Source organism: Pelmatolapia mariae, linkage group LG6 (assembly GCF_036321145.2).
Source record: "Pelmatolapia mariae isolate MD_Pm_ZW linkage group LG6, Pm_UMD_F_2, whole genome shotgun sequence".
Lineage (NCBI taxonomy): Eukaryota > Metazoa > Chordata > Actinopteri > Cichliformes > Cichlidae > Pelmatolapia > Pelmatolapia mariae.
This window is the reverse complement of record NC_086232.1, coordinates 807277-951455: the sequence shown is the minus strand read 5'-3', so window position 1 is coordinate 951455 and position 144179 is coordinate 807277. Positions and strand designations below refer to the sequence as shown.

At 43.6% G+C, this 144179-nt stretch overlaps 6 protein-coding genes and 1 pseudogene across 8 annotated transcripts; 3 read left to right on the top strand and 4 right to left on the bottom strand.

Annotated features, from left to right (window-relative positions):
- Window positions 1-10145: 10145 nt before the first annotated feature.
- Window positions 10146-13485, top strand: tomm20b (translocase of outer mitochondrial membrane 20b). The gene is made up of 5 exons (XM_063475609.1): window positions 10146-10391; window positions 12125-12171; window positions 12386-12467; window positions 12576-12718; window positions 12893-13485. The coding sequence occupies exons 1-5, from the start codon at window positions 10268-10270 to the stop codon at window positions 12935-12937; spliced, it is 441 nt and encodes a 146-aa protein (XP_063331679.1). The 5' UTR covers window positions 10146-10267; the 3' UTR covers window positions 12938-13485.
- A 477-nt stretch (window positions 13486-13962) lies between these two features.
- On the bottom strand, window positions 13963-20064 carry rbm34 (RNA binding motif protein 34). The gene is made up of 11 exons (XM_063475608.1): window positions 19824-20064; window positions 19243-19396; window positions 18801-18934; window positions 18491-18704; window positions 16367-16426; window positions 16241-16284; window positions 16031-16114; window positions 15876-15939; window positions 15753-15795; window positions 15541-15659; window positions 13963-14540 (listed from the first exon to the last, which is right to left on the bottom strand). The coding sequence occupies exons 1-11, from the start codon at window positions 19844-19846 to the stop codon at window positions 14199-14201; spliced, it is 1281 nt and encodes a 426-aa protein (XP_063331678.1). The 5' UTR covers window positions 19847-20064; the 3' UTR covers window positions 13963-14198.
- A 116-nt stretch (window positions 20065-20180) lies between these two features.
- On the top strand, window positions 20181-26576 carry tbce (tubulin folding cofactor E). Of its 2 annotated transcripts, none has more exons than XM_063475606.1 (17): window positions 20181-20253; window positions 20442-20555; window positions 21475-21559; window positions 21660-21824; window positions 22377-22462; window positions 22601-22700; window positions 22775-22877; window positions 23253-23329; window positions 23441-23533; window positions 24182-24246; window positions 24358-24422; window positions 24983-25135; window positions 25318-25456; window positions 25553-25621; window positions 25715-25774; window positions 25873-25964; window positions 26112-26576. In XM_063475606.1, the coding sequence occupies exons 2-17, from the start codon at window positions 20447-20449 to the stop codon at window positions 26205-26207; spliced, it is 1557 nt and encodes a 518-aa protein (XP_063331676.1). In that variant the 5' UTR covers window positions 20181-20253; window positions 20442-20446; the 3' UTR covers window positions 26208-26576. The 2 variants fall into 2 exon arrangements, with proteins under 2 accessions (XP_063331676.1, XP_063331677.1); XM_063475607.1 differs by having other exon boundaries at window positions 20192-20253; window positions 20384-20555.
- A 24501-nt stretch (window positions 26577-51077) lies between these two features.
- On the bottom strand, window positions 51078-52878 carry LOC134629670 (general transcription factor II-I repeat domain-containing protein 2-like; annotated as a pseudogene).
- Window positions 52879-58174: 5296 nt separating this feature from the next.
- LOC134628833 (nidogen-1-like) lies at window positions 58175-96732 on the bottom strand. The gene is made up of 20 exons (XM_063475605.1): window positions 96384-96732; window positions 85560-85862; window positions 84790-85013; window positions 82002-82567; window positions 81770-81910; window positions 81240-81491; window positions 80451-80651; window positions 80011-80250; window positions 77676-77813; window positions 77324-77452; window positions 76010-76153; window positions 71679-71810; window positions 68661-68894; window positions 63404-63576; window positions 62705-62831; window positions 62005-62176; window positions 61442-61599; window positions 61227-61350; window positions 60284-60396; window positions 58175-59166 (listed from the first exon to the last, which is right to left on the bottom strand). The coding sequence occupies exons 1-20, from the start codon at window positions 96597-96599 to the stop codon at window positions 59051-59053; spliced, it is 3903 nt and encodes a 1300-aa protein (XP_063331675.1). The 5' UTR covers window positions 96600-96732; the 3' UTR covers window positions 58175-59050.
- Window positions 96733-103672: 6940 nt separating this feature from the next.
- On the top strand, window positions 103673-110269 carry gpr137bb (G protein-coupled receptor 137Bb). Its single transcript, XM_063475603.1, has 7 exons — window positions 103673-104327; window positions 107009-107058; window positions 107165-107387; window positions 107491-107640; window positions 107994-108122; window positions 108246-108367; window positions 109135-110269. Exons 1-7 carry the CDS (start codon window positions 103929-103931, stop codon window positions 109247-109249), a joined length of 1188 nt encoding a protein of 395 aa, XP_063331673.1. The 5' UTR covers window positions 103673-103928; the 3' UTR covers window positions 109250-110269.
- Window positions 110270-110435: 166 nt separating this feature from the next.
- ero1b (endoplasmic reticulum oxidoreductase 1 beta) lies at window positions 110436-134840 on the bottom strand. 2 transcript variants are annotated; one of them, XM_063475611.2, is made up of 16 exons: window positions 133582-133673; window positions 130083-130202; window positions 126670-126753; window positions 126432-126473; window positions 123487-123569; window positions 122044-122117; window positions 121675-121795; window positions 121555-121601; window positions 120718-120729; window positions 120604-120630; window positions 119751-119843; window positions 119151-119397; window positions 118210-118279; window positions 116983-117069; window positions 116061-116194; window positions 110436-115952 (listed from the first exon to the last, which is right to left on the bottom strand). In XM_063475611.2, exons 1-16 carry the CDS (start codon window positions 133633-133635, stop codon window positions 115892-115894), a joined length of 1356 nt encoding a protein of 451 aa, XP_063331681.1. In that variant the 5' UTR covers window positions 133636-133673; the 3' UTR covers window positions 110436-115891. The 2 variants fall into 2 exon arrangements, with proteins under 2 accessions (XP_063331681.1, XP_063331680.1); XM_063475610.2 differs by lacking the exon at window positions 133582-133673 and adding an exon at window positions 134403-134840 and having other exon boundaries at window positions 110437-115952.
- Window positions 134841-144179: the final 9339 nt, after the last annotated feature.

Sequence of the window (144179 nt, the reverse complement as noted above, 5' to 3'; positions counted from 1 at the left end):
TAATGCAATGCATTGTGTTGATCATCATGTAGATGCACAGTAATTGTGATCCTGGGAACTTTTCACTGTTTAAGTTAGTTGATAATAGATTTGGAACCATCCACACTGAAAGTGATTCATAACATGCATATGGTCATCAGCTGTGCAAGCAACTGTGAACATTTGTAGAACGATCTAGTCCTTTGTAAGCAAAAGAGTGATTTATTATGCTTATACTTGTGCCCACATTGTGCAAATGTTACCATCTTGAGTGGTCTTGATCAATTCTGGCAGTCATATCACAGCTGGAAGAAGATGCAGAGCTTTCACTGCTGGTTTTTTCCTCTGAAACATGATCTACACAGCTGACTGCAGGGCCAAAAACATCTCAGTCCTGATCCAACAGAACGGTGTTGTTTTTTCTTATAATATAGAAGAGGAAGTCAGGGTTAGGCACTAACTAGAAATGAAAGCAAACGAGAACATGGGAACCAAGGAGACCAAGTTTTTCTGAAATGTAAATCTGAAAGTGTTACAAAAAGCTAACGGCAAAAACTAAAATGGTGAAGGATAAAGTCAGGATGAAGGTTTGTTAGAGCAAACACTGACTCGAGAAAGAAACTTCTACTTTTCTTAATGCAGTTTGAAAATAGGACCCAAAAGCAGAACACACAAGTCCAAAAACTGAAGCGATGGAAAATTATTAGTGAAACTAAAAGAAGTTAAAGCTCCAAATAAAACAGAAATCCAGTGAATAATGACCAACGAAATATTTCTCCCACTGCAGCAACAGATGAACAGAATCAACGTTTTGGGATAGTTCTGTGGAAGTTTTGGGAGACTGGGTTGTTCTGGCCACAGGAGGTTCACGGATCCATGATGCAGAAGAAATCTTTAAAACCTAAAGAAAAACAATATAAGTGAACTATATACACGTCTGTTACTTACACACAGTGGATATAGTTTACTTATATTGTTTTTCTTCTTTGTACATTGTTTTCTTTACTTTTGCACCTTTGTGGTCTTGCTGTACAATGACAGTAAAAGTTCTAAGTTCATTCTGAGGCAAGCCTCTGCTGTCCCAGTAATCAATATTACAAACCTTTTATGATATATGTGTGTGTGTGTGTGTGTGTGTGTGTGTGTGTGTGTGTGTGTGTGTGTGTGTGTGTGTGTGTGTGTGTGTGTGTGTGCTCTCAACTCTGCTTCCTCCAATAATTAATGCTGTCGGCTGCTCATGTTATCACAGTACACTTGCAGGTTTGAACTAGTCTTCAAAGGTCAGGTCAGCTGTGTGGGAGAGCAGAGCCTGTTTTATCCCAGAGGACTGTGGGTAAGGATTAACCCGTTGATGTGAATATTTTTACAAAGTTGGAGCTACAAGGTCAAAGGTCAATCTGGAGAGTAGTTTTATCCTGGTGTACAAAAGCCAGCTTCAGCCTCCGTTCTCAGGAGGATATCGTTCACACGTGCACACAAATTTAGTTTTGTAATGACAGCTCTTAAGCAATTAGGACACACTTACTTCCTGTGTCAGCTTTTAATTCTCTTAATACAACAGAAAACAACTGCCCCTCTTTCAACATTGTTGATGACAAAACTTACAGATTTCTAGCAATTTATTACACAATTCGAAATTCTCTGCACAAAACAACAGAGAAGGAAAATTTAAAACATGTAGCAATTAAACCAAAGGTACACAGACTTACAGTCCACCTGGTGCTGCAGACACTCGTAGACAGCAAAGTTATCCTTCAGGTACAGTTCAGGTTCACAGTGAAACACAGTGAAACAGTGACCAAAGATCATTGCATTGACTGATTTCTTTGCTAATTTTGCTCTTTACTGATGTCTTTGGCACTACTGGTACCATGAGATGGTATAAATTGTCCATTCAAGTTGTACAGGTCCTCCAGCTCCACCAGAATGGCACATCCATAGGTGTCATTGCAAAAAGGTTTGCTGCGTCTCCAAGCACAATTCCATTGGTGTAGCAGAGATACGAGGATGCTGGCTGCTACACAAGGAAAGGGAGCCAGAGTTCCAGAAGTGCATCGACCTAGCTGTAGGACTAGTATCTGCTTCTTTCGCTCGCTGGGCCCACGTCCTCATTTTAGGTTTGGCAGCGTTTTTAGTAGACAAAGGTGAATGGTTTAACCATGAACTGAGCTTCGATTTGGGGGAGGCCTCGGAGGAGACTGGCAGCGGCTCCCGGGCCCAGCAGATCCCCATGTACTAATGAGAAGTGAAGAAGGGGAGGGACGGTGGGCACGAGAACGAACAGCTTGTAGAGCTGGGGGGGGGGGTCATTGATAAGATAAGACCTGGAGGGGGCGTGTTTGGAGGCGTGGTCCCACTCCTGAAATTCAGATAATTTATCTCCAATTCTGCAAAGAAACAATATTACCTGCAACGAGCCATTCGTGTGTGTTTGTTTTACCAAATGTCAACAAGGTACCAACAGTTTCTTTGTTTGCTGGTATTTTTCTTGAAGAGGAATCAACTGAATATGAAAAACAATTAATAATCAGTGATTACTGGATGCCAGCTAAAGTAGCAAAGTAATGGCGATTTGCAGAGTGTTTATCAAACAGAGGTGATCCAGTAATGCTGCACTAATGAATTAGACTAACTATTCACTTTAGCTAAAGTTATTAAGTTAGCTAAAGAGTTGGGATGCTGTGTAAGACATGAAAAAAGATCAATTACAAAGGTTTGGACACAGTTTTGCATGTTTCCTACTGTAGGGGTCTCTGCAAGCATACAGGGCTCTGACAGGGTACAAGATGACAACTTTGGATTTCTACTAGAAACAGTCGATCATATTTGTTTGTCAAAGCTGAATTCAGGGCAAACTACGCTAAATTAGCGTTTTTAGCTAACAGCTACAATAAGCATAAAAGTTACCGTACGGCTATCATTTGTTAACATGACGCTTGTTCTTATACATGTAATACATTTATTACCAACCTGAGAGTTTATCCGCTGGTCATTCGACATGACGAATGACTTCTGAAGTCTTAATTCAGCTCAAGACGCTGTAGATTCCCGTCAGTAACACTTTCGGTCCGCTAGTAAAACGTAGTTCTATTAATCTGCGCTCGATTACTCTTGAACCGGAACCGGATGTAAGTCCCAAAAAAACTGAATTTTGGAACTGAAATTGAATGGTGAGAGTGAAACTGAAATTATTCGAGAGCTAAACTTTTAAAGGATAAAATGCAGTTTCAAAGCAAATGAATTCATTTTCAATATATAAAATTCAATTTCAATTTAGTGATGATCATTTTCAAACCAATAAATTGAATTTCAAATTAGGCTAATTCATATTCAGTTTTTAAAAGCATTTATTCAAGTTACAATTCAGATTCAATCCGAGCAATTCAAATTCGAATTTAACTTATTCAAATTCAGTTTCTGATGGCACAGATTTCTGCCCATATCCGTTCCTTTTAATTCCCTGCCGCGACTTTTCACCTGTTCCTTTTGTTTGAAGTGGCCGAATTTGGCCACAATAGGACGTGGTCTCCCGGCCGCTGCCCGCATGGGGCCGATGCGATGCACTCTATCAAAGGCGATGTTCTTTACGGTGTCCTCCGGCAGCTTCAGGTGGGTTTTGATGAAGCTTTTCACCGCAGTCTCCGCGTCTTCTCCTGCAGCTTCTGGAATACCAGAAAATACAAGATTATCTCGCATGCCACGAGCTTGTAGATCAATGACTGTCTCTTTTATTTTTTTATTTTCTCTATTTAGCTGGGTAACATTGTCTGTGAGACATTTCACCGACTCCCTTAGCGTGGCATTTTCAGCAGCGAGCGTTTCCACCTGCTGCTGGCTGAACTCCAGGGATTCTCGCAAGGATTTAAATTCCCGGTGTAGAATCTCCACCAAGGACAGTCTTGCATCGAAACTGGACAATCGTTTGTCGATTGACTCAAGGATGTCTGCAATATCTTTGCCGGCTGGCAATGTTGTGGCGGGGGAGTCTGCCGGGCGACATGTTTTCGATGACGGCATCTCAGTTTTGGCCTACCCGATCCGTACCGCGCATGTGCAGATGTATTCATCTTCTTCTGTTTCGTTTAATGGCAGTTTACTCCCCAGTGTACGAGGATACTGCCACCTGCTGACCGAGTGAATGAGCCCTATTGTAAAATGAACTAGCGTCATTACAAATGCGCATTAAATTTGATTTATTGATAGTCGAGTGTGTTTATGCTTGTCTGTGTGGAGAGGATTGTTGGAATAGTGATGATGATGTCCGCTATCACTGTCAATTGTCAGTAAACACTTAATCTGGCTGATGAATCCTCATGTGACACATTACTAAGTCAGTATTATTAAGTCTGTAATTCGGCGCCATTCATCTTATTTTACGGCACTGTTGTTCAATCGGGGGACGCTCTCTGTTGAGGAGAAAAGCAGGAATTTGTTTGTATACGGATTATCCATTGTTTAAATGTCCCGGGCAGTTGAAAAGGAGGCAGAGCTGTTGAGAAATGCTATGAGCTAACTGGGCGCTAACTTTTTTTTTCTTTTTTTTTCATTCAAACCTTTATTTAAACATCAGTACAATACAAAATAGAATTAAACAGTACCATATTAATGGTGTTGTACTTACAAAAAAATTGCATACCATAGACAAACAAATAAAAGAACAATATTCAGAACCTACGATATAAATATGCTAGGGGGAAAGTAACTGATCAAGCCACAGAAGTGATTGAAAGATCTTGATTTTTTCACAAACACCAATAGTTTTTATAGCTTTTGGGTTAGTGGAGTTCTTAATTGAATTAAGATACTGTACAAGTTCAGAGGAGAATACATAAAAAGAGGGATGTCTTCCTAAACATTTGGACTTGTGAATATGAAATTTAGCCATTAAAATTAACAAGTTAATCATATATCTGTTATCAAAGTTGAATTCTTTGGTTTTTGTGTAGACCAAATAAAACATATTTCCAAAACAGTACAAATCCTTTAAATACATTTTCTGAGATAAAAACACATAAACTCTGCCAAAAATCTTGCACAAGGTTACAAAACCAAAACAGATGTATAGTAGATTCCTTGGAAGTTTTACAAAAGCTACAGCTTGTATCAATGTCTAAATTGAATTTGCTTTGAAGATAATCTTTAGAAGGATAAATTCTGTGTATTAATAACTGGGCGCTAACTGTGTCACTCAAATACATTAACTGTCGCAATGTTGGCAAAGAGACGAAGTGACGTAAGATTTGCGCATGCGTGGTACCGATCGGGTTTCCGGTGCGGATTGGGTAGTGACAGGACCCATCCTTAAAATTTGGGGAAAAGTAGGACGCATTTGTCGCCACATTTTGAGTACTCTTTGAATTCGGACAGCCTTCGTCGCGTCGCTGTGACGTCACTGCATCCAAATATGACATTTTAACCCTCCTTCCCCTGAATTCGGACACAGCAAGTGTCTTCTCTGCCATCATCATCCCTCTGACCAATCACATTAGCCGGTTTGTTGTGTGGGGATCTTTATGCTTCCCATGGTGTAAAGGGGTCTCTTCAGGTTTATTCTGTATATCTCACACTGAAATGATCATTGTCCCTGTTACACAGAAGGCTAGGGGGACTTTTAATGAGATGAAACATGTAGTACTGGGAACTCACAGGAGTCACATGCATTGTGCATTTATTTACAGTGAATTTTTAACAGCAGTAGTGACTCTTTCTCTCTCTTAGTAGTGCACTCCATCTAATGCTCTGATTACCACTGGGGCCACTTCTCCTTTGACCAGCTGATTATCCCAGCAGGGTACCTGATCATGGGCGTAGGTGTTATAGCCCTGATCTTGTTCTTCCCAGAGAGAGAGAGAGAGAGAGAGAGATAATACTGTGACCATAACTGTCTACAGTTACATCTCAAAAGTCCAAAGTGAGAACACTGTTAAGCCATCCAGTTCACATCTCTCCAAAGTGGCCTATGCTTGTTTTTTAGGATTATACAGCTTTTGTCCTCTTTGGCTGGCCAGGTTCAGTGAAGACTGCACACAGAGAGCTGCCATCTGTGAAGGAGGTGATGATGCCAAAGCAAACACACTTCACTTCCACAACAGAGTGAAAGACACATACACAATGTAGTCAACAACCTTTATATGGGCTGACAATTGTAACAGATTCAGAATCACAATCTAAATTACACATTCAGTTACATTCACCGACTGTGGTTTATAAAGAAAGGTTACCAATTTAGAAAACATAAAAAACAGCTCATTTGAAAGCCAGGAACTAATTAGTGCCAACTTGTTCCAAGAATGGAAAGGTTCAGGATCAGGTGATCTGATATCAATGTTCAGGTGCTTCTTAGAAAAACAACAGCACCGTCATTTAGGATTAAAATAATTAAATGGAACACATTAGACTTCAAGTCTACTGTTTTATTCTGGGACTTCATAGTAGCTTTTTAGTTGAGCCTGTGGCTGAAACATGCACTTTCTTCTGTTCATCAGGTCAGTCAGATGGGTTAGGAAGGACACAACACTCACTGCTTGTTAGCCTAGCTCAGTCTCTTGCTAGTGTGGAGGTTTCAAAAGCAAAATATAAACCCACTAAGTATTACAAACCACAGTTATTTAGCTGTCCTTGTAGAAAAGGAGGATGAACAGCATGAACGTCCACAGCAACAAAGCTTACAGCAGGGCGTCGCTGGTACACAGGGCATTTAAGCTTCCCATCACCTGCCACATATAAACCTGTTATATATGTGCCTGATAAATGGTGCACACGTGGGAAATATCGACTGACATGGAAAACATCCACTGTCACAAAAGACCAACAGTAATGAAGGTAGCAACATGTCACTGTATGACTGTATGGTACACTACACTGTTAGTGGTATGCTACCTTAGACGCCTATAATACCACTCAAGGCTGTATTGCCGAGCGCTGTCACAGGTCGATGATAAGAAAATCAGAGACATCCTGAAAGTAGGAAAAAGGCCTCAGAAACTATTCAGAGCCACGTGAAGCCTGAAGGTCTGGATAACTTTCACACCTGAATATCTAAAAATGGATTAGAAACACTGTAACGTTACAGATTCATAATATGTCCTCCCTAAAGAAAAGAACATGAGGCAAGCCTAAGGTTACTAGTAGAAACTACTAACTACTAGTAACTAGTTTCATCTGTAAGAGTCCTTCGAGAGGAGTAACATCTAAGCTAAACACCAGCTCAAACACAGCTGCTTCATCTGTTCACGCTGACTGTATGAACAGTTTTCCTGGCTTGTTCCTGGATGACTTCCCATGATGTCACGGGATAGTTAAGATCAGACTATCCAGGCTGCTGCATACACATACCTACTCATTCATGTTGTTAACTGCCTCTTTAATATCATTTTTACACATGTGGAGCAAGTGTGTGTGTGTGTGTGTGTGTGTGTGTGTGTGTGTGTGTGTGTGTGTGTGTGTGTGTGTGTGTGTGTGTGTGTGTGTGTCTTGTGGTTGCTGAGATGGAACAACAGCTACCCCTGGTGGCCAGAAGGAACAACTATGGCTGCCTGCTGTATGCATAACACCAAGATCATTTTATCATTTAGTTAAACAAATGTGTTCATATTATATTATTTTATACTTTCAGCAAACAAAGGGGAGTATGTTTTTAGAAACATTCCTTTACCATAACAAAAAACAAAAACAAACAAACAATGAAATTACTTCAATACTTTGATGCCTATTTTTACATTTAACTAGTCAATCTCTACGCTAACCCAACGGACTCTGTTTTATCATTTAGCTAAAAGTATGAAGAGATTTACTTAAAGTTGTCTGATATTATCTACATCAGATGATGAAGGCAACAAAATGACACTGTTTAGAACAGGAGTGGGCAACTCCAGGCCTCGAGGGCCGGTGTCCTGCAAATTTTAGATATCACCCTTGGTCAACACACCTGAATCACATGATTAGATCGTTACCAAGTCTCTGGAGTTCAGGACACCGGCCCTCGAGGCCTGGAGTTGCCCACCCCTGGTTTAGAAGAATCAAAGACTGATGGTCACACCAGTGTTATGTAACTTGGTTCCCTAAAAATGGGAAATCTTTTCCTACATTTCCTTACGTGATATTTTGTTTGCTGTAATTAGGTTGGTGTGTTTCAGTACCAGCTTTTGTTAGCTTTTTGTCACGGTTTTGTACTGAAAAATACCAAAATACAAGAAACTGAAAATACTGGGTCAAAATGAGCCAGAACTGTGACACTTTTATAATGAGTGCTGTAAAATTTTAGCTTCATGTAGTAAATCATTAAACATTATTTTGTTTTACAAAAAAAATGTGTGTTTTTTGCGGGGTGAGAGGTCCATTAACCCACTTTCAAACCATTTTTTCGCACATTGAAATCTGAGACAACATGAATGAATTTGAACATGAATTTCTCTAAAACAATTAAAGTTAAAAGCCTGAAATCTTCACTGGACCTTACTGTGAAAACGAATCGGCACCTGTAATATGGGACAGACACATCAAATAATGTTTGAGTATTGGCTAGTTAAAATATTACAAAAGAAAGTCCAGCTTTTCTACTTTCAGTTCAATTCAGTTTCAAGACACTTCAACACATCAACTTCAAGAATGAACAGTTCCACCTTTTGACAGGAGCCTCTATGACAGGGGTGGGCAACTCCAGGCCTCGAGGGCCGGTGTCCTGCAGGTTTTAGATGTGCCCTTCAGCCAACACAGCTGATTCGAATGGCTAATTTACCTCCTCAACATTTCCTGAACTCCAGAGACTTGGTAGCGAACTAATCATGTGATTCAGGTGTGTTGACCAAGGGTGATATCTAAAACTTGCAGGAAACCAGCCCTCGAGATGCACACCCCTGCTCTATGATAATCAGTGTTTAACGTTTGCCTAAATGGTGTCTATAAACAGTTTATCCCAAGTGGTCTTATCTTTCAGAAATTTGAGATGGCACTGAGTAATCAGCTTTTACCCAAAAGTCGCATGGAAGCTTTCCAAAGCTCACAGCATGAACTATCTCAGCTAATGCAGCTACACACTGAACTCTACTTGATTGCTCCAACTAAAAAGCTGACAACTCTCTTTGCCCACCCCTGGTCTAGAAGAATCAATCTCAGTCCACGAGGGCCGGTGTCCCTGCAGGTTTTAGATGTGTCTTCTTCTTCTTCTTCTTCTTCTTCTTTCTTACATTTGTATTGGCGGTTGGCAAACAACTGAAAGGTGCATTACCGCCACCAACTGGTATGGAGTATGGTCTTAGATGTGTCCTCGAACCAACACAGCTGATTTAAATGGCTAAATTAGCTCCTCAACATGTCCTGAAGTTCTCCAGAGGCCTGGTAACGAACTAATCATGTGATTCAGGTGTGCTGACCCAGGGTGAGATCTAAAACCTGCAGGGACACCGGCCCTCGTGGACTGAGATTGCCCACCCCTGTTCTAGACAGTGAGACCAAGTTTTGAAGGAGAACTGAAAAACACACAAAAAGAAAGAAAAGAACATAAGTTTTATTGTATTTGCTCTTTTAATCATTGGAAGCCAGAATCCTAAACAAACCAGTTTGTTTGCAAACATAAACTCATCATTTCGCTTTCTGTTTATTTCTGGCTCTAAAAAGAAATGAAAAACAAAACAAAACACGGCAACAGTCGAAAGCCAGTGCATGGTGCCCTCTTATATTCAGTATATGGTTGCCTATATGTTCATATGTAAGGTGCTGCCTGACTGGACAATCAATTAGGTAAGAGAAGTGTTATTGGTTAGAAGGAAGACAAAATATCATGTTAAGCCAATCAGAGGCAGAGTAGGGCGGGACCCAGACCTCATCTGCGGTTTATCGGCCCTGCCTGTACAGGTGTGTGTGCAGGTTTTAGAAATGAGAAGCTCTTCAACATAAAACCAGATGATAACGGAGGTGTATCGTATTTACAAAGAAACTAACACAAAATATAATGTAGCTGAAACTGCAGTTATATTTTCAAATTCGCGGTTTTATCATGTGTACCTGATAATCTGTGTAAACCACACATATTTGGAACATATTTTTATTTTCACTTAACTACAACCAGCCGCCTTTTGATCATTTACAGGCAAACTGCCCGATAAAATGGCTCGTTTTTCTCATTTTCAGTCAGGCGTTTTCAGGCGGTTACTAGCTGTCAAAGGTGGGGTCCTTACGGTCCTTCCTTCCTTGAGCCGCTCCATCAGCCGCCTGACAGAAAACGACAACCGGAGGTAAAAAATCCAGATTAGCCCGAAATCCTCCAAAAACCGAGCGGGTCTTTCGAGTTATGATGGGCGGAAGGACGAGTGCCATAGCGGCGGGTGTGTGCGGGGCTCTGTTTGTCGGTTACTGTATTTATTTCGACAGGAAACGACGGAATGACCCCAACTTCAAGAACAGGCTACGAGAACGTGAGTGTTGACCTCCTCGCTGCTCTTTTTCTCACCTTCACCGGGTTCGCTGGTTCGGACACCGGGCGGTTTCGTTCGGTTCGGCCGGTCCAGTTAGCTTGTCCAGAGGCTGTGGAGGGGCGCTACAATCAATTCAGTAAATTAAACAAATCATAGCTGGGACTTCATTCATGTTCTCACATCGTTAAGTTAATGGGTTTGTAGCTGACAAGCCACGATGTGACAGTAATCACATTCTTTGCACCCTCACTGGATCCTGAGCTCTTCCATCCTCTAAAAGGATCTGTAGAAATAACTGGTGACATGATTTGTAAAGGGGAGCATACGATTAATGGCTGTGCTTCAAAACAAACCATTATTTTGGTGTTACCTAACCCTACTTCGGGGTACAAAATGAAAGGCTTTTATATGGCTGTACACACATAAATATACTGAATATACCAGTGCCAGTCTAAAGTGTGCTACTTCAAACTTGAGCTGCTGGGCAGCTTATGGAGGCTGGATTCAGAGAACCTCTGACACAGTTGTCTCCAAGGCCACATAACCAGGTAGTATTTGTATACTTCCAGGTGCTCATCCAGATTTGTCCTGCCAGCAAAACTCCAAACACTGTGAGAGAAAGGCTTTACTATCCTGTGGTGTGACCTGCAGCACACACTCATTCACAAAGCTATTTCCACTTCAAGTAATTACACAACAACATATTTAGCATGATGTCTTGTTAGCTGGGCTTCCAGCCTGCTGGAGATTATCGTGTTATTCAAGGAAGATTGGGCCCTGTTCCAGTTTGTTAATCCAAACATGAGGAAACTCCAGGTTTTCACGTACATGGTAACAGACTCTAAATGAAACCACAGCTCTGAGTTTCTCTCCGATGACTCTGCTGCTCCTGGACCAGCTGACTGACACTGATGCGTTTGCTCGTTCAGTTTCTTACAAACAACGATCCAGCTTTTATGTTTGCCATTTTGTGTTCTCACACGAGCGCTTTTGTAATCCTTCAGTCGTCAATTTACAATAAGTAAGAAGAGAGACGGCAGTTACACCAGATTGGTAACATGCGCAGAAAAAGATCTGTATTGTGTATTTGTAGCTTTGTAACTCTGACTCTATCGACAGTAATGCTGTCTGACTTGTGTGAGCATCATATTCTGTCTATGGTAACGACACAGTGGACCAAGCTGATTAAAATAACTCTGTCCTGCGTGATTTTTGAGATAAATATGAGCCACACTGACACACATTCATATTCCTCAGTCCTCTGGGTTATAATCAAGGCTTTACTCTTTATTTACCCGTTGCCGTGGTGCACTCAGGTGTTCTGGGGGACACTAAGTTTGAAATTGGAGTTTGTTAAATTTGCTTCAGGGAATACGGCAGAAGCAGCAAACTGTGTATAAACACATTCCAGTTTTTGTATTCCAGGCAGTTTGTACTTGTTACCAGTCACCTGATGGGAAACATGGTCAGCTGAACGTTACCAACAAGGTGACAAATAATCACTGGCATACAAAAATCAGGCCTAAATTTCCAGTAAATAGTTGACTTGAGGGAGCAGAAGCTAAACTTGGAGCTAGTTTAGCTTTTAAGCCAATTTCTGTGTCCGTCTTATACTCATAACTTTATAAGTGAGTGTAGCAGCTACTATCTAAGGCTACTTTCTTGTTAAAACCAAGATAAACATGTTTTGAGGGCTGGAACAACGTGAGCAGTTTGTCCTGTTCTTGTCACAGGGAGAAGAAAGCAGAAGGTTGCCAAAGAGAGGGCAGGCCTGGCAAAGGTGAGCAGTTTCTACACGCCTGCACCCCACGACTTTACATTTGCACACACGTGCATGGAGCTGTACATGTTTCTGTATTAAAGCTGACACCCACCACATTAAAGGACAACTTCAAACCAGAGAACTGATACTGACTCTGCTGTACAACTGCAAGCTACTTCACACAAATGTGACAGAAATCAGCTGTGACTGCTTACTGTTGACTGTCGTGCAGCTTCCAGATCTGAAGGATGCTGAAGCCGTGCAGAAGTTCTTCCTGGAGGAAATCCAGTTGGGAGAGGAGCTGCTGGCTCAGGGTAATTTACTCTTTATTGAAACTCGTACCACTGAACTGTTCAAACGGTTTACTGCAGTACAGCCAGTGGTGACCTTGCTGCGGTGCTAAAATGGCTCTTTGACTACAGGAGACTACGAGAAAGGTGTGGATCACCTGACCAACGCCATCGCTGTGTGTGGTCAGCCTCAGCAGCTACTACAGGTGCTGCAGCAGACTCTGCCTCCACCCGTCTTCCAGATGCTGCTCACCAAGCTGCCCAGTATCAGCCAGGTTTGTGAATTGCTCTAGGATCAGTTATTATGACAGCACGCGGGACATGGAGTCAAGCACCGTTTGGGTTTTTTTCCATTTTAACTCACGAGTCTTTGAATCATTTCTAAAGTGTTCATCAGTCGTGCACACGTCAAACCATAAAGCCGAGGACTTTTGTTTCCTGTCTTGCAGCGTATCGTGAGCGCACAGAGTCTGAGTGAGGATGATATAGAATGAGAGAGCCCAGAAGAAGCCACCCCTGCTCCCCGTTTGTTCATCACGACCTGCCCACACCTCGGCCTCCTGTCACTTTGACCCCATCCAGCCTCCCTAAAGGGGTTCAGTTTCTCTTCCTTTGTCCATTAAAAGGTTTTCTTTTTGAACTTGTATTACCCGTTTTGGGGTATTAGGATATCTTAATCACGAGGCCACAAAAAATGTAGAGAAATGCAATCAGGCCTGTCCCCGCTCCTACATCCTCATGTATGTAATAACCAACTGGGCTTGATTCAAAGATGAATCAGCTCCTTCCTCCAAGGTGGTGCAACACACATCTGACAGGATTATGTACAAGGTTTACGCTGCCTGATGTGGTTGTACCTGCCGTCTCCATGACAACGTCAGTAGTATAAACCGGAATGTGCTCGGATGAGTATTTATTGTTTTTGTTACGTCTCGTCTGTCTTTCCATTCTAGACTTGGAAACGCTTTTTAGAGTGACGATATGTTTTGTTCTGTTTGAAGAGGACGGCCCTCTTTAGCAAGAATAAAAAATCTGAACAAACCACAGCTGTGTTGAGTGTTTAGTCCTGGTCACCCTGGCACAGCGCCTCACAACTGCAACAGTTTGATGTCTTTATTAAACCGAGCAGCTGAACCTCTGTGCCAAAGCACCCTGAGCCCTGGAGGTGTGGGCTCTGCCTGTGCAGCTACTCTGGGAAATGTTCTAATGGTCCTCATCTACAGGCTGGTGGATGTACAGGGAGGAGAGCTGGAGGCTGCTATGAACTGTGACACGAGAGAAAGATGCTGCACAGCAACCAACACACTGGTGGTGAGAAATGTTTCTGCTTTCTTTTGGAGAGAGGACACCACCGGTCTCTGTGACAGAGGTCAAAGGTCACGACAGCATCTAAACACTGACTCCATCTGCCTTCAAATGTTATTAGTGTGGATCATTTGCTTTCAATAATAACCAGATTTAGAGATTTGCTGGTGATTTGCAAGGAAGAAAGAAAACAGTGACAAATTCTGACACAGAATAAAAGAAATGACGTATTTTAACCAAATAAGTGAAACAGTAACAGATCAAGTCCAACGCAGCCCTGTGGGAAGGACCTGTGACTTGATGCTGAGAGGAAGTTCTCTTGGACACGATGTGACTGAATACACGTTTAGCTGCCTGGATGTCAGCTGTGTTAGAGTCGGGCTCTGAACCTGCTGCTCTTCCAAACGACTCTGTGATCACAGCGATCACGTGCTTTTCTGTCCTCACAGTTTAAATATGAACAGACTTTTCTGGCTTCACTCTCTTTTTCTTCAGTGCTTTCTTTTTAGTCTTTTTGTCTGGATCTGCCATCTCTCCTTTGAACGAAGCGGAGCTTCTGCTCAGCTTATGCTGGTTTCCTATCACCTTCCTTGGGGACTTGAAAGCTCCTCGACCAGCTGCCCTCTCCCGTCCAGAACCTGTCTTCAGAGTCTTGCCGGTCTTCCTTGTTGTTGCTTTGCCGTCACTGTTACTCTTCTGCTTCTCCTTCTTCAGTGACCTCTTCACCCGGATGGCTCTGCCCTCCAGCTTTGAGCCGTCCAGTTTCAACGCCAGCTGCACAGAATCGGTACTCTGCACAAGGAAAACAAAATGAAATGTAGAAACACATGGCCTAGTTTGACCGAAGCACCAATACTGACGCTTAAAAACTGTAGAAAGGAAAAACCACTGGCTGATGTCACATTGGCTACGTCCATCAATGACACACAGTCTATTGTTGATTCTAATTCTGTGCTTTTAGACTTTAAAAAAGTTCCCAAAGTATGAGTACACAGTGTAGGTGATACGCCACCATCTGTCATATACACCGTTCAGGAGCATAAATCAAAGAGCGCCAAATTATTACATTTAATTTAATATTTCCTGACTGCTGGTGTGGAAGTGTATGGCAGCTGCTAATAAGCTCATTCAGTGACACCCCCCAAACTAAAGACAACATAAAGCACCAATTAGTAGATCAATGTAAGAGAAACCCCAACAATGTGACAGTGGGAAGGAAAAACTCCCTTTTAACAGGAAGACAGTTCCTGCACATCCAGGCTCAGGGAGGGCCGGCCATCTGTCATGACTGTGTGGGGGTGGGGGGGTTCATAGCCAAAGCTGTACTGTTTAAACATGGACTGACTTTTGTCACCAGCCATCAGAGGACAACCCTGCAGAGTGATGCGTATTCAGAAATCCCAAGCCTCGCCACAGTCGCCCGAGCAAACAGAGAAGCAGCTCTGCTACGGAGTTAGGGCGACCGTGGTTCAGGGGGTCGAGAAGCTTATCTTGTAACCGGAAGGTTGCCGGTTCGATCTCCAGCTCTTGGTCGTTGTGTCCTTGGGCAAGAAACTTCACCTACCGCCTACTGGTGAGGGGCCGATGGCGCGATATGGCAGCCTCGCTTCTGTCAGTCTGCCCCAGGGCAGCTGTGGCAGACTGTAGCTTGCCTCCACCAGTGTGTGAATGTGAGAGTGAATGAATAGTGGAATTGTAAAGTGCTTTGAGGGTCTTGAAAAGCGCTATATAAATGCAATCCATTACTATTATTTGTTACTCCAGAGCCACGATCATCTCCGAGCTCTTGTACCTCAAACAGGACGTAACCAAATCCTTTCCCCAAGCCGGAGTTCTTGTCTCGCACCAGTCGCACCGCCTCCACTGTCCCGCACTCTTCGAAATGCCTTCGAAAAGTCAGCTCGTTGATGTCTGCAGACACAGCAGGTTGGCTTCAGCTTAAAACTACTCACTCATGGACAACTACACCTTTACCATTGTCTGGAACTCTACAGAGGAACTCACCAAATGAGAGATTCCCCACGAAAACAGAACGCTTGTGGTCGTGCTGAAAGAGAACAACAGGATTTCAGTTTAAATTTCAGGAGACAGATACAGCAGAGCATTCTGGGACGTCTGCTGACTCACAGATGAGCTGTCGGTCACTCTGTCCACTCGGATATGAAAGTCTTTCTCTATCTCCATGCCATTCCTGTGAGGGCAGACAGATTGAAAGACAGCTCTATCAGCACGTGTATGTTTGGGTCTTACAGCATTAGCAGGTTTCAGGAGGAGCGTCTGACCTCTCCAAAGCTTTGCTGACACCATCTTCATCTTTAAACACTACATAGGCATTGATGCTCTGCTTCTTTGGGTGAACTTTGCGCCTGCGAAGTGAAAAGAAGCTCTTTGGTACAAATGGAACGGAGTCAACTGAAACCATACTATTAGTTTGTTGGTGGGAACCTAGTGAAAGCTTAGGATTAAGAAATAAACAACTTTTAGAAGCTCACTTGATAGCAGCTACTTTACGAGACACGGAGGAGTCCTCTCTGACCTGTTGGAATGAAACACAATGTTACTGAAGACGAGAAGTTGCAGCAACCTGGCGACTCTCTTTTTTTCGGAGGTGTTTTTACCACAGAGCGAAAGCGAATAGATTCGATGGATCCTTTATCCCTGAAGAGGCTCCGCAGGGTCTGAGAAGGAACAGAAAAAGGTTGCCAGTCTTTGAACTTCCACATTATATTGTTGCATAAATACTACAATTATTGCACAACAAGCAATTTGCACGTCTCCTGGAAGATCTTGGAAAGAGCCACAGCACAGTTGTGTTTTCACGCTGTCACATAAACACCTGTTAGAAGCTAAAACGTCCAACAAGCGTTTCCAGAAGATGCAGATCAGACCGGCCGACCCAGCTTAGCCAGTTTCTCCTTGTTATCGTCCCACAGCTTCATCCACAAGGCTCAGTCTGAGGTCAGACCGTTGACGTAGAGGCTCAATACTGAGTGTGTACAACGTCTCAGTGCATCTAAAGTGCTAAAGTGCCATCTGACTCATGACTAGTGCTGGGCGATATGACGATATATATCGTGTGGACGATAGAAAAGTGTCTATCGTGCCATTTGTCTTCTATCGTTTATATCGTACTAACCCAAATTTTATAAATTATTACATAAAATATATAATTAACCCTTTACAACCGGTCGGAGCAGGCACACTCCGTTTTACCTAACTATTTTTAAATCCCTGTAGAACTGGAACCACATAAGGTAGTGCAATAATTTTTTTTTTTGCATGTGAAACCGGAGGAGTTGTACTTACATCTAATGCCATTAGCTTGTCCTAGGTCACGGTTTCCTTCCACATATAACTTTGCAAAAATTGCATAAGAAGCACTTGCAGCAACAAAAACATAATATTCCAGAAACACGCTTTGCCGACGTTCATAAGACTTCCTACGTTGGCATATACGTCAGCGCGAACTATCGCATGTCCGCCATTACCTGCCCGAAACCGGAAGTGACGTCATTTTCGCGAAAGGGCCTTATAAGCCTATGTTGGTGTTTTTAAAAGACATGTTTGACTTTATGCTTTTCTGTATCGTTTCTGGGATGCTTAGAACTCAAATTACACTGTTGGAAATAGTTTATTTTGATGCATTATAATATTTATTTTCATTTTTCCTGTAGTATATAAAAATTAGTGTATCTCAAAAATAAAACTATGAAGACACTCAAAATAAATTTCTCGTGGTTGGAAACTTTTGTATTTACAGTTTTGAGGGATACACCTCTTAAATTTTTTTTAACTAGAAATATATGTAAAAAACAAAACAAAAACAATTTTCAATTTTTTTGTAGTTTATTGCACTACAAGTTTTTGCAATTTATGTAGTTACTATGGACTTAATGCATACATATTATTAAAATTTGGGCTATAACGGTTGTATTGATACATGGAAACTTGAAATACTCCCACAAGTGGCACTACAGCATGTAAAAACATAAAGATAAGCTCTGGCGGACTTGGTTCTATGGTAGGTCTTAAAGGGTTAAATAGCCTGTGGCAAATATATTAGTGTTGTCTTCTCACTATACATGCTCTTAACTTTATGCAAGAAAAAATAAAGTATAAAAAAAAAGATAAAGAAAAAGAAACTCCGTCTCGTGGTTTGCGAGCTGGTGCTGCTGTACATGCACCCGGATTTGCGACATACTTTACGGTAACTCAAAACAAAGACTGCACCCTCGGCACTCGCTGTTTACAGACTGCGTACTTTCTAGATGACCACAGGTCAGGTCGTATATCGTGATATATATCGTTATCGTGATATAAAATAATTCATATCGTGATAAATATTTTTTTCATATCGCCCAGCTTTACTTATGACCATATTTGCTCCTGTTACTGCGCCTACGTGACTGAACGAGGGTCATTTAAAACAAACACGGCTGTGTCTCGTCTTCTCCATTCTCCACATAAGGAGAAACAGCGAGGCGGCTTACAGAGGAAGGAGTGACGCCTGGCTGCTGAAGCTAACAAGCAGGAGAACTGACGCTAAAGAGAAACTGAAGCTAAAGCGTCTGAGGAGGCAGAAACTCTAGTACTGTATTAGTCTGCACCTCAGCACTAAACTACACTGCATGTTGCATCCATTTAGTTTATGAATGCAGACTGCTACCCACACTCGGTAGTGTCAGATACAGTCAGACGGTCACTATGGATACAGATGGATAAAACGAAGAAACTAAATAAACCTTCTTGGTGCAGCTGATGGGAAGGTTGCCGACAAACACCGTCCTTTTCTTTTTCAAGGTCTCCTGCGCCTTGCTGGCCTTCAGCCTCTGTCTCTTCATCACCCAGTACTCTGTGTCGTTCTCTCTGCCCGACTCGGAAGTTTGTCTCTTCCTCTTCCTGTTGGGTTTTTCTGGCCCGTCCTCATCCTCGTCTGCCTTTTGTAAACCACTCTCTCTGAAACCAGCAAATTCAAATGAGCACTTCAAACAAATGGGTTTGAGAAGAGACTTGAATCAAGAAAAAACTGGGGAAAAAGAAATTAACACTCACCTTTTTTCCAGCTCCTGATTGGCTGCTGATTTCTCCTTAGCTGGCTGCTGCTTCTTCTTCTCCTGGCGTGGCTGACCTTTGACCTGTGGGCTTTTCTGCTTCTGCTCTTTGGTTTCTGTGCTTTTTTGAACCGGCTGCCATCATAACACAAAACAACCACAAGAAACTTCAGTCATTTCCTCCCTCTTAAATAATCCACTAGCAAGTAGAGGCGCTCACTAAAAGTTGGAAAATAAAACGTACAAATTCTAATAAAGAAAAACACTTCATCAAGCTCAGCGAAGGTTAATGCACCTCAGCATGCCTTAAAGACACCTTACAATAAATAAGTCATGACACACAATAGAAGAAGACAGATTTTCTTGTTTTTTACAGATTTAGTTTCGACTGGTGGTCGAGTCCTGACACGCAGTCACAGACAGGCTGCTTGTGCTGCGCTCACCAGAGGCGCAGGCTTGAACAGCAGCGCTGCGGATGCTGCTGCTGTGCTGAATAAAGCCGACAGGGATCCAGAGGCCGCAGAGTTCTTCTGGAATAAGCTTCCTGACACCTGACCCACTGTGTAGTCAGCTGACTGTTGTCCTGGCGACACCTCTCTGCAGAGGACAGAAACACTGAAGTTAACAGGCGATAATACTTTTTTGTGCCATATTCAGTTGAGCACTGGCACAGCTGTGTGCTCGTTCACATCTGTACACAAAGAAGCAGAGAGACGCTCCTACACTGCCCTTTGTAAGTGTTGGATTCGGAGAAATCCAAAGGATCCAGGACACAGAAGTCCATCGCCGAACTTCTGGAGTGGGTCTGGGTTCCTGCTCAGTTGGAGCTCATGGCTCCTCCAGCAGACAAACAACCGAGTGAAAAACCTGAATCCCTGCGGGGATCTCACTGCTGATGCTGGCTTTGTTTCTTTGGGAGCACCGGTCCCCCCAGACCGAAGGCTCAAGTCTGAGTTCTTAACGTTATCTCACTAATCGCCGTGATATTTTCACTCGTGTTATTAAAATGTGTGTGTAAACAAACCTGTTGTGGGCTTTCTTCTTCATGGCTTCCGCTCTTGTTTTTTATCTGGAATAAATGTCTGCTGAATGTCCTAAACTCCAGTAAATGTTACAACACATCCACACGTTTTCTTTCCGAGTGGACCGCTGTCCTACTTCGAAATATTCCCATAGGAACACGGCAAAGCCCCACAAAGGTTCCTATGCATTTTCCTAGCTTTAGGCTGATTTGGTACCGTATAACTAAACTGGGGTGATTTATAGGAAAGGACCAGACACACGTAAAGTGTCAGTGAGTATATTTCCTTCGTGGTATAACTTCTTTTTAGAAAAAGGTTTGTGGGAAAACGGTACGACGTTGAAATAGGTCCCATCCGGTGACGCAGCTGGAGGATGTTTTGGTGGGAGCAGGCTGAGTGACTGTTCCACAGCAAACGCGACATTTATCAAAGGTGTGTATGATTTTACATTAAGTTTGCATTTTTCAAACATTACACGTTTCTCATTTTTCAGAAAGACACAATAAGCTATCCAGTGACATACCGGAAATGTGCAGTATTTACTTATTACACTTAAATGTAGCGTAAGCTGCTTCCTGTTGGAGAAGAACTGCAGAGTGGCTCTAGTTTTTTCCTCGTAGCTTCCATGGGAGTAGACGAGGCGGAGGTGCCGGTGGATGCGGTGGGTAAGCGGGTGTCCTGCGGCGGGGAGCGGGCCACAGTGCGCTACTTTGGACCTGTACCCCCCACAGCAGGTAGGACCCGGGTTGTACCTCTTACCCTCATCACGCATGGATGAACATCATAAACCGCGAACACACAGAGACAGTCAGTATGACAGAAGGACTTTGATCATGAAATGTTTACTATGAGCATCATACTGACTGCAGGCCTACTTGTTGTTCCTAGAGTATTTAAAAGTAGAATGGGAGGCAGAGCCTTCAGTTTTCAGGCCCCTCTTCTGTGGAACCAGCTTCCAGTTTGGATTCAGGAGACAGACACTATCTCTACTTTTAAGATTCAAACTTTCCTTTTTGCTAAAGCATATAGTTAGGGCTGGACCAGGTGACCCTGAATCCTCCCTTAGTTATGCTGCTGTAGGCTGCTGGGGGATTCCCATGATGCACTGGGTGTTTGTTTGTTTTTTGCTGACCTCATTTCTCTTCCCCTTTGTTATCAGGTCACTCCTCCAGTTAATCATTAGTAATTATTACACGATTATATTACTGTAGGTCTGTCTCCAATAGTGTTTTCTTCACCACCACCAGTTGCAGCAGATTACAGCCTGGTTCTGTCGGAGGTTTCTTCCTGTTAAAAGGGAGTTTTCCTTCCAACTGTCGCCAAGTGCTTGCTCATAGGGGTCATCAGGGCCCAGCTGCCTCACATTTGTCATTTAACATATGGATCAAACTTACATTTTGATTAAGAGTAAATATGGTTGACTGTTAGCAACAGCGTACCCAGACAAAGCCTGTGTCATTTCAAACCCAACAGACTGGACGCTGAGAGAGAGGAAGGCCGGGAGGGGGCGGGGCTTTTTCCTGTCCCCCTCTCTCGATACAATGTCCAGTCCGAGTACACGGATGAAATCACACCGATGAAGCAGATTTAACCACATGCTTGCATCACTGCATTGCCATTAGTATAGCTGTGTGTTTGTTTTGTGGTTTTTAGGTCTGTGGCTGGGTGTGGAGTGGGACAACCCCGACAGAGGCAAACATGACGGCAGCCACGAGGGAGTGCAGTATTTCACGTGCAGGTAAAGTGCTCAAGCGTGCTTTGCCTGCACGCGTCCTGTGAGATAATTATTTTATAAAGTCTTCTGTGAAAATGTCCTGATACGTTCCCTTTGTTCTCAGACACCCCACAGGAGGCTCCTTCGTCCGTCCGGCAAAGGTGAGCTTTGGAGTGGGCTATCTGACCGCTGTGCGACAGGCGTACAAGATCGACTCAGAGGAGGTGCTGAGTGAGGAGATCTCCATCTCCAGGAAGAAGCTCAAGTGGGGGAACATCAAGGAGCGTGGGTACGATGCTGTGTGGTCAGGAGAAGAGCGTCACACAGCTGTGTTTGTTTTCATTTATACTTTGCATGGCTGCTATTAGAGCGTAATATCATAAGGATGTTATCAGCTTCAGTTCTGTCGCCTGGTAGTTGTTGGTAGCATCCAGCTGCAGTAATGCATGTGTTATGATGATCAGCTGAGCTGCAGAGTCAGTGCTGATGAAGAGAGGAGGAAGATGAAAGTCACCTGAGACACAGCACACATGTCTAAGGTTTTATATAGTCAGACATCATAAAATCATCAGGTCTCATAACTAAGTAAACACAGCCTGAAATGAACAACAGCACCGAGTCATTACTGCCGTCTTTCTTTTTTAGTCCAGCCCTCTGGGGTTAGTTTGGTCCGTGTCTCAGGATATGTTTCGTGACACATCATCAGGTTCAGTCTTTGAGCTGTTCCCACAGTTACATGTGTGTGTCCACTCAGAAACAGAGTCACAGCCTTTGTGTTCACACAGTTTTCACTCCTGTTATAAACCTGCACACTTTGTATTGTGTGTCTGTGTGTGTGCAGTTTTGAGAGCCTTCCCTCAGTGCTGCTGAGCCGCTCTGACGTGAGCGGGTCTGGTGCCGATGGGGAAATCAGGACCACAACTCCCAGTATCCTTCTACACACGGTGCTGGATGCTTTACTGGCACTCAGGACGTGTGAGCTTCACAAAGCGTTCCCATTTCTCAGAGTCTGTCAGGTTGTGATTGCGAGCAGTGTGGATGTGACACCTTAACCACGCTGATCAGATGTGGAGTGGCTGGACCTGAGTGGGACTCTGTTGTCGTGCTGGGAGGATGTGGCCACCATCAGCCAGCAGCTGGACAGACTGGAAGGACTGCAGCTCAGGTGTGGGTGTGTGGGACGCGTTGTTTGGCCTCACTTTCCTTCCACTCAACATTGTATCGTGTTTCTGTCTTCAGTTACAACAGACTTCGTTTGCCCCCTGACCCCTCGGCTCTACGCCACGCTTTCTCAGCCCTCAAAGTCCTCGTGCTCAACGGCTGCCAGCTCACCTGGCCACAGGTACGCAGCACTATGGCACTTATATTTACTTTTGTGTTTCAGCTCCGGGGTAACATTCACATCAAACAGTAGACTAACTTAAAGTTTAAAGTAAAGAGAATTTAAAGCGTTCCCTCTTTTTCTGTTTCTCTAACACTCACATTGCTGCGTTCAGTCATTTTCTTTCTGTTATGTTTCTTTTCCTCTTACCGCTGAACCTGCTTCTGGCTCAAGTCTCTTCCTCTTCAAAGGGAGTTCTTCCTCCCCGCTGAGGCCAGATTCTCTTAAGTAGTGGATCGTCCGTTCTCATCATGGACAGTGTTGGGTCTTGAGATGATGAACTGCTTCTGTCTAAATGAAATCTCTTTTCCGCCTCTGATCATGCTTTCCTCTCAGATTCTGGAATGTGCTCCCATGTGGCCACAGCTGGAGGACCTGTGTGTGGAAGAAAACAGCATTACAGAGCTGCAGAGGTAACACTTTATCATCATCATCATCATCTTCTGTGTGCCCTGCTTTGCCTTTAGATGTGTGTGTTTTCACTCAAAGCCGCCTGAAACCAGCTGTGCTGTGTCTGTTTAAAGGCCTGAGGGACTGCTGCAGTCGCTGAAGAGTCTGAGTTTGTCCAGTAATCCTTTGGTGCAGGACAGCGTGCTCAGTTTATCTGCTCTGCCCAGGTACAGTACAAAGTGTCAGCCACGCGTCGATGTAATGTGCTGCACGTGTTTGTGTCCAGTGTGAGTTCATCCATGCAGAAACGTTTGCAGCTTCACTGTCAGTGAACCTGATGCTGAGCAGCATGTGTGCGTTTCTCTGACTGCTTTGGTTTCAAACTGCATGCATGAACACACGCAGTGAGGACTGCTCCGTCCTGCAGCAGCACGAGTGGGAAACATGCCATTTATTTTATGTAACATTTAAATATCAGAGAAAATGTTTCCGGTTCTATCACTGAGTCGGGTCATGTCTGTACATGTGTGCTGCGCTCAGGTGTGAACCCTGTCTGGCTGCTCTGTTTCTAGACTGCCATCCTCAGCCCTTTTATTGAACTGCAGTCCTCTGTATATTTAGCTAGCTAGCTCTAGCTCGTGTTAGAGCAGCATCTTGTCAAAATATATGGAAACAACTGTGTTGCTAAGCAACCCAGTGGATTTTACGCCGCCCCCTGCAGCTCTAGGTGGAAGTGGTGATCCCACACACCTCAAAAACCAGTACTTGATCTGATTTTAGAAGGGATTTTTACGGTGTTTGCACCATAGTCACAGTTTTCTATTTGTTGTTTAATAAAAGCAGCTGGAGTGAGTCTGGTGTGTTTCTCGTGGCAGGCTGGAGCAGCTGAATTTATCCAAGACCGGACTGTCTGTCATTCGGTTTGAAGATGCTGCCCCCGGTAACGACACCGTTTCCAGCCTAACAGCATCTGTTGTCCTTTTGTGTTTGGATGTGTAGAACAGCTTTCTGTGCGACTGCACACGTGTCAGTGACAGTCTCTGCTCTGCAGGGTCTCACACAGCCATGTATGCAGCGCTGAAGACTCTCAGCCTGGACCACAACAACATCACTGAGGTCAGTGTGTTCCTGCACCAACACACGGCTACGGATGGTTAACCAGAACGAACTGTGACCGACGTTCCACTGGAACAGAAACATCTGAAACATTATTCTGTGGTTACAAAACTAACAAACATCAAACATGCCAGAAATAACTTTAGCTTCAGTTCAGTGAAATGTGTTGCCATAGAAACGGTCAACAGCTGCGACTGTGTCTGTTTGTGTTGTTGTAACTGTTACAGTCGTACAAATACCAGGTTTGTTACACCGGTGTAAGTGTACTTCTGTAGACTAGAGTGAAGCCAGTCTGGGAACTGTGTGTCTAACACTGCAGTGCTGTGGGTGAAGGCTGCACCGTGACACACAGCAGCAGCTCGTCTGTTACAGGACTTCAGTGAGACTGTGTGTTTTATACAATCACACTGTTACATCCAGTGTGGGTGCTGAGGCTGTCTCCACGTTACGCGGGCTCGGTCGTGTCATTTTTGTTCTTCTGTTCAGCTTCATGATTGGACGTTTTTTTAAAATAAACTCTACGCCAGTTTAAAGGAAGTGTTTCTCTCTTTCTCACTTAGTGGATTGTGGTGAACGAGCTGGCCAAACTTCCCAGTTTGGTCCGGCTTTCTTGCCGTGGCAACAAGCTGGTGAGCGGGGATGGAAACCCGAAAACAGCCAATCAGATGCTGATCGCCAAACTGGGACAGCTGGTTGTGCTGAACGGCTGTGAGGTGAGCTCAATGTTTGTGAGGACTCTGCCGGTGCTTTGGAGACGTGCGGACGCTGTGTCCTGACACGTCTTCAGATCGCTGTGTGACCGTTCAGAGCGGCCGCAGAGCCCCGCCTCTTGTGTATGAGTCATGGGCAGCATGTCGGTGCTGTCCTGTGCTCAAGCTGCTGGGCTTTCCTTCAGATTTACGCTGACGACAGGAGGGGAGCGGAGCTCGACTACATCAAGATGTTTGGAGAGGAGTGGCTAAAGGCGGGTGGGCGGAGTCAGCCCAGCCCTCAGTTTGTCTATGAGCACCCTCGTTATCAGGCCCTTATCAGCAGTAAGTCACGCTGTGGGGTCAGATGACCTGAGACAGCTTCAGCTTTATTATTACTGACATGGTCTCAGTCACTAACTCCATGTTCCTGTTCTTCAGAGTATGGTGCTCCGGAGGAAGGTGAGCTGAAGAAGCCGGAGCCGTTTGCCCTGAAAAATCAGCTGTTAAGTAAGTCCCGCCCCTTTCTGCTGTCTGAGTGGCTCCACGAATGAACGTGAATCAAACATAATACAGACAGTTTCATTGTCCTTCCTTCATCAGAGATTACCTTTGTGTTTCCGGACGATGCTAACCGGAAACCACTGGAGAAGAAACTTCCAGGTACGAGCTCAAAGCCTCGACTCTCATTAGATTATCAGCGCTCTTATCTGTCTGTGGAGCTCTGCACATAAACAGTGTCATGTGTTTCTGTACTGTAGCCTCCATGGTTGTGCAGAAGGTGAAGGGCCTGCTGTACAGGCTGCTCAAGGTCCCTGCAGCAGATCTGAGGCTCACCTACACCAGCCCCAAGGTAGCACACTCAGTAAAGGCAGGAGCCCCTGTGGCCTTCATAGAGAGCAGCACACACGTTCACTGGTTTTCTTGTTGATGTGTTTGTGCCTCCATGTTCAGTCTGAACATGCCACTGTGGGACAGTAAAATGTTCTTGTTGTTATAGATGGTGGGGACAGAGTTCGAGATCGACAGTGACCTGAAAACACTGCAGTTTTACTCCATAGAGGATGGAGACCAGGTGCTGGTGCGCTGGTCCTGACCCAGTCCAGGTCTTGAAGACCCACAGGAGGAACAGAGGAGAGACTTGTTGAAACGAGATGGAGACTCACATGAGCTGCTTCTGTGCACAGCTGCACTCCACTGGATTTGTTGATGCCTCATTTCAAACATGGCAGACACATTTTATTTTTGTTGTGGTTCCTCTGACGCTGCATCGTCCTCAGAGGAGGTTAGCATTACAGGCAGAGATGCAGACTGAACCATGAAATGTTAGTGTGTGTGGTCTGTAAATGGAAACAGCAAAGTTAATACATTCCTACAGCGATGCTTAAAAATCAGAGGACAAACACTGAGTGAAGTGTTTCAGTCAGGCTCAGTGTCAGCTGTTAATAAACCACCATGATCCAGATCTTTATTAGTGTGAATGCTGATTAAACATTAACAGTACTGAGACTCTGTTTTTATTCTGCTCTCTCTCAGCACCGTTCATCCTCCTCTTTGGGACATGTTTAGAGTTTATTTATTTATACTGCACATTTAATTACAACAGGAACGTTGACCAAAGTGCTGCACAAGAATACAAAATACCAAGTTCAATAACTTATAATATTGATAACAAACATCAAATATGAATTAACAAATAACTCTCATGCAGTATTAAAAGCCAGTAAATACAAATGTGTTTTAAGATAAGATTTAAAAAGATTGACAGTAGGAGCCTGTCTGATGTGTAGGGGCAAATTATTCCACAGCTTAGGCGCTACGACTGCAAATGCTCGATCGCCTCTATGAACCAGCCTCGAGCTTGGTACGACTAAAAGCAAAAGATCACTTGATCTAAGAGATCTAAAGGAGGTCAGACAAATACCCGGGAGCCTGTCCATTCAGGGCTTTGTAAGTCAACAATAACATTTTAAAGTTAACTCTGAAGTGGACAGGGAGCCAATGAAGAGAGGCGAGCACCGGGGAAATGTGTTCACACCTTTTAGTACGTGTCAGAAGACGAGCTGCAGCATTCTGGACCAACTACAGTCTTGCCAGGCAGGTCTGGCTAACTCCAGCATATAAGGAGTTACAATAGTCCAGCTGGGATGTAATAAAAGCATCAATCGCCCGTTCAAAGTTTTTAAAAGATAAAATGATCTCACCTTAGATAAAAGCCTCAGTTTGAAGAAAGACCGCTGTACGACTGAGCTAATCTGTTTTTCAAAGGTGAACTTGCTGTCAAATATAGCCCGCAAATTTTTGGCATGCGATTTGATAAAAGGCTAAAGGTTAAAATTAGAGGTGCTGGGATTGCCACGTGGTCCAAAAATTATCACTTCGGTTTTGTTCTCATTGAAGTTAAGGAAGTTAGAGGCCATCCAGGATTTAACTTCACCGAGACGCTGAAGAAAGTGTTCTAGTGAGGCAGGACTGTTTCCCTTCAGTTGAAGATAGATCTGAGTATCATCGGCATATGAATGAAAACAAATGTTGTATTTTCTAAAAATTAGACCTAGAGACATGTGTGCTTGTGTTTTTGGCATTTCTAACTTAGAGGTTTTTTAAATATTCTACTTTATTCAGCATAAATGTATAATGTATCTAAATGGGGAGACTCTTCACTTCTACTGGTTCCACATACATTCACCTACAGACAACACTCAGCCTTTAAAACCCTGAATCGGGGTGGATTCGTCTTCAGCAGACGGGTGGGTGCAGCTGGAGTCAGCTGATGACTTTTAGATTCATCTTCTCTGATTGGATGATCAGAGCTGACACCATGTACCTGTCTGTAGTGGATCCGCCCACATGTCATCAAAGCTCATTTAATGTCTGTGTGGTTATCTGCACACTAACCCACAGTCTGAAAAGATTAAAAACTATTTTACTGTTCGTATGATGCCAGTTCTGCCCTTTCTCTGTGTCTCACACACAGAGACATATTCAGCTACTTTCCACCTGTGAACTTCAGCATTCAACAGTCCTGCACACATTCACTGTGTTTCAGTTCATACCAAAGGTTTGGTTGTTGACATGTTAACAGAATAAGTTCAGATTCTCTTAAAAATAATAACACTAATATGTTAATGACTTTTTGAGAACCCCAGCACAGACACATCTGAGGGATAAATATTCTTTAATCATAGATGAATTCAAGCAGAAATATCGATGAAAGCAGCCTATCCCAGCTGTCTCAGTGTGAGAGGAGGCTACAGCCTGGACAGGTCCCAGTCTGTCACAGGGCTGACACACAGACAACCATCCACACCCACAGCTGTGGGCAGTTAGCTAACCCCACTAACCAACCCAAGTCCCTTTTCCCATTTAAAGACACTGATGATAAAAGATTAGATCGCTGATGTGCACAGAATTTGTATCTTAGGATGAAACAATAAATAAACTGTACTTCACACTTGCATTAGTATGAGCAACCATTAATGAATGAAACTCTAAAGTTATGCAGACATTTTTGATCTAAACAGTGATTTTTCTTCATGCATTCATTTATGATAATAGTGTTTTATGTTCAGTCAGTAGACCTCTGTTCCTAAATGGACCTGTGAGGATTTGGCAAACATAAACTTCCTCTTAATTATACACAGATCAGCAGGATGCTCAGTCAGGATGCTCCTTTTATTAATATTCTTAACTCAAAAACACTGTTGGGAACTTTTTTAAATTCACTGAATTCTGTTTGCGTATGTTCTCCTTCACGACTGTTAAACTTAGAAAAACCACATAACTGACATTATTCCTCTCCTTGTGGACAGATGTAACATGGTGGACTAATATACTGACTCATCCCCATGTTTGCTGTGGACTGGTTTGTTTGTGTGTCACAGTTGCTGGTTTGGATTAACTGAAGGCAGATGTGTTTGATTGCACTGATGTGCGCCTCTGCTTACAGCCCACACGGCAAACACTGCTGTGCAGGTGTGTCATATGGTCACATCCTTTAAATGTGTTTATGATGGACAGTTTGCTGTGTTAATACATAATTATACAGCTACAGTTGTATAATTAGCCTTTATCAAAAATTGAAAGAACAATTATATGTCAAGGCTGGCTGTGTGCCTTTCAAAGTGACACTAAATAACAGAACTCAGGCACATCAGGGAATAATCCAAAAGGCGGTTTTATTAAACAAAAGCAACATACAAAATCTCCCTAACCCATACTACATAACCTAAAAAGAAACATAGTGGAAACAAAGGGACACTTAGAAGCACAAGAAAACAATATTATACTGAAAGGGCAAGAGACACAGCCCAAACATAATCAACAAGTAAAACTCCAAAAGAACAAGTCATCCCACATAGCAGACGAGTCTGGACCGGATCTGGTGTCAAGCTGGCACTGCTGGCTGACTTCTGGCGTGGTAAGTGGTATGTCATCCAGATATGGGCCAGGCCTGGCATAGATGGCACTGTTTATGTGATGGCATGCCATATCTGTCCCGATTGTGGTTTGGTTTGTGGCCCAGGCTCATAGAAAACAGGTCTGGCCCGGATCCAGCATCAAGCTGGCACTTCTGACTGACTGGTGTCATGGCAGGGTGTATGTCAACCAGATGTGGGCCAGGTCTGGCAATGATGGCAATATTTATGTTCCTATTTTCCTATTTTAGTTAGAAGATCCAAATGCCATGTTGCAATACTGTACTGCTATGGTGGCCAACGTTTCAAATGCAGGTTTGTCAAGTTTGTGAGTGTACACTTTATCCAAAACCTAGTGAGGGTTTACTCATATTTGCCACTGGGTGGCTGTAGCTCAGGAGGTAGAGCAGGTCACCTACTGATCGGAAGGCTAGTGGTTTTATCCCTGGCTCCTCCAGTCTGCATGTCAAGAGTGTGAATGCAGTTAGGAAGCACTCAGTTTAGAGAAAGTGTGTGATTGGGTGAATGTGACATGTTGTATAAAGCACTTTGAGTAATCTGGGAGAGTAGAAAGCGCTATATAAGAATCAGTCCATTCACTGTCTGAACAGAGTTTGGTCATGTTACTTTTGCACTGTTATGTTCCAACACATGTTGTTATTACATGGCTTGATTAAGGTACACATTAGGCTGACATCTGGGGCCAGAGCTGAAACTGTTGTGAGCCAGCACAGGGCCAGCAGTGTGTCTGCAACTGGCCTTGTGCTGGCCCATGTGTGGGCCACCTCTGGCAAACCAGATCTGGGCCACCAAAGGGCCGTCATTCTTTGCGGTACACAGGCCATGTGTAAGCACATTGTGTGGGACAGATCCGGGCCATTCCAATTTTGCTATGTGGGATGAATTATGGAAAAATGGAAAAATCATAAAACTGAAAATGAACATAAAGTAAAATGTACTGAAAAGAACATCAGTATGGCCATCATTATTTGCTTGGAAAGTCTAAAGTTCCATGGCTTTGAACAGCCAGAGAACGCATTGCCCAGCTTAGAGCGACTAAAAGTAACTTCTTTTAACATTCTGTCATTCTGCTTCTATATCAAACATCCACTAAAAATAGTCATTTGAAAAAAAACAAATATTCACCATTTTTCAGCAGTTTGGGTTCCTCTGTTTATAGCAATTAACCCAAGTTTTAGAATAAAATAGAATACCTTTATTGTCACTATACAGTTGTACAGTGAGATACAGAGCATCTCCTACTCAGTGCAAACATGCTGGGGGGGTGGCTCTATCCGCCTTAGTGCAGCTGCCGTACCATACTGTGATGCAATAACTTAGCAGGCTCTCAATGGGCGAGTGGTGGAAGGTCAGCAGAGGATGTTTGGGATGATTGTATTAAAGGCTGAGCTGTAGTCCACGAAGAGCATTCTGGCATAGCTCTGCCGCTGTTCCAGGTGACTCAGCACCGAGTGGAGGGCGATGCCGTCTTCTGTGGATCTGTTTGCGCGGTATGCAAACTGGTGGGGGGGCGAATTCTGGGGGGAGGTAATCCTTGGTGTGCTGAAGGATTAGTCTCTCAAAGCATTTCATGATTACCGGTGTGAGGGCCACAGGGCAATAATAGTTCAGGCTGGTGATGGGAGACTTCTTTGGCACTGGGATGATTGTGGCTGATTTTAGACAGGATGGGATGGCTGCTTCATCCAGTGAGAGGTTGAAGATTCTGGTGAAGATGTGGGTGAGCTGGTGGCCACATGCTCTTAGCACTTTACCACGTATTCCGTCAGGACCGGCCGCCTTCCTGGGGTTCACTGCTAGGAACACACATCTGACATTGTGCTCTGTTACAGTGAATGGAGCGGTGCAGGAACCAGGTGAGGATGAGGATGGGAGCAGGGTTGAGGCAGATGAATGCTGCTGTTGTGGTGTTTCAAAGCGGGCGAAGAAGCTGTTTATCCTCTGCTAGCTGCACACTCAGGTTTTCTGTTTTCACAGTTTTGCCTCTGTGGTTTATGTTGTCTATTATTCCATGCCACACCTCTCGTGTGTTGTTGCTGGACAGGTGGGACCCCTTTTCAGGTCAGCTCGAGCAGCCCTGTACAGAGCTTTGTCACCTGACCTAAAGGCGGCATCGTGGGCTTTGAGGAGTGTACAGACCTCGCTGGTCATCCAGGGTTTGTGGTTTGGGAAAACCCGAATGCTTTTGTCCACAGTCACATTTGCAATACAGAACTTGATATAGTCCAGTACTGATCCTGTGAAAGTTTCTAATGCAATATATTATACTTTACCAATGTAACACTGCATGCCAAATCAATTTTGAAAATATCTGAATTCTGTATTGAAAAATGCAGGTTTCTTTCAGAATTTATTTTTATGTTATCAAAAATGTATTAAAAGTACAAGCACGAAAAATTACAAGAATGCAATAAAAAACATAGCCAAACAAGCTTAATTTACAGTTTGAAATACAGAACATAATAAAAATATATAAATAACTACCTATTAATCCCCATATCCAAGTATCAAGAAGTGTAAAAACAAATTACATTCCTTCCTCAGTTTCTATTAATAAGACTTAAATTTACATGAAATTATTCAAAATTATATACATTATTCATAAGGTGACAAAGAATTCAAAACCAACACGAAGAATGTCTTGACGTATGCTCAATAATCCAGGTAATTAAATCCCTAAAGTTTGATTCTGTTCATCTGGATGTAGCATTTTCAATGGGAGAAAAGTTTCGTCACTCATCCAAGTGACTTCTGCGGTCTCAGCTGACTGCAGGTTTCCCCAATCTTATAAACAGTACATTGCATTTTCAGTCATTATGCAATGTACTGCAAAAAACTTTTTTTGCCTTGACAACATACATTCGTCTTCATTTCAAATAAGTGGTTATTTTTCACACAGAGAGCAATACCATTCTCCAGTCTCTGCTGTCCAAAACTGCTCTGTATTCATCTGGAGGCACTGTGTGTGAAACCACTTTAAATAGCTCTCATGTTGGAACAAAGCAATTGTATAAAATGAAGTGAGGGAATGGAGCTATAAATAGATTAATATGGAGATATGAAAATAAACTTATATATAGACATAGGAACACAAGTTTTAACATTAATGTTTCTGGGATATAATAAACAATATAAGCATACAGGTGTCTAAGCAAACATTGTGGTATACAAACTGAGAGAGTGCAGTGAGTCATGTTTATTCCTGTTCAATGTGTGTCTGACACAAGTGGATGAATTAAAAAGTCTGACAGCAGGAGCAACAGACAATGCCTCCCTGATGACTTTCTGTTTACACCTTTTTCTTTGATGCCTGTATCCCAGCTTGAAGAGTCCTGGACCCTTTTTGTAGTCAGTGGGTGTGTGGGCAGACAACTCTGGTTTGTCACCCAGTTGGATTTCCTGGTATGTGTAAGATGGCACTATCTACAAATCAGGACACATCAACTGTGATATTAAAAAAATGACATGATGACATAGTCCCTGGTCAGTTTACCGAGCATTTCTCAGTTTTGTTCTTTATAGTTCTGTTCATCATATCATTGTTTGTGAGTCCTGGATTGTTTGATGATATGTTTACATTATGTATTCTTTTGTTTTCAGTTCCATATTGCTTTTTAGTGTAGTTCTTCTTCAGCGTTCCACAAGTGGATGGAACACTTGTGAAAACACTCCAGTGTTAAAGCCAGACTTGTCTTCATGTCTGTTTACGGTTTTGTCTGTGTCAAGCTCGTGTGTCTTAGTCTGGGTTTTAGTTTGGTGGCCTCTTGTCTCTTTCTTGTGTTGAGTCTTACTTCCACTGTCTTCTTATTCCCAATGCATCCCTGCTGTGTTACGCAGCTGTCTCCAATTCCCCTGATCGCCGTCCTATTTATATATTTTGCCAATCTCCCGGTCTGAAGTACATTATTCTATTCTATTTATACAGCACCAAATCACAACAACAGTCACCTCAAGGCGCTTTATATTGTAAGTTAGATCTTACAATTATACATACAGAGAAAAACCCAACAATCATATCACACCCTATCAGCAAGCACTTTGGCGACAGTGGGAAGGAAAAACTCCCTTTTAACAGGAAGAAACCTCCAGCAGAACCAGGCTCAGGGAGGGGCGGGGCCATCTGCTGCGACAGGATAAATACATGCTGTGGAAGAGAGCCAGAGATTAATAACAAGTATGATTCAATGCAGAGAGGTCTGTTAACACATGGTGATTGAGAAAGGTGACTGGAAAGGAAAAACTCAATGCATCATGGGAATCCCCGGCAGCCTACACCTATTGCAGCATAACTAAGGGAGGATTCAGGGTCACCTGGTCCAGCCCTAACTATATGCTTTAGCAAAAAGGAAAGTTTGAAGCCTAATCTTAAAAGTAGAGATAGTGTCTGTCTCCTGTAATATTTAAAGAAATTAGGTCACTGCTGAACTGTATATAACCATCATCCTTAACATTACATTAATTATCATTTCATCAAAGTGTTTATTGAAGCTGCTGGCATTATGTTATAAGTTATATTATAGGGGTTATCATAATCAAATATTAACATGTTTATTACAGGTGCGGTTATAACTACTTTAAAATGATTGAGTTAATATATATATATATATATATATCATAACTCAGAGCCTGAGTATATGGTTACAGTAAAATAGTAGCTGAGCAAAGGCCTGAATGTATTCAGCTTCTTGTGGTATTTGAGTTTGCTTAGTTACAGGTGACGAAAGGATATCCAGTCCATGGGGACCTCAAAGGCCTGAGATCTTCACCATATTTGGATGGATGGGGAACTTCTGTGTCTGCAGTTATCTCTTAAAATACATGGATGTTTTGTACATGCAAATTATGTGCTTCTAAACGCAAGAAGGGGCGTTACAATACCCTGATGTTATAAAAGCAATCTAGAGTGTATTTTGGGTAGAGATGTACAACTGATGTTTTGCAGTTTGCACCTCTCCACGCTGCGTGCATTCATTAAAATCAATTGTTTGACCGACCTCTTCTGGACCATTATTGTTTTACTCTCGTCCTCAATTTCGGACCCGTAACATTTGGTGCATTGGCCGAGGGTTGAGAGAGGGAGAAAGTTGGAGATTGAGACCGAGAGGGTCCGAGGTGCTCAAACGGGCAGACACCAGTCAGTGGTCGAAGTGAGTGGACATAAGCCGGCTTATCTAAAGGTAAGGCACTACCTGTTGAATTATTTCCAAACTGTGCCAGATTGACGATTACAAAATTGAAAGTCTACTCACTGAAAATTACTGGTAAAGGTCTGTTTTGATTTTGGTGAAAATCTCATGAGAATTGAAGTTGAACTAATGATAATGTAAGGTTAAGTGACAGTACTGATTAAAGGAAATGCAGTTGGACTGCTAAGGAAAGAGAATTTAAAGTAGTTGGACTACTAAATAGGAATAGGTAAAAGTAACGGAAATAGGAAAAGGACAAGTTAAAGTAGTTGGACTACTGAATTTAGGATATAGGTCATTTGAAATCTGTATATGGTCATACAGTTATAATTGAATATAAAGCTGGGCTTGGACATCAGTAAAGTCGGTTTGGTGGTTTCATAGGATGTCTTTAAAAACATAATTAAATTTATGTAGAACGGAACTGTGGGATGTTCTAAGAAGCGCATTTCTCGGAGGTGACGCTCCAAATTTCCTGGGGACGCTTGGGATTTTCCTTTGGAAGGGATAGTCCGATTGGCGATCGTGGAGAACTTGGGAACCTCCAAAATAGCTAGTGGTTGGACCACTTTACCGTTTGGAACGGTACTTGCGCTTTTTTGGGTAGCAAAGGTTGGACCTTGGGCGTTGGACGCTTTTAAATTGACTTAGGAACTTTAGCAATTAGACCAGATACAGGTTGGACCTGATACTGTCATTGATTATCAAAAACTTGGAGTTTGTCCCTTGGAGGGTTAATTCAAATTTTGTCTAAATTATGTAGGTTGTGCAATTTAAGGCCTTGTAAATATTATTTAATTTATCAGACGTCTCTGTGTTATAATTTCTATGTTTGTATATAGGCTCTGTCTGCCACGGGCGCTGCAGCAGGCTGGTTATTTTGAGAGTGTGTCTGTGTCTATGTAAATGAGATGCCTGTGACTTATTTAGAGTGACATTTCCTGTTTACTAATGAGTGGCTAATGACTGACTGCAGAGCCTGGGTGAAGGACGACGTATATTGGTGTTTTAAGGGAAGAATTGCTTTTATTTCTACTTTGTTGGCATTACGGTTGTTAAATACGATGATTACTTTATGATAGATGTCTGTCTCATTTTGCATGTGTGCGATTGGCTTTCAAATGTAGTTTTGTAATGTAACCTGTACACTCCATGGAGGAAACAGACCATGGAGTTTTGGAAGACGATAGCAGAGATATGACTGGCTTTACGTTTAGTCTTGTGTTGACTCCAATTACGGATGGTCAGACAGGGCTGGTTGAAACAGAGGTGCGTGTTTGCTGTGAAATAGGGGCCACTGACCATGACTCAAAACACAAAGGCTGTGAGATTAAAAATTACTGTGAGTAACGGTTTGACTTTTGACTAGGGAAATAATATGCTTGCTTTTGGGGCTATGAAGATATTTGACCTTGAGTGATGTTATGAGAGGTTGAGTTTGTTTTTCTGTTTAAAAACACATAAGTATATGCACTTAGTACACCCACTCAAGAAATGATTGTGTGACTGATGCTACAAAACTGACCTAAAGAATGGTGATGTGTGTGGAGAAGTGTTAGTTGTCCTGATGTGTGAAAGAGCGCTATTAAAATGTGTGTGAGTGAAAATCAGGCTATTGTTTGTAGATAAAGATTTAGTAGAATTACTGATTATTTGTAGACTGTGAAATTAAAAGAAGTCTCTGCAGCAGCTGTAGTAACAGGAAACCGTGTGTGTGTGTCTGGGACAGGAAATGCATGCCCATAAAAGGGAAGCTCTCGGTGACAAGTGTGCACCCAGAGTAGAGAGAGAGATTTAACTCTGGGCAGATGAAGCAAAAGGGAGGTTTTAAGATAAAAATGAATATGATACTAATTATATGCTTTAGTGTGCCAATACAGGTGGACTCTCTCAACTTTGCAACCTTGAGTTCAGCAGCAGAAAAGTAGATTAAAAGGATTGGGAGAAAATAAGCCAGTCTTTGGCTCGAAATTGTGCAGCTTGAGCTCTCACTTTGTCCTTGACCCCGAGAAGAAACGCAAAGGACAGTCAATTTCCTGATGAAGACCGATAGAACATCGTGGACGTGAAGAAGTAACGGAAGCTAAAAGACAGTGCAGGCGAAAGCAGTAACACTGACAACGACTGATGAGTCCAGCAGCATGGAAGAAAGCACGTGATGCAACATGCATGCTGGTGAAGAACAGCGTGATATGTCTGCTTGAAGGCACTGACTGTCATATTTGCCAAGCCTGGAGCAATCTTGGAAGAAAAGACTGAAAAGATGGATGGAGAAGAAAACACAGCAAATGAAAATAAGACTGAAGGAAGAGGAAATACTGAAAGATCAAAACAGAGAAGAAACACACTGTGTTTGCTGGAGCTCTGAAGCCCGAACAGGACACTGTGAATGAAAAGGACCAGTGAGAGATGAAGCTGGACGAGTTTGACTGCGAGAAGATAGGAGAGGATTGGATTGAAATTGAACCCTGAACTTGTGAATGTTTAGGGATGTCCACCACAGCACAACAAAGAGGTAAACAATACAAAAGGAAAAGATAATCAAAATAACTGACAATTATATTAATGAATAGAAAACACACATATATAAATTGTTACATGTGAGATTATTTGTGAAACGAATCAGAAGTGAGATAGTTTGAATGTAGAGCTCAGTGAAAAGATGCATTAATTAAATATGAATACATGAAAATGCAATAAATACATAAGGATGCAATGAAGAAGCAGCTTACACTCATGCAATGAAGAAACTGCTTACACTTAATTAAGATGATCACCTGGCATGCAATGAAGAAAACAGCTTACACTGCATTTACATGACCACATAACGCAAGGAAGAACACGCTTACATACATGGCATAATTGGTATTTTTGACTAGAAAAAGAGAAATGGGTCGTTTAGGCACCTGTGATAATAATGCAAATGTCTTAGTTTGTTATTTTTAGGAGCAAAGCAGACCCGGACCAACTCTCAAGATCCAGCAGTTGGAAGAAAATTGTAGGTTAACGCCAATGGATATGTTAAGGCAAGTTTCTGGTTGAATTGTTGAGAGAATAATGTGTGCATGAACCTGGAAAACAGGCCCTAGCTCCTGGCTGAAGATTAGGAGTGCTTATTTAAGGTGGGAAATTAAAATAGAGGGTTAGTAATTCGGGGAAAGAAAAAACTGACTGCTTAACTGGAGAATTGGGAAGGAGTTTGAAAGACTGCGAAGCCATAGATGCATAAATAACACACACAAACAGAAAATGCATTAACTCTAAAAAGACAAGCTCATGAAGTTTAATGCATAGAGACATTGAATAAACCTGGCTAAGAACATAAGCATATGCAATGAAGATCTGCTTGCTGCTTGTATGAGTGAGAGAATGGTGTGAATGGTTAATAAAATTGATGGAAAGATTTAAAAAGATGGAAGAAACACAAGAAAAGTATTAACGCAGTTTTAAAAGAGTGCCTTAGGAGTGCTCTCGTACTGATTGATAAAAGTAGGCGATTAGTATAGAAAGAAAATGAAAATAATTGAATAATGTGATAAGGTTTAAACATGTATTTATCTTGTGACTGAGTATGAAAATTAGTTGGAGAGCTAATGTGAGTGATGACAGAGGAGCTTGCTGTGTGTGTGTGATTGAGGCCTTGAGGAAAGGAAGCAAAGTAGACTGTTACGAGGTGAAAATTTGATTAAGAGATTTATAAATTAGTGTTGACATATTGTGAGAACGTGCTTATATGTTTGGTTGAATGCGAGTTTGCTAAAGTGCTTAAAGGGGGATATTGTGTACGAAACGGTGTAGCTTTTTACGTTTTGGGTGTGTTCTATGGCTGAAATTTAAGATTGTTGAAGAAAGAAAATGAAAATAATTGAATAATGTGATAAGCACTCAGTTTTAATAAACATGGACATGTTTAAGGGGTTTTGTAACAGTGCACTTATAAAGAAAAAACCTGCCAGGTGATTTTGTTTTGTACTTTGATGAGCTAATACTCAGCTCTCTTTTTTTCTCATTTTTGTTCTAAGCAGGCCTGCAAAAGACAATGAATAACGGCGCCGACAATAGTCTCAGGAAAACAAAAAGTAAGGTGACCTTTTCCGAATTACAATGGGTCAGATTGTGGGTCCCTGTCTAAGAGGATTGCAGTGAGCCAATCCAGTCCAAAAGTATAAAGAACTATTTTCTTAAGAGACAACAAAAAAGAAAATGAGTATATAAATAAACTGAGTTTGCTGAAGGTGGTAAATCTGATTATTCGTGCGGAAGTCTACCAATACCCGATGTTAATGCGTGTGAGTGAATGTGTGGGTGAATGGACGGACCAGGCAGACCATAGGTTGGACCGACTGGACACTGACAAAAGACTGGACTAAGGTTGGACACATGACTGATAATTGTATGTTTTAAGTTTTGTTTTATAACACAGGTTGGATCATAAGTGGAGAAAGTGAGTATAAAAGGTGATGTTCTGGTTAACACACAGGCTTTTGTTTATAGGACGTTTCAAGGATGCAGGCTGTGGATGGAGCCAAGAAGGGATTTTGACATGATGATTAATTTGATTTCATTCCTTAAACACAGGTTTGAAGGCCCGGAGCAACTATACCTAATATGATATGATTAACTTTTCTTTTAATTCCCTAACCTGAGTGAAGGATTTTGAGTTTGTAACACATGAGATGTGTCACAAAAAGGGGGGTCTTAATATATGCGATTAGCTACATGAAATGTGCTCTTTTAGGGTTACTAAGCAAATGTCTACGTGACTTTTACCTAACAACCTTTGTGATGATAAACTTGTTTACCGACTTGCTCTTTTGTAGAACATACAGACTTAGAAAAGGGGAACTTCAGCTCTGAGTTTTGAGAATAACTCTGTTAAGTTGACAGGAAACACGACGGAACAGCCATATAGGGCAAATGTATTAGAGCTTGTAATTAAATGTGGGACTTGAAAAGAGGAAGAAAATTTGGTACAGGACGTACTTGAGATGATCAGATGAGAGAAGGAGAAGGTCAGGAATAGTTTAAAGATTGAGAAATTAAATGGGGTGAAAGGGGGGTGTAGCAAGTAGATTCAGGGCAGTTCACAGCCCGGCGTACACGCAAGGTGCTGTCACACAGCTTAAGTTATTTGGTTGATTTATTTTATGACAAAATAATAAGGAAATATTAAAAATATACAACACGTTGAGGAGATCTCTTTTGTTATATTTTAGTGTTTAACATGAAAGATGCCTCTCTGGAGCTTCTCTCCCGCCAAAGACCCTTATCCATAGAGACTATGTCAGCTCCCAAACAGACAACAACAAACCAAGATTAGCAATAAACAATCTAAATATAAATGATAATAAATAAAGAACAATACAGAATCCAGATCTGAACCGAAGAATAAAATAGTGAAATGTGGATTATTAAATATTAAGTATTTCTCTTCAAAAGTCTCTGTTAGCTGACGCCAAGCGGTTGCAGCAGATGGCTGCCCGTACCTGAGCATGGTTCTGCCGGAGGTTTCTTCCTGTTAAAAGGGAGTTTTTGCTTACCACTGTTGCCAAAGTGCTTGCTCAATAGGGGGTCACAAGATTGTTGGGTTTTTATTTGTATATATGAAATATTTTAAGGTGTATGGGCTCATTATGTTGTTTTATGTACTTTAATAATGAAGGCTTGTAGAGGCCAGTTTTTACTCACATACAAGTGCTCAGCCAGACTGAAAAACAGGAAGTTTTAGTGCACAAGGCATATTAATAAATATAGACACAAAAAGAGGAACTCCCCATATAAACAACGTTCGAAACTGTGTGAAGTATAAAGTACCGAAATAACACTATATAAGTCACAGCTGATGATTCTAATGTTAGAGAGCTCTTGCAACTGGCATCTGAGCTGTGCAGAGGTCGCTCTTAAGACAGGTACTTATGTAGGTTAACATAAGGTTGAGTCCAACAGAAGCAAGGCACCCCAAATGTGCACAGCATGCAGCAGGGGTGGCCAAAATAATATAGGAAACAGCACATGTAGGGAGAGAACACTCACTAAAAGTTCTGACTACACATAGTGTGGTGGCTTATGTGAACTTGCAGGCGTTCACTATGACATCATTAGCACAACAGAGACTGAGTAAAGTTTTAGATGCTGGAAATGTGACACTTACTAATGAAGAAATAAATATGGCAGATTTAATGGGATTAGGAGGACCTAATTATTGTACTAAGACAGCAGAACTTGAAGGGAGAGCCAGGGAAGATTTAAAAGCAGGACCTGTTGGGATTGGGGATTTAGAGATTCTTTTATTGCTATCACATAATGTGCGTTATGATGACTGCATTAATAATAGGTTGTACAGTATAATTTTAATAGTATTGAATATGTTTGTGATAACAGTGATGTCTCTATTTACAGGTTGAGTTTATTTCAGACAATGCATAACTGTGCTTGTTTAGAGTTGATGTTCCGTCCAAAAGGGTTTTAAGCTTCACTGGTGAGAGTGTCCAGGTGATACATGTTGAGGGAAGATGAGAACATAGCAGGTTAATTGCATGCACGCTTACAAACATACATGATTTAAATATAGGCCAGGCCGAAGGACTTTATGTAGCTTTTAAATTTACAGCTCCTAACTTGCAGGAATGGCGTGGAGTGTAATGAATGAATGCAAAACATGCTTACAGACACAAACATGACATAGATTTATTTTGTAGGGTAAAGGTGGACCACATGTTGCTTTGTTTCTGCTTAGCAACTACTGAGTCGGGTGAAACAAAATGTTGTAGATAATGGAAACTTGTCTAACTGGTATGAACAGTAACTTTTGCATGTTATGTATATGCTTGAAGCAAAAAGAGGCGTAAATGATGATAGAAAATTTTGAAGTGTGTTTTCTAGCGGACATTTAGGCTGACATAGGGATGGTGTATATTTTACCCGGGGTGTTTTTTAATAGAACTAAAAGCGTTGCTCACACACATAAAGAGTATTGAGATTAAGTAAAGTTAATATAATGGATAGAGCCCAGAACACGATATTGTCAACCGACTTTGAATAATGACAGGAACCTTAGATGAACACAGTAGGTTAGTAAGGTGTAGCAGAGAGAGGCTGTTTGTTTTTATCCCTTACAGGAGAAGATTTCCACTAGAGAGGGACCCAGAAAAGGAGCAGGGACCACTTAAACATGAAGTGTTTTCAAGTGGGAGCTGGTGTTTTATTACTGGACCACCTAGAGGACATGAGGTGGTTGTCTGATTTGCTGACTCAGAGGACGGCTAGAGAGGGTCAGAGCGAAGGCAGTGGATCTGGGAATGGTGGTTTCGGCGCCCATGATACCATTAATGGATCTAGAGGTGACAGAGTGGGTCGAGGAGTGACACAAGGAAATGGTGTGGTGATGTCTCTGGAGAGACATCAAGAGAGGGAATTGTAATATTTAAAGAAATTAGGTCACTGCTGAACTGTATATAACCATCATCCTTAACATTACATTAATTATCATTTCATCAAAGTGTTTATTGAAGCTGCTGGCATTATGTTATAAGTTATATTATAGGGGTTATCATAATCAAATATTAACATGTTTATTACAGGTGCAGTTATAACTACTTTAAAATGATTGAGTTAATATATATATATCATAACTCAGAGCCTGAGTATATGGTTACAGTAAAATAGTAGCTGAGCAAAGGCCTGAATGTATTCAGCTTCTTGTGGTATTTGAGTTTGCTTAGTTACAGGTGACGAAAGGATATCCAGTCCATGGGGACCTCAAAGGCCTGAGATCTTCACCATATTTGGATGGATGGGGAACTTCTGTGTCTGCAGTTATCTCTTAAAATACATGGATGTTTTGTACATGCAAATTATGTGCTTCTAAACGCAAGAAGGGGCGTTACAATACCCTGATGTTATAAAAGCAATCTAGAGTGTATTTTGGGTAGAGATGTACAACTGATGTTTTGCAGTTTGCACCTCTCCACGCTGCGTGCATTCATTAAAATCAATTGTTTGACCGACCTCTTCTGGACCATTATTGTTTTACTCTCGTCCTCAATTTCAGACCCGTAACACTCCTGAATCCAAACTGGAAGCTGGTTCCACAGAAGAGGGGCCTGAAAACTGAAGGCTCTGCCTCCCATTCTACTTTTAAATACTCTAGGAACAACAAGTAAGCCTGCAGAGCGAGAGCGAAGTGCTCTAATAGGGTGATATGGTACTACAAGGTCATTAAGATAAGATGGGGCCTGATTATTTAAGACCTTGTATGTGAGGAGCAGGATTTTGTATTCTGGATTTAACAGGAAGCCAATGAAGGGAAGCCAATACAGGAGAAATCTGCTCTCTCTTTCTAGTCCCTGTCAGGACTCTTGCTGCAGCATTTTGGATTAACTGAAGGCTTTTCAGGGAGTTTTTTGGACATCCTGATAATAATGAATTACAGTAGTCCAGCCTGGAAGTAATAAATGCATGAACTAGTTTTCAGTGTCACTCTGAGACAGGATATTTCTAACTTTAGAGATGTTGCACAAATGGAAGAAAGCAGTCTTACATATTTGTTTAATATGTGCATTGAAGGACATGTCCTGGTCAAAAATGACTCCAAGGTTCCTCACAGTGTTACTGGAGGCCAAGGTAATGCCATCCAGAGTAAGAATCTGGTTAGATACCATATTTCTAAGATTTTCAGGGCCGAGTAAAATAACCTCAGTTTGATCTGAATTAAGAAGCAGAAAGTTAGCGGCCATCCAGGTCTTTATGTCTTTAAGACATTCCTGCAGTTTAACTAATTGGTGTGTGTTACCTGGCTTCATGGATAGATAGAGCTGGGTGTCATCAGCATAGCAGTGTAAACGTATGCTATGTCTTCTAATGATGCTGCCTAAGGGAAGCATGTATAATGTAAATAGAATTGGTCCTAGCACTGAACCCTGTGGAACTCCATAATTAACCTCAGTGTGTGAAGAGGACTCTCCATTTACATGAACAAACTGGAGTCTATTAGATAGATATGATACAAACCACTGCAGTACCTGTAATACCTACAGCGTGCTCCAATCACTCTAATAGGATATTATGGTCGACAGTATCGAACGCTGCACTGAGGTCTAGCAGGACAAGCACAGAGATGAGTCCACTGTCAGAGGCCATAAGAAGATCATTTGTAACCTTCACTAAAGCCGTTTCTGTGCTGTGATGAGCTCTGAAACCTGACTGAAACTCTTCAAATAAGCCATTCCTCTGCAGATGATCTGTTAGCTGTTTGACAACTACTCTTTCAAGGATGTTTGATATGAAAGGAAGGTTGGAGATTGGCCTTTAATTAGCTAAGACAGCTGGGTCTAGAGATGCTTTTTGAGTAAAGGTTTAACTACAGCCAGCTTGAAGGCCTGTGGTACATAGCTGATTATTAGAGATAGGTTGATCATATTTAAGATTGAAGCATTAATTAATGGCAGGACTTCTTTGAGCAGTTTTGTAGGAATGGGGTCTAAAAGACACGTTGATGGTTTGGAGGAAGTAATTATTGAAGTTAACTCAGAAAGATCAATTGGAGAAAAAGAGTCTAAATGAACATCAATGGTACTGAAAGTAGCTGTAGATAATGTTACATCTGTGGGATGATTATTGGTAATTTTTCCTCTAATGATTAAAATTTTATTTGTGAAGAAGTTCATGAAGTCATTACTAGTTAATGTTAAAGGGATGGTTGGCTCAACAGAGCTCTGACTGTTTGTCAGCCTGGCAATGTTCCCTCTAATTTTTCATGTGTCTGAGTGAACACACCGTGGACCACTGTGAGCAACAGCAGACGTGTGCACTGTGGTCACGCCAGCATCCAATCCATCCAAGTTACACGGTTTATTAAAATAATCAAATTACAGCATTTACGTTAGACTACTTTTAATTAACTGCTTTAGCCCACTTACAATGAAAATTAAAAAAAAAATCTTGTTCATGACCTGTGTAGTATGTTAACACTATTGGAAGTAAAAATAACACACACACACACACACACACACACACACACACACAAAAAAAGTAACTGAGTTATGCAAACAAAGTTTCTTGCAGCTGTTTACCTAAAAATGCAGCCAAGGCGTTTTTTAAATAAACATTTCAAACTATTTACAGAACAATCAGCTGTTCTGCATCAAATTTGATGCCACACAAATTATTTGCGCCACTCCAAAAAATAATTTCTGTCCACTATGAGATAAAGGAGAACAACAGCCTGATACCTGCAGGCCTGACAACAGGAGATGTATCACTCCTGTAACACCTGTAACATTCAGCAGTCGCCTCATTGTTCTGGCACACACAACAAAACTATTGACTACACTACACACTAACTACACAAGATTTGCGCTAAACGTCGCAAATCTCTCACATCTCAAAACACCGCCGTCACTGCTAAAACTTCCCCCTTCCTAAACAACTAAATGCCATGTTGCCATATCATTTTTTGATTGGTCGACATGGTACATTTTTCCACCAATAGGAAAGGGAGGGGTTTTTGGTTTTGTTTTTGCTCACAGGCGGACAGCGTTTTCCTTATAAAATGCCGTTTTTACCGTTTCTTCCCGCAGTAAATATAAACAACGATAGTATTCAGGAAGAAAACTAAACATTGCAGATATTTTTATCATAACTCTGGTTTTACGTGGCCTATCAACACAATTTAAAAACTGGTATAAAGTCCACACTTTTTCCGTCAATTGTTCCGTCTGTCCTGCTCACATCTCCAATGGTTGTACACGTTGTCATTAATGTGGCTTCACTCCACATCAGCCACGCCGCTTTGCTAGCTAAAACACCGGTGTCGGCACATAAGGACGCTGTCATAGCCTGTCAACCACGTTGATTAGCTGCGTATATACGAATGTGAATCGCATCATTGGCTGGACTATGGGATAAGGTGGCATCGTTCTAATCTACGGGAGCAGCCAGTCACTTACTGACTAACACTGCAAAACAGAATTGTTAAAGTTTTAATTTTAATTTCAATTCAAGTTAGATTTTTTTTTTTTTGTGTGCGCAAAGCAGATTTTCTGTGCGCGGAGACCGTGTCAGCAGTGCGCAATTGCGCACACGCGCAGCTTAGAGGGAACATTGCAGCCTGGCTACAGTGCTGAAGAGAAACCTGGGGTTGTTCTTATTTTCTTCAATCAGTGACGAATAGTAAAATGTTCTGGCTTTGCGGAGGGCTTTCTTATAAAGCAGCAAACTATTTCTCCAGGCTAAATGATGATCCTCTAAATTTGTGACACGCCATTTCCTCTCCAGCTTACGAGTTATCTGCTTTAGGCTACGTGTTTGAGAATTATACCACGGAGTCAGGGACTTCTGATTTGAGGCCTTAGTTTTCACCGGAGCTACAGTATCCAGAGTCATATGTGGTGAAGAGGCAAAATCAATTCACCTATATATTGTGTAATGTGCCTTAAGTGTTCCCTGGTGTCTACCAGTTGCAGTGTGTGTTACTACCAGTAAGTTTGGTAGTTCAAGAAATAGAAGAGCTTCTGTTCCTGTAATATTGAATTTTGTTTTAAAAGGTGTCGAAAAACAGAAACTAAAGTATTTCAAAACACGAGTATATCACAATGAATATATAATTTGAATTTATACAATTTAATTCATTCCGGTGTTAGCAGTTAAATGTTATGTATTTAGCACCAAATTACAACAGCTGTCGCCTAAAGACACTTTGTTGCTGGGTAAAAAGACAACAATAATACAAATAAAACCCCAACAATTTAATTGCCCTATATGAGCTAACATTTAGTGAGAGTGGGAAGGAAAAACTCCATTTGAAAAGGTAGAAACATCTGGCAGAAACAGGCTCAAGGAGAGAAAGCCATCTACTGTGACTGGCTGAGGTTGATGAAAAGGAGACAGGACAACATATACACTGTGCAAGAGATACATACTAACTAATGATTAAATGCTGAGAGGTGTATAAACACAGAACGAGCAAAGAATGAAAAAATTCATACATCATGGGAAGCCCACAGGAGCCTAGGCTAATTGCAGCACAAATAAGGGAAGATTCAGGGTCACCTGATCCACTCTAACTGTATTATTTGTCAAAACTGAGGGTTTTAAGGTTTTAAGTAATTGTATTGAATTGAATATAAATGTCCTTTAATTTCTGAGGAATTTTACAGTAGATCTGGATGAAACTTGGCCCAGAGGTACAGTAGGTGTCCCCGAGGAAGAATGTGTTGAAAGCTGGACCTCAACTAATCAGGCTGATTTTTAATGAATTTTTGAATATGCAACCAGACTGTCCCGCATTGGGCTGTCCCAAAGCAACTTGTGCGCGCACGTGCATGTGTGAGTGCGTGCGCGCGTGTACTTGTGCGCGGGTCTATGCTTTCGATCGGGAAATAAGGAGAAAAGGCGCTGCCGTAAATGCTGGTGTAGAAGCGCAAGAAAATTAATGCGACGGAAAAGAGGCGGCTGGCTTGACTGCGGCTCACAAATGACGGCTCACTTGACCGCGGTTTACATATTCCATATGTACGGGGTACGACCCCCCTTGGTCGTGGCGTGTGGATATTTCTTTAAGACACTCCGGCACGCCCTGCTATGTCCCACAGCTCATGTATAAAACAGCTCGTGCGCCGGGATCCCCGGTCCCCCCTTGGGATCTGGACCTGGTCCTTGGTGCCCTCGAGCACCCTCCCTTCGAACTTCTGCAGGAGGCAGGATTGAAGTGGCTGTTGCTCAAGACCACGTTTCTCCTCGCTATAACATCTGCTAGACGGATTGTCTAGCATCGTGACTGTTGCAGGTGGTTGCCGGACGGCCAGGGTGTGGTCCTTCCGCCCAACCCCACCTTCCTGCCAAAAGCCCTCTCAGATTTTCACCTCTCCCAGTCGGTCGAGCTGCGGTCAGCTCCCACTGGCGGTCTGGCTCAGGAGGAGGTGCAGCGTCTCCGGGCCCTGTGCCCCGTTCGAGCGCTGGCGCTATATGTTGCTCATACTTGGCCGTTTCGCTCCACGGACCAATTGTTCATCTCGTTCTATCCCAGGTTGCTCGGCAGGCCCCTGTCCAAGCCTCGGTTGTCCCACTGGGTCGTAGAGGCCATCCGCCAGGCTTACGCCTCGGCCGGTGTCCCTCTGCTCTCGGATGCGTGAGCCCACTCTATTCTCCCACTCTTTTAACATCCATGTAGATGCTAAAAATGACAGCCTCAACGTGGCATTTAATCTGTTATTAGACTCAATTGGCTTCTGTCAAAATGTAAAAGAACCCACCCACCACTTTAATCACACTCTAGACCCTGTTTTAACATATGGCATAGAAACTGAACATTTAACAGTGTTTCCTGAAAACCCTCTCCTGTCTGAATAACATTTACAATAATTGATTACACAGCAGTAGAGAGTAGACTTCATCACAGTAGATGTCTTTCTGAAAGCGCTGTAACTATGTTTAAGAATATAATCCACCCACTGTTATCATCTTCAATGCCCTGTACCAACACAGAGCAGAGCAGCTATCTGAACGCTACTCCAACAGAGGTCGATTATCTTGTTAATAATTTTACCTCCTCACTACGTACGACTCTGGATACTGTAGCTCCGGTGAAAACTAAGGCCTCAAATCAGAAGTACCTGACTCCGTGGTATAATTCTCAAACACGTAGCCTAAAGCAGATAACTCGTAAGCTGGAGAGGAAATGGCGTGTCACTAATTTAGAGGATCATCATTTAGCCTGGAGAAATAGTTTGTTGCTTTATAAGAAAGCCCTCCGCAAAGCCAGAACATCTTACTATTCATCACTGATTGAAGAAAATAAGAACAACCCCAGGTTTCTCTTCAGCACTGTAGCCAGGCTGACAAACAGTCAGAGCTCTGTTGAGCCAACCATCCCTTTAACGTTAACTAGTAATGACTTCATGAACTTCTTCACAAATAAAATTTTTATCATTAGAGAAAAAATTACCAATAATCATCCCACAGATGTAATATTATCTGCAGCTACTTTCAGTACCATTGATATTCATTTAGACTCTTTTTCTCCAATTGATCTTTCTGAGTTAACTTCAATAATTACTTCCTCCAAACCATCAACGTGTCTTTTAGACCCCATTCCGATTGTGGTGTCGCGAATGAGAACTAACCGGAGACGGTTACTAAAATAATGACAACGCCACCTGGGGGAGGGCATTACACCCCCAGGAAAGATTTCTCTAGCCAATGAAAGGATTGCACTGGCTACCAAAGCCCACAGACTCGTTATTTAGAGGCAGAGGTGAGACAAAGAAAGTTTACATACTGCCTACCACAATGCTACCCTAAGACAAGCACAACATGTTAAAAGGAAGCAGCTAGATAAAATAGTGGAGACCGGCCACTTGAGGAGGCAACCTACTGAGAGGAGTGCCCAAGGGTGCCACCAATTACTCACCCATGTGATTTCACTGCAACCTCACTCACACTAAACGGTGCAATCTGCCTATGCCCGGTGTGTACACTCGCATGCATCGGGGAGGGGACTCCACCTCACGTGCCTAGCCTCGGAACAAGCGGCCGCACCTCCACTAAAGCAATAAAAGAAAAGATAAAACGTTAAACAATTCAGTAAAAGATCCACATAAAACCAACACATCCCAAATCACTGTTCGTTAAAAGTAGTGCATAACAAACGAAACGGCATCTGGCAAGACAGCAGCAATGTAATGCACACCTGCAACAAGAGAGGGAAACAGTAGTCAGAGTCCACCCTACTATGCCACGGTATGATAAACACAAAGGTCGCACTTACCACTCTCTAAGGGCAATTCTGAGTAGCTTTCCTTAAGAGATATGCAGTGTTCGACTGCCTAATGCTCGCAGCCACCTTGGATTGCCAAGACTGCCAAATGCCTTCTCTTAGTAGTGAAGCGCAGCTGTTTCTTATAGCCGGGTAATTGTCGGCTGGAAGGTGTGGATGTCAGTGGTGCGTTTATGGACATCATGTAACATCCTAACCCAGAATCTACTTCACTACACTACAAAACTGCTCAAAGAAGTCCTGCCATTAATTAATTCTTCAATCTTAAATATGATCAACCTATCTCTAATAGTCAGCTATGTACCACAGGCCTTCAAGCTGGCTGTAGTTAAACCTTTACTCAAAAAGCCATCTCTAGACCCAGCTGTCTTAGCTAATTATAGGCCAATCTCCAACCTTCCTTTCATATCAAACATCCTTGAAAGAGTAGTTGTCAAACAGCTAACAGATCATCTGCAGAGGAATGGCTTATTTGAAGAGTTTCAGTCAGGTTTCAGAGCTCATCACAGCACAGAAACAGCTTTAGTGAAGGTTACAAATGATCTTCTTATGGCCTCTGACAGTGGACTCATCTCTGTGCTTGTCCTGCTAGACCTCAGTGCAGCGTTTGATACTGTCGACCATAATATCCTATTAGAGCGATTAGAACATGCTGTAGGTATTACAGGTACTGCACTGCAGTGGTTTGTATCATATCTATCTAATAGACTCCAATTTGTACATGTAAATGGAGAGTCCTCTTCACACACTGAGGTTAATTATGGTGTTCCACAGGGTTCGGTGCTAGGACCAATTCTGTTTACATTATACATGCTTCCCTTAGGCCAGGGATGTCAAAGTCAAATACATCAGAGGGCCAAAAAAACAAATTTGCTACAAGCTGAGGGCCGGACTGGTTCAATGTTTATTAAAACATATTAAAATAATTGCACATAACCTATTGAACCAAGACCTAACACAGTGTACTATATATTATTTAACGATTAAATGAATAATCCAATATTTTCTATGGCTCTGTCAGTAATTTCAAGTGAAAACATTTTTCAACAGGCTCACAGACAAAAGCAAACTTCCTTCAAAGAAAAATCACATGTCCTGTACATTCAATGAATAAAGCAATATTTTCTGATGGCTCTGTCAGTTATTTCGAAAGAAAACATTTTCAACAGGCAAACAGCAAAAAAGTAAATGTCATTCATAAACAAATTATGCTCCTTAATATCAAGATAAATGCATAAATGAAATTGCATGCATTATAAACTGAAAGTGCAATATTGTGCTGCTCTATGATCCTACCAATTACTGCTTTCCAATAGTAAAAAGAGAAAATTGAAAAGAAATAATCAAATCAGTTGTATTCTTTCTCATGGCTCTTATCTGCAATTTTCCCTGAGTCTATTAACTGAAAAATAAATGTAAATAAATAAAATACAATAAGATAAAATACAAAAATCTATGGCACACAGACAAAACAATACTTCCTTCAAAGAAAAATCACGTCTTGTAGAAACAAATGTAAAAAATTTAACTGAATTAAAAACTAAAAATACGTAAATGTTCTGCGATGCTCACTTGTCTGAGCCTGAGCCTGATACTTGGTGGTGTCTCATCTTTTGTACGAGTTCATCAATGTTCGGGGTCAGGCTCTGAGCTGAGGAAATCCTCAGGATTGAGTCAAGGTGTTTATCAGTAAGACGGCTCCGGTGTGATGTTTTGTTTAGCTTCATCAAAGAGAACAATTGTTCACACAGGTATGTGCTGCCAAACATGGAGAGCGTCTGAGCAGCTTGGATGCGCAGCTGAGGCATTGTGTCGGGGATGAAACGTGCAAACTCAGCGGCACCCACTCGCTCATATTTTTCCCTCAGTGTGTCATTGCACTGGAGCTCAATCAACTCCATTTGGAGGTTTGGTGGTGCGCTTTCCACATCAACTCCAAAAGGATTGGCAAGTAGTTCGAACCTGCTTTTTTGAGCTTTAAAGTCAGCAAATCGGCGTCGGAACTCGGCGGCAAGTATGTTGAGTTTATCGGCAAACCGTGCACTTGGGAACACAGCGGTAGAGAGCTTCTCTTTCATGGTCTGGCAGCTGGGGAAGTGGCTCAGGTTTTCTTTCTGCATCTGCGTCTCCCACAGACTCAGCTTGGTTTTAAACGCCTTCACCGTACTGTACATATCAGAGATGACACGCCCCCGTCCGTGCAGTTGCAGGTTCATCACATTCAGATGGCTTGTGACGTCTCACAGAAAGGCCATTTCACACATAAATGTTTCATCTCGAAGCTCTGTTGTGTCTTTCCCTTTGCTCTCCATGAACAGACAGATCTCCTCACGAAGCTCGAAACATCTTTGCAGCACCTTTCCCTGGCTTAGCCATCGCACATCTGTGTGATAGGGCAAGTCACCATACTCTGTATCTAACTCGCCCAGAAATGCCTTGAACTGGTGGTGATTTAAACCTTTGGCTCTGATGAAGTTAATTGCACGTGTTATGATGGTCATTACATGTTCCATTTTCAAGGCTTTGCCACATAACGACTCCTGGTGTATTATGCAGTGATAAGCTGTCAGCTCCTCTGTGACATTTTCGTCCCGCATCCTCTCACGTATCCTTGCCACCAATCCACTCCTGTGTCCACACATCGCGGGTGCTCCGTCTGTTGTCAATCCCACGAGTTTTTCCCAAGGCAGTCCCATCTCATTTACACTTCTGGATACCTCTTCATACAGATCTTGTCCTGTAGTCGTGCCATGCATCGGACGTAATGCCAAAAACTCTTCTGTTACGGTCAGGCTGGAGTCCACTCCACGAATGAAAATTGACAACTGGGCAATGTCAGTTGTGTCAGTGCTCTCATCCACAGCAAGGGAATATGCAATGAAATCTTTTCCCTTTTCCACAAGCTGTTCTTTTAGATTGGTGGACAGCTGGTCTACACGTTCAGCAACGGTGTTTCTGCTCAGGCTCATGTTTGAAAATAGCTGCCTTTTGTATGCTTAAACAAACTTTAAGCATACAGTTTTTGATAAACTCTCCCTCTCTAAATGGTCGGGCTGATTTTGCAACTTCTTCTGCCACAAGAAAACTCGCCTTGCTTTGTGATTTTGCTTTTGTGAATAGAGCCTGCCGGGACTTAAGACCTCGTTTTAATTCTTCCACCTTCTGTAGCCTTTGTTCCGTGTCCATATTCTTGTCTTTGTCTTTCTTAGAGGTTTCATAGTGCCTTCTTAGATTATATTCTTTCATTACAGCCACACTTTCTCCACACAGAAGACAAACAGGTTTGCCTTTTACCTCCGTGAACATGTACTCTGCCTCCCACCTGGCTTGAAATTCCCTGTGCTCACCGTACACCTTCCGTTTAGCCATTATTGGGGAGGGGAGTTGCTGAAAGTTGACATCTGCTCTGAATGCTGATGAATACTGAATGAATAATGAAGCCGAGCCCCGCTTCCAGCGCTACAGTGAGTTCGCGGGCTTCCGTTGCATTGTGGGGAATGGAGTATTGGTGCGTGCAAAACCCCAGCAGGCGGCTGTGACCTGCGGGCCGATTCTAATACTAATCAAATATCATCCCGGGGGCCATAATAATTCATTCGCGGCCTAGATTTGGCCCGCAGGCCTTGACTTTGACACATGTGCCTTAGGCAGTATCATCAGAAGACATAGCATACATTTTCACTGCTATGCTGATGACACGCAGCTCTATCTGTCCATGAAGCCAGATAACAAACACCAATGAGTTAAACTGCAGGAATGTCTTAAAGACATAAAGACCTGGATGGCCGCTAACTTTCTGCTTCTTAATTCAGATAAAATTGAGGTTATTGTACTCGGCCCTGAAAATCTTAGAAATATGGTATCTAACCAGATTCTTACTCTGGATGGCATTACCTTGGCCTCCAGTAACACTGTGAGGAACCTTGGAGTCATTTTTGACCAGGACATGTCCTTCAATGCACATATTAAACAAATATGTAAGACTGCTTTCTTCCATTTGTGCAACATCTCTAAAGTTAGAAATATCCTGTCTCAGAGTGATGCTGAAAAACTAGTTCATGCATTTATTACTTCCAGGCTGGACGACTGTAATTCATTATTATCAGGAAGTCCTAAAAACTCGCTGAAAAGCCTTCAGTTAATCCAACTACTTGTTGTTCCTAGAGTATTTAAAAGTAGAATGGGAGGCAGAGCCTTCAGTTTTCAGGCCCCTCTTCTGTGGAACCAGCTTCCAGTTTGGATTCAGGAGACAGACACTATCTCTACTTTTAAGATTAGGCTTCAAACTTTCCTTTTTGCTAAAGCAGGGGTCGGCAACCTTTCTGATGGCGAGTGCCATTTAAAATTTCCTCAATGTGCCATATGATGCATTACCAATAATTTTAATAACACTCTATATTAACAGTTACACACTATATAGAACCACTTTATAGAATTATATTTGTTTGCAGATGTTGGCAGCTGTCAGCGAATAGTTTTCAGCTATTTTGAAACAAAAAAAGACTTTTTATCCATAACAGCAAATGAACTGTACAACAGAAAATACAAATGCTATTTATGGTCTCCTCACAACAATGATAAGAAAAATAAACTGGGCCAATATGGCATGTTTGTTAATACAGAGACACACATGTTAATGTGATCTCAGGTCTCCCACTCAGAGACACAGGTCTCCGAGTGTCCAGCATTCAGACGGCTACCTGAGGACACTCATGTGATAGAAAATCTGCTCACACAGATATGTAGAGCCAAATACTGTCAATAAGGCCTCTGCAATGTTCTGAAGACAGTTAAACTTGTCAGGTAGTGATGTCCAGCAGGTGAAAATGCAGCTCCATGAACACGCACAGCTGTGGATTCCAGCTGCTTCGATGTTGCATTAACTGGCATTAACTCAGCCCGGGCATTTTGACTAGAGACCGGCCTCCCAGGTATTAAAGCCATAAAGCCTTTGAATGAAAACAGACGCTGGTGTGACAGTGATGTACAGTCTTGTTGGTATATGTATGATTTCTATACATTTTACATCAGATAAAAACTTTGGTTGTAAGCTTCAGATAATTATTTAATAAAAGCGAGACATTTTAAATGAGAATAAGAAAGAGAAGTATTTCTTTGTGCCCCCCTTTCCCTGTTAATGCCCTACCTGGCCCCCTGGCAAAACTTTGCTAGACCCGCCCCTGCACAGTTACCAGCTGTCAGCTACGTAGAAAAGGATCCTGGTGTTATTTGTCTCTCAGAAACAGTTCATAACTTCAACTCATTCATGTCACCTAAAAGGTAAACCTGTTTCTCCATCACCTGTTCAGCTCTGATGATTCAGTAAGGACATCTCCTGGTTTCATCTTCATGTTTCCCTCTCACCACATATCCAAACCGACATCATGACCAGCAGCTTTACAGCTGTGGCTCCAGCAAACATCAGCTGATACTAGAAATTAATATTAAATCAATTCTAACAACAGCTGATCAAGCTTAAACGTGCTGCTGTTGTTTAGCGCGACATCCACTGGTTTCCTCTTTCTGGCGCAAAGTGGGCGATAAACAAATAAGAGAGAAAAGCCAATCAGCTGATCATTGATCAGTTTCATGATTGAAGTAGCAACAGGAGAGGGAGGGGGAGAGAATGAGAGAAGAAGAAGCAGCTGTGCAGCATAAAGACAGAATAACCCCAGCTTTGTGTCTTTTTCCATTCTAGCTGAAGTTCGGGACAAACTGCGTCCCTTCTCAGCTCAACACGAAATGCGTAATAATTTCTCTGAATGAGGGACGATTCCGTCTTTTTACGGGACGGTTTGCAACTCTACTAACTAACCTTATGAATAAAATAACTATCGATTACTATCAGTAACATCATAGCACCGACCCAGCTGCATAGAAACTCCGTCATGCTAGCTAGCACGCAGTACGAGTTATTGTAACTGACTGTAAAAAGTCAGCACAACAAAAATAAACTAAACTTGGTTTATATCTGACCCAGATAGACTGCAGGTCATAACTTCTTACCTGAAGTTCAGTTCACCTGATACTCGGACCGGCCCCGCCTCGGGTCTCTCCTCCTCCTGCCTCCCTTCTCCCTCATCCACCTGCTGGCCTCCACCACTTGCTAATGTTACTGAATCTTCGGAATCTCCGCCATAGCCACCACCAAACAATTGAGTTATTTTTTACACACCGGCCAACATCTGGCCAATCCACCAGCTTTCATTGTTTATACCGTTACAAAAAAAAAAATCATCAGGCCACCGAGCAAATGCCCGGTATGCCCGATGGGCAGTCCAGCTATGGTCGTGCCATCAGTTAACTGTGGCACGCGTGCCTAGGGTTGCCGACCCCTGTGCTAAAGCATATAGTTAGGGCTGGACCAGGTGACCCTGAATCCTCCCTTAGTTATGCTGCAATAGACATAAGCTGCCGGGGATTCCCATGATGCATTGAGTTTTTCCTTTCCAGTCACCTTTTTCACTCACTATGTGTTAATAGACCTCTCTACACTGAAACATATCTGTTATTAATCTCTGTCTCTCTTCCACAGCATGTCTTTATCCTGTCTTCCTTCTCTCACCCCAACCGATCGCAGCAGATGGCCCCACCCCTCCCTGAGCCTGGTTCTGCTGGAGGTTTCTTCCTGTTAAAAGGGAGTTTTTCCTTCCTACTGTCGCCAAAGTGCTTGCTGATAGGGGGTCGAAATATTGTTGGGTTTTTCTCTGTATGTATTATTCTACGATCTACTGTACAATATAAAGCGCTTTGAGGCGACTGTTTTTGCGATTTGGCGCTATATAAATAAAATTGAATTGAATTGAATTGAATTGAATACGTTACTCTCATTGAGTAACGTAACGGAATCTATTCTATAATCTGTAGTGGAATACATTTTACAAGATCTGAACGCTGAACCCAGGGCAATCTACGCTAAATTAGCATCTTCAGCTAACAGTTACAACAAGCATAAACGTTACTGTACGGCTATTATTTGTTAACATGACGCTTGTTCTTATACATGTAATACATTTATTACCAACCTGAGAGTTTATCCGCTGGTCATTCGACATGACGAATGTCTTCAGAAGAATTACTCCAGCTCCAGCTCAAGATGCCGTAGATTGCCACTTTCGGTCCGCTAGTAAAACGAAGTTCGATTACTCTGCGCTCGATTACGCTTGAACCGGAACCGGATGTAAGTTCCAAAAAACTGAATTTTGGAACTGAAATTGAATGGTGAGAAGTGAAACTGAAATTATTCGAGAGCTAAATTTTTAAAGGATAAAATACAGTTTCAAAGCAAATGAATTAATTTTCAAAATATAAAATTCAATTTCAATTTAGTGACGATCATTTTCGAACCATAAATTGAATTTCAAATTAGACTAATTCAAATTCAGTTTTCAAAAGCATTTATTCAAGTTAAAATTCAGATTCAATCTGAGCAATTCAAATTTAACTTTGAATCACCTTGTTGTTGAATTGTGCTATATAAATAAACTTGCCTTGCCTTATTCAAATTCAGTTTCTGATGGCACAGATTTCTGCCCATACTACTGTTACTTGTCTAAGTCTAAAAACATTTAACTTTCAGCACATTTTCACTCCTGTGTAGAAACACTGGCATCACATCGCCCCACAAGGATGATGTATGTGTATGGAGGGAGCGATCATTCAAGACAAATTCAGTTTTGGATTTAACTGAAGCCAGTGAAGAGAAGCTGATATGGAAACACATTAGCTTCTCTTTCTAGTCCCTGTTAGTGCTCTCGTTATGACATGTTTAACAAACTGAAGACTTTTCAGGACAATTATAGAACAGCCTAATATAAAACAATTACAATAGTCCAGCTGAGAAGTAACAAATACATGAAGTACAGCGGTCCCTCGTTTATCGCGGGAGTTACGTTCTAAAAATATCCCGCGATAAGTGAAATCCGTGACGTAGCCAACTTTATTTCTTACAATTATTATCGGTGTTTAAGGCTGTAAAACCCCTCACTACACACTTTATACACTTTTCTCAGACAGGCATGAACATTGTCACACTTTTCTCTCTTCTTTAAACACTAAGTTCAAATCTTTGTAGAACAATAAGTCCAGTATTATAGAATGAAACCAAAGGCACCTGCAGGTGACGACGTTTCGCCGACATTGTTGTGTTTGTTGGGGAGAAAACTTACAAACATACAGTACAGCACTTCAGAGTCACACTGCTAGGGATCGGAGATTTATGTAAATTTAACAAGCTGAATGCATTCTGCACTTGACAGGAGACACGGCACGAGATTGATTGACAATGGTCTACAGCCAATCAGGATGCAGAACACAATGCGCTGTTAAAAAATAAAAATAACACCTAAAAAAGCATGCAAAAAAATCCGCAAAACAGCGAGTCCGTGAAAGGTGAACTGCGTTATAGCGAGGGACCACTGTACTTAGTTTTTCTGAGATAGAGTGGCTCTATGCCAATGATCTATGCCAATCAAGTTTTACACTGTATTTAGACATTACATGGACCACATCCTAAACATGGAAATTCAGCTGAATGTCCTGAATTTATCCAGTTTCTGAGAAAAAAAGTCCTGATTGTGATTTGATTAAATGGTTTGATGAACATGTTGGCTGTTAGGTCTTCCATACCTGAGGAAACATGGCTTCAAATAAGCGAGAACTTCAGTTAGACCAGTTGTTTATCTTTAATCATCACTGAAAAATGGAGCACAGACTGGAGGTAGAGTTCAGCAGGAGCACTGTTTCACACACCGTCACAGCAATCACCATCATCAGGTAGATCTCAGGCTTACATCAGCACCATTTAAACAAGAGAGAATACTGTTGGCATATTGGGTAAATATTTACATTCATATAAAAATACACTGCGGGGTTTGGAACAAACAGAATAAATGTTTGTCACAGGCTCCCTGTTAGAGGTCCACCTGCAGACTTTAAAATCACTGAGTATGTTAGTCCTGCCGAAAATTCACATTTCATTTCATCATGTAAGGTTGCTGAGCTATATAATCATGTCACGTTGGTACGGTTGAACTGAAGAAATGCTGTATGAAACAATCTAACAGTTATTCCATTTGTTTCCTGTAAATGAAGCAGAAGCACTAACTCACTAGTGTGAAAATCCAGGCGTCAAACCTGAGACATGTTAATGTTTTAATCAAGAAATCCAGTAAAAAAAAACAAAAAAAAAGTCAAAGCAGGAAAACGCTGTTCACAAAACTCGGAGGCACTGTGGTCATCACTAACTCCAGAAGAATATTTGACACAAAAACCTTTTAGAGCACATCCATCAGAAAGCAATAAGCAGGCTGAAAGTACACAATATAAACTATAAACAACTGTACCTTGTCACATATTCATCACCCAATCGGGTAAATCTGTGTTTTTCACTTTGGACTGCAACAATCAGCAGATGTGAGAACCAGTGAGGACAGACACAGTGAGGTTTGAACAGCTTTCAAAAGCTCATAAGACTCTAAAATGACTACAGAAATTTTAAAGTTCAAGTAAAAAAAGTTGAAATCGTCACGTCGTCTTCAGCTCACAGGACCTTCTCGCACTGACCGTCGGTCGTGTCCGGGCAGCGACAGGAGAGCCCTCCGAGCCGTGGCAGGCACAGGTGAGAACATCCGCCGTTGTCAGCGCAGTAGTTATACACTAAAGCATCGAAGGGAAGACAAGGCAACAATGTCACAAAGGTCTCTAAAGAAAGGCTCTTACTTTGACAGGACAGGATGTCTGAAAGGCCATGGTGGCAGAGGACTGTTACTTATGAATAATTCAGACTGACTGTCAAATGTCATTTTAGTTACATTGTATTCACATATGTTCTCAAACTAAATGCAAAGAGAGCCTTAGAGCAGCACAACAGTGTAAAAACATAAAAACAGTAATGGGCAATAGAGCAGGGGTAGAGTTCTCTGATTGGCTGCTCTTTCATCAAGTTTGTGTGTGAAGGCCAGCAGTAGCAAAAAGAGATCTATGTGCTACGTACGTGTTTGAAATAAAGATTTCACATCAGCGTGCCCATCTTTATACTGGGAAGAACCCATAATGTTTTCATGTGGACTGAAACAGCCAATAGTGAAAATACCTCAGAGTTCTCATGTCTGTGTTAACAGAAGGGCCAGCTGGCGGGACGAGTGTATAAACATGACTATATGTTTAGAGGATCTGCAGCCTGAGGAAGTGACTGAACACTTCATCATTCGTTTGTGTTGCACAGAAACCAGCAGGTGAAGCAGTTTCTCATCGTGGCCTGCTGTACAGTTCTGGGCTCTGAGCCAGTCTCCATATCCACAGCTGGCTTTTCTGAGGTCATGTCAGCCTGAAATTCCCATACTTCACATGCTATGGAATCTGGAATTAATTATTCCCACTGCATTAAACTGCTGTGAAACAAACTCCACAGAGCTTGAAACTCTCAGCCCACAAAGTTCCAACAAACGGGAAACTTCTCTGCTTACAAAAAGACAAGATGGGAAAATCACCACTGGCTTCCTTATTTCCTGACGGTTTTATGACCTCTGGCAATATTTATTAATGTAAAAAAAACAATTAAAAACTAGTAACAACCAAACGAAACCAACCTTTTCCCCTACTCTCAGTATTCATGCTAAGCTAAGCTAATTACACTCAGATTAGCTTTTCCCCTTTTTAAAAAACCTTTGTAAACCTTCCTCCCACAGACCGTACTCTACAATTTCTCATCGTCCTTAGTCCCTACATTTGTCTCTCTGGTTTCAGTCACTGCTCTGGCTGATAGAAGTCATACCCTGTGGACACTGTGTTGCTGTTGTGGTGATGCCGTACAGCCGAGAGCGTTTCTGTGGCAGAAACTCTTCTGTCTCTTTCTCCAAGTGACGATCCACAGCCACCACGGCCTCCCTGTAAAACACCCACAACCTTTTAAATATCTCAGAGGCCACATAGTGATGTGTCAGATATATCACATTAACACTGCCATTAGTCACAATGTAGTGAATGTAAGATACAAAGCACTTAAGCATAGGAAAAAGGGCTTGTATAAATAGATGAATGAGGCATGTTGTATAAAATGTTTTGAGTTCTCCGTGAGAGTAGAAAAGTGCTATCTGGTCTTTAAGGCTGACGTCATTAGCCATTTCCAGGTCCAAACTCCGCTTCAGGTCCCAAAGTCAAACGAACACTGCGGCATCACTGAGAGTTACAAACTCTCTAAATTCTTTCACCTTTAATAAAATGATCAGCGTTGCTGCTTTACCAGGTGTAACAGTGAAGTTTAACATCCAGGATGTTAACATGCAGGATGCTGTAAACGGACCAAACGTCAGTCAGGAGAACAACTGAGATAATTCATCCACAATACAGGTTAGTCATTAATATACTGCTGCATGGGCTGGGCTGGAGTTACAGCGGAAGGGTTTAAAAACTGAGCTTTAAAATGAACAGTGGTAATAAAAACCGAGAGAGGCCAACAGTGATCACTGACTGTTTTAGTGGCTTGTTCAGATTAAATAGAACAAGATACAAAGTATTAAAACATGTTAAAAACACAACAGGCTTAATACACTCAGAGCAGTTTGGACCCGGAAGCAGGATTCATACGTCATCACTTAAAGACCGGATATAAGACTCAGTCCATGTACCATTTGACAGTTTTGAGCCAGGACTTTCTGGATTTAGATCAGCAGAGCTCTAAATAAAGAAAAATGCAAAGTATATGTCTTAGTTGGTACCTCCTCCAGTCAGTGTAATACAGGTTTCTTCCAAAGGAAACCAGGGCAAACGGATACTGGATCCCTTCGACAATATTCCGCCTCAGTTGGCGGTGAGGATCCATACACTCCACCTTCCGAGTCCCTGCAGATTCATTGGGATAAGTAATCCAGGAACACATTACCAGTAGGAGCTCTGAGTGCTGTGTATGGATCTGAGCAAGGCTTTTTCCTACCTGCATCTGCCCAGCATAGCTGTTGGTTTTCATAGTCAAAGGTGAGACCGTTGGGAAGTGCTAGATTGTCTTTGACCAGGACAATTCGCTCAGTCCCATCCATGTTGGACATCTCAATTTTAGGCCCGTCTCTATTCCAGTCTGCCCAGTACAGCCGCCTGAGACCAACATCACAAAAACCAGTTACAAGAAACTGCTACTGCTGGGTTCATGATACAACTTCTGCTCTGATATTAATTTCACTACTAGCAGACTCAAGCGCATTAGCTTTCACCAAGAGTCCTGAAGTTATTGCTAGTAATTAGAATATATGGCATATAGTAATGGATATATTGGACAAAGGATGCTGATTCATGGATGTAGTGAAGGAGGACATGCAGAGGGTTGGAGTGACAGAGGAAGATGCTGGGAGGATGAGGAGGATGATAGAGGCATTGTGAGATAAAGGCTGTGGGAACCTTCTAAAGGAAGCAACCAAAAGATGTAGTACACATAGGGTCAGTGCTACTCCTCGTTATACGATTACATAGTATTACTGCTAATAGCAATACAAATACCATTACCCGTATGCTGGGTTGGTGACGATGGGTCGAGGGTTCACCAGGTCAGTGTCAAAAAGGACTCTCCGGTGACTGCCGTCCAGCTTTGAGACCTCTATGGTGTCTCGCATGGAGTCAGTCCAGAACATAAGGCGGGCCACGTGGTCGATGGCGATGCCTTCAGGACTCTGCAGCTCTGAGGAGGAGCAGACATACTTAACACTGAATACAAGGACTGATGGCACCACTGCACTTAACTGCCAAAGGACGAAGAGCTCAACTTCATCAGGGGCCTGGCAGGAACATCGAAAAAGAAAACTACTTAAACTACAAGTCACTAGCATACAGCTAAGAAGTACAGACCAAGAACATTCCTGTGACCACACAAGCTGCTCAGGAACACCTGAAAAATACTGACGAGCCTTTTCAAATGATTTTTGATGAAGCATCCGAGGGATCTACCAGAAGGTTCCAGGAGTCGGATGTTCAATCCCTAATACTGGGACAGTTTGACCTTTGGTTTTGAGAATATAGTTTATCTCTTGTGACAGCAGCTGAAATGAAACCATCCCACTGCTAGAACAAAGAAGTCCTGAGTATAACTTCTCCTTCACCCGAGTAATCAAACAAAGAAACCACACAAGCTCCAGTCTCTCGTACAAGTTCAGCACAAAGTGGAGCCACATATAAAAGTGCTTCTGCTCAGTCACGACACCTGCTGTACCTTTAGTAACAACTGGAACGATGTCTCCTCCAGTGAGGTTGGCTTTGCTGATTGCTGGTCCAGTGATGTCGGTCCAGTAAACCATCTTCTCCACACAGTCGTACGCCACAGCGATCACTACTCGATCCTGGTCATGAAAGAAGAAAAAGATCAACTTTTCATTATTTGAATAGACAGCTGTGTGTTCAGCTGCAACACATTAATGCAGATGTGCCAGATGATTTATAGACTTCATGACAGAGACGAGGAGCTCTGCGGCTGAAAACAGCTAAAGAACAACGTGAATGTGTGAGGACTAAATGCCATAAACACAAAAATCATAATCCATGAACACATTCAGGGTCTTACAGACATCTGGTTTGATTTGTTTTCGATTTTTTCAAAAGACCCTCATCCGAGTCTAGAGACAGAGACCATTGCAGTGATGTCACCATGGTACCAACCGTAGATAATTAAACTGGTGAGTAAAATATTACTGAAACACCAAGTCAAACAACCAAGTGGCATCTCTCTGAAGAGAATATCATTATGGCCACAACACACTCAATTCAGCACCAGATCACAGCAGCAGCTGTCTCAGGGTGCTTTATACTGTAAGGTAAAGACCTGACACTAAAACATCTCAGGCTGATAAAGTCCAGACAAACACTCTGCAGTATCTGTGGAGGCTGTCAGCAGCAGCAGTGTCATTGTTCTTACAGGGACGTGCAGCAGAGGTTTGGCCTCCTCCTTCCTCATGATGTATCCATCAAGTGGCACATGTTCGATCTTCCCGCTTTGAGCGAACAGCAGGTATGCTCCAGGAGCGATGGGCTGGACATCAGGCCGCGGCGTGGGACCGATCGGAGCGGGAGTAACTGCCTGATCGATGCCTGTGTAGGAGAAGAGTCATGCTGGCAGTGGGCTTTGTGTAGAGATGTAGCACTTAGCCTACAACCTTCAGTTCACCAAGATGATACTGGCCTCTCTTAAACATCACCATCCAAGTTTATATAAAGGTACATGTACAGCATTATATTACACGCATACACCAGCTGAACTCTGCTATGCTCTGCCACATTAAAACTATATATGGCCATGGTATGCTGTGATTATGTTTCTAATCACAGACTGATTTCATCTTTTGGGTATTTAGATATTTGAACGCTGCCATTTATTTTTCTATTAAGGTAGTGGGTGTGTCAGGAGGGGTCCCTCTGGTGTGAGTGGGTATGATTTTCGTGTGGCTACAAGTTTGAATGGATGAACTGATCCAGATCTAGATGACCTGCGCCTGGGAAACTGATCAGCTATTTGTATTCTATTTTATTCTATTGTATATATTATTCTATTTTACTCTATTGTATATAGTATTTTTATTTTATTCTATTCCAGTGTCTTCTAATTTCTGCTACATAACTTTGCACTTTTGCTGTATCAAAACAAATTTCCCACCTGTGCGACTAATAAAGGTCATCTTATCTTATCTATAATTATTTTCAGTGCTTTAATCAAATGGATGTTTTTATTGTGTGTAACCTTTTAACTAATAACTGTGTGTGGTGTGCAGCTGTTGTTGTGTTATCCCTTTTTCCTTTGGTGTTTTTGTAGTTTGGCTTTAGTTACTCTGCTCAGCTGTGTACGCCATCATGAACAACTGGGAGGAGCCTTGTAAAGATGGACCAACCCGTTTGTTTGTTTGTGCCACTTCCCCTGTTAACCCATTACAGGTCACACACAGCACTGATTCCCAGCTGTTTGCAGTGCTGTGCTATGAGTTTAATGTATGAATTTATTATTACCAAGTAGTGCTATGGGTATATTTCTTAGTTTAGGAGAAATCTGCTCTCTCTTTCTAGTCCCTGTCAGGACTCTTGCTGCAGCATTTTGGATTAGCTGAAGGCTTTTCAGGGAGTTTTTTGGACATCCTGATAATAATGAATTACAGTAGTCCAGCCTGGAAGTAATAAATGCATGAACTAGTTTTTCAGCGTCACTCTGAGACAGGATATTTCTAACTTTAGAGATGTTGCGCAAATGGAAGAAAGCAGTCTTACATATTTGTTTAATATGTGCATTGAAGGACATGTCCTGGTCAAAAATGACTCCAAGGTTCCTCACAGCATTACTGGAGGCCAAGGTAATGCCATCCAGAGTAAGAATCTGGTTAGATACCATATTTCTAAGATTTTCAGGGCCGAGTACAATAACCTTAGTTTGATCTGAATTAAGAAGCAGAAAGTTAGCGGCCATCCAGGTCTTTATGTCTTTAAGACATTCCTGCAGTTTAACTAATTGGTGTGTGTTATCTGGCTTCAGTGTTACATCCTGTGAGGCTGTGGGAGTGTGTGGGTGGTGTGTTTGCCCGCTCTCTCCGCCTCCTCCTCTCTTGCCACTCCTACCCCCTCTGTCTCTCTCACTCTCCTCTCTCTCCCCAGGACAGCTGTATTTGATTAGCCTCGTTTGCCACCTGAATCCAGTCAGCAATCACCTCTGAGGCTATTTAAGCTGGGGATGAGCTGTGAGCAAGGTGGTTTTTCCCCTCTGTGGCTCTACGCATTTTTCTGCTAGGTTTTGGACCGACAGCCTCCTTGCGAGTAGTGAGTAGATGGGCTTGTGGGCCCTGGAAGTGTCTCCCCGTGGTGAGAAGTAAATATGAAGTTTGAGAAGTGGGAAGTGCCTCCCTTATTTGTTTGGTAGCTTTTTCTTTTGTTGCTGCGAGTGTTTCCTTTGTTTCTTTGGCATTATTGGTAAAACGGCGTTGCCGGCTCTTTAAGTTAACGTCATTTGTAATAAAATTATATTATTATTATAGAACATCTGTCTGTTTATCTTTTCATTCTGTTTCCGGACCCATTTGTTACTGGTCCCCTCACTCACACGCCTAGACCCCTTCGGGGGGACGTAACAGATAGAGCTGGGTGTCATCTGCATAGCAGTGTAAATGTATGCTATGTCTTCTAATGATGCTGCCTAAGGGAAGCATGTATAATGTAAACAGAATTGGTCCTAGCACTGAACCCTGTGGAACACCATAATTAACCTCAGTGTGTGAAGAGGACTCTCCATTTACATGAACAAACTGGAGTCGCTCTAATCGCTCTAATAGGATATTATGGTCGACAGTATCGAACGCTGCACTGAGGTCTAGCAGGACAAGCACAGAGATGAGTCCACTGTCAGAGGCCATAAGATCATTTGTAACCTTCACTAAAGCTGTTTCTGTGCTGTGATGAGCTCTGAAACCTGACTGAAACTCTTCAAATAAGCCATTCCTCTGCAGATGATCTGTTAGCTGTTTGACAACTACTCTTTCAAGGATGTTTGATATGAAAGGAAGGTTGGAGATTGGCCTATAATTAGCTAAGACTGCTGGGTCTAGAGATGCTTTTTAAGTAAAGGTTTAACTACAGCCAGCTTGAAGGCCTGTGGTACATAGCTGATTATTAGAGAAAGGTTGATCATATTTAAGATCGAAGCATTAATTAATGGCAGGACTTCTTTGAGCAGTTTTGTAGGAATGGGGTCTAAAATGGGATGGCTGTGGCTCAGGTGGTAGAGCAGGTCGCCTACTGATCGGAAGGTTGGTGGTTCGATCCCTGTCTCCTCCAGTCTGCATGTCAAGTATCCTTGGGCAAGATACTAACCCAAGTTGCCCTCCGATGCGTTCATGGGAGTGTGAATGTGTGTGAATGCTTATTAGTTGCACTTGAGTTTAGAAGTGCTTGTATGAGTGGGTGTGAATGGGTGAATGAGGCATGTTGTATAGAGCGCTGTGAGTACTCCGGGTGAGTAGAAAAGCACTATACAAGAATCAGCAGACGTGTGCACTGTGGTCACTCCAGCATCCACTCCAGCATCCAATCCATCCAAGTTACATGGTTTATTAAAATAATCAAATTACAGCATTTACATTTATGTTAGACTAATTTTAATTAACTGCTTTAGCCCACTTACAATAAAAAATTAAAAAATCTTGTTCATGTCCTGTGTAGTATGTTAACACTATTGGAAGTAAAAATAACTTGAACTCCAATTTTGAAAACACAACTTTCGTTTTTTTTTCCTTATAAAGCTCTGACTTGTATTATGAGTCTGTGGTCTGGGAGAGAGTCTGTAACTCTCTGTCTGCAAAATACAGTATATAATGACCAATGTTGGGCAATTAATTATATAGTTACGTCTTCAAAAAAGTAACTGAGTTATGCAAACAAAGTTTTTTGCAGCTGTTTACCTAAAAATGCAGCCAAGGCGTTTTTTTTAAAATAAACATTTCAAACTATTTACAGAACAATCAGCTGTTCTGCATCAAATTTGATGCCACACAAATTATTTGTGCCACTCCAAAAAATAATTTCTGTCCACTATGAGATAAAGGAGAACAACAGCCTGATACCTGCAGGCCTGACAACAGGAGATGTATCACTGCTGTAACACCTGTAACATTCAGCAGTCGCCTCATTGTTCTGACACACACAACAAAACTATTGACTACACTACACACTAACTACACACTAACTACACAAGATTTGCGCTAAACGTCGCAAATCTCTCACATCTCAAAACACCGCCGTCACTGCTAAAACTTCCCCCTTCCTAAACAACTAAATGCCATGTTGCCATATCATTTTTTGATTGGTCGACATGGTACATTTTTCCACCAATAGGAAAGGCTGGGGGAGGGGGGTTTTTGCTCACAGGCTTTCGAGCGTTTTCCTTATAAAACGCTGTTTTTACCGTTTCTTCCTGCAGTAAATATAAACAACGATAGTATTCAGGAAGAAAACCAAACATTGCAGATATTTTTATCATAACTCTGGTTTTACGTGGCCTATCAACACAATTTAAAAACTGGTATAAAGTCCACACTTTTTCCATCAGTTGTTCCGTCTGTCCTGCTCACATCTCCAATGGTTGTACACGTTGTCATTAACGTGGCTTCACTCCACATCAGCCACGCCGCTTTGCTAGCTAAAACACCGGTGTCGGCACATAAGGACGCTGTCATAGCCTGTCAACCACGCTGATTAGCTGCGTATATATGAATGTGAATCGCATCATTGGCTGGACTATGGGATAAGGTGGAATCGTTCTAATCCCATACGGGAGCAGCCAGTCACTTACTGACTAACACTGCAAAACAGAATTGTTAAAGTTTTAATTTTAATTTCAATTCAGGTTAGATTTTTTTTGTGCGCAACGCAGATTTTCTGTGCGCAGAGACCGTGTCAGCAGTGCGCAATTGCGCACACGCGCAGCTTAGAGGGAACATTGCAGCCTGGCTACAGTGCTGAAGAGAAACCTGGGGTTGTTCTTATTTTCTTCAATCAGTGATGAATAGTAAGATGTTCTGGCTTTGCGGAGGGCTTTCTTATAAAGCAGCAAACTATTTCTCCAGGCTAAATGATGATCCTCTAAATTTGTGACACGCCATTTCCTCTCCAGCTTACGAGTTATCTGCTTTAGGCTACGTGTTTGAGAATTATACCACGGAGTCAGGTACTTCTGATTTGAGGCCTTAGTTTTCACCGGAGCTACAGTATCCAGAGTCGTACGTAGTGAGGAGGTAAAATTATTAACAAGATGATCGACCTCTGTTGGAGTAGCGTTCAGATAGCTGCTCTGCTCTGTGTTGGTACAGGGCATTGAAGATGATAACAGTGGGTGGATTATATTCTTAAACTTAGTTACAGCGCTTTCAGAAAGACATCTACTGTGATAAAGTCTACTCTCCACTGCTGTGTAATCAATTATTGTAAATGTAAATGTTATTCAGACATGATCAGACAGGAGAGGGTTTTCAGTTATAGAATGTTCGACAGTACATTTATCATGTGCAGCTTCAGACAGAAAATAAATCATATTTAAATTGAAATGAACCTCATATGAGTAAAAAGTTTAATATATCGATAGAATGACACGATAAAATGTTTGTTTTTCGATAGCACAGCATCAATAAGCAGAAACAGAGACTCACAAAGAGGAGGGCTACTGTGAGGTCCTGTGCGGGTGTCGGGGATCTCCTGCCCGTTGGCGTCCACACACCAGCACTGCCCAATGCTTTGGTGGCACTGCGTGGGCTCGTAAGCTCCGTGCTCGTCACACCGGGGAACATACCGACTGACAGTCGGACGAGGACGGAATGAGAAGCCAACGTCAGAGCCGGCTACAGCACTCTCTCTCTGTCGCTCACACCGGGTCTTCTCACGCTCTGAGGACACACAAGAACGAAACACGTTCACAGAGTGATCGTCACGCCTACGGAGTCGTACCAATGTCCCGCTCTTTAGAGAGTCAAATGTTTACAGTCACACAGTAGTAACATCTGATGACATCAGCAGTCAGTATAACGCATCCACACGGTCACAGGAAGAAAACATGAGGCGCCAACACCTGTCAAGTTAAACCTGCTCTGAAAGTCAAGCACTTTGACAAATGACTTGTTCTGTTATTGACATCACCAGCCCCGCCCCTTTCTTTCTATTTGGCATCCAAGCAGTCAGACTTCTCCAATACCTCTCCAGGCCTTTCTTTGGACACTGGCTACTTTTATCCATGTACCAAATAACTTTTAGATAATATTTTATGTGTTTGTTACTTAAACCACATCACTTTGACCTCTGAATCACTAAAGCATAAAAGGGTCAAGATCTGCGAGGCAGATCGGCAGGAGATGAGAAGTGTGGACCCAAGTGCTAGCACTGACAACTGAGTAAATGAATGAGTTTTATTTTCAGGGAAAGGTGAAGCACAAACAAAAGCAGAGCATCGCAGGGAACTAAACTAAACAAAGCCTAAACTGGAACACACGGGAGACGACACACGGGAGACGACGACACACGGGAGACGACGACACACGGGAGACGACGACACACGGGAGACGACGACACACGGGAGACGACGACACACGGGAGACGACGACACACGGGAGACGACACACGGGAGACGACACACGGGAGACGACACACGGGAGACGACACACGGGAGACGACACACGGGAGACGACGACACACGGGAGACGACACACGGGAGATCACACACGGGAGATCACACACGGGAGATCACACACGGGAGACCACACACGGGAGACCACACACAGGAGACCACACAGGAGACCACACAGGAGACCACACACAGGAGACCACACAGGAGACGACGACACAGGAGACGACTCACAGGAGACGACACGGAGACAAACCAGCAACTAACAAAGGCAGACACAAGGCTTAAATACACAGAGGGATAATGAGGGAATGAGACACAGAAGGAGAGCACAGCTGGGCGTAATCAGACATGACGAGACCATGGGGACGCAAAACCCAATACACTGACATAAGACACGAACCTTCACAATAAAACAGGAAATACACAAAGATGCAGACCAGAGGGGGAGAGAAAAACACTGAGGAGCACGAGGGAGAGCACAGACATGACAAGCTGGAGAGACATGGAATAAAACACAAGGAGGGGAAACCCAGTAAACTAAACTGAACAACATAGGACTGATAGAATAACTCCAAGAACAACAAATGAACTTATGATACAGAAACGCAAGGAAACAAAAAACGCTGGGTCAAATGACCCAGGACCATGACAAAAAGAGCTGTTTACTAAAGGGATGAACCAGTCAGCACATAACAGACAACCCAGCAAAGAACACATTTTAACGTGTATCTTTGTTAAAAGCAGCATGTTGAAAAACAGGCACCAACAGGATAATTCCCAAAGCCAACGACGTGACACGGTGTCTGTAGGAAGTCTGAGGAAACTGGAGGCTAAAAAGAGACGTGAGGCCTAAAAAACTGTTTTCAGCAGGTGATCAGGAACTGAAAATGATGCTACAGTGTTAGCATTGAATCAGGAGGAAGACGCATGGTGTCCTGATCAGGGTGCATTTGTTTCTATGGACTATGAGTCTGGAATGAATCACTATTAGAAACAAAGGATTCGTCACTTTCAAATACATCAAACTTTAATGACGGGGTCATTTGGAAAAACAAAACCGCCTCATGAACACATATGACACGTGGCTTATTTCAAAGGTCCGTGCTCCTGAACAGACTTCAGCACGTGGCAGCTGCAGATACAAAGACTGAGTGATTAAAGCAGCAGGCTCTTCATCTCTGTGGTCCCACAGCGTCCTCAGGGAGTGTCCTCAAAGGTTTCTATAAGACAAACCACAAGCCAGCCACAACAGTGTCATCGCACACGGCAGCAAGCTGTCCTCACAGCGCCACATCTGCCCCCAGCTGTCCAACGGGACAAAGGATCCCTGATGATGGCGGAGACGATCAAAGCCCCGCTGTCGACACTAGAGGCATCTAAAAGATGCTGCTGACATTAAGAGTCACGGACATGTTTTGACACGGGACACTAAATGATGCCTTCAGGGGCCAGACAGGTCATAATAAAGGATGGAAATGTGACAAAACTGTGGTGCAGAGGAGTAAAGCTGTAATTAGCTGTGCGCCTCCAGCTGCTGACAGCTGGAATCACTGAAGCAGTATTACTCTGACTGCTGACTGTGTTTCTGTTTGTCTTCTTTTAGTAACACGCACACTTTCAATCAGAATTACACAAGAAAGAAAACATGAATCAGGAACAAAAACCTCCAACACCAAATACTAAACACTAACTGTACTTGAATGCGTCACATGTTGAATTAGATCAGACAGAGAACGTGCTGCTGTGCTCAGAGCAGCATCAGCCGCTGCAGCCCAGAACCAGCAGCTGGAGCTGCAGGATGAGACTCTTACTGGAACGCACAAATCAAAACACTCTCTCTCATGGGTCTCAGTGTCTCCATTTACAGTGATAAATGCATAGCTGGGGTGTTTAAACAGACTCCTCCAAGATGACCTGTTTCAGGATTAAAACAATGAATGGGGGAAGAAGGGACAAAGAAATGAGGACATCTTTATTTCACTGAAAAGTGCAGTCATTCTGGAACCAGCAACCCTCTGTCTGTAAACCTGTGAATGTGCTGGTTACCCACCTGAGAACGTGGGACTGCAGTGGAAGCCATCTCCGTGGAAACCAGGACGACACTGACAGGTAAAGGAGCCCTGTGTGTTGGAGCAGGAGGCCTCAGCGTGGCATCGATCCTGCTGCTGGCACTCATCCACATCTGAACAGGCAGAAAAAACAGAGGCTCCTCACATTCTGGATCTTTTCACTTTAAGTTGCAGTACCAGTAATGGCCACCAGATGGTGAAAAGTTTGAAAGTAGAGCTTTAATTGAATGCTGCAAATAGACTCTGTGCGCCTTAGCACGTGCTGCTTCCGGTGGGGAAACTCCTGTAGAGCGCTTCGTTTCCGGTGTGATATTCGCGCCTTGTTTACGCTCGGGTTTTCCAAAACAAGTCAACCAAATGGATGATTTACATTTCTCAAGATGTCTTGGGCATTTGCTGAATATATCTGTAGATGATGTTCGTCGACTTGTCGATATTTTTTCCTCCGCGCCTCAGAGCAAAAGAGAGGAAGAATTCAAATTTTATATTTCTCAGTATTTGTATACAGCGGTCCCTCGTTTATCGTGGTCTAAAAATATCCCGCGATAAGTGAAATCCACAATGCAGCCAACTTTATTTTTTACAATTATTATAGATGTTTTAAGGCTGTAAAACCCCTCACTGCACACTTTATACACTTTTCTCAGGCAGGCATGAACATTTTCACACTTTTCTCTCTTGTTTAAACTCTCAAAGTCGAATATTATAGAAAGAAACCAAAGATTCAAACCCTGTTTTCAGGTCCAGAACGTGGGAATAGAGCAGCTGCCAGAGAATTCAACATTAATGAATCAATGAATCAGGAGGGGCGATGTGGCTCAAGAGTTGGGAGTTCGCCTTGTAATCGGAAGGTTGCCGGTTCGAGCCCCGGCTCGGACAGTGTCCTTGGACAAGACACTTCACCCGTTGCCTACTGGTGGTGGTCAGAGGGCCCGGTGGCGCCAGTGTCCGGCAGCCTCGCCTCTGTCAGTGCGCCCCAGGGCAGCTGTGGCTACAATGTAGCTTGCCATCACCAGTGTGTGAATGTGTGTGTGAACGGGTGGATGACTGGATATGTAAAGTGCTTTGGGGTCCTTAGGGACTAGTAAAGCGCTATACAGATACAGACCATTTCAATGAATGAATCAGAAGTCCAAGTTTTAGTGTGATTGTTAGCGTCTTCCTCTGTCTTTTGGGTGCCGCAGGTGCCTTTGATGGTGCAAAATGTTTCGTCGACAGCACTTCACACTGCTAGTGGTCGATGTAGCGATTCTGTACTGCACAGGCAGGGAGGAGATTGACAGTGGTCTGCAGCCAATCAGGACGCAGAACAAAATGCGCTTAAAAAAAAAAAAAAAAAAAGCAGCAAAATTGCACAAAAAAAAAAAAAAAGCAAAACAGCGAGGCCGCGAAAAGTGAACCGCGTCATAGCGAGGGACCGCTGTAATTTTGAAGGTACGTCACAACGTACTCGTTGTAAATACTCATGTATAGAGACCCTTACCAGCAATCATTCATTTATTTTTTTCTGTGGCTTTTTGTTGTTGACATGCTGTGTAGGTGTGTACTGGACTAGCTGATATCAACATAATGGGGAAACCTTTGACTAATGTTTTTTATATAATAATAATAATAATAATAATGATGATAATAATAATAATAATAATAATAATAATAATAATAATAATAATGTTTTTAATATAATAATAATAATAATGTTTTTATATGATAATAATAATAATAATAATAATAATAATGGTTTTATATAATAATTATAATAATAATAATAATAATGTTTTTAATATAATAATAATAATAATAATAATAATAATAATGTTTTTAATATAATAATAATAATAATAATAATAATAATAATGAATTTATATGGTAATAATAATAATAATAATAATAATAATAATGGTTTTTATATATAATAATAATAATGTTTTTAATATTATAATAATAATAATAATAATAATAATAATGTTTTATATAATAATAATAATAATAATAATAATAATAATGGATTTATATGATAATAATAATAATAATGTTTTTAATATAATAATAATAATAATAATAATAATAATAATAATAATAATGGTTTATATAATAATAATAATAATAATAATAATGGTTTTTATATATAATAATAATAATGTTTTTAATATAATAATAATAATAATAATGGTTTTTTTATAATGTGTATGTGTAAGTCCCCGTAGGGAAATTACTCCTCTGCATTTAACCCATTCACCCAGTGAAGCAGTGGGCAGCCACCAATGCAGCGGGGAGCAGTGTGTAGGGACGCTACCTTGCTCAGGGGTACCTCAGGGTAGCCGTTCAGTGGACTCGAACCCCCGACCTTCCGATCATGGGGCAACCACTCTACCCTGTTCACCTGTAGTTTGAGTGCTGAACATTTGCCTGTGTAAATCACTGTCACTATACAGAGATGTGCTTCTGAGTGTGGACGATGTGTCTTCTGCATGCAGTAAGGCAGTTCTGCTTGTGTTGAGTGATGTAAACAAACAATCGATCTACACTCTTCAAACGTCAAAATTGATCATTTGATTTTTTTTTTGACACAGCAGTGAGTGTTCCCACCTTCTGCTCTTTGTAATGTAACGCGATCTTTCAGTTTTCGTGTTTGGATATGACTTTGGAGTCCACCTTCGCAGGAGCGATTGACCACAAAATAAAGCTACTTTACATCCGGTCTTAAAACAGGAAGTTAGCATTTTCCCGTGCACAGGGTCTATTGTAATGAAGCCATAACACCAGAGTTCCCGGGCGCGACAGCCTGGCAGGCTCCTGCAGCAGCAAAATCCTCCTAAACCTGTTTGGTCGTGTCTTTGAGAGCAGCTGTGTTATCACTGCTTGTGAATATGGACCCGAACACAAACAGCCGATGGACACTGAGCAGTCGTAGGTCTGTGGGCAGGATTTAGATGACTATGTGCATCACAGACTGAATTTAAAGATAAATCACCTGAAAGCTCCCTAAAGTGACACCAAGACACCCAAATGACCCCCTGGTGGCTGGGTGAGGTACAGGTTTTAACATAGTCCCTTTTTGCAGCTGCTAATTACGGGCTAGACTCTTCTTCAGCCAACGTTGAATCGACAAAGCATGCTGACAGACCCGTCTCTTTAACCAGACAGTGTATTTATAGCAGCAATAGTTTTGTCCTCCTGTCCTGCACCCCTCTGTCCACAGAGGCTCAGATCCAGCCAGCGGTCATAAGTCTAGTGGCTCGACGGCTGAGCTAGTGACCGGTAGCATAAATGCTATGAGAGGAAAGCATCTTCATTTCATTCTGTAGCCCAAACATCCAGCCAGCCATCAGGAGCGATCTTCAGCCACAAGAGCAAAGAGTCCTGCCCCACAGAGCCCTGATCTAAGCAGCCAGCCTGAGACTATCAACCCACACCCACAGAGCTGTGAGGCGTAGCTGCATGTTTCAGCACATCGATCTACGGTTAAATAACAGGGCTAAAGGTGTCAGACCCGAACATCGGCCAGGTTATGTTTGTAACTGTAAGTAAGTACATGGTAAACTGATTCTGAACTCTTCTCTACCAGAACACTCAAAGCACTTTATAGTCTGTACCATTAGTGCTGAAGCGTGGTGTATGTGACATGCTGTCTGGGAACAACAAACATCTCCAGACTCAAGGAAACACAGTTTTACATGGAGGACGACAGACATCCAATCAGCTTACAGATATTTAGAGCAATGTGCTGAAAATGACTCTGAAACCTAACAGCAAACTAGAACGCATTATTACTCGAGCTACGAGTGTCAGCGTGTTAATCCATCAAACCCATAAAGATCCAGCTATTCAAACAGGCTGTAAGAGACAGTGTTGAGATGGGCCTGAGCCCCACGGTGACCTTTCACCCCCAAAAAGCCTGTAATCTGAGTAAACACAGGTCCTGGCTCTGTTGAACATTTCACACACAGAGCCTTTGAAAGGTTTCTGTCATGTAGCTGGAGAGAGGTGCAGTCTGTGGACAACTCTGAGCCTTTACTGCCCACACGTCTTCTGTAAAAGCTCTACCTGCCGGTCTTACCACTCAGTAGCTGTGACTGTGGACAGACAGAGGTCTGTGGTAAAGCACTGACTGCTGTGCAGCACACACTGATACGAGCCTGTAAAGCTGTGGAGTAACTCTTCGTTCTGTGACAGGTGAACATACCTGTCAGGCATATGATCCCAAACATTTGTTGTATTCATGCAGCAGTTTCTCTTACATTTACAGTGCATCTGTTTATTAAGGATGAGACATCATCCTTAATAGCTGAAAAAGCGAGCACCGTGAACTCACCCCGACACACCCGGCCGTTACCCTCAAACCCCGGCAGACAGGAGCAGATGTAGGCTGAGCCTCCGGTGTAGCTGCACAGGGCTCTCTGTGGAACATCGCAGTCATGAGAGCCTCTCTGGCAGTGATCTACTGGACGGTTCTCCTCTGCAGGACCAGAGAGAAACATGTTCTGATGAATCTGTCCCAAACTACACATCCCCATTCATTAGTATGATAATAAAGACCAGTGGTGTCTATCTAGCCATCCATCTTCTTCCCCCTTATCCTGGGCCGGGTCGTGGGGGCAGCAGCCTAAGCAGAGAAGCTCAGACCTCACTCTTTCTGGCCACCTCCACCTCCATCTCCTCCAAGGCATTCCCAGGACACGCTGGAGAGATATAATCTCTCCAGCGTGTCCTGGGTCTGCCCCGGGGCCTCCTCCCGGTGGGACATGCCCGGAACACCTCACCCAGGAGGCGCCCAGGAGGCATCCTTGTCAGATGCCCGAACCACCTCACCTCTTTTCAATGTGGAGGAGCAGCGGCTCTACTCTGAGCCCCTCCCGGATGGCCGAACTCCTCACCCTATCTCTAAGGGAGAGGCCAGCCACCCTTCAGAGGAAGCCCATTTCTGCTGGTTGTATCCGCGATCTCGTTCTTTCGGTCACTACCCACAGCTTGTGATCATAGGTGAGGGTAGGGACGTAGATCGACCAGTAAATTGAGAGCTTCGCTTTTACACTCAGCTCTCTCTTCACCACGACGGACCGGCACAGCGTCCGCATCACTGCAGCCACAGCACCAATCCATCTGTCGATCTCCCGTCACTCGTGAACAAGACCCTGAGATATATTGAAGTCCTCCACTCAGGGCAGGAATGTACTGCCCCGGTGAAACTTTCAGGCTTTCAGTTTTTGAGATCACCTCAAAGTGCCCTGCTGTAGGTGGGTGGACAGGTCATTCTGAAAAAAAGATTAACCTTGAAGAGTATTTGACTTACGAAGCTAAAATTCCACAGCACTCATTAACCATCCAAACTATTATATTTAAACACATCCTACATTACAATATCCCATCAGAGGGACAAGGTCCAACCAACGAACCCGACAGCATCATCATTTTAGGCTGAAGCAGTCACATCTCGTCACTACAGACCAGGCAGGAAACATCTCGTCTGTGCTGGACAGATCGTTATTGTTCATGTCTGTTGTCAGCTTTAGGAACATCTGTATGTGCAACAAAGTCATACTCACCCACAGGAACCAGATACCCCCCAGCTGTCAACACACACACACACACACACACACACACACACACACACACACTCTAAACCCACCGACACACGTCTTTCCATCACTGGCGAACACAAAGCCGGTGGAGCACTCGCAGCGGAAACTTCCAGGCTGATTACTGCAGACGGCGTTGGGTCCACACACTGAAGGAGTCTCTCTGCACTCGTCAATATCTGCCAACAACATATATGTAATGTTACTGCCACATGACATAATCTCTGCTCCATGTGCTGCTTGTAGACGCTCAGATTAAATGTAATCCAGGTTCCGATCATCATTTTGCTACTATGGACCGTTTCCATGTGACTGTCACATTTTTGAAATTATTCTCTCATCTGTTTTGTAGTTCTTTCCCATTTTCAGCACTGCTCATGTGACCAAGTGTGGGTTTGTTACCGTGGCAATATCGTCCATCTCCAGCGAAACCAGCTGTGCATTCACAGCTGAACCGGACGCCCTCGCCAGGTGTACAGACAGCGTTAATGTCGCAGCCGTGTCGACCGCTGAAACATGGATTCTGCTCCAGAAGACTGCCTGTCAGAAAATTAGACACACCTCCAGTCAGAAACAATGTATGTGACTCTATGTGACACAGTCCCACACACACAGAGCAGAAAAGATCCATACGCTGCACCTGAACCACCCACAGTCCAACCACGTTAATTAGTGGCAGCTCATGTCTTCTTTGGCCTGCAGCTACATGATCTATATGCCAACAGATTTACACATCTCCTCTTCAATATTCTGCTTGACATCACACACGGTGGAAAATTTGTGCAGTTTGGCAACAAACCCTGAAGGTCAACCAGATAATGACAACCCTGAGAATAGATCCAGTGTCTCCAGAAAGTAGCACTCACGCTAAACCACCAGCACAGTAAGAAGCGAGGCAGCAAGAGAGAATATGGACTCAACACATTTCCATTAAATATTACAGACAATGAGCTGTGTCACCTGCACATTGTTTACCAATAAAATCAACAAACATGCATGCACACATATGTTACATGTGTTAGTGTTAGAAAGCTCTGCCATCTGTTACAGACAGTTTCACTCTGTGACAGTTCTCGTCTGCCTGGTCACAGAGAGACGCTTCGTTTTCACTGTCAGCAACACAAACATCTATAGACTGTATATAAAAGATGGACCTAACCACCGCGACGTCACCACTAATTACTGAATTCCTGAGTGTTTCTTGATATTTGATGTGAACACACGAAGTACAGCTGTTGTGTAACATCACAGCTGCTCTGTTATTCAGTCCCTCAAAGTATTTAAGGAAAATCTGCGTTTGTTTGTCGAGTTTGCAGAAATGAGAATTTAAATATTTTGGGGATATTTTGGTGGAATATCGAGACATGCATGTTGTAGGAGACTGCTGCTCTCTTCCTTCTTCATGATTAAAGGATTAATGGATAAAAACTAATCTGTGGTTCACTCACTGACTGCTGTCATTCACGACTCGTGCAGCTGGGCGGAGCTCCTGGCAGGAAACACGTCCCAGATGCTCTGCTGTTTGCCAACAAAGCCCAGCTCAATGTTGTTTGCTTGTATAACTCTAAAACCCCCGAGCTTCTCCAACCAACCTCACCTGCATATTTACCTCAAACCTGCCCCTCCCCCAACCCCCACCCCCAGCCCAGGTTGGTATCTTGTTGACATCAGCCGCTGATCTTCGCCCCCTGCCTGCAGCACTCTCACGGCCTCTCTGATTGCAGCTGAGGAAACAGAGCCAGGCTCAGATTACTGTTTACCTTCCTCCGATGTCCCACTGCAACAGCGCTGAGGGTTTAAACTATTGGATATGTGTTTCCGAACATTCCTCGGAGTAACAACACGCACCGCTTCACTGTGACTGTCCCGGACAATGTGGGAAACCTTCTATGACCTTCAGCATGAGTCTGCTCGCTGACCTGTGCTGTCTGCATCTGTGACACGTGTGGAACTAAAATAAATACACCACACATTCACAGAGGCAGATTTTTTCATCACTGTTGTTTGTGCCAAGAACTCAAGTACTAATAATCACAGCCTCCAAATGCTGTTCAGTAAATATGTAGAGGCTAAACTTTGAGCCTCTGTAGGGTCCATCCATAAACGAGACGTCAGGTTGGCTGTAAAATAAAACAAACTCTGAGGCAGGTTTAACACATTTGACAGAGACTGTGGCCTCGTCCTTCCAGGTTACATCAGGAATATTTTTACAGCCCATTTCAGCAGGAAAAGAAATGCTGAAAAGATTAGTGTCACCTGTGTCTCTGATTTCTATCACACACTCTGAGTCTGTGTGAGTGATCAGTGGAAACATGAACGACTTATCCTGGTTTGTTAAATACAACAGTGCTACGTCCACCTTTTTCCTACAGCTCAGCCATGTTTGTGCTTTTGGTTCATTTCTGGTATTTTAATGGAACCACACCTCACTCTTTGCTACAGGCCTTCGAAGACGTTTGTTTCATTTTCGCTCAGTCAGATTCTAGTTTTGTTTGTCTGTTATGTAGCACTAACTCATGGCACCTGTACATCTTACTGAGTAACTTCTTAACCAAATCCATCCATCCACTTCTGGTGGAGCCTATCCCAGCTATCTTAGGGCGAGAGGCAGGGTACACCCTGGACAGGTCACCAGTAGAGTCACTGGTGACTCAAAAATCAATGCAATTAGTGGTGGTGCTCCAACATACGCACTCACAGACACACACACGGTTACATATGTGGATGTGTAACATACTGTGGATGGGACCAATTCTGTTGCTCATGGCGTAGCGGATAAGGTGGTTGTTAGCGTCAAACATCACAAAGATTTGGTCTACACTGAGCTGCTGGGTGGTCAGCGTTGCCCCCGCCCACCCAGCCTCATCATACGGGCAGGTCTGAAAGACGATGGACTGACGCCACTGGTAGCTTCTCGTCTGGACATCTCCATCAGGAGAGGTGATGGTGTAGTTGCGGCTGGAGGAGGAGATGATGACTAGAAAGAGGAGAAGAAATACTTTAGCATTGAGCTGGTAGAGCATTGAGCTACCTTCAGTGGGACAGGAAATGAATCTTTTAATGTCCTGAAACTTTGATTTGGCTGTTTTACACTGAAAGATTGAAAACAGAAAAGTGGACTGTTAGACCCTCACTGCGTGATGAGATTAGTGTCAGACAGTGAGCTGCTGGCCTTACAGTTTCTGTTGTACTGGTAAATCTCCTTGTATGGCTCGATCTGGACAGTGGAGCCTAACAGGACAGCCGGCAGACGTCCATCCAGGTCTGTGCTCATCACCAGGTGATCGTGTTCATCGATGCCTTTAAACTCTTGCTTGATGCTCAGACGCTCGTTGCCCGGCTGGAAGACCACATCGGCCTGTCGGGAAAACACCCCGCCTACAGGAATGTGAAAACACACGGAAGAGGAACAACCGTCACAGGCTGCTGTCTAAGAGGGTGGATGAAGAAATCCAGGAGATGGATAAGCAGTGACCAGCCACTTTATAAGGTACACCTGCTCAAATGCTTGTTAATGCACATATCTAACCGTCCATCATATGACAATTCAATGCATTTAGGCAAAGACAACCTACTGAGTGCAAAGTGCATTAAGTGCAAACTGAGCGTCAGAATGAAGAAGACAGTCTGATGTAAACCACCGTGTGTGGTTGTTGGCGCCAGGCTGGCACTGAGTGTTTCAGAAGCTGCTGATCTGCAGGGATTTTCCCACAGAACCACCACTGAGGTTTGCTGCTTCCAGCTCACAGTGAGCTCAGCATGAATGGAATCATATCTGAATCTGTTTTGGGCTTTCTGCATCAGTAACAAACATGATACCCCCAACATTACAGTTACAGTATTTAACAGAGCTGTTCCCAGGCTCTAGAGGCCCAGAGTCTTTGCAGTTCTGAGCAGTTTTGTGAGCACATGAGGGACAAATTGATGCAGCTTTCCACAAAGATCATCATCAACCTGCACCCTTACCAATGAGACTGAATCCATTCTCGTAGCCGGGCTGTTCCAAGGCAAAGGCCCAGCCGATGACTCCCCCCAGTGAGGACAGAAGCTGCAGGGAGGGCCCCACACTGTCGGGGATGTTGCTGATGGCCACATAGGCCCGTCCATCATTGGCTACCACGTATGAGTGCAAATCGTTGTTAGTGAGCCTTATCGGTGAAGGTAAGTTTCCCACAAACACTTGGCCGTTCACTTTTCCATTCATCCTCTGGGGTTTGCCTGAAAAACAACTTCTCCATTAAATCATTTTATTGTTTCTTTTATCTTCAGTCAGCTTTTTTCCTACGAAAAATCCTGATAAATATAGACAAATGGAATAATATCTACATGACATTTACCAAGTTTTAATGCTTTTAAAGAAGCTTTATTAGAGAAAAAAAGCCTCAGTTTGGAAAGCTTAGACTGCCCCATCTTACACAATAAGAAATGACCAAAGCTGCTTTCCTGTTATTAAAATAATCGATAGCTTCACTGATAAGGAACTTAGTTCTTCTTACCTTCTGCAACACAGTCCTTCCCATTCCCATAATAACCAGGCCTGCAGTGGCAGCAATACCCCCTGCTGTGATCTCGGCAGTCAGCAAAAGCTGAGCATTTGTGCCTGTTGTGGGCACACGTCTCCAAATTGTATGCAAACACTGTGAAAGGAACAAAAGAAGGCAGGCCGGAAAATGAAACTATGACTCCCAAAGAAAAATAAAACACAAACGTCCTGTTATTGAACTCTACCGTTCACATCCAAATCTTCATCGACCACAACGATCTGAGGATGCTGTGGAGCTGAACGCGGTGGTGCTGGTACGTGCCGCTGTTGCAGCCCCGGCTTCTCTGTAGTGTATCTGGGTTCACTGGGCGCAGGAGTGGTGTGTCTTGGTTGCAAAGTCTCAGAGGTGGTGTATCTGGTTTCAGTCTGATGTTGCTCAGTTGGATGTATTCGTTGAATTGTCCCAGTGCTGGTGGGTGCTGGTGCAATAGTGTCTGATTCCACAAAGTGGGGCTCCTGAGTTTTCAGCGTTGTGTTTCCTGGTGTGACGGTTTCTGGATAACCGGTTTGGTAGCTGCTGGGGGTCTCAGATGGATGCTCTGTTCCAGCTGTCTTCATCCCCTGGGTTGTATAGGTCAAGAAGTCCACCCCCACATGATCATCAGTCTGTGCTGGTAACATGGTCACAGGAGGCTTAGTAACACCCTCATTCTCAGGAGAGCTAGTCACTTTCCCTGGTTCGATCTCAACGAAGAACGGGGAGGATCCAATCTTGTACACCCAAACTCCACTCTGTGCTGCGTTGGTCTTTCTGGTTGGATAAAGAATAACATGAAATGTTTCTAAAGTGGACGACAGTGAAAATCAAACTAATGAAGTGGAAACTAGAAATGACAGACAGCATTTCTAAGATGTATTGTAGCAAAAGACGTAGCAAAAAGAATCGTGAGCGTCTCCAGTCAGTCCAGAATGCTGCAGCAAGGCTTTTAACAAAGACACGAACAAGAGAGCACATTACACCAGTGTCGCGCCCGTTACACCGGTGCCGCGCCCGTTCCACCGGTGTCGCGCCCGTTCCACCGGTGTCGCGCCCGTTACACCGGTGTCGCGCCCGTTACACCGGTGTCGCGCCCGTTCCACCGGTGTCGCGCCCGTTACACCGGTGTCGCGCCCATTACACCAGTGTTACGCTCATTACACTGGCTTCCAGTACATTTTAGAATTCATTTTAAAATCTTGGTACTGACTTTTAAAGCCTCACGCTCCCTCTCGCAGCCTGAGATCATCTAACCTAAGGCTGTTGGTAGTTCCCCGAACACGTTTTAAAACCAGAGGTGATCTGTTAGAGCAGCGCCCTCAGGTTGTGGAACGCTCTCCCTCCATGTCTGCGTTGCCTGGATTGTATTTATTCTTTTAAACATCATCTTAAGACTCATTTATTGAGACTGGCTTTTAATCAGATTTGTGCTGTATGTTTGATTCTACTGTTTTATATTATTGTGAAGCACTTTGTGGTTTTTATCCTGTGAAGAGTGCTGTATAAATCAATAAAGTAAAGTAAAGTAAAGTAAAGTGTATTTCAGAACTTAATTACAAGGACTATTGGAACTTTGATTTTGCTTAAATAAAGCCTACAGCTCTGTGAAAAGGTGTTTCCTCTCTTGTCTGGATGCACGCTCAATCACCAGTCAAATGGATTCTGTTCTGGGACGTCACTCCCAGCCCAGTGTTCATTCAGTGGGCTGGTTTCAGTCATTGTGCAGATGTCCTGTTTATAAGGTTGGAAACCTGCAGTCAGCTGAGACTGATGATGATGAAACGTTTCTCCTACTGAAAACATCCAGATGAAAAGACTCAACCTTTTGGGATTTGCTCTCTTCTTCATTTTATTTATTTATTTTTTAAATTTGAGCTTCTACCCGTCGGCCATGACACATCGATGGGGTGGTGTCATCACCCCGGCGGGCGGGACATGCAACTTTGTGATAACTCAAGAACGAGGCAATACAGGTGCTTGACACTGATACCAGGTGCATCTACTAAATGTCTTGGAAGATGAATCTCAGTGACATCATCCTCAAGGTCAGAGGTCGCCAGTATTTTTAAATATGATTTCATTGATTATCGAAAAAAAACAACTGATCCAAACCATCTTGGCTCTATGTGAAAAAGTAACTGTCAGAACAACATCTGAAGAAATGTAGGCTTTCCTTACTGTAGTCAAGGTCAAAGTTCAACAATAAGAAAGAGACTGGGAAAGATGGCATCCATTAGAGAACTGAGGAGAATACCACTGCTGACCAAAAGAAACACAAGAAACTTCTTGATTATCTCCAAAATGTTTGGGTAAATATGTGGACTGACGAGACAAAAGCCAAACTTCCTGGCAGGCTTGTGTCCGGTTACATCTGCTCCAAAACTAACAGCATTTTCTAAAAAGCTCATCATAGCAACAGTGTGATGGTCGGGGGCTGCCTGCTGCTTCAGCACCGGGTCGACTTGCTGTAATTGATGGAATCGTGAATTCTGCTCTCTGCCAGAAAGTCCTGATGGAAAACATCCGATCATCGTTTACCGAAGCTCGAGCACATTTGGGCATCAACAATGATGCAAAACACAGCAGCAAGTCCACCTGTGAACGGCTCCAAACAAAAAACCTCAAAATGAAGGTTTTGAAGAGGCCTGATGAAAGTCTGGACTTCAATCAGAGTGAAATGCTGTGCTATGACCTTAAACAGACCAGGCTGACAAACCCTCCATTGTGCCTCAATTCAAACAATCCTGCAAAGAGTGGGACTGATGATGTTTCAGACATTTGATTAAGGCGCCACAGAGTAGGTTTGGACCGCTTCTTTAACAGGATTTTGGATTTACTCAGGTTTTCTTTGTCAAACATTAAAACTTGTTTGTTCTGAAACATTAGCGTGACAAATACACCAGGAAGGGAGCGAACACTTTATCACAGCACCATGTACAAACACAGACTTCACATTTTCAGTTCCACTATAGAAAAAACATCAGCAGCGGTCATACTTGGTAAGTTGGCTGATGGAGGCCTCGTCATCAGAGGTAAGGCGGAAGTACAGCCCCTGTTTTCTCCAGAACCAGCCCACCAGGCCTTCATTGAAGCAAGACTCGAGCAGCTTTCTTTCTCCTCCTATTGATGTGTAGAGAAACTGCAGGCCGTTCCTGGGGTACAAGAGGATGGCCCAGGCAGATGATGCTGTGTAGGCCACAACCAGCTGGAAGGTGATTCTCTGAAAGTGCAAAATAACATGTTTTTAAGAAGAAATTCCCATTTATATCCACACCACTGCTTATTTTTCATTCTGGGTGGGTTTGTGTGTGTTTTTGCTCACTGTGTGTTTATACACCACTCTACATTTAATCATCACTTATTTTCCACACCATGTCCTGTCTCTCTCCCATCATGGCCCCGCCCCTCCCTGAGCCTGGAGGTTTCTTCCTGTTAAAAGGGAGTTTTTCCTTCCCACTGTTGCCAAAGTGCTTGCTCATAGGGGGTCATATGATTGTTGGGATTTCCCTGTATGTGTTACTGTAGGTTCTACCTTACAGTATAAAGCGCCCTGAGGCGACTGTTGTTGTGATTTGGTGATAAAAAACTGACTTCGACAGAGACGGGGTAGAATGAGTGTCTATGCCGTAGAACTAAAAAAAACAATCAGTTTTTCTACACTAAGGAAAATACATTCAGAATAAATTAGGAAATAAAAGTATATAATATATATATATATAAAAAAATTAATACATACCATCTAATTGAGAGAAATTGAAATCCTCACCTTAGTGTCCAGTTGGTCTCCTCGTCCAGATGTCCCCTGGGCAGCCATGTTCTCCCAGGTAACAATGAAGGTGTTGGTGGGCTTCTCTACCTTACCATCTGGGAAACCCTGCCTGATGTGGTCAGCGGCTCGACCCAGGATATTGGGGGTGCTGTCATGCCTGAAGTACACCTTGCCTTGTCCGTCACTGTTGTCCAGGTCTCCCAGAAGGACTGCAATCATTTTAAACTCACTGGGCATCTTCCCCAGGTATTTCTCCTCAGCGGGAGGCTCGGCAACAGCCACAAACCCATTGGTGTTGATCTGAAACAGGAGGATCAGGTTCTTTCACCTCATATTTCATGTGAAATCACACAGTGCATTTATGCACCTCAGATTTTAGTTATTGTGAGAATGTATGATTTTATTTCAAGGTTAAATGTTTTTACTGATGACCAATCTGGACATTTCCCACAATCCTGAGGTCTGAACTATAAACGCGGTCCAGTACTGTCTGATTAAATTTCATGAGGCAGTAACTGAGTGAGGACTGTTGATGCTCCGTCATTATCATAAGTTTCTCAAAGCTAAGACAAACAAACCCTGTGCTACAGTTATTCTAAGAATGATAACTTAGGATTATTTAAATGAATGATTTGCTTATTCAGCACAAACTGTAAGCAGAGTGCACAGAGTTCTCTTACTGCTATTCTCCTCTGTCAGTCCCAGGAATTCCACACAAATAATTCCCATTCATTCAGAAAAGAAAGATTAACGCGAATCGTGACCGTGTGAGGCCAGACCACCGTGAACCGAGTGCAGTCTCCTTTCAAGGACAAGGCAGTAAATGCAGACAAAATAGCAAAAATACGTCGTAATAATCAGTTCAGATAATGAGACAATCACTCGTTTGTTTAGGTTTCAAAATATGAGCAATGCTGGTGACTGATGCAGGATTTCTACAACAGGAGATAAACCTAGAGAGGCCCAGGCCCCCGCTGTGACTGAGCTTTAATATGCATCATATGCCTTCTGCATATTATATGACGAGACATAGAACACAAACTGCTTTGCATACCTCTCTCTAAGTTATATTCATTTGTCAAACAGCCAGTACACACTACGCGCTTCATATAAAGTTGTCCTGTTGCTCTGTGATTTTATCTCATTCTCACAGTTAAACCTTCCCAACATCGTGTCTCACAGGCTGTTCATCATCTGTTCAGTTCTTAGTGCAACAGATTCAGATTCTTTCCCAAACCTGACGATCAGTCACTAAACCACTGTCACCTTTAGCATTTTTAACAAAGTAAAGCAGAATTTCACCGTAGCTGTGCTGCGACACAGGTTTGCATTCACTGTTGCATACAACAATGAGACAAACCAGATCTGTCAGCCGTTTATCAAAAACCTCCAACAAGGCACGAGGCTTTACAAACATGCATCTTTCATGTGTCAGCCGGCATGCAGCCTGTTTTAGTGTTCGTTACTGTTCTTACTGTCCAGGAGGAACTTTGACCACATCATTTCGTCTGCAGTACGGGGGCCCCACAGGGAACGGTTCTGGCTCCGTTCCTCTTCACCATCTACACTGCAGACTTCTCCCACAACTCCACCCAGTGCTTCCTGCAGAAGTTCTCTGATGACTCTGCTATAGTCGGCCTCATCACTGATGGGGACGACAAGGAGTACAGAGGACTGACTCAGGACTTTGTGGACTGGTGCCAGCTGAACTACCTCCAGATCAATGCCAGTAAAACCAAGGAGCTGGTGGTAGACTTCCGCAGGCACAAACATCCTCCACTGCATCCACTGAACATCCAAGGTATGGACATTGAGACTGTGGACAGCTACAGGTACCTTGGTGTTCATCTGAACAACAAACTGGACTGGACTCATAATTCAGACGCCCTCTACAGGAAAGGGCAGAGCAGGCTGTACCTGCTGCGGAGACTCAGGTCGTTTGGAGTGGAGGGCCCACTCCTGAAGACCTTCTATGACTCTGTGGTGGCCTCAGCCATCTTTTATGGTGTGGTCTGCTGGGGCGGCAGCATCTCTTCTGGGGACAGGAAGAGACTGAACAGGCTGATCCGAAGGGCCAGCTCTGTTCTAGGATGCCCTCTGGACCCAGTGGAGGTGGTGAGTGACAGGAGAATGGTGGCTAAGCTGTCATCCCTGCTGGACAACATCTCCCACCCCATGCATGAGACTGTGACAGCACTGAGCAGCTCCTTCAGTGGGAGACTGCGGCACCCACGGTGTGGGACGGAGAGATTTCGCAGGTCTTTCCTCCCCACTGCTGTCAGACTCCACAACAAAGACTTTAACTGATCAAACACACACATCCACAAATGTGCAATAACACAAATGTGCAATAATCTTTCTGGCACCGTTGTATTTTTCACTCTGTTGTATATAGCATTTGTATTCTATTTTTATCCTATTGTATATTTTATTCTATTTTATTCTACTGTATATAGTATTCTATTTTTATTCTATTCTGTACAGTTGTGTACTGTATTTATTCTTATTTTATTTTATTCTAATTGTCCTTCATAACTTTTGCACTGTCCACTTCCTGCTGTGACAAAACAAATTTCCCACGTGTGGGACTAATAAAGGTTATCTTATCTTATCTTATCTTATTTCCTCAGCACTGATAAAGGATTCTGATTCTGAGATGCTCACAGCTGATGATGTGCGACCCAAAAGGAAACTAATTCAGTTTAATTTATACAGCACCAAATCACAACAACAGTCACCTCAGGGCGCTTTGTACTGTAAGGTAAGGACCCTACAGTAATACAGAGAAAACCCAACAATCATATGACTCCCTATGAGCAAACACATGGCGACCTCCAGCAGAGCCAGGCTCAGGGAGGGGCGGCTGGTTGGGTATGAGTGGAGGACAAAGGCAGACTGTGGGAGAGAGCCAGATAAGATCCTCACTTGATGCAGAGAGCTGTCTGAACACAAGAAGCACTGAGTGCATCATGGGAAACACTCAGCAGCAAAACTAAGCAATCAAGAACTTTATCAAGCAGACATCAGAGGGAAAAGACTGCTAAACGTTTGGGTAATTAAATGAAATGAAACTAAATCATGAAATTTTTCATTCATGGTTTTATTCTTGTTTCTGATGTTATGGATTATTTTAATATTTAATCAACAAGCTGACAGTAAAAATCCCTCAAAAACACACTGACCTGTTTCAACACACTCACTGCATCAGAAATAAACTGTATATGTACATGTTCATCATACCTCCATGTGTACAACACACACGCGCACACACACACACTCCTAATGTCACCTCCATGTCCTGCTTTCATCTTTAACGTTTGAGCTAACGCTGACACTAAATCTGTAGAAATCTTAGAGGTGTAGAGCAAATATGTCCACAACTATAATAAATCCTACCTGCGCTCTCTATACTCTGTGAAAGTAACTAACAGAGTAACACATCATTGATTAATGCTTCAGTATTTAATATGATTACCTACCGAAACACAGGCCCTTAAATAGTTAAATCATTACTTAAAAAGCCATCACCCGACCCGGCTGTCTTAGCTAATCATAGGCCAATCACCAACTTCCTTATATTTCCATAACTCATAAAAGAGTAGCTGTCAAACAGCTAACTGATCATCTGCACAGATAAAGGTCCCAAGTTCGACTCCCCCATCTGACCTGTCAGTGTGGAGTTTACCCATAGCAGTGGCATGGTCTCGTACTGTCACATTCCCAGTAAAGATTTTGATCTATTTTAACTGGAACATTTTGGGCTCCAGGTGGTTTTTTTTACATCTTTATGCAGAAACAATCCAAAACCTACGAATGAAAACTATCCATTTCTCTACTGCTTTGTGACCTCTGGGATTGAGATAACTGGCGCTGAGTCGAACCTAAATGTGCGTTTGTGAGCAAAGACAATCTTAGCTTTGAAGGTCACATAATCATCAAAGAACAGCAGAGACAAAACACAGACTGAGCAGGCACGTCTGATATCTTTACAAGCAGCCAGCATCAGAAATGTTGAAAACATATCTGCAACCTTCAGATGAGACAGGAAGAGGAGAGGAAACATGAGACAAAGAGGAAAGCCACATTGCTCGAGTGCCTCTGTAAAGAGGGTCTCAGCAAAGTTATGTCTTCAGGGGAGCTTTTCCCCCACCCTCCCCCATCACACCCTCCTCCCAGAGACAGGCTTCCTTCAGAGAAATGCATGAGCTGCTCTCCCAGCAGGTATCTGACACTGCAGCGCTGAAGAAGCCCCACCTTCATCACAGAGCAGACAGCAACGCTTTGGTCTGAACAAGCTAACAGCTAAACACACTGCAAAGGAACGAGGCTGATGAGAAACTCTACAAACAGCTGTGTGTGTCCAGTTCAGTGAAATGTGCTTCCATGCTCTCACTGGTTAGCTAACATGACTTAGTATTGGCAGCAACCAACTAACCAACCCACTGATGTCATATTCCCTACTTTATTCTGATGTAAACACTGTAAGTAAAAGCACTTTTTTTAGGTGTTAAATCTGCATCAGTTTTTCAGCGGGGGGCTTCATACATGTAGTTTTTTCATGCCCATTTTAATATGAGCAGAGCAGCAACTCTCTTAATAATTCTGATTTCATTTCTACTAGTGGAACATTAAGGAAAATACTGATAATTTCTTTATTTAAAGATTATTATTTGTAAGGCCTCTTTAGCAGAATATTAAAATTATGCTCACAAAAACATTGAGAATTGAGATATTTTATGCAGTTTCCCTTTCTTACATGTAGTGTACAGGATGATGGTGGAGGTAGTGTTTTTACTGAACACTGGTGATGCTGGTGCAAAAGTACTTATGGGGCCTGACATGTGCCCAGATGATCTACAGCCCGGGTAGAATAGAAAGTCTCACAGCTGGTAACGTCCTGATGTGGTGATTTCCTGAATCTACTAATGAACTTTGAGAAGACACCTCTCCTGACTTTAACACTATGCTATTTAAAAGCATGTCATGGACTTGCCAGTGTCAAGCATGTTGGTGGTAGCACTGTGCTCTGGGACTGGTTTGCTGCCACTGGTACACTGTGCAGTAACAGAATAATGAAGAAGGAGCACTACCTTCAAATTCCCCAACTTCACATCAAATCAACAGTTAGACGATTGAAACTTGGACACAGTCGGGAGTTCCAACTGAACAACGACCCCAAGCACACATCAACACTGTTTATGGAATGGATAAAGCAAGCTAGCATTAAGGTTCTGGAATGTCCCTCTAGACGCCCCCAAACTCTGTGGTCTTCTGCCCAGAAGACTCGTCACATATCCGGGCTGAAATATGCACAAGCTTGTTGATGGCTACATGTGCAACGTGCTAAGAGATGTTTAACCCAATATTAGTGGGGGTGTATGCATCTATTTGAGCCGTATATATACTTTTGACCCGGTTTGGATTAGCGAAACTCCAAATTTTAATCCAACTCAAGCATTTCAAAGTAATTAATGATGCTGGCTGTGCAATCACTCCACCGTAGAAAACGAACAGTTCAAAGAAACTGACAATCACGCACATGATGAGTGTATGTATGTGTGTAATCATTAGTGTATGTAGCTAAAATCATATGCCATATTGTACCAATGTACACAAAATGCTACCTGTAGTGAGCACGCCGCCTCTTCCAGGCTATACCAAGACATCTGCATCACCCGAACTACAGGATGAGACTGTTTCCGATGTGTGTTACACTGAGGCAAAGCCCAGCGATGGAAAATCAAGGGTGAAAATGGCTCTTCAAAATGTCACTGATAAAATGCTGCATTTATAATTTGCATCTCACTAATAAACCATTTGTTACATAAAGACAAGGCGAGCGAGAGATTAAACTGGCAGCTGCCTGGGTCTCACCATCGTAACAAGAGGTCAATGTTGGGCCAAAACACATGACCCAGCTGCTGCAGGGAGCCTTTGTAGACAGTGTTGCCAACTCCTCAGTAAGGAAAAATCGCTATTGGCTGTCCTAAAAGTCGCTAGAAGACATCATCGCCTAATTTGCATAATTGTTCATGCTAATGTAATTGTAACCTACGTTGTAGGAGAGAAAAATAACATCGTGGAAGAGACATAAAGTGAGCTAAAAACGTCCTAAATGCATTTGGAATTTATTTAGAACTACAAATTAAATTTCTTTTAGCAATTATTGTTTTTTTTAATGTCACAATTCCAACCCTGCTCCTTTACCCGGGCTTGGACCGGCAAAAGTGACCCGAAATAGGCACTCTGGTGGAGTTACTGTGTGTGTGTGTGTTTATAAATATTTTTAAAGCTTGTGACCCACAAAACAACATAACAGTAAAAGCAGTGCAAAAAAGTCCAAAGGGGGTCTGAAAACTCGCTAAATATAGCAACAAAGTCGCTAAGTTGGTAACACTGTTTGTAGAGCCTACGATGTAACCTAGCTAACTGTCCAACGCCGCTGTCAGCATTCATGCTTTGTGTAATGATGTGTTCATGTGTGGAGGAATTGAGGATGCTGAACTGGCTGGTAACAGCAGCGGTGGGCCATGTTGACCTGATGTGCAGCTACAGTTCTCGGGAGGCCACCGTCAGGTTATGCTGAAGGTTCCAGCGTAGGCTTGCAAATGGTTTCCGACTAAGTTACAGTGTAGGTTTCCTGCAGATGTCTGACTCAGGCATTAGGGTCTGAGTTACTGTATTTTCCGCACTATAAGGCGCACGTAAAATCTTTTCATTTTCACAAAAATTGACAGTGCGGCTTATAATCTGGTGCGCCTTATGTATGAATTCTGGTTGTGCTTACTGACCTGAACCGACTTTATGTGGTAAATGTTTTAGTACGACTTTGGTAAGCTACGAAGCTGCACTGCTTGATGGATTGTCGGAGCATTACGCCTACCGTAGTCAGGAGCCTCACAGAGTAATCTGGGTCCTAAACTTCAGGTCCCAAAGTCAAACGAACACTGCGGCATCACTGAGAGTTAAAAACTGTCTAAATTCTTTCATCTTTAATAAAATGATCAGCATTGCTGTAACAATTAACTTTAACATCCAGGCATCCATGAAAACAGAATTTATTACATTTAACAGAGTTAGAAGTTAGCAGGAAGTTAGCTCGCTAGCTTCCATCTAAACATGATATAGCATGTTCTGACTGAGAGATTTCTGAAAAATTCAAACGTACAGCTCTGCTATCACTTCCAACATAAATGAAGACAGAAAACTAAACAGCAGTGACGTTTGTAGGGTTACTGAAGTTGGGCTAGCTGCTATATAATGATGTGCTACGTGATCGTTAGCGACACAGCTATGTTAGCATAAACACAGTGAAGCTGGAGGATGAACGCTAACTTTTTTCCACTCCATAAAAGTTAACGTGAAGGTTCCCGATGGTTAGAGACAAATGCAATCGCATGGCAGGATGCTGTAAACGGACCAAACTTCAGTCAGGAGAACAACTGAGATAATCCATCCACAATACCAGGTTAGTCATTAATATACTGCAACAACATGGGAATAGAGCAGCTGTGATAGAATACAGCATTAACGAATCAATGGTACGGAAGTGGAGGAAGCAAGAAGAATGAGTTGAGTAAAGTTTTATCCGATTTTGTTTCGCTTAATGCGCCTTATAATTCGGTGTGCCTTATGTATGAAAACAGACCCGTTCATCGACAGTGCGCCTTATGGTCCGAAAAACATGATATGTTGGATGACACTGTACGGAGCTGTTAAAAGCCTGGCTCAACATGCAGTACTGCATGTACTGTTTAAGGAGCTGTAGCAGTACCCCGGGCAAACTTGCCAGGACGTTGCTGACATCACACATGCCTGACCCCTGAGATCATCATTATCAGTGTGAGAACGACACAGGGAGGAAGCACCCTGAGACGTGACATCTGGTTTGGGAGGACAAATGTGTCATTCTTCCATGTTCCAGATGTGCCGGCTCTCCAAAGAGCCTCCATTTACTGTCAAGGATCAAACTACAACCCAGATAACCTCCTCAGCAGCAAACACTGGACCTGAGCCAGGAGACTGCATCTTGTGGTTTTCAACCCGGGCATCATATTAAATGTAAAGGACTCATAAACACTGGAGAAGCAAAGCAGCAGGATATTACTCGCTCTGACGTGCTATGGGGTGGGAGTGGTGATGGATAGATGGAGATGCTTGAAAAAGAGCTAGTGGGGTCCGACTACACACTTACTATTAGATCTTCACACTGAGCGAAACCCAGCAGCAGAGGCTGAGAGCAGCTTTTAGTTTAATGCTTTCACTCTGAAAAACTGTTAATACAAATTCATAATGTTTAAATGAGCAGACATTAACTCATAACCTTTGGTTGATATTCTGTCACTCTGCATGAAAATGGAACAACCATAAAATCAAACACGTCCTAACACAGCACATTTAAAAAAGGAATATAGTTTGGAAAGCACGCCCCGAGTTTAAATCTCCACCAGCACCTGGAAGCTTTTCCACTCGAGCCTCATGTCACCCAGCCACCCAGCCACTCGGACTCGATGTAATGATGAACACATCAGGGTTCACTATCTCACCCAGTGACACACTGATGTGCAGACCGGCGTGGCCGGGGATCAAACCACCAACTTCTGATTGATAGATTTTGCCACAGCTCCTTAAAGCTCTTTGACTGTTAGCTTTACCTGTGGGTTAAAACCAACATTCATACATGTCCTGTCCTATATGCAAATAACTCGTTCTTCCTCCAGTAACAGCTCTCTGTGTCTGAAATAAAGTGAAAAGACAGAAGTTTACTGGAGCTGGACCTTGACTGTGTCTCGTCAACTTCCTGTTGAGCCATGTGTGTGGTCTTTTTGTTTTAACAGGGGGATGGAAAGCAAACAGCTGTGGGACAGAAATGGGAGAGTAGAGCAGTCGACATGGATGTGTGAGGGTGAAGAGAGTGTTCAGCAGGGTGTGCAAATCTGAGCACATCAGTCTAAAAGTGTGTGGCAGAGCTCTGTGTGTCATCCACACTGTGACTGGACGTCTCTCTGTAGAGACGACTGCAGTAACATGTATGTTTACAGTCAGCAACTCTGACCATCGTTGTTTCTGAGCTATCTTTGCCCCGCCCCCCAAAAAAGCCACAAATGATATTGAGGCTGACACAGCCTATGAAGTTTATGCACTCTGCACTGAGCTCATAATAATTAGTATTAAATATTTAATACTTTCATTGTTACTATAATACTACAGTATCTGTCACAGTTAATTTTACATGTTATAGAGTGAAATAATCTTTGATCAGACACTGAAGCTTTGGACACGAGCGAGCTGGGAGCACGATGGCTTTGCTCCAGGGTGGTGCTGATGGTGTCCTGCTGCTCCAACATGGTCACTCCATTAATACGTAGGAGGTCTTTGCAGTGGTCCTCTCCTTAACACTTTGACGTGCATGTTTTTAAAGCAGTGACAGCATACACAGCAGGACATTAGCAGTCTGTCCTTGCCACTACCTGGACCTAAAAAAGAGCTTTTAATGTCCCTCAAGACGTCTGAAGAATTATTCCTGGAGATACTTAAAGACAGACTGCGCTGAAGAATGAAGGTGCTCATTGCCATGTCATTGTACAGTCTCTGTTTTTGCCACCTATGTATTTACAAGCACTTCAATGGTTGATTCTGTTCATCTGGACGTGGCGTTTTCAGCACGTCCAGATGAACAGAATCAACTTTGGGGGATTTTCTTACCTGGATGATTGAGCATGCATCAAGATGTTTCCAAGTACATTTGCTCTGACCATCACAAAAGAAATGAGGCACAACTTATTTTTTAATAACTTGCAGATATTTCCTCTGAGATTAAAGTCTAAGAATATTAAATAACACATCTACAAACCCAATCCAAAAACGTATGTGTTTCATCTGAGGTCAATGCAGCGTAGATGCTCCGATCTGGATTAGCTGTCACATGACCTGAGGAATGTGTGTGTGTGTGTGTGTGTGTGTGTGTGTGTGTGTGTGTGTGTGTGTGTGTGTGTGTAGAGACTTTAACTGTGTCAGTAACAGCTCACATTCCAGCCTTAAATTCACATATTCACAAAGAGCCGAGCACCTGTGTCAGACTGAGCCAATCCAAACCCTGCACACACACCTGTCTGTTCACACCACAAAACCTGAGATATTTCACACGAACCCACAAATCAAACAATGAAAGTCAGAAAGCAGCAGGAGGATGGGGAGCTCACAGCTCTCAGAGGACAAAGGTATAGTGCCAATAAAAAAGCTTATCAGGTGACAAACGGACAAAGACTGCACTGAGAAAGGAATTCACTCATCAGGTGTGTGGAGCCTGAAACGTTTGAAGGCAGAGCTGTGTTTACAAAGTGAACTAAGTTCAACTGGAGCTGAACAAAAGGATGAAGAGCTGTGAGACTTTTTACTGAAAAAGTCACTTAAACATGCGCTCAGCGGCAGGTTATAAAGATGGAGGACATGAGCATCTGCGGCAGTGAAGATCATCACCTCTCTGACCACACACCTCTGAAAGCAGTTCCCAGAAATGTTTCGCTAAACTTCAGCGTTCAGCCAACATGCGCACGCAGCGCACTGAAAACCTGACCATGAGCAGATCCTACAGGACACCGACTTTACTTCAGCCCTCAGGTTTGTACTTACAAACTCTAATAAATCAGAAATGATTTCTCCCACTGAGACTCTCAGTCTTTACCAGCTTCACATCACTTTGGTATTTGATGGCTTTGAAAGGTGACAAAAAGCTGATTTTTTTTCTGCGTACTCCTCTTTTTCTTTTTACGAAGAAACTTTAACACATCATCATCATCATCCTCTGGATATGACACTCACATAAACTGTGCCGTATTCTTCCTCCAAGTACACCAGTGACCCTTTCAGAGGCAGCTCGGCCGTGGAGTCGGAGCCGGGTGGCAGCTGCAGGTCTCCGGCTTCTTCTCCAAACTCAAACAGCTCCTCCAGCTTCAGAGCCCGAGTCACAGCACCCAGACCTGCCAAGTACCAGCAGAGCCACCAGCAGATCCGCGACACGGCCTTCATCTCCTTCATCTTCACCTGAGGATTCCCACCGACCCACGAGCTGAGCGCAGCGGCGGAGTGACACCGGCGGGAGGACGGGCGCACGGATGGATGGATGGAGAGCGATGGGAGTGACGACCGCACAACTTCCGGCGACTTTTTCAAAATAACGTGAAGTAAAGTTAGAACATTTTATTTTATTGAAGCTACTGTTTAAAAGATAATTGTTTAAAAAACTGAGTGAGGGACAGCTGTAGAAATGTGCGCCATCCTTTTTTGCTTTTAGCCTTTACATGTGACGCGTTTTCTAAGTTGAACTTGTGTCTGTAAAATACAAGTTTGTTACACAGTTTGTTACACAGTGCTCCGTTGGTCCCATGCATCACTGCCATCTACTGAGCGCAGTCTGTAACTTCATACAACCACAATCGGACTTGTTCCGGAAACCGAGAAGATGATGGAGCTGATTTGTGCTGCTGGGGTCAGCAGGGAGTCAGGTGTGCAGCTACCTGAGGTGTTCCAGGGCCTGTGAGGGAATGACGCTTGTGATGACGTCACTACAGCGTGCTGCTTTCATCACTGGCATAGGGTCTCTTTACTCTCTCATATAAGTTAATTTTCCTTACAAACCCTGTATATAAAGGATGGAAGTAGCAATTGTCGCTTATGGTAAATGGCCTGTATTTCTATAGCGCTTTACTTAGTCCCTAAGGACCCCAAAGCGCTTTACACAATCAGTCATTCACACATTCACACACTGGTGATGGCAAGCTACATTGTAGCCACAGCTGCCCTGGGGCGCACTGACAGAGGCGAGGCTGCCGGACACTGGCGCCACCGGGCCCTCTGACCACCACCAGTAGGCAACGGGTGAAGTGTCTTGCCCAAGGACACAACGACCGAGACTGTCCAAGCCGGGGCTCGAACCGGCAACCTTATTGGTTTCTGGACTCATTTCTGTTTTTTTACAAACCATGTAGGTAGGTAGAAGGATTTTAAACTTTGTGGACAGACTGCAGCACTCAGCAAGTTGTGTTATTTGCTCAAAGAGACAATAACAGTAGAGTCCTATGTTTACACAGCAACTTTCCAGCCTGAAAAAAGTTTATTTTGTGATCCAGAAAGAGTAATATTTTAAACTCCGCGTTCCTCTGCAACTGCCTCGTTTGAGTTTCGGACGAAATGCATTCTGGGATTATTGCCTGGGTTTGGCTACAGTAGCTATCGAGCTGATTGGAGACCGTAGCAGCCAATCAGAATTTTTTGTATCCAAGTCTGTGATTGGTTGGTTTTGTAGCACACTTATAACGGTGTACGGAGAGTGGAGCGCAGGGAGCAGAGATGTTGTGACCGTGAACGGCACTGAGAGCAGGTCTGCAGATGTCTGTGAGCACACACAGCAGAGGGGCTGTTATTGTATGTGTATATGGATAATTACAAACACTGAAATACATTTCTTGCATGCAGAAATAAATTCTGTTCGCTCAAATTAAACTTTTATTTTGCTCAAAATAATTTTCTCCTCAACACGCAACATTTGTGCTTGCAAATTTTTTTACGTGCGCTCAGAATAGAGGCACTAAAGTAACACCAGAGTCCCAGTTTAGTGACTGTGTGTACTTAAACATCCCCGGACATGGTTAAGCAAACAGTTCCCTGAAGAGGTGCCCCTGGCACAGTTCATTTGGACTTAGTTCAAGTACATATGCAACTTAACCGTAACACACGATGGAGCACAAAACTCCAACTCTTCCTCAACTAAAGCTGCTCTGTGAACACTGTCATGTAAGTGAAAATAACAGGTGTGTAATACATGTAAGAGGCATGTACTGCTTCCCCAGCAAAGCCACAATACATGTAAACTAAACCTAAATCTGCAGTGAGAGTGTCTGTGTGTGTGCTCAGATAACCTGAAGTCTACTTGGGATCATTAAGTGCAGTGTGCATTCACCCTGAAATTAGTAGAGGAGGGGGTTAGGTATAAGCTATATTAGCCATTTTCTATCATGTTCATACATATGTATATATTTCAATACTTTTGATTATTGATATTGAAGCAATTTGTCTTTTTAGCCAAGTTGGTGCAGTCATCGTTGTTTTAGTTTCACAGCAGTCCAGCATGTGACAGTAAAAACTACACCTTAGTGGAGTGGCTCATGATCAAAGCAGCCCTCTCTCTTTTAATGACGTCCCTCCAACTGTTTTGTCATCATGTTCATTATACAGTGGAACCCCGACTTACGCAATTAATTTGTTCCAGAGGGTCTTTCGTAAGTCGAAGCACCTTTTTCCATTGCCTTTTGAGTGAGGCGATGCTGGCTGAAGACGACGTTCTTGGTGGAGGAGGAGGTGGCGGAGGTTGAAGAAAGCATGCGTATGCATGCATGCATGCATACGTGTACGTAACATTATGGAATGTAATTTTTTTTAAATTTTATTTTTTATCTATTTCGTTACGCGGGCATTTTGTCGTACCACGGGCAGAAATATTGCCGTTAAGTGCCTTCGTAACTTGAATTTTTCGTTAAATGGGGTCTTCGTAAGCTGGGGTTCCACTGTATTTTCCTCCATCACTCTGTTGTTGGGACTCTTCATGGCTAATGCAACAGCAGCGTCCTGCGACTGCGAGGGCTTCCACACTAAAATCTGCTCTGCGAGGTGCACGAGCACACTGGGATGGTGGGTGAGCGGCTGGTTGTGAGAGATTTGATTGAGCAATCCAGTGTCAGTAATGAAAATGAACAAATGAACTGCTGTCTGTGTTTGTAAGGCGGGCGGGCACTGAGTCAGTCCATAGCCTGCATAATTGTATTGACAAAGAAAACATTCTATTGGCCCACAGTTGCATCAGCCCACTGGGCAAAGGCCCAATAAGCCAGATTACCAGTCAAGTGCTGAATGTGCAGCTATAGTCGTGGTCTACTCATCTGGGGCATCATGCCATGGAAATTTGGGGGTTTCTAATAATTACTTTGCATCATTATTCCATCCACTTTCTCCAGTGTACCATTATCACTGGCAGCAAAACAGCTCCAGAGCATGATGCTACCACCACCATGTTTGACAGACCGTACAGTGTCTACTCATCCAAACATACCTGTTGTTGTTGGGGCCAAACAGCTCAACCTTTGTGTCCATAAACCTGCAGAAGGAACTTGGCTTGTTTATGAAGTACCTGCACACTTCAGTGGTGCTTGAAGGCATTGATTTTCTCAGTGCACAGTAATTTGAAACTGCGTCGGACAGTTCACATTGACGCTGGTGTTCCAACAGTTTCCAGGTCATAGCACTTTTCTCTTATATGAAGGGTGACCGTTTGGGTTGTTTTCCAGACCTCAGCAAAGTGGTGGCACATCAGAATAACTTGTATTTAGTTTTATAAGTACAAAAATGAATACAATAGAATTAAATGAAATTATTAATAACTTCTTATTAAATATTATTAATAACTATTAATACTCACCACAAATAAACCCATCTAAAAATGAAACTGATCAGTTTCTTGACAGTGTAACCCTTCCAAAATTACTAGACAGTCAAGCAATGGCACTGGAGTCGCCACTGACATCAGGTGAAAATTACATGGGTGCCAACAATCTACTTACCTAATGTTTCTAACAGAAAAGATTCTACGTGAGTAGGTGTATGGGGTCCACTTTACTCCCACCACAACCGTCAAACAAAAGAAATACACCAGAGGCACTTTACACATGTGCCAAACAACTCTAAGCAAGGAAGAGAAAACACCCAGCCACAGGTGAGTCTCCTTATCAAGGTGTGCACTCCTGGGTTGTCCAATCAAAGCCTCCTTCCTCTAATTAACTGGAGATCCCCAAATTGACACCAGCCTGCAGTCTGTGTACCTGAGGGAATGGCAAGCAAAAGGAGAGGGAAAGACAACATGCAGCCTGCAGACACGTATCAACGTGAGTGTTGAATCTCTTTGCTAGAATTATGTTTGTGCGTGTTGAATGTTTGACACGTGCTGTACTGATAGTTGCTTTATGTATCATTACTACAGACCACAGCTGAATAAATCAACCGAACTTGGAAGCTGCCTCCGTGTTCTTTAACCGGAACACGACCACCATACCTTGCCGCTCTAAATCAGCTGAACTCCCAGAGACAACATTCTCTCCATTTTACCCCCCTCTTAATACTGTACTGGCTCTTGGATGGTGTTTTCCTGATGGCTGCATGCAGCAGGGCTGGGGGAGGGTCTGTGCTGGCGGATGTGGGTTACTGGCCTGGTAGCCTAGCTGCCCCTGGGTGGGTCCGGGGTGGGCTTGGGGTTCTGGGGGTGACCCCCCAGGGTGCTCGGTCGGGCTCCTTCTGGGTGACCCCCCAGAACCGGCTGGGGCTCTCAGGGGTCCCCTGGTGCATCGGTGGAATTGGGGGTGTCTTCAACTGGCGGGGATGCTGTTACATCCTTGCAGAAGTTCTCTGCTCTCCAGGACTTCATTCTGCAGGTGGGGCAGAGCTATAGGAAAGGTGGTGAATGAACTCAACCTGGGTGTCTATTGTCTTATGTAGTCTGGGAGGTGATTGGATGATGGGGTAGGTGTGGTTTCCTCTCTGGTGGGGTCAGGTGAGCCGCCCCGGGCTCCACGGGGGTTGGCGGTGCTACTGCTGTGGACCCCGGTCTGATTGCCCCTATGGGAACGATGGCACCTGGACCTGGGGGTATAAGGCATGTTTTCAGTGTCTGGGGCTGGGTGCTCAGGTATGTACTGGCTTACTCCCGGTGGCTTGACGGGGCCTGGCACTCATGGCTCGGTCGGGCTCCTTCTGGGGGTTGGGGGGCCCTCGGACCTCTGGGCCCGGGACTCGGTCCGCACTGGCATGGCTGGCTGCTGGCAGGGCCTGCAGGTATGTTACCACAGCCCCCTGTGGCTTCTCCTGTGGCCTCTGGATGGCTGGGGCCTGGATCTCCTCCATGCCTGCTTCATGTCCTTCCTGGGGGACGGGGCTATGGCTCCCCACACCCTCTAGTGCAGCGGTCCCCAACATTTTTTTGCACCACGGACCGGCTTATACCTGACAATATTTTCACGGACCGGCCTTTAAGGTGTCGCAGATAAATACAACAAAATAAAACCAGTACCGGTACCAAAAAAAGAAGATTTATTCATAACACACGGGAAAAGACCCAGGGAAACCGAGTTAATGGTAAAAACGATAAAACCCCCAGAAACCATAAATTTCACACCCGAGCCTCAACTCTCACGTCCTGCTACCAAATGACTCACGGCCCGGCCCGGTGGGTTGGGGACCGCTGCTCTAGCAGATAGTTACATGGAGAAACCTTTTGAATACACAGGTGTACACACGCGTGTTCACAGACACACATTGTCGTCCTTGGCTGCTGCCTCAAAGCACATCGTGTGTTGTCGATCTTCCGTGCTGCTCAGTAACATTCAATATTTATTATTTACTGTTACTTGTACTTTTCTAGGTTGTTGCTGTGGTCTCTCTACTGTGTCGTTCTCTTTTGCTGGTTTTCTTTTTTTTTCTTCCAACAGGTGATCCAGCTGATTTTTAGTGTCTTTTCTCTCTGTCCCTCTTCCCCTCTGTTTTTCTTTCTCTAACTTTCTTTCTCCCAGTCATGTCTGTCTAGTTTGTAATAACTTAAAATAAAATTAAAATAAAATAAAGCTCAATCAGGGACCGACTGTTGGCGAACAGTAGAAAACACTGCTGACAGACAGACAGACAGACGCTGTAATATAATAGAAGCAACAAAGAGCGTGGAGTATGTTACTGACAGAATGTGAGCTGATGGGATTGTGCTAAAAAGGCCAAAGCACAATGTAAAAGAGTCGGATATTTGGGGTAATTCTACTATTTCTTCAAGTCCATCGCCTTACAGCAGTGAATAAAAATAGAGCTGTGGGAGGAGCCTGGCTTGTCGTCAGTGTGGTGAGGTGAGACCAGCTTCACAGCGCCTCCTGTTATCTAACAACCTGCCTGTTATGTAACAGCACACAAGAAAATTTTGCAAAGACATGAGGAGGAGGAGGAGGTCTGCATTAGGCCTAGACTGATATCAAAGTCGATACCGTTTATTAAAACCACAGAGCAGCCTGAGACAAAGGAAATGATCACATCTGTATCTGGATTCATGCTGTCATGATCAGTGATGTAAATATGAATTTACAGTTCACAGGATCCTGCTGGATCTCTGCAGATACCTTTAAAGGTTTCAGCCTCAGCTTTTGAATTCATTCTACTGTAACCATGTTAAAATGTTACATCACACGCATTCAGTTTATTGTAGCCTTCTTTGTTCCCTTTTTGTTACATTTGTCGTTTTTGATACTCCTGGATGTGTAAATGTGGCCAAGCACAGTGTCTTCATAGACCACCATGACTACGACTGCTGTCATGATGAATGCCTGCTGGCTGCTGTTCTTACTCAGGGTTGTTTGAATGTTAATCAAACCAGCATTTCTGTGAGTGTGCAGTGCATGGACCATATCAATCCATCCAATCCATCACACAACTGAAACATTGTGACCTATTACGCTTTAAAAAAAATGGAGACCATTTATATTCACAGTTTATTATAACACTTAGTAACTAAGGTTATAGTAAGGTTATAAAAAGTGCAATTAGAGAGTTCTTAAAACTGTAAGTCTGCTATACTGTTCAGAGAGTCACATGAAAATAAGCACGTTAGTCAAATCCCACATTCAACTGTTTTTTTTATTAAAGCATGCTTTGATTTCTTTTTTCTTTTTTTAAAAATCAGTTATTAACAACAAAAGAGATGTGATATTCATTTTATTAAAATAAAGTCTGCATTACAGTGTCAGTCGGGTAATACATGGATACCTCATTCATCTACGTGCACACTGATTTAGTCCATCATTCCCTCATTTCTTTATACAGACATGGGTGTAACACTCTAAACCAGCATCAGTCTGTCTGTGTGACGCTGCTGTGACACAGTTGGTCGGGGTGGGTGTGTGTGTGTGTGTGGGGGGGGGGGGACCACGGATTCCAGCTTACCCCTCTCTCCTTCCAGATCCATCTCTCCAGTTTCCTCCCTGCAGCATCCCTCCTCCTGCTAAGCCAATCACCTGGTGCACAGCAGCGTCATGTGACCAACGACTACCAATAGTGTACTACCAGGCACCGGCAAAAAGAGGGGAGGTGTCTCTCTGTGTTCTTCTTCTCTTCACTGTGAGTCAGACGGCATCCCTGGATGAGAATGGATGGATGGACACGCAGGATTCATCTGACTAGCACAGAGAGGCTTCTCCTTTTTATTTCACCCTGAGGAGGAAGCGTGCTGCTCCATCTTTAGCACCCACTGCATCCCTCCCTCCCTCCCTCTGCTACTGGCACACAGAGGAGATGAATGGGGGGGCGATGGACCCGGCACAAGAGCAGCAGCAGAATGCCGGTAACACCTCCCACCTACCTCCCCCTCCAACCATCACACCAGCCATTCCCCCCTATGTGAAGCTGGGTCTGACCATCGCCTACACCGTCTTCTACTCACTGCTCTTTGCCTTCATCTATGCCCAGCTTTGGTTGGTGCTGCGGTACCGGCACAAGCGCTTCAGCTACCAGACGGCCTTCCTGTTCCTGTGTCTGCTGTGGGCCGCCCTGCGCGCCCTTCTCTTCTCCTTCTATTTCAGAGACTGTGTGACTGCCAATGCACTTGGACCCTTTGCCTTCTGGCTTCTGTACTGCTTCCCCGTCTGCCTGCAGTTCTTCACACTCAGTCTCATGAACCTCTACTGTGCACAGGTGAGCGGGCTTCTGCTGCTGTTACTGTCATAGCAGAGACCGGTGGCTCTGGGAACGGCTAACAGGATTCAGACTCTGGCAGGCTTTAGTCCACGCAGGCAGTACGGGGTTAATCTGCAACAAATCTGAGGTATCCTTTCATTTATTGTTGATGTGCTGCCATCTGTGGCCCCTGATGGTAAGAACATGAATGATTAAATAAGCAGGTTCCCACCTTCACTAGTCCCGGTGGCAGACAGTGGCATAGTAAAAGCCAGTCTGAATAACAGTGGGGGGTTCTGTTGACAGTTTGTTGAAGTACAACAAACTGCAGTTCTTGAAACGGCCACTTGAGGCTGACGCTAAAAGTGAGTCAGTGTGCCAGGAACATGTTTACAGCCCGGTAGCTTTGGCCTCTGTGGACAGTTTCCTTTATACTGCATAAAGGTTTGATGTTAGGATGCTTCAGTTTGTAGGTGGATGCCCAATAGCACATAGAGCTGTAGCCAGTACAGTCACCCTCGCTGACTGAGCTTGCGGTTCTGGAGCTTTTTGAAGTCCAACAAGTTTGTATTTCAGTTTTAGGAAGTGAAAGTGTCTGGTACTTAGTACTGATTAGTATGTATGTGTGTTTTACCTGCACTCCTGATATCAGCATCTTACTAGTATTAGTTAATAACTGCAAATAGTAAAAGTAGAGCTAACACTGAGGTTTCCTGAATAGCAACATTACCAACTTCCATCTTTTATATACAGTGTTTGGGGTGGTTTTGTCAGGCAAACAAAGCTTCAAACCACATTTGGACTTTTCTGTACTTGCTGCCTTCATATAACAGCTAACACTGTTTACTGTCATGACATCTGTCACTGATCAGCTCTGATGAGTGCAGCTGCCTCTTCACTCATATTCATCAACAGCAGCTGCTCAACTAGACCAGGAAACAGAGAGTGTTTTCTTTTCACACGAGAGGAGACTCATTAACCAGCAGCGCTTGTCTGTGAGAAAGATGACACAGGTTATTTTACTACAGTGTCTTATTTCCTTAATGCGGGTACCTTCAGGAACAAATCAATGAGATGAGCTGCTGCAGGCTCTGAGGCAGCACACACAGTTTGTAATGCTTGCATGCTGAACACATGACAGAGACAGATGAAGCTGTGTGGACAGAGTGAAGCTCAGACAAAAGTCGGTGTGCTTTAAATGTCCAGTTGTTGTTTTAGAAGTGATCCAAGTGCATTTGACTGAGATTAACTTGTGACTCATTGTTCAGCCGTAGGCAGTGAAACCTGGAGCTTTTGGGGGGAAACTGCTGATCGTGCTCGTTGGCAGTGAAGTTAATAAGCTTATATTATACGTGAGTTTCATTTTTGAATGACATAAAGAAGTGCTGTTTCATTTATGAGCTGATAATCTGACAAAATAAAGCTTTTCCTGCTTCCTGGTCGTGGAGGTAAAGCATCCCTGAGTATGCTTCTCTGGAAGATCCAACTGATAGGTATTCATTTGAATAGACCTAGAGCAGGGGTGGGCAATCTCAGTCCACGAGGGCTGGTGTCCCTGCAGGTTTTAGATCTCACCTTGGGTCAGCACACCTGAATCACATTATTAGTTCATTACCAGGCCTCTGGAGAACTTCAAGACATGTTGGGCGTTTATCAATATGCGTACTTGTGCGTACTTGCGTTCTCGTGTACTCGTGATACGTCATCAGTCGGAGACCAAGTACTGTTCCAATTCGAAGTACGCATCACGCCGAGAACGCGAAAAAGTCCCGGATGTGTTCTCGATCCGCCCATTTTATCGAGCATGCATCGGTGTAGACTTGGGACAGCTAAATATCCCAGAATGCATTTCGTCCAAAACTCAACAGCGGACTCCCGGCACATCGCCCCCCCCCCCCCCCCCCCCCCTCCCCCCTCCCCGCCCGCTCGCGGTCTTCTCACTACTCAGGTTAAAGAAACCCCAGCAGCTGTCTATAGTATTGAGTGTCCACTAGAATAGAAATAAAAGCGTTCTAACATCTCACCTGCTTGTTTTTATTAAGGTATGTACACGTATGTACATGTAGACTATTTTTATTAATAGAGGTTTCACTACTGAGGTTAACAATGATATATAAGTCACTTAGATCACTTCTAAATGTTAATGTTTGGTTTATTTCAGTGTTTTATTTGTTCCTGAGTAAATCGGTTTGGCTGTGATTAAAGTTAAGCTTTATAACATGTTACTCACAGTTACATTAAGAGGGGACGGCAGTAAAAACTCCGGACCTGTGACATCATCACGTACGCTGGTGTTCCAATTGTACAAATCACGAGTCCGTGCTCGCGTTCTCGGCGGGTACGTACTCCCGTGCGTTCTCGGCGAGTACGTACTCACCGAGCACGCCAGTACGTACTCGCGTACTTGGGCATTGATAAACGGCCCCTGAGAAGGTAATTTAGCCATTTAAATCAGCTGTGTTTGTTCGAGGACACATCTAAAACCTGCAGGGACACCGGCCCTCGTGGACTGAGATTGCCCACCCCTGACCTAGAGCCTGGATCCTGCATTAACAAAAGGAGAACAGAGTTCTGACTGGCCAGCAGTCATTGAGGAGGCCCGGTTGTTGGACTAAATGTGTCCATCAGATTACCTCTCAGAGGTGCGAGCAGCCCGTTCGAATAATCAGTCTCTGCCTCTCTCTGCTTCTTCCTCACAGGTTTACTTTAAGGCAAAGTCTAAGTACGCACCAGCACTACTGAAGTACAGGTAACTTGACTAACTTGTGAAATTGAAGAAGGTTGTCAAAGCAGGAAGTGGAGTTGGTATTTTCCTAGCTTTTCCAGAATCCACAGTGCTGTCTCCCCTCTCCCAGACTTCCTCTGTACCTGGTCTTCCTTTGCGTCAGTCTCATTTTTCTGGTGGTTAATCTGATCTGCGCCCTGATGGTCAAGATGACTGCTGCTGACGTGAAGACCATCGTTCTGGTGAGGGTGACCGTTAACGACAGCTTGTTCGTACTCTGCGCCATCTCGCTGTCCGTCTGCCTCTACAAGGTGGCCAAGATGTCACTGGCCAACATCTACCTGGAGTCAAAGGTAGAGTCTCCTTTCATTTACAACATGTGCTAAACTATGAGGAATGAGAGATCATGCTGCACAAAATTGTTTGAATAAACAGATTAAATGTCTCTGTGTGTAGGGAACGTCCGTGTGTCAGGTGACCCTGATCGGCATCACGGTGGTGTTGTTATACGCATCAAGAGCCTGTTACAACCTGGTGGTGCTTGCCCTCGCTGACATCGAGACCATCAACTCCTTTGACTATGACTGGTACAACGTCTCCGACCAGGTTAGACCTTCATCCAGCTGTAAACAGGAGCCGGCTTCTTATTTCACTATCATGTAACTAGGACTGGGGTAGTACTCATTGCAGAGGTCCTGCATGAAGCCGACCTGATCTCCACACGTGTTTATTCAATCAAACCCATACCTGACCTGACCTGGGTATACCATGGGCCCGTCCCTCACTGTAGGAGTGTGAGACCAGACGGTCAACAAAACTGAATGTGCCATGTTGTGTGCTCTGCGCACGTTTCCCGCTGTGTGTGTCGAAAACATGCACAGACCAGTGTGCCACTACACGTCAGCAGGTTTGGAAAGCTGTGTTTTTGTTGCCTCTGACCTGTGTGTGTGCGTCCTCAGGCAGACTTGCGGTCCTCTCTTGGAGACGCCGGTTACATTGTATTTGGGGTGATCCTGTTTGTGTGGGAGCTGCTGCCCACCTCACTGGTTGTGTTCTTCTTCAGGGTGAGACGGCCGCCTCAGGATCGGGTCAGTACTCCTGCAGGTTCTTACAGTTGGCATGATATTTATTTAAGTTTTTGTCTCTTAATTTAAAAGTTAACGATAGGCCATCACTGTTTGACTGACGCTCTGATATATTTGGTCCAACAGAGCACCACGGGAATCCCTAACCACGTTCTCTCCTCCAGAGGATATTTCTTTGACAATCCTCGTCGCTATGACAGCGATGACGACTTGGCGTGGAGCATTCCTCCCCAGAACGCCTCAGCGAGGTGTGAACATCATTTCTGACTTTACAATGTCACTGTCACTGGTACTTGTGGATGCCTGTGGCTGGGTTAACTGGTGATTCTAAATTGCCCACAGGTATGAATGTGAGTGTGAATGGTTGTCTGTCTCTCTGTGGTAGCCCTGCAACAGACAACTGGGACAGGCTCCAGTTCACCATGACCCGCATATAGCTTCAGACAGGACTACCATTAAGACCTGATTGTTAGACTGCTTCATTTATGGCTGTCCCTCTGAATGACGATGAGGCAGGTGTAATGGTGGAGATAGTGAAGGTCGACTCCATTCATCTGGATGTAGTGTTTTCAGTGGGTGTAATGAAACGACTGAGGAAGTCACCTGGATGAGTGAAGAAACGTTTCTCCCACTGAAACGTTCAGATGAACAGAATCAACCTTTTAGGATTTCCTTACTGGACAGCTCCAGATCTCCTCTGACACTAACATCGGGAGCTTGCTGGCACAGGTCTCTGTGACGGAGCGGCTCCTGTAGGTGCATTATGGAGCTGGCCCAGTGCATTTGTCCATAAAGTGTATAACTTGAACCCTGACTTTAAACAGTCAGCTGTGTGCCTTTGCCTGTGTCTAAATATACAATATTTGCTCCATTAAAGTTGTACAAGCCTCTGAAGAACAATGGGTCTGATTACGATGGAGAAGAGCTGACCTGACAGTTTCACAACAACCAAAACACAGAAAACCTGAAGCTTTTTTCACAGCCTTGGTCCTGACTGCCATATTTTCTCTGACAGCCTTTCCTCTGACTGCTATGACTGGGGCAGCCGCCACAGCAGCTTCACCGTGCATCCCAACAGTGACGAACAGCGCCTGACCACCGCTGCCGGGGAGCTCCGCCCTTATCCATGAGTCCGCTGCTCTGTGTACAGCATCACTCTGCACTTTGACACTGATCGGTTATTGTGTTTGTTATTGTCACTGACATAAGGCTTTGTGGAGTCACTGTAGAAAATAAAGAAGAATGTCTTACAGCAGGGGTCTCAAACTCGCGGCCCGGGGGCCATTTGCGGCCCGTATATTGACGTGAAGAAATATGATGCAGTTTGGCCCTTGAAGTGTGCCACGTGTCTGCACGGGCAGAGAGGACCAAAGGCTTCAGTTAGTGAAGAGTCAGTTTTATCTTCTTATGCAACATTTGAAATTTAAACAAACAAACAAAACACTTTCAGTAATATTTGTTTGTGTTTCCTTGTTTGTTTGTTTTGTACTCCCAAAACACTAAAGTGGCCGTCCAATGAGACCACAGTGGTCCACAGCTCACTTCAGTTTGAGACCCCTGCCTTACAGGTTTCTACACAACACAGTTAATCACTATGTGTCCTTAATTTTTGGTCCCCCAGCTGATTGCCCCAAACAGTCCCAGAAAATCAAGTGTTTCGCTGTAAACAAAAACATTTGAATTTGGCCTCATGATGTTGGACTTTTCCCACAGCTACAATGTTGCTGCTTCTAAGACTCGCGGTATGAATATGATGTTGTGATGAATGTTTCGACGAGTATTTCAATGAAGATAATCCAGGTAGTACATTAAATTGGAAACAGTTCTTCTTTTCATGAAGTCAGCTTCTTTGTATTTATTCACACACTCACAAAGACAACCGAGCAGCCTCAGTGCTGCAGGTAATCAGAGAGACGTCCGTCTCTGCTGTGCTGGGACACTGTAGGGGTTAGCTGATAACAAAGCCAGTTAAACGTGGCCATCATCTGCACATCTGTTTAGTCCACATTGTTCTGCTGTAAAATACTGCAGCAGGTCAAAGTTAAACAGGAAAGGAGAATAGTGCACTTCATACTGGTACTCTCATATTACTATATGAAACAAAGTGGGTACTAGCATAAAGCTAACCTGTTTTCAGCCTGTCTAAATGTATTTCAAGCTTTCTTTTATTGTAAATGTGTGAGAGTCATTTTTGACTGAAAAAGGTTAGAAAACCATTTTCAAACAAATACAAGTTAGAACCATTAAAAGAGCAGGATCATTGCTAATGTTAGCGACATAATATTAGCAGTGAACATCTGTCCAGATGTGTTTTAAAAGTAACAATTTAATAATGTGTTCAAATATCTTCAATGGAGAAGACCTCTGCAGCTTTTTAAAAGACGGAGATGCACAAAATGCTTCATTAAAAATTCCGTCCGTCCGTCCATCCATCCGTCCATCGATTCGTCCATCCATCCGTCCGTCCATCCGTCCATCCATCCGTCCGTCCATCCGTCCATCCATCCGTCCATCCATCCGTCCATCGATTCGTCCATCCGTCCGTCCGTCCATCCGTCCGTCCGTCCATCCGTCCGTCCGTCCATCCGTCGATCCATCCGTCCGTCCGTCCATCCATCCGTCCATCCATCCGTCCGTCCGTCCATCCGTCGATCCATCCGTCCGTCCGTCCATCCATCCATCCATCCGTCCGTCCATCCGTCCATCCATCCATCCGTCGATCCGTCCATCCATCCGTCCGTCCGTCCATCCGTCCATCCGTCCATCCGTCGATCCGTCCATCCATCCGTCCGTCCGTCCATCCGTCCATCCATCCATCTGTCGATCCGTCCATCCATCCGTCGGTCCGTCCATCCATCCGTCCGTCCGTCCGTCCGTCCATCCGTCCGTCCATCCGTCCGTCCATCCGTCCGTCCATCCATCCGTCCGTCCATCGATTCGTCCATCCATCCATCGATCCGTCCGTCCGTCCATTCATCGATCCGTCCGTCCGTCCGTCCATCGATCCGTCCATCCGTCCGTCCATCCATCCATCCGTCGATCCGTCGATCCGTCCATCCATCCGTCCGTCCGTCCATCCGTCCGTCCATCCATCCATCCGTCCATTGATTCGTCCGTCCATCCATCGATCCGTCTGTCCATCCATCCATCAATCCATCCGTCCATCAGTTCATCCATCCATCCGTCCGTGGGTTGTGTGTGCTCTCACTGAATCTGCTCTGTCTGAAAAACGGAGCACAGATGTGTGGCAGAGATTTCTATTTTGGTTTCTTTGAAGTGGCAGAACGCTGTTGCTGTGACGATAATGCACAAATGCTCACGTGCTAATAGGGATGAATATTGATGAAAATTTAGCAATTCTGACAATTGTTGATATCACTCATTGAATCAATCCCTTACTGAGTTTCTTATCCATTATCACTGGGTTCTCATTGGCTCTGCTTTGAGAGGCTCCACCATCTCTAAGCAGCACATCACATGATTAATTACACGGTGTCTGGTCAAATGTTTGTGAATGCTGGAAGTGTTTCCCTCTTTGCTGTGATTTGTGTTACAAATTACACAGAACAGTTTTCTTAAAGGTTACACAGCACATCAACTAATTCTAGTAGAAAAGAATTCATTATGCTGCTCATTACACTATTTTAACATTTCTCCCTAAAATGACCTGAAACAACATAAACCCAGGTGCTGGTTTGTAGGATACACACATGTGATCTGTGTGTCAGTATTCAGGTCTGAGCACAGAGTAAACATGGTGTTAGCATGCTGTCTGTGCAGCTGATGCTGTGTTAGCAGCATAATGCAGCTTTTTGTGTCCAGTTTACACTTTACCATCACGCTCTCGTCCTTTGTGCAATAATAATAAAAGTAACATCCATGCTCACGCTGCAGACTGAGCCATTATTTTCCTCCTCCTGCACACCAACTGAAATCAGCTGATTGGAGAACCAATAACCAGGATCAAACTTTGCTTTGCTCAACACTTGTTCATTTTATTTCAGATGAAAGAAATTAGACCGGTGTGAACTCTCAGTGGTGACTCTGGGGTTATCTGCATTTGGCAGACTTTGTTTCCTTACACTTTTGAAGGCGGTCTGTCACCCCTCCTGGACACGTTGCTGTAAACATTGTTCTGTCATTACGTGACATCTTGGAGCATTCCTTGGAAACTGAAACTAAACTGAAAGGATTCTTAGGCAGCTCAGAATGCTTCAGTGCAATTCATGAAGTGGGAAAAGGCAGGCAGAAATGATCAAAACTACTTATTAGTCACTTTGAAGAAAGTATTCAGTGTTAATGGAGGGCTGTAGGTAGTATTTCTAAAAGGAACTAGCAGATCATTTTCCTTAATCCTTGAAAAGCTCATGAAAGTTTTTATCTTTTTACTTTGTGAGAAAAGCAGGAAGAGTTGGTGAAGAAGCCACACGTGTGGAAACAACACTGATTTAAACAGTAACCAGGTAGCCAATCACTCCACGTGTTGTATATCCACATCTGAAAATCACTTCAAGGTTGGGTATCGATCACCGTTTCCAAAGCACACCCATCAGTGTGTGCTGCATGGCTCGGGACAAGCTTCAGCTCCAGATTTCTAACAGATTTACTGCTTTTGTAAGATTTGTAACACATCACATGTTTTGTTGTTGAGCTTTTGTGTGTTTGTGGTGTGAAATAAAGACATACAGCCAGTGAAGGACAGCACTCAGTTTTGGGGCAGACACAATAAATCAGTGTCAGAAAAAAGGAAATGGAGAGAATAAGTAAACACCACATTTGGGTTCAGAAATATTTATTCCTCTTGTCAAATAAATAAAGTTCACAGGTACACCCTTTTTGACCCTTTTGTGTCGAACTTCTGAACTGGTTTGGTTTTTTAAGGCTGGTGAGTGGACTGTACAAGACTGCTGCTGGGCAAGCGAGGCTCAGAGAAAGGCAAGCACATCTCTCTCTCTCACACACAGAGATAACGTCTCCCTGCTCGTCTCTGATGGAGGCTGAGCCACAAACTGAAACTAATGTTGGGTAACTTTATATCTACTCTCAAATAACCAGTCAGCCGCCACTGGCCTAAAGTGGGCTAACTCACTGCCACAGTGGGAGGTGTGTGCTCTGAAACTCAGGTATCACTGCATGTCTGACCAGTACACAGCACACACCTCATCTGCTGTCTTATTGGCTTCTAGCCGACTGAGAGTAACCAATAATAATGCATCAATAACTGATTGGTCACATGATCACAACATCTGGATTCTGAATCTGAAATCTTTGATTCTGAAAGCTTCGAGCTATTCTTACATTTTCCAGGTGTCTCAGCATCAGCCTCGCTACAGACCTGTGCAGCGTACGCCGCCTCTCGCCCTGCGGCAGCTCCCGTGACCCTCTCACATCAGCATCACTAACATATCATCTTCCCAGCTCAACAACAAAAACCAAAAAATACATAAAAATGTAAAAACCAAACTGATTTCTTAGTTTTAGGTTTCTGTTGTTGAAAGCTGCGAATGTTATTTTTGTTTAGCATTAGAATGAAAACTTATGATTATGATTAGGTGGCACACCTTATAAAGCTGCATTATTAACTCACCTGTGCTTTAAAAAAATGTGAATTCCTGAAATGATCTTTAAGGTCTTTTGAAAAAAATCTTTCTGGTCCATCATGGTGGCATTACTGACTCAGCTAACAACCCAGCAGTGAGCTTCACCAAGCATCACAAACAGGTGAACAACCTGGCATGCCCCTCTGCGCGCACACACACACACACACACACACACACACACACACACACACACACACACACACACAGAGCTGCAGCTGGATGACATTCCTATTTTTACTTTAATTTTACAAAGAAAACAAAGAGCATTAAAGAAGCTGCCAGAGCTGCACTGTGGTTCTGATGCTGCATCACATCTTTTATTCTGCTTGTTTTTAAATGTCTACTCAAAGAATCAGGAAGTAACAGCTCAAAATAGCTTCGGGGCATCTTCAACAAACAAAAGGATAAAAATTCAAATAAAGGCAACCCAGAATTCTTTGGTCCACCTGCTGCTTTAACTGCTGAGCAAACAAAAGAGTTCGTCTGAAAAAGACATTACATGATTAGTTTGAGGAGGAGGTGGATCTTTTTCAATCCCTGTGGGGCTGACATGGCGGTTTATTTGTGTTCTATTAACATGTATGGATCTATATGATTAGAGCTGTGAATCATGCACAGCTGCTTTTCCTCACAGCACCCCTGAACCTGTGCTTGTCATCCTCAGCTTCACTCGTATGAAAAGACGTTTGATTTCTGTGTGAATAAATCCCGTTTACAGTGTGAATAAAATACTGAAGCAAAAACTCATTTCTAACACTTTCTAAACAAATGTGTCTTTAAGCCAACAGACCTGGAGCCAAACAGCAGCAAAGCGAGCTAAGTGGAGCCTGAGCAGCACGGCTCACCCACCCACACAGCAGGAAACAGCAGTCCCATCAGCTTCTCTGTACTGGCCAACACACAAACACACACACATGATGAAGGTGCAGGTATCTGATTCCTGTGACAGTTGGTGAGACGTTTGAAGTCCTGGCAGCAGTCACTAAGCGGCGTGCACATCCAGTGAAGTCTGACCGAGGCGTGTCTGTCCTACACATGCTCAGCAATGTGGGTAACCCTCCAAGCTTCAGCTGGCTTCATGCTGCCTCTATCCACCCATTATTTTACAAACAAATGATTACATCAACATTTGTTACTGATGAAAACAAACAAATATGAACTCCTATGAGGGCCGAGTTAGTCAGGACTGAAGCCTGGCGTTCTGAGGGCCGACAATCAAAGACGTCAGGGACACACTGACTGTCTCCATCACTGGTTTGATGCAGTGAGGCTGGACGTGAGAGAAGACTATCTGTGCACACACACACACACCACACACACAACTCCATTCAGCTATCTTAGTGAGGACCTTCATTGACATAATGCTTTCCCTTGCCCCTTACCCTAACCATTAAAAATGAATGCCTAACCCTAAACCTAACCATAACCTAACTGTAACCCTGACACTAAAACCACATTTTGAGCCTCAAAAAGGCTTCAAACTTGTGAGGACCGGTGAGTGTGTCACAAGTGACTGTTGGTTCTCACAAGTATAGTAGAATGCAGATTTCAGTCCTCACAAAGATAGCTAGACAGGAACACACACACACAGTGAGCTGACATGAGTCAGGCCTGAGGTGGCAGACACGAGCAGACTTGGAGCAACAACAGTAAAAAGTAAAGACAAACACAAACACAGGCAGCTGTGCGCTGGCAGGCTTGGCGCCCACCCTAGCAGAGTCCTTCCTTCTTCTACAGGAAATCAGGTGTCAGTATAAAAGACAACAGGATGTGAGGTCAGCAGAGGGCGGATCTCCCCAGCAGCTGTAAACCACAGTCTCCTGCTGCGGCGGGCCTCTCGTCGCCAAGGCCTCGCTCTGTTCCCGTTGCTCTACATCAACATCTGCTGCTTTTTTCTTTTCAAAAATAATTCGAGGACAAGTTTCAAGAGTAGAGAAAAACGTGTCGGTTTAAATGTTCCAAATATTTTCTGATGAAGGCGAGAGGAGGCTGAAGAATTAACATTCATGATGTGTGACGGGGGGAGGGGCTTATAGAGGGGCGGTTCATGGGACAAAAACAGGGGTCACGGCTGGTCCTCAGGTCCATGCAGGAGGCCTTCTTCTGAGAGCAGGTAGACTGTTGCAGTGTGGGACGGTGACGCCTGCTGTCCAGGTGGAGCATCGCCTCCTGTTACCTTTTCTCCTCCAACAGCTGACGGAAGTGATGGAGCTGATATATGCTGGTGGATAACCTACGGAGATCGGAGACAAATAGCACCAACATGTTAGACTGCTGGACAGGACAGAGTGCACAGTGACCTGCGGGCAGTGACCCACGCTCACACGGAGCAGAAGCATACCTGCCGAAGCCGTTCATCAAGGCCACGATCTCCTGACGAGTAAGCTGGAAGCCTTTGGATGGGCTGTGTTCAGGAAGGTTCTTGATCTCCTTCTCAGAGAAGAGGATCTTCAGAGCAGTACCGAGACCCTGAGTCTGCACACAACACAAACTCTATAACACTTCAGTTTGAGGACCAAGCCTACAAATCACAGCCACATGACGGGGAACATACAGTCTGATCCACAGTTTGGGGGCAGATTGGCCTCTAAATCACCACAGTGCATTTTAAACCCAACAAGCTTTAGTTTAAAGGCTTTTATTGCAATAAGTCTGAATTACAGACGTTTCTACACAAGCCCAGCTCCAAAGATGCTGGGATGCTGTGTTACATTCAAATAAAACATCTCATAAACCTGTATTTGATTTACAGGATGAGATTTTTAGACTGTTTCATGAACAACACAGAGGCTGCAGGAACATTGTACGGGTAAACTGACAGTAACATGACGGGTGTGAAAGAGTCTGTAGAGAGGTTCTCCAGCAGAACACACACAACAGACCTGCAGCTGCAGCGTGCACAGAGCTTTATGTTGGATTTGTCTAAAGTTGACATTTGTTCACGTACTGGGACAACACTGATTTTCCTAATGACAGCAGGCTAACCGTGACTCGAACCTTAACAATGATGTCTTGCTGTGGAAACTGAAGACGTGTTAAGGACACCGTGGTGCGGTCATATATGATGCTACGTATTCACAGTTACATTCAGTGCTACATAGGCTTTTACACCTGAGCTCTAACAAACATGGCGAGCGTGTCTTTCTTCCTAATGGAGGCTTCTATGGTGGCTCCACATCAGGGGACCTTACCTCCACCTGCAGATCTGAGACTGTGCTGGCTTTAAAATGCACTAACTAGGATGAACACGTGCAAAGACGCACCTGCAGTTTCCCCCAGAGGCGACATTTACTGCAGCCCACACAGTCCATGATCCTGGAGATGTTCTTGAAATGGAGACGAAACTCCTCCTGCAACAAGAACGATTACAGGACGCTGTTTCAGACTGTTTAGAACTACAATCAGGAGCAAAGCTGTGGATTATAACTGCGCTGCTGCTCATGCTGTGGAGAAAGTGACTGAACCCAGGGCAGCAACAAGCATCATGACAGAGTCCTCTTTATCCTCCTGACTATCAAAGGACCAGACACCTCGTCAAACACACACTCATCACAGAGGACGCCTGCTCTGTCACAACTACAAGAAAAACAGAGTTGGATAGAACGCACACTCCCTCTGTCAGAGAGACAGACAGACACTCGGACAGACAGACAGACAGACAGACAGACACTCAGACAGACAGACAGACAGACAGACAGACACTCGGACAGACAGACAGACACTCGGACAGACAGACAGACACTCGGACAGACAGACAGACACTCGGACAGACAGACAGACAGACACTCGGACAGACAGGCAGACACTCAGACGGACAGACAGGCAGACACTCAGACAGACAGACAGACAGACACTCAGACAGACAGACAGACAGACAGACAGACACTCAGACAGACAGACAGACAGACAGGCAGACAGACAGGCAGACAGACAGGCAGACAGACAGACACTCAGACAGACAGACAGACACTCAGACAGACAGACACTCGGACAGACAGACACTCGGACAGACAGACAGACAGACACTCAGACAGACACTCGGACAGACAGACAGACAGACACTCAGACAGACACTCGGACAGACAGACAGACAGACAGAGAGACAGACGGACAGACAGACACTCGGACAGACAGACAGACGGACAGACAGACACTCGGACAGACAGACAGACAGACAGACAGACACTCGGACAGACAGACAGACAGACACTCGGACAGACAGACAGACAGACACTCAGTCAGACAGACAGACACTCGGACAGACAGACAGACACTCAGTCAGACAGACAGACACTCGGAGAGACAGACAGACAGACGGACAGACAGACACTCGGACAGACAGAGAGACAGACAGACACTCGGACAGACAGACAGAGCGACAGACAGAGCTACAGCTTCACATAAGGAGGTATGGTATAATACAGAATGCAGACTAAACAGAGTTTCATGCGCTGATGTTCATATGTAGATGTAGCAGCTTTAGTTTTTACCTTTAATGTTTTGGCTTCCAGTTTGTGTCCAGCAAACATGGACTTCTCATCGAAGTGCATGGGGAAGGCTCTGGAAGACACACAGAGGTCCAGAAACAGTGATGATGATAATAATAATACTCTCTACATAAGTAATATAGTATTTATGGCTGCTGTAGGAAGGGTCTGCCTTTGTCTCCATGTGACAGCTTCACTGATCTGCTGATGATCAATTTTCCCCACAAACCTATTATGTAGCAAAAATGAACTGAACTCATTTAAATCCAAGTTCTTCTGTTTCCGTCTTAGATCAAGTTATTAAAAGGGAGTGTTTCCTTCCCACTGTCACCCAGTGTTTGCTCATGGGGGGGTCGTGTGACTGTTGGGTCTTCTTTGTATTACTGTGGGGTCTTTACCTAAGAATATAAAAAGCTTTAAAGTGACTAATGTGCTTTGGTGCCATGTACATATAATATAACATATAATCCTGGTGTGCAGCATCACACAGCATGGACCATGTGGCAGGCAACAACATGGACATCACAGTCAGCGATCACCGTGAACTTTGGGCTGTGTGGATCATTTAACCTGCTCGTTACCATGACAACACTGTGCTAGCTAAAGGCTCGGTCACAACAGCTTTCAGAACAGCGCAATCCTCTACAGGACTGAAGCACATCAATGGCAATCATGGAGGGAGGAAGCTATCAGAGCTTAGCTGGGTGCCGACTCCAGGCGTTTCTGGCTGGATGTCTGGGTCTATACTGAGTCACAGAAGCTGCTTTACCCCACAACATTTTCTTTAAGGGGTCAAATAAGAAAATAAAACACTGATGTAGTAGGTCCCACTAACTCCTGATGGGAGTCTGTAGGAAACAAAATAACCCCACTAAGATATCCATGAGTTTTAGCTCATGCTGGTCTTGGCCTGTCCTGACAAGAATCAAGCTCCTCCCTCTTACTTGATCTCATTGAAGATCTGCAGCAGCAGGTCTTTGGTCTCTCCGTCCTCCTGAGCATTTCCTGTGTATAGGTTGACGATGGCTCGTTCAAAGTACGGCGCCACCTTGTAGAGCGCCCGCAGCTCGATCAGGTACAGGAAGTAGAGGTTTTTCAGGCGTCGCGTGCCCTCCCCCTTTGTCTCTGCCATGTCAAAACGCTGACGAAACTCCTGGACGTTTGGACCCCACACTGAGCGTCCCCATCCCTCTGAAGAGCCAAACAACAACAACTTACAGCATGAAAAACACCATCACTGAGTCAGTTCATCAGCATAACTAATCCCAAAAGCAAAATGTACATGCGACTCATCAGCCGTGCTTCAGCAGACCTGATTCTGCTAAAGAGACGTGTACTGTAAAATGATCACATCCCAGTTTGTGCCCCAGCTTTGGTCAGTGATTTATTTTATTAGTCTGTTACTTAGCAATAACTAGCAGGTGGCTGCTAACCAAGCTAGCTAACATTAGCTGGTATCTCAGCACACTACACTGTCATCCAAATAAAACAATACTGTGGTGGCCATAACACCCAAGGTGTGTTTGCTCTGTATGATGTCGTACCGTCCAGCAGGTACTCGGCACACAGGTGGATGTTGATGCTGCTGTGGAGGCCTGAGATGAGTCGGTAGAAAACTCTCTTCTCCAAACATAAACCTGGAGAGACAGCGATGACAACGGGTTTCTTAAAATCAGAAACCAACAAAGCTCAGCTTAAAGCTTCAGTCCACCCAAAACTGTATAACACTGACAAAGGCATGTCTGATTTATAGTCCTGCCTTAAACATCAACCAGAACTACAGTACAACCCTGGACCCGGCGCCACACTACAGGCAGACTTATCCCACAGATGTAACTGTTGTGTGATGAAAACCTCAAAATCTGTAATAAATGTGTTTGGTAGTGTTGGGACATCAGCTTTACTTGTGACGGTGCAGAGATGCAGATGCACCAGCAGATGATCCACAGCTATTGAGCACAGAACTTTAAATAAGAGACATGGACGTGACATGAGAGGCCAGCTTTCATCACACAGAGAGGGGATGTGTTTGGGCTACAGCAACTTTAACGGGGTGGAACATCACATCCACAGCTTGAAGCAGCATTTTATCACAGCACCATGAGGCGTCCAGCATCTACGCATCAGGCTGTGATGAGCCACAGCTCTGTGTTCTGTGGCCTCCTGTCAGCAGTCAGCCTACCCACACAAAGTCTTCCAAAGGAAGCAGAGACGAGACCAGTTTAACTTCAGAACACAGACGCTGAAAACCACAGGAAGTGACATGCCTGCTGTAGCTACAAAGACGCTTCAGCTTTATGTGATTTACATGAGAAAGAGATGGGACTAAGGAATGATAACAGCGTTCTTCAAGTCAGTCTGGGTGGTGGAGGCGTGAGCACACGAGGCAGAACCCACCTTCAAGCCAGGTGTAGAAACCTTCCCCTGCAACATGAACGACACGGACAAGAAGAGTTAGGTTTCAACACGGCTACAAACACATTCAAGTCAAGAGAAGTTTAGTTTACTCACCATCATCGTCTCCTGAACACAGAAACAGAAGGAAGGAAGGAAACTGTTAGATCGGTGCAGTGATTAGGCATACACATACCACACACTAACTAACCCATGAACGTATGAGCTCTAGTTTCACGCACAGACATCTAAGGTGCACGTTAAATACACTGAAGAGCCTGCGTTTGAATCCAGCTCTATATTCAGGCTGTAGTACCCTGTGACACAGTATGTAATAAACAGGAGGAGGCTAGCATGCTGAAGCAGGTACATTGATGTGTGAACAGCTAGAAGATCAACATGACAGGAAGTTCTCAGAAATACTTCAGTTAGGTCAGAGTCTTCATTTATACCTGACTAATGTCTGCATGTTTGAGAGCCAATGAAACAGCTCGTGAGGTACTGTTTACGTGTTTGCTGTAGAAGCAACCCGCTGCTCGCCTCCTGCAGTCTGACTACAGGCCGGTCTTTCTGGAAACGGTGACCGGTGTGGAAGAACCGGAACGGCCTGTGCAGGCTCTCGGCTCCCTGACAGCACACCTTCATTCAGGCGGCAGACTGTGCTGGCAGCATGACATCACTTCAGTCTGCTATGAGCACAACTGACAGCATCCAAACAGGGACGCAGCTGCAGCTGTCTATCCCCACACACCTGCTTCCCCATTCAGTTTCCACCTGTCCTTCTCTCACCTGTGCACTCCAGTCTGGTTAAAGCTCTGGAGTCATTCTAGGGTTGCTCTCACTGCTCATTAAAATTCCAACAACTGAACCTGTGAGCCTGCTGCTAAGCCCTCCTCCCACGTATACGTGCACAGCAGGGTTTGTAAAGGTAGCAGCTCCAACTTTGATCCTCACCTCTGCTGGGAGCCAGAGGGTTCAGAGGTCGATACACCGACCTGGGCCTGTGGACACAAAAACACATTTTCAGTAGAACCTCAAAGATGAGCATTTCTGTGCAGTGAGCTCCAGGCTTACTTGAAGCAGTTCTCCTCGTAGATGCTGTTCCACACTCTCCAGGCTGAAGGACCCTTATATCCGGTGTATCGCTCCGGATTCAGGAGCAAATCCACATACTCTGCATCTGGAGACGTCTCATCTGAAACACATTTCATGGATTAAAAAAGCCTCTGATGGCAGTGGCTCAGGGTCATCATTAGAGATGGCTACAAATGTGCCGTTTAACTCAGTACAGGAAAGTTGATGTAAAGAGCTGGAATAAGGACACATCCTGCCTGTTACAGTTTTGTATTTTGGGATTTTGTAAATGAGGAATTTGTCCTGGTAGTGAAGTTTGATGCCTCATAGTGCTGCCCTCACAGATACACAGAGTAAAGAGATGCTCACCGTCCAGCTCACAGAAGTGATCCTGAGCGTCGTCGTGTCTCGCCCAGTCAGCGAACGCCTCCTTACTCTGGTTACTGGAACCAGAAAAAATACACACATGTTCTAACCATGAGCTTTACTCGACAGCTAACAAGACATGAAGACCAAACAGGAGATCACAGTTTGATCACAATGTCCATGTAAATGTTCATTTTCAAACTTTTCTTAAACGTCGTCTCCCGTCACTTCATTCTTAATAAAGGATGTCTGTTGACTTTAAACATGATTCCAGTAAAGGTCACGTGAGTCTGAAACCAGCATCACCCTGCAAAAGCTGCAGGGATGTTTCCCTTACTGCACACGCAAACTCCACATGCACTTAAGTGAGCGTCTGTGGAGTTGCTGTCAGTTTATTACACGTGCCTTTGATTAAGCCCATCCTCATCTGCTCCTCTGTGTGTGAGGAGGTGCACAAACTGGGCACTGGGAGCAGAGACGGGGGAGAAACCAGTGCAGCCAGAACTGATGGCTCAGATCCGTGATGAGCTCAAGCTCATTTCATATTCCAGGTAAACACAGCGAGATTAAACTAAATGAAAGGAAGTAAGAGAAGTTCAACTTCTCTAAAAACTACATGGGTGAGATATTCTGCTAAGAGATGAGACTGGGAGATCACATGGAGGGTTACAAGACGAGCATAAAGTCGTTAAACCAGACTTCTAATAACTGATCCAGATCTAAGGATTCTTTCAATTCCAGAGGTTCACAGCTGCCCTGTGAAAACTGACTCAGGATCAGAATATGCAAAGATGCATGTAAAGGTCAGATTTGTGCATTTCAGCTCCGACGTGTCATCTAAGCTCACTGCATTGTGCTGCTTGGGCGAGGACAACATGAAGGCACAGACTGCCGTGCACACGCGCAGCACAAACTGTAAACATGATGTCACATCGCGCTGCTGTTGGAGGAGAGGAAGTGCCAACCAGAACAAAGAAATCATGGAGTGGTTCTTCTTTACTGACGTGTCATTAACACGGAGCAGCGTTCACTCGTGTGGTCACTGCGTCACGCGAGGTTAGACAGTCTGAGAGGTGCACATCTGGCCACATCAGCGGATGTGATGTGAGTGTGGTGGCACGCTGCCTTCATCAGGAGACGCTGCCTCCTGCCTCTTTATTCGTTACATTTCAAACCCACGTGAGTAAAGCGGCTTGGTGTTTGTAATACAAAGACTTTTACACTGTCACATCCTGTCTGTTTGCACCAGCCGGTCCGCTGCTTCACAAAGGAACCTCCATGTTTCCTGTAGGAGAACGCCCTGGTGGGCTCGGTCTGCACTTTGAAGTGTCGCCTGGTGGAAAACTACCAGCAGCTGCCGGTCACACACTGGTAAATGTTTGAGTTGCTGAGGCCCGGTGAAAACAAGCTGCAGATAAAGACAGAGCAGGAGGTCTGTGGACTCACCTCAGGGTGCTGTTGATGGCCCCCAGCTCCTTGGCCTGCTGGCACTCCACCACGTCCGACATCGTATTGGCCGCCTGCGAGTACTGGACACAGGAGGGATTCTTAATAACACTATTTATCACAGTAATGGCACCACTCAGATGTCACATCATCTTTACTTCACTTCACTTCACTTTATTTCGATGAAAGTGTTCCAGCCTTCATGGGCCTGTAATCATGTAAAATGCTAAATGGCCTGTATCTGTATAGCGCTTTATTTAGTCCCTAAGGACCCCAAAGCGCTTTACACATTCAGTCATCCACCCATTCACACACTGGTGATGGCAAGCTACATTGTAGCCACAGCTGGGGCGCACTGACAGAGGCGAGGCTGCCGGACACTGGCGCCACCCTCTGACCACCACCAGTAGGCAACGGGTGAAGTGTCTTGCCCAAGGACACAACGACCGAGACTGTCCAAGCCGGGGCTCGAACCGGCAACCTTCCAATTACAAGACGAACTCCCAACTCTTGAGCCACAATCGCCCCAAACAACAGCTGCTGTACACAACAGCCCAACACTCAACCGTCTCACAAAGACACAAACATAACGCTCAACTCAGAGGTTAAATCCTGCTCCACCTTCTGCTCGTGCCAGGTAAGCACAGCCCAGTGTGACCTGGTAACACAACGCTTGGTCATGAAAAGTGAGCCAAATACATGATTCTTATAAATCTGTGCTTTGATTTAACAATGGAAGAAAAAACAAATACTTCTTGTTGTTTCTGAGTGAACATCAAGACGAAGAGTAAGGAAATATCTGCTGCACAGACACTTTTACACACCTCAGCCCCCTTCAACCCCCAGCCCCAGCTCTAGCTCCACCCCCAGCTCCAACCATTGACTCACATGAAGAATCAGAGGAGCAGCGAGTGCTCCATAAACACAGCTGCAAACTGAAATCTTCTAAATGAGATTATTTGGCTCAGTCAAAGTGAAATATTTCAGGAACTGAAACAAAGAAGCACAAACAGATGTACCACAAACATGTGACTCGTCCAATCTTGGTGCCATGTTTTTATTTTAAACAGAAAACTCCACCTAACAGGTACTACCTATTCAGTAGTACCCAAGCAAAAGCAGTCAAACCGGTTTGTGTCTGAAACAACAGCCTCTGTGTCCCAGTTACATTTAGAGGAGATTTTAATATTTCTATCATATTCAAATCCTTTGATTTCACTGTGACCTCTCCCTTACTGTCAAAGCACCTCCGGTACTTCTCACTGCCACTCTGAGAAAGGCTCGCTTTAAGTCTGGCTACGTCTCCCAGCTGATGGTCGGGGAAACAACTGCCCCTGACTGAGACCAGAGCAGATGTGCAAACACTTCTGGGTCATTTCAAGGCAAACACCAGGCTGTTGGCCAAGAGCGACAAACACTCTGCTCTCAGCGTCTCCATGTAGAAGCTATCAGAGGAGATAAGAAGAGCGGCTGTGTGTGCGGTCAGTCCAGAAAGTGCTGGAACAAATGCAGCAGCTCTGAAACTTCCTCTAAAGTAAGAGACCGACAGCAGCTACGAGGCCGCCGTCACAGCCGCCATTCAACCCAGGCCAAGTGTCTCCTGTCTGATCTCACAGAGAGCGTGCACAACAGTGCAGCGCTGACATGTCCACCTAACGTGGATTCACTGAAACGACTCAGCGACATGAAACCAGCCCACTGAGTGAACAACGGGCTGGGAGGTCAGGTTATGATCATTAATATGCAAAGTGTCATGACCACTGATCAAGTAAGCAGTCCATGTTTGGTTAGCACAAACACATACAGCACTTCACTGCAGAGGGAACGAGCCTCATCCATAAGCCTGTGTGTAAATCATGCTTATGGATGTTTGATGCACAGATGCATCAATACTTCCATACCTGACAGTGTTTACACAAAACGCACAAAAGTGCCTCATACAGCACTACAACAATAATAATAATAATAATGATAATGAATAATAATTGACGATGACATCAAAAACAGAAGGTGCGGACTTTAACCTTTGGATCTAAGAACGCTCCAGCAGTGCTTTCACTTACAGTCTGATTTCCTGGCACGACCCCACAGCTCCCTGTGGAGAACCTGATTTTCCCCTCACTGCTGTGACTCTGTCAGCTTAGGCTGAAGATCAGCTGCTCGCTGTCCGTCTTTCATGACCACGACTCACTTTTTGGGTTTGACCCGAGCTGCAGCGAGAATCTCGGCTAAATGAACAACGTTGGTAGAAACTGTGCAAATATGTCAAGCAGTGAAACAAACTCCTGACATTTCACTGCTGCAGTGCACTACTGCACTACTGCACGAGCTGCAGTTAACTGGAACTTTTATCACCACAGTCAAACCTGCACAACTCACCAACTATCATTCTGTTAGTTATACCCAGAGAGCTGAAGTAGGACTGAGGGGATTCAGACAGGACTGACATTCTGTGGTACACAGCACAAACGTTCAGGAAAGACCACAAAGCTTCACACACAATGATGACAAACACTGCTACACACTGACACTCTCTTCTTCAGTCCACTCATTGGTCAGAGGTGTCTGGGAGGGAGCACCAACAGTCAATACAGGAAGAAGGTGCTGTGTGTCAGCCCACTCGTGTCCTCCAGCGCCTCCATGTTACATGTGCTGTTTAACATGTGAATCACTGAAACCAATGCAGTCAAGTATCAGCCAGAATTACACCAGACCAGCAGAAGTGCCCGGTCTACACCTCTGAGCCAGAGTGAGTGAGAGAAAACCCAAAATATCTTCACTATTCTCCACCTTAGTCTTGGTTTTTAGTCCTGTGAGCTGCAGAAACTGCACCCTGGAAAAACAACAGTCCAAATATATACAGCACTCATGTGCAGGCAAGCAGGTGACCACAGCTGTACGTGATAACTCCAACTCGCAGCTTAGTCAGGAACAGCTGGTCTCACCTTGTTGTAGTTCCCAGACTTGATGCCAACAGGAACCTTGCTCTGTAAAATGGAACACAGACCATCAAACAATCATAGGTGACGATGTTCACACAGCTTCTCCTGAGAAAATACATTGAAGGCAGTATGTGACAGCTAGTTAGGAGGTGGTCATCTCCGTCCTCAACGAGCCGACGTGTGACTGACTAGGCAGTAAAAAGAGACAATGTTGGATGCAGCTGGAGTAAGGCTGGCTGACCTCTGGGCAGGGCTCCACGTGGCAGTCTTTGATGGAGCAGTGTCCGTCATCAGGCCAGAAAGGACACGGTCGCTTCAGGTTCACCTGCAGCACAGACACAACAGACACTCAGCCTCCTTTGGTCAGACGCAGCACCTACTCATTTATTACTCCTGTTATTATGACAGAGGCAGGAAACGAGACAGAGACAGTGGCTCGTCCACATGAAGGACAAACAGACGCTCGCTGCCTGTCACTGTAGGCTCACCGCACAATCAGGGTTCAGTGAAAGAGAAAAATCAGGTCTGGGTGTGAGGACGAGGGCGTGGCGTGTGAAAGCATCGGCTCCACAGCTGTGGGTGGCTCACATCGTGTTCTTAGACAAAGTGGTGCAGCGAGTGTAGATTTCACAGGAGAAGCAAATGGAGGCCAGTGCCCACTAACCGTGGACAGCTGCTGACGTGCACGTAGGACACACGCTCGTTTCACCTGTAATCATTCTGCTCACCCAGCCGCCATTCATACAAACACTGTATGATCCAAACAACACATATTTACTATGATTCGTGTGTTTTACTTAGCCACGCCCACCGTGTTTCGTCCTCGCTCACAACGTGAACATATTAAAACTACTAAAGACACAAGCCTGAAACTTTCACTGGCCTTTCTGAAGCGCACCAATCACAGCACTGGTTACAACACTGTGTGTGTGTGTGTGTCACACGGTGGAAATTTGTATGTATCTGGTACACTGGTTTTATTCATTTTTAGTGTTTATTTATGAGTGTAGTTTTTATTTAGGGGGGTCATATGATTGTTGGCTTTTTCTCTGTATCTACTGTACAATATAAAGCACCTTGAGGTGACTTTTGTTGTGATTTGGTGCTATATAAATAAAATTGAATTGGATTTGCATGGTTTTATTGTTTTGACTTGGTTTTAATCCACCATGGTCTGGCTGCGCATGGGACAAACTAGCTGATCACCTGCTGAGGTATGGGTGTGTCCAGAGGTGGCCTATCAGCTGTGTAAAGACCTTTTAAAAGCAGACTAGCTGAGCACTGGGAGGTGAGAGGCCGCAGATATGAGGAGGAAGGTGTGAAGGCCAGGTGAAACGAGGGACCCGCTGCCCTCTCGTCAGGGTGCGACGCCTAATCGGGAGACGGATCGGCCAGCGTGACGTGGTGACCCAGTCCTGACAGCAAGGAACGGCGACAGTAGGAGACAACGCGTGTGACTGGCAGCAGGGCAGAGGTAGCTGAAAACTGAACTGAAAACAGACACAGGAAAGTGTTTGTCTGCTTCTTCTGTGCGTCTTCTCTCCACATACACTCTGGGCTGTGTACAAGTCACACTGAAATGACACTCGGACTACACTGTCCATCAAAGTGACCTCAGGTCTGCTGTGTGAATGAATGAAATGAGCGTGTGTGTGACTGTGCTGCTCTTGGACACCAACAGAGCAGCCAGCCTCCTGCTCAAGCCGTGTGATGGTGCTACGCAGCTACAGGTGACCCCCGAGCCTCCACCCCACCTCCTACACCAAACACACACAATCGATTTGTGAAAACATGTTTAACACTATGGCATTAAAAGATTTTAATGAGTCAGCAGTTTGAAAGGTCACATACAGTCATTAGCACAGAACAAGAGAGGAACATGTTTGTGCTCCAAGCTGCAGATGAGGGAGGTGCTACGCAGCATTTTGTCTTTCCTTAAAAACGTGATGATCTACAAGCTCACAGAGCAGCACTGAAGCAGCTGTGTGCTGAGAGGAAACCACTGATAAAGATCATTATAGCTGTAGACCAGTCTGCTGTCTCGCTCCCTCCGCCTGACAGCATTTACGTGCTCATGGTTGCTGATTTTACACCAGTGCTGTTCAGACTGCTGCAGTAATAAAAACAGAGCTGTAGCAACGTCTTCATCAAACGCAGCTCTTTCCAGGAGACTGCACGACTTTTTATGGCAGCACTGACAAACTACAGCGTAACACGACACCGGTACAAGATTCAGGCTTCTCTCTCGTTGCACAAGATGCAGCGGCGTGTTTCATCACTTCCTGCTCTGTAACACCCAAACTAGAGACACAAGAAGAAAGGAAAAGAAAGTGCTACATGATTCTATATGTGAGAATCATTTACACAGATGTTTAGGACCGCGTCATCCAACAGCTACACGGTGGGAGCCGAGGAAAAGGTGTAAGCGGTTTGGAAGGAGGTTAGCAAACAGCCATTAGCACACGATCATTTAGACTGACATCCCAAAGCATTCACAGCATGTTTGTCCCACAGTGGAAATTTACATTTGTCCTTTATCATTGGTTTTATTCAGATTTTAGTGTTTATTTGTGAGTGTAGTTTTTATTTGCATGAAATTATTCTGATGTTTTTACATTGTTTTAACCCACTATGGACTGGCTGGGCTTGGGACAAATTGGCTGACAGTGATCACCTGCTGAGGCGTGGGCGTGTCCTGAGGTGGCCTATCAGCTGGTGAAAGGGCCTGTTTAAAGGAAGCTGGCTGAGCACTGGGGGAGGTCCTGATATGAAGGGAAGGAACGCGCAGAAGCCAGGCGATGGAAAGAGTGTGCTGCCCTCTGGTCAGGGGCGTAGCACAGCTGCACCTCTGCCTGCATTTGTGAGTAGTGTCTCCACTGTTGTTCACCAGGTGCAGCTGTGTTGGGAGAGGGTCGCCATGGCTATAAACCAGGCCAGATTCCCAGACGATGTTTCTCTGCTTGCAGGGCGATGCCACGAGGGAAGACGCCGTGGCAGCGAGCGTGCGGCTCGAGGGCGGAGCATAAGCTGGGCTGTGATGGGACGAGATTGAGATGCGAGGCTTCTCCTCGTCCTCCTGGGACCAGCCTGGTGTGGTCCCTGCTCCGAAGAGAAATTACTCCCCTGGTTTCAAAAATAAAGAACATTGGTTCTGGGTTGTGGGAGCAGTTGCATCGTGGGACTGATTTTAGCGTACAAAGAACTTTAGAAGTTTTGTTAGAATTGTGTTTATGTATTCCTGGGGAATATTCATGTATATGTTGTTTTTAGGATTGTTTGTTTGATTCTTGTTTTCTGGCCTGTGAATAAACCGTGACTGATTCGGCCTGTAGCATCTCTGTGCCCCGTCTTGTATTTAAAACAAGAACCTCCTTGGTGTGATGTTCAGGTGCACCAGCTTTAGTGTCTGCATGTTCACGGTGTGCTCTCACTGTGGGAGGACACAGACCACTGAGGTCTAACAGTAAATCACCTCTTGTTGTGACAGCATGTGCCATTAAACACAAAGAACTGCAAAAAGACAACAGATGCGCGCGCACACACACACACAAAAGAGATCCATGTGATTTCCATCTGTTTTTACATACTACTTTTACTACTGCACTGAGCCACACTGTGGTTCCCCTGTAGCTGGAGTGAAGGCGCAGCTCTTACCCTGTAGTATCTGAAGTAGTCTCTCTCTGTCAGCTTCCTGATGCGAGGGTAGATCTTGAAGTTGTTGAAAATGTCGATGCTTTCGACGTCACAGAAGCAGTCATCCAGGACGCCTGTGAGCTGAAGCAAAGCAGGACACTTCGTTTACTAATGACACCTCATCTCTAAATAACAGACAACCTGCGCTCTGTCAGTGTTTCCACTAATCATTTTAAAACAGTAAAAATAATCATAATGCCCGGGTCATTTCAGATGTTTTAAGTGAAGCTGTGTGCTAGAAACACACGAAAGAAGCGTGGACTAAAACCTGACTGACGTCACGCAGTACAAGTCAAAGTTTGCACACTGAAGTTTGTACTAATCAACCTCTTACGATCAGCCTCAGTTTTGCCATGGGTGAGATTGAGGCTACGTCCACACTAGCCCGGCTAGATTTGAAAACGCCATTTTCGACTGAAAACGCTCCACGTCCACACTAGTGTTTTCAGTCGTTTTCACAGAGGTGTGCGTCCACATTGAAACAGCCCAAAACGCTAACGTTCCAGTCCTGCGCAAACACGAGTGAGAATTAAAGAATTTAAAGGAAAGCTATCTGCAGCATGAACAAACGGATATTAATCTTTTTTTAGGGCTGTCAAAATTGAGAGCAAACAAAACAACTGCTGTATAATGCCCTCCGCTATCTTTGTTTAATTGGTCACATGACTGCATCACATGACTAAAATGCGCCATCGTTTTAGAAACTCTGCGTTTTCGAGTGTCCACACTGCGACGGGACAGCTCCATTTTGAAATGTGTGCATTTTCGAGAGCGTTTTCAAAACACTGCGTTTTCCCTTGAGGAAAACAGCGTCTCAGAGTGGACGGGAGGCCAAAACGGAGAGAAAACGATACGTTTTCGTTTGAAAACGCATTAGTGTGGACGTAGCCTGAGAGCACTTTAAAAGTCAGTGATGATAGTTACGCCTTCACTGAGGCGGGAGATGTAACACCTAAAGACAAAATTACTGCCGTGAAGCTCTTACTTTTATGGGCGAAAACAGAAGTGAGGGCTGAGGTAGGGCTGTGCAATATGACCAAAATCTCATATCCCGATATAAAACATCTATCGTCCCGATAACGATATAAATCACAAACATGGAACATTTTCTGTAAATTCTGTGAATCTTGGGTAGCTGAAGTGTTTCCAGCTGGGCGTCGTGTACCTGGAGTCGAGTGTTTTAACCGATGCATGAAACGGTTAAAACATAAGTTTATGTCTAAACTTATTTTTAGACATAAGTTGTAACGGCCGCCGTTTTCTTTGTGAGTATTTATTACACGGCGTGCTGCGGGGAGAAGCCTGTTCTAACGTTTGAGTCTAAGGTTTATTTTTTAGCACCTGACGGCTCTTTTTGGCTTCTCATCCATAAATACTCTGCATACTCTTTCACGTGATTCAGTTTATTTTGAAAAGTCTCAAGAGGATCTTGAGCTTTATTGTGAAAGGTTTATGTGGAAACTAAACCAGCGGACACACAATGGTTTTACCGTCGTTGTTGCTAACGACAACGCGTAAAAACAGGCACTTGTGCGTCCGTAGTGTGGTTATATTAAATATAAGAGAAAGAGAGAACTTTAAGACATTAATATAGCCACTACAGTGACCATCAAAACCATGAAAAAATATTGCCGTAAACAGTTTATTTTGCGACACCACGAAACAAACGATAGCGTAAAATGAAACGATGGATGTTTTTATATCGTCATCCGATATATATCGTTATATCGAACAGCCCTACCCTGAGGGATCTCACATAGGAGAGGAGCAGATGTATAGCTTTTATTCCAAAGTGTCTGTTTGAACACAGTTACAGAGACAGCAGCCCACTATCACATCTCTGTCAGCTGCTCATGTTTTTAAAGAGCAGTAACCATCATCCCGTTCTTAAATGGTCTTGCTGACCGACTGACTCGAGTTAATCTGGGTGAACAGATTCCTGGAAAGATTTTTTTAACCACAGCATGATAGAACAAAACAGTTAAAACACAAGTTCAGCTGAAGTGTTCTGGATCCAGAGACTCAGTTCATAAAGACAACAACATGCAGCATTAGCAGGTGCATGCAGTCTCACATCCCTATTTTGGACATTTAGACAGTCTTCCCTACTTGGTGGGGGATTTTTATGCAGCGGTTTGTACGCTTTTGCATGAATTTATGATGGAAAACTGTTGTTTTATGTAAAGGAACACTACACCTGCTACTGTGCTTCTTGTTCTGTGGACACCCATAGGTGGCAGCTCTCTTTATAACTTTACAATAAATTAAAACGCCGTAAAAATCTAAAGTGCACCTTGTTAGAAGACATTACAGTTGCTGTTAAGTCTTTTTGTGGCTTCGCCTCCTCTTATCAATGAGCCACGTTTGCTTTGGCAAACATTTAGGATACCGTTCCTGACACAACCCCCCACCCCCACCCCCAGGTAGGGTTCACATTTCTGATAAATACTGGATTGTAATTTTGCTGCTGTTACAAATTTATAATCATGTTCTAGAAATTACATTAAAGAAAATAAGTAAGAAAAACTATTAGGATCAGGTGATGATGCTCCACCATCAGACAAACCACCACCTACCTGCACGTTCATACATAATACATCCATCACACTGTGTTACCTGAACCCACAAAGCCGACGTCCCATTGTCTGCTCTATAAACCGTCAGCTGCTGACTAAAACCTACAAATGTGTTTGAACTGAAGAATTACACAACCCAGCCTTCACATGTTAAGAAGCTTGGTAAACAGTCAGTCAAATGGCTCTGGCTAGTTTTGTTAGGTAGCTCAGCTCTGTGCACAGCAGGTAGAGCCTCAATCCTCACCAAACATCTGCCCTAACTGGCTGGAGAACAGCTCTGGACACTCTTTCAGTTTAGTTAGCTCATGATTAGAGTCTCAAATGCTTCATTAATACTTTAATCTGCAAATTAAGAGAAAATGAAACAAAAATAAAATGTTATTAACAAAATATCCAATGCAATGATTCCTCAATACTGAGTAAAGATGGACATTGTATTGTTTGGGGGCTTTTTTGCATTTAAATAAATAGTCTGTGTGTGTGTGTGTGTGTGTGTGTGTGTGTGTGTGTGTGTGTGTGTGTGTGTGTGAGCGAGAGAGAGAGAGCGCGAGAGTGAGAGCGAGAAAGTTATTTGAACCAAAACCAAACAACTACAGAAGCACTTTACAAGTATGTAGTTGTAAAAACTTGTAAAGTACTTTCACATTCTTTATATTTCACAACAGGCTTTTCCTTTTCAAGCTATCAAAGATATGACCGTACAAAACATATGGCAGCAACTGCTCAGCTCTGTAAAGAGCAGTACGCCTAAACTACGTGCGGGTAGTTTAGAAACCTTTGTAAACCCTTTACACTAGTATTATATATACTTATATATACTACAGAAACACAAAGACAATCTTACTGTGACAAAAACTAATGACAAACACCAAACCACAGCAGACCTCAGAGTGCAGCAGTCCACTGAGCGCCAGGAAAAGAATCATTTTTCTCAGCATCCTGTTGTTCGCCTTCAGCTTTCTGTGTTTCAACTTCCTTCAAATTAAAACTTCCCCCTCATGTAACCGTCCATATGTCACAGCAGCAGCTGTATGTCTGTGGGCTGTGCTGTCATTACAGACCCGCACTTCCATGCCGGCCACAAGCCCCGCCTACAAACAAGCCGCTGTCAAAACAAACGCCGCCCCTCTGACGGCGCCTCCCCGTTTGTAGTCATCTACATGTTATAGGTCGCTAGGGACACTTGGCAATTTCTACGCAAAAGACTACAATCTCCGTGAGGAGGCTGTAAAGCGGGAGCTCTGACACAGCCAATCAGATCACACCACGCTTTTCCACTCGCTCAACTCGCAAGAACTTCGGCTGGTTTAACTCGCTGCTGGGTCCGAGGAGAGGAAGAAGAGGAGCGCTCTCCGACTCTGCTCATTAGTCTACTTTAAGGACTTAACTCACTGTTCAGTACAAACAAGAAGAGATTTCGGTTTAAATACCAATTTCGCCAGTCAATTGTAACTATATCTATTTATTTATCAAATGGCAGAAAATAAAACAATTTGTGGACTCATGGACAGTCGCTAACTAGCATCTCACGTACACACAGTGACGTCAAAATAAAATGACAGTAGAAAGTGCTGGAAGCTCCTAAAAACAAAACTGTGGTATGACTTTCGCAGATTACAAACTTCATGAAGAACAACAAACTATGTTATTAAAAAACAAACTGTATCTTTCCGGTGTCAAAAGCTCCGTGTTTGGGGCTACTTACATGACAGAAGCAGCTCTGGTCCTGGCTCTCCGAGGTTCTGCTCGGATGCTGCTCGCTGTGCTGCGTTTGGGGTTTGGTGTTTTGCTGAAACCAACCCAGAACAAAGTTTCCCAACAACCACGCCAACAGCAAAACACCGAACGCTTGAAACGTTACTTTCCACATCACTCACTGCGCTATCAGCTTGGAAAGCACAATAAAGTCAAACCTGGCGAGTAGTAGCTAGCTAACTATAGCAGCTTTAGGCTAGCTGAAATGTATCATCCACAGCGTGTCGCCTAACCAACAGCCCGATCTCCAAGGAGTCTCACGTGGATATTTAGACTCCTAGCTGCCCCACGGAAACAGAGTCATGTTGTAAAAAATGTACATGACTTAAGAAGCGTTTTCCACCAGCCTCCACTTTATTTTCAAGGTAGCGCAAGAAAAATGACTTTTGCTTCCGGTTAAAAATTTCAAAATAAAATGCACAACTCGCTCTTGCAGCTATAACAGGTCGATCCCAATCGGAGCCAAAACACGATCTTTTTTTCCTAAACAGTAAATTAATATAATATAAAAGAAACAATGGAAAACTTCTTAAAACCAGCTACACAAAAGACAGCGTTGTCTTCCTGTGGGAGTTGTCGCCACTTTGCCTGCGTTTGGAGTTGTTGTAGGGTGTGTCTCTGTTAGATTAATAGACTGGTTTTTACAAAGCGCTTTTCTACTCTGCCTGAGCTCTTACTTTATACAACATGTCTCCTTCACACGCAAACATACAAGCAGTATTTTCCAAGTCTGACGCTTTCTATGTGGGGTGTAGCTCCGGAGGTAGGGCAGGTTACCTACTGATCGGAAGGTTGGTGGGTTGATCCCTGGCTCCTCCAGTCTGCATTTCAAGTATCCTTGGGCAAGATACTAACCCCAAGTTGCTCTCCAATGCATCCATCGGAGTATGACTGTGTGTGAATGTAGTTAGAAAGCACTAAGTACAGAGAAAGTGCTTGTGAGAATGGGTGTGAATGTGGCATGTTGTATAGAGCGCTTTGAGAATCAGTCCATTTATGTAACATTCACACACACTCTGGAGCAGCTTGGGGTTCACTGACCTGCCCAAGGACACTTTGGCATGCAGACCGGACTAGCCAGGGGTCAAACCACTAACATAATTAATCAGTAAATGACTCTTTGGTCACTGAGTTATAGCTGACATTGTGTCTTGGTGCTTCCCCTCACGTTTTATCTGCCTTCTCTGCGCATCAGGTGACTGGAAAATATTTCACAAGTGGATCCAAGCAACCAACATTTGGAGGTATTGAAATCCTATAAGACAGTGATTCTTAACCATGGGATCATGGCCATGTTTGGGCATTTCTGTAGATATGTGCTGTGAGATGATCGGAGAGGCTGCTCCAAAGAAGCTACTGACCATCCCACTTTCAAACGACACTGTGAGCCACCGTATCACAGACATGGCCTTAGACATACAGCATCAGCTTCTGGAAAGAATAAAAAGTAGTCCATTTTTTTCTCTTTGGAACCAGACGAGTCCACTGATGTCACAAATGGTGCATTGCTGCTGGTTTTTGTTTGTTATCGCTGGGACAGCAGTTGGCAGCTGGTAGAACTGTGTTGGGGTGTGCAGTGATGGTGCAGCTTCAATAACTGGCAGGCATCATGGCGTCATTAGGCAGATTCTTGATCGTGCACCAGTAGCTAAATGGACCCACTGTGTTCTCCACTGTGAAAGCCTTGCAGCAAAAAAGATGTTACCAGAGTTCCACGATGTGATGGATGTAAGTGTGAAAACCATCAACTTCATTAAAAATAATGCTGTAAACTCCAGTTGTTTTGCTGAGCTTTGTGAGGACATGGAAGCAGATCACGTCCATCTGCTCTACCACAGTGAGGTGACATTGAACAGGACTGGTCATCAAGCTTTTGTTGGAACTGAGGAATGAGGTCTTCTCTTTTCTTACAGAGAAAAAAATCTCCTCTTGTACATTATTATGCTAACGCAAAGTTCACAGCTGAGCGTGCCTACCTCTGTGACATTTTTCACTGCTGAACCAGCTGAACATGTCCCTTCAAGGGAGAAACAGCAACATGTTTTTTATTGCAGACAAAGTTGAAGCTTTCAAGAGGAAACTTGCTTTGTGGACTAAGAGGGTCCAAGAGAAGACGATGGACATGTTTCCACTTTTGTCTCACATCTTGGAAAACCCGCCTCAGGTGAAGGTCAGTGACTCTGTTTATCGGCACCTTTCACAACTGGCAGAGACATTTGATGAATATTTCCCTGAGGATCCCAGAGAAGCACACGTGTGGATTTTCGACCCACTTTCTGTTGATCCCACTGAAAATGATGTTGCTTTGCTCTCACATCTGGAATCCCAGCTTCTGGAAGTTTCCACCGACAGCACTTTAACGTTGCAGTGGGGCAAACCGGATCTGGGCTCCTTCTGGATTGCTGTCTCAAAGGAGTACCCATGTCTGGCACTGAGAGCTGTGAAACTCCTTCTCCCATTCACAACTACATATCAGTGTGAATCAGGATTTTCCATTGTGGCCACCACCAAGACCAAAGCCCGAAACAGACTCAGAGCAACAGTGGCAGCTACTCTGAGAGTGATCCTTTCCCCCAGTCCACCCAGACTGGATCTGATGGTGTCTCAGAGGCAGGCTCAGGTGTCTCAGGTAAAGGGGAGTTACCTGCTGTGACTCTTTGTTCATTTGTCTCAAACATAAAGAGTAACTTCTGGTTCTGCCAATGAAAAAAGGTTTACTGCTGAAGTAACTTTCAGATTCACTCACAGATTATAAGGCTATATTTTCATTTGCACTTTATTTACATTTTATTTATTTTATAACAGCTTATTTATTTATTCAATTAATTAGAAAATTATTTTGAATGTATTTATTTTATCACCACATTATTTATCCAGTTTCTATTTCCCCCTTTTTTCCTCGTCTCTTTTGCTGTGGTAAAATTAAATTATCAATTATTTCTGTGTTATTAAGGCTGAAGTCAGCCTTTCAATTTCTTCTTGCAGTCTGATTTGTTCCATGAATTGTTAACCTGTTTGGCATTTTGTTTTATGTGCAGGTCCACATACACATAATAAATTAATGTCTGTGTGATTATTACATTGTATCATGTCATCATCATTATTTGACAAGGTTTTTGCTGTTAAAATTAAGTAGATTTGATTTAGTTATTAAATATGAATCAAACCAAAAACAACATCAATGTATTGAAGACAGTGTTAATATCTGAATGGGCCCCGGCCCCTTTGTAGTGGAAAAGTTGGGCCCCGAGGTAAAAAAGGTTAAGAACCCCTGCTTATAAGACACTTGAATTTTCAAATCGGTCGCCATTTTCCAAGATGGCCGTCACTTCCTATACAGGAAACAGCTGTTCTACAGACTTGTTTAAGTTCAGAGCTTGTACTCTATTTTTTACTGTAAAAATGACAACTTTAAACATTTCTCCAGAGCTTTTTGTGTGATTTTTAACAAAACCTTTAAACAGGAAAAACCCAGAAGCATAAAAATGTATAACTACAAGAAAGCATTTGTTAAGCAGATGGATCGGGCAGGTGTTTCACTCTAACTTCACAGCTAAGAATAGAAGTGCAGCCGTTATTATCAAAAAAGGATCCCCTTCATAGTGTCAAAAGTACTATCAGACCCTCGTGGACGTTATATCATAGTTACAGGGAAACTTTATAACAATCAGGTTACACTAGCAAATATTTACGCCCCCGATGTTGATGATGCAGGCTTTATTAAATCATTTATATCCTCTTTACCTAATATGGATACCCATAAACTGATAATTGGCGGCGATTTTAATTTCGTTTTGGATCCTAGTCTTGACACAAAGATCAGTATCTAAATCAAAATCTGTGAAAACTATCCAGGAATTTATGAAAACATATAAAGTGATAGATCCATTTAGAGCTATTTTCCCCCAACTCTAAGCAATTTTCATATTTCTCCTCTGTTCATCATACTTATTCTAGAATAGACTTTTTCTTAATAGATTACAGATTTCTTACACAGACCCAAAGTTGTGACTATAAGGCAATAGTTTTATCTGACCATAGTCCAGTATTTCTACAATTAGCAATAGGAGATAGACCTACTACACCCAAATGGCGATTTAATAATGGTTTGCTGTTAGGTAATATTTAGTAAATGAAATAAAGGATCAAATCAAGTTATTTATTTCAATAAATGACACACCTGAAGTTACGAGATCCACATTATGGGACACATTAAAAGCCTACTTGAGAGGCCAAATTATCTCATTGAGTAGTTATAGGAACAAGCAATGAAAAGAAAGAGAGTCAAACATAACAATGGAACTTTTAGACACAAATAAGGAATATGCCATCTCTCCTTCATCCAAACTTTATAAAAAGGTCTCATTGCAGACAGAACTTAAATTGCTTTATACAAATGACACAACAAGATTACTTACACAACTTCGACATAAGTACTATGAACACGGGGAAAAAACAGGTAGTTTACTAGCAAGGCAAATTAAATAAGTTGCAGCATCAAGATTGATTTCAGAAATAAGAACTAGTGCCGGGCAAATAACAACTGACCCAAAGAGAATTAATGATGTATTCCGAGAATATTACAAAGCACTTTACTCTTCAGACTTCAAAAAAGATCCAGACATAATTGAAAGTTTTTTCGATTCTATTCAAGTTCCATCTATCAATATAGAACACAAAGTATTGTTAGAACAACCAATAACATTAAGGGAGATAAATCAGACTATTCAAAGTATGCAGTGCTCAAAAAGCCCCGGTCCAGATGGGTATAGTGCTGAATTTTTCAAGACCTTTAGTGAACAGATTTCACCCGTGCTTTTGGAGGTATATAACAAAGCTTTAACTAAACGATGCTTACCTTCAACCATGTATGATACCACTATCTCTTTCATCCACAAGCCTGGTAAGGAGCCTTTGGAGCCTGGTTCATACAGACCAATAAGTCTATTGAACGTAGATAATAAAATATTGGCAAAATTTCTGGCTATGCGATTAGAGATGGTTCTCCCAACAGTAGTGTCGGAGGACCAAACGGGATTTGTAAAAAATAGACAGTTATTTTTTAATATTAGAAGGCTATTCAATGTTATATATACACATAATACTTATGATCAATCTGAAATACTACTCTCACTGGATGCGGAGAAGGCCTTTGACAGGGTCGAGTGGGATTTCCTCTTCTCGACCCTGTCACAGTTTGGCATAGGCCCTAATTATATTTCCCTTGCTAAGCTGCTTTACACAAAACCTCAGGCCTCGGTTAACACAAATAATATAACTTCTAGTCCTTTCCTCCTCCACCGCTCTACAAGACAAGGGTGCCCTCTGTCCCCATTGCTATTTGCACTTGTCATAGAACCTCTCGCCATTCAATTACGCTCTACAAAGGATTATAAAGGAATAAGGAGATTTGGTGTAGAACATAAGGTGTCTCTCTATGCAGACGATTTGTTGCTATATATCACGGACCCTACTAAATCATTGCCAAAAATTATGACAGTTTTAACTGAATTTGGGAAAATTTCTGGATACAAAATCAACCTAACAAAAAGCATATTGTTTCCTATTAGTTCTTCAGAAAAGTTAGACAGCGCTACATTGACTTTGTTTCCTTTTACCATCTCAAATACTTTCAAATATCTTGGAATAAATGTAACCCGTGAATTCTCTGGCCTTTTCAAACATAATTTTATTAATTTATACCATCAAACTGAACAGAACTTGGAAAGACTGTCTAAACTGCCCATCTCGCTTGCTGGCCGAATAAATATCATTAGGATGAGCACTTTACCCAAATTTTTATTTTTGTTTCAATGTATCCCAATATTGATCACAAAAACATTTTTCAAGAAAATAGACCAGTTGTCACGGTTTGCCAGGGCAAGCCGTGGGGATGTTGGAGAAAGGACCCAAACGCTGGACTTAGTGCAAAGAACAGTGCGTTTATTTACAGTGGGGGTAAGTGTACACCACAAAACAAATCTCCAGAGTGCTCCCTCAACTCCTGTGTTGTGCCTTCTCCTAAGTGCTGGTATTCCGTGCTCTCTGCTCCTGTGCCTACGCACACCCCGTGCGTCCTGCAGTCCTGTGTTCCGCTCTCCTCCTGAGGAAAAAACAACAGACGCAGCCGTTATAGCACCAACTCCAGCAGGCATACACTAAACAGCACTTTAAACGCTGACATGGAGTCTAACTCAACGATCCTGCGCCGGAGGAAGCTCCATCGCTCTGTTAAGTAGCTCCCCCGACGAGCCTGATCAGAAGCAGGTGTGTGAGAACCTAGGCGTGACCAGCAGCTGGCAGGGCCACACCCATCAGGCCTGCAAATGGCTGTCCTCCAGCCACACACACACACGCCAGGATGGAACACAAGAGCACAGTGCAGCAAACATACATCCAATACAATAATAATAATAATAATAATAATAATAATAATAATAATGGTCCACACTGCTCACGGACCCCGAGTCCCCGGAACCGGGTCCGTGACACCAGTTAATTTCTCAGTTTATCTGGAACAAGAAGACACCCAGAATAAAAAAGACATTTCTCCAAAGACCCAAGATTACAGGAGGAATGGGGTTGCCCTGCTTTCAGCTCTATTACTGGGCCTGTAACATACAGTGGCTTGCACAAGTATTTGGCCCCCTTGAACTTTTCCACATTTTGTCACATTACAGCCACAAACATGAATCAATTTTATTGGAATTCCACGTGAAAGACCAACACAAAGTGGTGTACACGTGAGAAGTGGAACGAAAATCATACATGATTCCAAACATTTTTTACAAATAAATAACTGCAAAGTGGGGTGTGCATAATTATTCAGCCCCCTGAGTCAATACTTTGTAGAACCACCTTTTGCTGCAATTACAGCTGCCAGTCTTTTAGGGTATGTCTCTACCAGCTTTGCCCATTCTTCTTTGTAAAACAGCTCCAGCTCAGTCAGATTAGATGGACAGCGTTTGTGAACAGCAGTTTTCAGATCTTGCCACAGATTCTGGATTGGATTTAGATCTGGACTTTGACTGGGCCATTCTAACACATGGATATGTTTTGTTTTAAACCATTCCATTGTTGCCCTGGCTTTATGTTTAGGGTCGTTGTCCTGCTGGAAGGTGAACCTCCGCCCCAGTCTCAAGTCTTTTGCAGACTCCAAGAGGTTTTCTTCCAAGATTGCCCTGTATTTGGCTCCATCCATCTTCCCATCAACTCTGACCAGCTTCCCTGTCCCTGCTGAAGAGAAGCACCCCCAGAGCATGATGCTGCCACCACCATATTTGACAGTGGGGATGGTGTGTTCAGAGTGATGTGCAGTGTTAGTTTTCCGCCACACATAGCGTTTTGCATTTTGGTCTCATCTGACCAGAGCACCTTCTTCCACATGTTTGCTGTGTCCCCCACATGGCTTGTGGCAAACTGCAAACGGGACTTCTTATGGTTTTCTGTTAACAATGGCTTTCTTTTTGCCACTCTTCCATAAAGGCCAACTTTGTGCAGTGCACGACTAATAGTTGTCCTATGGACAGATTGCCCCACCTGAGCTGTAGATCTCTGCAGCTCGTCCAGAGTCACCATGGGCCTCTTGGCTGCATTTCTGATCAGCGCTCTCCTTGTTCGGCCTGTGAGTTTAGGTGGACGGCCTTGTCTTGGTAGGTTTACAGTTGTGCCATACTCCTTCCATTTCTGAATGATGGCTTGAACAGTGCTCCGTGGGATGTTCAAGGCTTGGGAAATCTTTTTGTAGCCTAAGCCTGCTTTAAATTTCTCAATAACTTTATCCCTGACCTGTCTGGTGTGTTCTTTGGACTTCATGGTGTTGTTGCTCCCAATATTCTCTTAGACAACCTCTGAGGCCGTCACAGAGCAGCTGTATTTGTACTGACATTAGATTACACACAGGTGCACTCTATTTAGTCATTAGCACTCATCAGGCAATGTCTATGGGCAACTGACTGCACTCAGACCAAAGGGGGCTGAATAATTACGCACACCCCACTTTGCAGTTATTTATTTGTAAAAAATTGGAATCATGTATGATTTTCGTTCCACTTCTCACGTGTACACCACTTTGTATTGGTCTTTCACGTGGAATTCCAATAAAACTGATTCATGTTTGTGGCTGTAATGTGACAAAATGTGGGAAAGTTCAAGGGGGCCGAATACTTTTGCAAGCCACTGTACGTTGTATGTCATTCTGGGGCAGGGAACATAGACCTGATTGGGAACGGATGGAAAGTATGACTTTTTTCTCTAATACTCTTAAATCTTTGGTTCATTCAAATTCAGATCTGGGTAAGCATAAATGTAAAAAGTCGGTAGTGTCCAACTCACTAAAAATTTGGTCTCAGATTAGAAGGCATTTTCATTGGCGTCAATGTTCAATCTTTACACCATTAATTCTTTTTTTTTTCTTCTTTAGGTCACGAGCAGTTGTGTAAGCATTTCACTGCATATCGTACTGTGTATGACTGTGTATGTGAATTTAATCAAGCACACACACTGCTCTCAGGATCCACATTCCAGCTATGGACTTCCAAAGGGATACACACAATCAAGGATCTGTTTATTGACAATCTCTTTCCTTCGTTTCAACAACTTCAGCAAAAATTTTCCATAGAAAACAGAGATTTTTTCAAGTATTTACAAATACGTCATTTTATTAAAGAAACGTTTCCATCCTTTCCCAATGAACCACAAAAGCTAGTTTCAGATGATCTGTTCCCGATGAACCCGCTAAAGAAAGGAGCTGTTTCCAGGATCTACAACCAACTTTTGCAAATACACAGTACAACTACACTGGACCACTTGAGAAACGCTTGGAGTGAGGAACTGGGCACTAGCATCACTGAAGATCAATGGTCTAAAGCACAAGAGCTGGTTCACTCCACTTCTGTCTGCTGCAGGCACGGACTACTACAATTTAAGGTCCTGCATAGGCTCCATTTGTCTAAACTGAAGGTTTCAAGGATGTTTCCAGGGGCGGACTCAAGCTGTGATCGATGTGGCCAGAATTCTGCCTCATTGTCACATATGTTTTGGACATGTCCCAACATCGCCACCTACTGGTCTAAAATATTTAAAACATTGTCTGACATTTTTAAAAAACAGCTCCCCCCAGACCCAGTAATGGCACTTTTTGGTGTAGCTACAGTTAAAGACTTAAATAACAAACAAATTCATGTTTTGAGTTTTATAACATTGCTTTCTAGACGCCTTATACTTCTAAATTGGAAAAATAAAGCCCCCCCCCCCCAACTCACTCTGCTTTGTTAAGAGACACAATGTATCATTTACAGTTGGAGAAAATTAAGTTTTCATTGAGAGATAATGTTAAACGGTTTTACCTAATTTGGCAACCCTTTATAGATTACTTTAATAAGTAAACTGGGAGGGATGGCCTCCTCCCATATCTGCTCCAAGTTCATATATATATTGGTCTGGGCAGGTGGTCAATGGCAAATGGACTGATTCTTATATAACGCTTTTCTACTCTCCTGGAGAACTCAAAGCATTTTATACAACATGCAACATTCACACAAGCACTTTCTGCCATGCTTTCCAGTGCTTTCTAGCTGACATTCACACACATTCATACTCCGATGGATGGTTAGTATCTTGCCCAAGGATATTTGGTATGCAAGTGTGCAAAAAACCAAAACAACAAGAGAACAGAATGATAAAGACACACAACAGTACAGTAGAAAAGTGCAACAATGACAGGGGG

Excerpts from the sequence above, each read along its gene's own strand:
- tomm20b (XM_063475609.1), top strand. The coding sequence starts at position 10,268 with ATGATGGGCGGAAGGACGAGTGCCATAGCGGCGGGTGTGTGCGGGGCT. Across the intron at positions 12,172-12,385 it reads AGAGGGCAGGCCTGGCAAAG|CTTCCAGATCTGAAGGATGC; the intron begins GTGAGCAGTTTC and ends ACTGTCGTGCAG. Across the intron at positions 12,719-12,892 it reads AGCTGCCCAGTATCAGCCAG|CGTATCGTGAGCGCACAGAG; the intron begins GTTTGTGAATTG and ends CCTGTCTTGCAG.
- tbce (XM_063475606.1), top strand. The coding sequence starts at position 20,447 with ATGGGAGTAGACGAGGCGGAGGTGCCGGTGGATGCGGTGGGTAAGCGG. Across the intron at positions 23,534-24,181 it reads AGTTTATCTGCTCTGCCCAG|GCTGGAGCAGCTGAATTTAT; the intron begins GTACAGTACAAA and ends TTCTCGTGGCAG. Across the intron at positions 25,136-25,317 it reads TTGTGCTGAACGGCTGTGAG|ATTTACGCTGACGACAGGAG; the intron begins GTGAGCTCAATG and ends GCTTTCCTTCAG.
- rbm34 (XM_063475608.1), bottom strand. The coding sequence starts at position 19,846 with ATGAAGAAGAAAGCCCACAACAG. Across the intron at positions 16,285-16,366 it reads CTATTCGCTTTCGCTCTGTG|GTCAGAGAGGACTCCTCCGT; the intron begins GTAAAAACACCT and ends TCATTCCAACAG. Across the intron at positions 15,796-15,875 it reads GAGTGACCGACAGCTCATCT|CACGACCACAAGCGTTCTGT; the intron begins GTGAGTCAGCAG and ends GTTCTCTTTCAG.
- ero1b (XM_063475610.2), bottom strand. The coding sequence starts at position 134,567 with ATGTGGAAAGTAACGTTTCAAGCGTTCGGTGTTTTGCTGTTGGCGTGG. Across the intron at positions 126,754-130,082 it reads ACTACTTCAGATACTACAGG|GTGAACCTGAAGCGACCGTG; the intron begins GTAAGAGCTGCG and ends TCTGTGCTGCAG. Across the intron at positions 126,474-126,669 it reads ACGTGGAGCCCTGCCCAGAG|AGCAAGGTTCCTGTTGGCAT; the intron begins GTCAGCCAGCCT and ends TCCATTTTACAG.
- gpr137bb (XM_063475603.1), top strand. The coding sequence starts at position 103,929 with ATGAATGGGGGGGCGATGGACCCGGCACAAGAGCAGCAGCAGAATGCC. Across the intron at positions 107,388-107,490 it reads ACATCTACCTGGAGTCAAAG|GGAACGTCCGTGTGTCAGGT; the intron begins GTAGAGTCTCCT and ends CTCTGTGTGTAG. Across the intron at positions 108,123-108,245 it reads GACGGCCGCCTCAGGATCGG|AGCACCACGGGAATCCCTAA; the intron begins GTCAGTACTCCT and ends TTGGTCCAACAG.
- LOC134628833 (XM_063475605.1), bottom strand. The coding sequence starts at position 96,599 with ATGAAGGAGATGAAGGCCGTGTCGCGGATCTGCTGGTGGCTCTGCTGG. Across the intron at positions 77,814-80,010 it reads CAGAATTGGTCCCATCCACA|GCAGTCTTCTGGAGCAGAAT; the intron begins GTATGTTACACA and ends ATTTTCTGACAG. Across the intron at positions 62,832-63,403 it reads AACCTCTGCTGCACGTCCCT|GATCGAGTAGTGATCGCTGT; the intron begins GTAAGAACAATG and ends TTTCATGACCAG.